Source organism: Phaethon aethereus, assembly GCF_964289735.1.
Source record: "Phaethon aethereus genome assembly, chromosome: 6".
NCBI classification, from domain to species: Eukaryota; Metazoa; Chordata; class Aves; order Phaethontiformes; family Phaethontidae; genus Phaethon; species Phaethon aethereus.
Genome location: NC_138580.1, coordinates 30286102 through 30430280, shown reverse-complemented (window position 1 = coordinate 30430280; position 144179 = coordinate 30286102). Strand labels below are relative to the sequence as shown.

At 42.5% G+C, this 144179-nt stretch overlaps 3 protein-coding genes across 4 annotated transcripts; all 3 read left to right on the top strand.

Annotated features, from left to right (window-relative positions):
- The first annotated feature begins 4760 nt into the window (after positions 1-4760).
- FZD7 (frizzled class receptor 7) lies at positions 4761-7090 on the top strand. The gene has a single exon (XM_082001489.1). It carries the CDS (start codon positions 5026-5028, stop codon positions 6736-6738), a length of 1713 nt encoding a protein of 570 aa, XP_081857615.1. The 5' UTR covers positions 4761-5025; the 3' UTR covers positions 6739-7090.
- Positions 7091-30603: 23513 nt separating this feature from the next.
- On the top strand, positions 30604-87748 carry KIAA2012 (the record flags this gene model as incomplete). The annotated part of the gene is given in 15 exon segments (XM_082001568.1): positions 30604-30669; positions 30673-30690; positions 33413-33578; positions 33581-33612; positions 33615-33686; positions 40345-40413; positions 40417-40446; positions 40450-40507; positions 50315-50458; positions 71278-71328; positions 71419-71574; positions 81886-82011; positions 82471-82499; positions 85478-85624; positions 87569-87748. Coding segments are annotated over 15 exon segments (1344 nt in total).
- A 19494-nt stretch (positions 87749-107242) lies between these two features.
- NOP58 (NOP58 ribonucleoprotein) lies at positions 107243-132128 on the top strand (the record flags this gene model as incomplete). 2 transcript variants are annotated; one of them, XM_082001300.1, is made up of 15 exons in its annotated part: positions 107243-107287; positions 110686-110762; positions 112492-112544; positions 114414-114538; positions 115567-115703; positions 116887-116951; positions 118236-118370; positions 119247-119392; positions 120332-120458; positions 121129-121292; positions 121957-122091; positions 123381-123442; positions 125670-125803; positions 130940-131058; positions 131793-132128. In XM_082001300.1, the coding sequence occupies 15 exons, from the start codon at positions 107243-107245 to the stop codon at positions 131841-131843; spliced, it is 1575 nt and encodes a 524-aa protein (XP_081857426.1). In that variant the 3' UTR covers positions 131844-132128. The 2 variants fall into 2 exon arrangements, with proteins under 2 accessions (XP_081857426.1, XP_081857425.1); XM_082001299.1 differs by having other exon boundaries at positions 130937-131058.
- Positions 132129-144179: the final 12051 nt, after the last annotated feature.

Here is a 144179-nt window from a genome sequence, read left to right as displayed (position 1 = left end):
TTCACTTTAAAGAAACAGGGGAGTTCAAAGTGTCATGCAAGGGTTAAAATGTAACTGATGTCCTCACTGAACTGCTAAATGGGGATGAGCAGATCAACTTCAGGTTTTGTTTTCTTATTCATGGATCTGGGAGATGAAAGCAAACATCAGCCTGATAGCCCGTCTTTGTGAACGTTTCCTAATGTTTTCTCCAATTTGATCCTAAATGTGGAAGGCAGCGGAGCTCCCCTGTATCCTTCGGGATACTAGTTCGTAAGCTAATAATTATCTTACAAATCCACGATGGAACCAGCTTTTACCTCTCTCACTGTGGGAAACCACATCCCCTCCAGCAGTATCCCCTTCCTTTTGTCACCTGTGCCCTCCCCATATGCTCTTTTCAATCAGTGTCTTATATCTTCAATCTAATTTCAAATTAAGGCTCCATGGTGGGGGGCAGGGGCTTGCCTTCCCAACTCCCTGCCTGTGAAATACCAGGCTCTCCCGCCTCACTACAGAAAGACTACATTTCTTGGTGATCTCAGACAAGATGCAATTTAGAGTAATCCATCAGACTGATAGAAATGCAAGCAGATATAATACTGTGAACTTATTTTATTTCTAATTATGCAAATCATTATGTAAAATAGGCAAATGCATCATTTCCCCTCAGGCTCCTGGCATTTCCCCACTAAGCTTTAGGGAGCGCAAATTTTGATGTTCTTAGCTCAATAGCCTGCCTGATCATGTAAGACTATATGTAAGTACGCTTCAAAATGCTGAGGTTAAAAGTGTCATGAAGTTATTTACCAAATGTAACTGGGACCAGTCTGCCAATTCAGGTGGCTGTATGGTGGGCATTGGCAGTGCCAGTTAGCAGGACAGCTGGTGATGCCCAGCAAGTTCCTGCGAGCGATGGAAGGAGAAGGGGTAAGAGGTGGCCTTTGTTCTTCTGAGGGCAACGAGGACTGGAAGCCTTGCACCAGGTAGTCTGAAAATGTTCACCCTCGGGCACCCAAAATAAGTGGTGGGGTGGGGAGGGGGTGTTTTGTTTTGATTTCCCTCCCCCCATGAGAAGTTCTCTATCAGATGGGACAGGAAACAAGGAAAATTATATTGGCAGCTTTTAAGGAGGATTTAAAACAGCAGGAAAAGATACCATGTAGGGATGCCGCTCCTCACTCTGACTTAGTTTGGAAGTTGAACTGGATTGGTTTTTAAACGTGTAAAAAGACAGATAATTGTTTGGTCCTAACAATTCCTCCCTACACACAGTAGTCTAGCCAGACAGTTCCAGAGTTGGTACCAACACCTGAGACTGCAAATTTATTCTGGTATCTTGGACTTGCCAGGACTTTGCCTGTGAAGATTTATTGCTGACAGACCATGTCAGAACACTAGCTGTTAGGAGATTTTTGGAGAAAACCTTTTGAACTGCTATGTGGTTGCAAGAGACAATTTCTCAAATGCTGCAAAGTCTTGTGCCGCACGTTTGTTCTGGGTGGCTGGTAACCTGACTAACAGTGGCTGCCTGTGCTTATGTGCTGATGAGAATCCCTCCTGTTGTGAGGACATTTAAGTAATTTTGCAGGCTAACACTTGTGAATTTAGATTGAGGTGGAAACAGGAGATGAGCATAAATTTGCTGCCTTTTGAAACATGGATGATGCTACTTAGAGAGGTTCTAGATGTTTTGGGGTAACCAGAGTTCCAGAATCCTGGATTTTGCTGTTGCTTTTCAGTTTTTTGTCTTTTTTTTTTTTTAATTCTCCCCTGAAAGCTTCCAGGATGTCCTAGACTTACTTAGCAGCCTGGGGTTTTCTTAGGCCAAAATCTGCTGTTTTGAGACTGCCATTGCCTCTCTCAGTAACTGTGTCCCATCTCCCAGTGGAGCTACATAGGAAAAAAAAAAACCCTGGAATTGTATAACACACCCAACAGACTTTCTTCCTTCATCTTAGTAAATCCTGTTGCACATTCCTGCCATCTGGGATGGCCCAGCAGCATCATTCCATGTGATAAGTTTACTCTCTTCTTATCTCCCCAAGAAAGAATCTAGGATGCAGCTTTCCTTCCTTCTTCCTTTCTGCCTGCTCTTCAACTCCTTTTTTGTCTTTTGTTTCACTCTGACTCTACATTATGTTCAACATAAGTGTAACGGAGTCATACAGCTTTTATAGCACGTACCAGACCTCCCAGTCATCTTCTCATTCATATGGTTTGGAGGAATGACTCTAACAAATGGGACCAGTAGAAAACAGGGGGAACCACTGATGCTATCTGCCCTGCCTTGTAAATAAGTATCCAGTTAAAGTCTTGCTATTTTATTTGTCATTCCTTACTCTGAATAGCATCTGTCACTGTCTCCCTATTGCTGAAAGATAGTTTCTTGCAATATCATTTTTCTAGCTCTGAACCTGTCTCTTGATATACAGAAATCTGAATGAGTGATGCATGGGGCAGAAAGTTTGCCGTTGCTTTACTTTCCCTGCACTGTCATTGCCTGCCAGTGAAACATCTTCTTTCATACAATGTTTTTCATAGTGAGTATCACAAACTGCTTTGCAGATTAAGTCAGTCATATAAACCAAGGCAAAAAATAGAGGCTTTATGGTGATTATTACAGATAGGTGACTCAACGGGTCATGGAGTGTTACAGAAAGATGGAATGGGGGAGAAAAAAAGAAAATAAGAAAGAACTGGAAAGAATAATCTTTCCGAAGGTTGCTAACAGCCAAAGAACAAACAGTAGAGTAGACAAGTTCATGTAAGTTTGTACCATAGGAGATTATTTAGGTGAAGAGTATAACAAAATCCTGCTTAGTCACCAGGTGTAGAAAAGTAAGGAATTCAGATAACAAGCCTTAACAAACTGAAAAACTGAAGTTCCTGTAAGGCACTCTTGAACAGCTATAACTGAGAATGAAGAAATTACTTATTTCTTTTCCAGAAGCAAGTGGTACAGCCATGAGTAGCTAGTCCTGCCCATACATATTTTGGAGAGCACAGTATTATTTTTAAAAACACGCACACTTTTAGGGGAGTAATTTATTTTAGTAAGTCTGTTTATAACTGTCAACTTCTCTTAAATAATGTAACAAAAGCTGCAGCTCTATGGCCTTATTAGCATGAGGACACATTGTTCACGAGCAGGAGCATTTGTCCAACAATTGCTGCTGGAGTTTCTTGAGCCAAACCCCACTCTCTTTGACGGAGGACAGTGCAGACTGGTGTATTTGCTTAGTCGCTAATAGGTGCACAATTCTGAGTAAAGGAGTAAAAATATTGAATAGCACAGTTCAGGGGACCTTTGTCCTCAAAGGGAGGGATGGGGAGGGTTGAATAATACTTGGCCTTAGCCTGTCTTTGACCACAGGCTCTGGTAGGCCAGTGCGACGGAAAAGCAGGGGCTGTTGCAGGGCTTCTGCCGAGCACGCCCTTTCTGTGCTGCCGAGGACAAGCTCTGCCTGCACGTTCCAGAGGCTGGATGGTTCCAGCAACCCCTGTTTCAGCGGTGCACCTCAAAACACAGCTATGCTGCAAAACCCACACTTCTGCCTTTAGCAAATATACGTTGCTCTAGTTCTAGATCTGCTCAGCATCGTCTGGCAGGCCAGTAACAGCCTGCTCCCGACCTGTGCTGTTTTCTTTCTTGCAGGCAGGCTGGGCACAAGAGGAACTGATGCTTCTTTACAGCCTTTTTGAGTCTATTAAGGGGTTGCAGCAGTGCAGACGGGGATTTAAAATTTCTTCTCTTTGCTTAGGTAACACTGGACGTTTCAAAAAAAGCTGCCTTCCCCCAGCTAAAGCTTACATCTGCATGAATAAAGCGTTTATTCTGCCAGAAAAAAGCAACGGTCATGCTGCGATAACAAATCAAACCCCCCACGCTGGGGGAGGAGATGGCGCACAGACACGAACATCCCGACAACGCAATCAGCTCATTCTCCAACTGTACCCGGGCGCTGCTTCCCCCCCCCGATTTTTTTTTTCCCCCCTTCTTTTTTAATAACTCTGGGCACAGGCAGCTGTTCGCATTTTCAAAGCCTGCTCAGAGAGCAGCCAGTTAATTTTAGTTCGCTGGGGCCACCCTGAGAGAGCTGCCTGAGTCCTCCCCCCGCCCCGTCCCGGCTCAGCCCTGCAGCGCGGGGGGGCGGGGCCCGGGGGGGCGGGGCCCGGGGCGGCACCCCCGCCCCCGCCCGCCCCGCCCCACCCCGCCCAGCCGGGGATGGGAAAAAGTTGTTCGCAACTTTCCCTCCCTCTACGCCGGCACGGGCTCCTCCTCCCGCGTCCGCCCCGCCCCCTCCGCGGCGATTGGTGGGCGGGTGTTGCGAGGCCCCGCCCCCGGCGCGGTTTGTGAATGGGGCCGGCGGCGGGGGCGGGGCCCCGTGGCGCGCCCGCGCGTATATGTGTCTTTTTTTTGTGCCGGCGCGGCCGCGGGCCGGGATCCGCGGTGCGGGCGGTGGCGGCAGGGCCGCGGGCGGAGCGAAGCGAAGCGAAGCAAAGCAAGGCGGGAGGCAAGCGGCTGCCCCGGACGCATAGCCCGCAGCGGCGCCCGTCGGGAGCGGAGCCCAGCCGAGCCACGGGGAGGATCGCGCAGTAATTGGATTTTAAAAGTTATTTAAGCCCCGGAGTAAAATACACGGCTCAGCCGGGCGCGGTAATAATCCGTTTAAGCCGTAACCTAAATCCCCGGCGCCGGGGCCGCGCACCCGGGCGGGGAGCACCGCCTCCGCCTCGCCGCCGCCGCGGGACCCTGCGCGGAGCTGGCCAGAGCCGCCGCCGGGCTTCCCGCGCGTCTCCTGTCTCGCCGCCGCCTTCTCCGGCGGCAGCGGCTCCGGAAACTTTCGCTGAGCGCCAACCCGCCGGAGCCGAAGAGGAAAGTCGCGGAGGGCCGGCGCGGAGCCGCGCTCCTCCCGCCGCCGCGCCCCAGCCCCGCGGAAGGGGCCCCGCCGCCGCCCTCCGGGCGCTGATGCCCCTGAGGAGCCGCGCCGCCCGGTTCTGAAGGACTCCCCGCGGCTCCCCGGGCCCCCGGCCGCCCCGGCGATGCGGGCTGGAGGAGGAGGCGGCGGCGGCGGCTGCCCCTTGCTGGGGCTGGCCGCGCTGCTGGCCGCCCTGCTGGGGACACCCGCGGGCGCGGCGGCGCAGCAGTACCACGGCGAGAAGGGCATCTCCGTGCCGGACCACGGCTTCTGCCAGCCCATCTCCATCCCGCTCTGCACGGATATCGCCTACAACCAGACCATCCTGCCCAACCTGCTGGGCCACACCAACCAGGAGGACGCGGGGCTGGAGGTGCACCAGTTCTACCCGCTGGTCAAGGTGCAGTGCTCGGCCGAGCTCAAGTTCTTCCTCTGCTCCATGTACGCGCCGGTGTGCACCGTGCTGGAGCAGGCCATCCCGCCCTGCCGCTCCCTCTGTGAGCGCGCCCGCCAGGGCTGCGAGGCCCTCATGAACAAGTTCGGCTTCCAGTGGCCAGAGCGACTCCGCTGTGAGAACTTCCCCATCCACGGTGCAGGCGAGATCTGCGTGGGGCAGAATACGTCGGATGCCCCACCAGGGCCTGGTGGTGCAGCAGGCCGGGGGGCTACTGCTCACCCCACAGCTGGCTACCTCCCCGACTTCCTCACCCCGCCGCAGCCCCCCTCCGGCTTCTCCTTCTCCTGTCCCCGGCAGCTCAAAGTGCCTCCTTACTTGGGCTACCGGTTCCTGGGGGAGCGGGACTGCGGGGCCCCCTGCGAGCCTGCCCGGCCCAACGGGCTCATGTACTTCAAGGAGGCGGAGGTGCGGTTTGCCCGGCTGTGGGTGGGCGTGTGGTCTGTGCTCTGCTGTGCCTCCACCCTCTTCACCGTGCTCACCTACCTGGTGGACATGCGTCGTTTCAGCTACCCAGAGAGGCCCATCATCTTCCTCTCGGGCTGCTACTTCATGGTGGCAGTGGCTTATGCAGCAGGTTTCTTGCTGGAGGAGCGGGTGGTGTGTCTGGAGCGCTTCTCTGAGGACGGCTACCGCACTGTGGCCCAAGGTACCAAGAAAGAAGGCTGCACCATCCTGTTCATGATCCTCTACTTCTTCGGCATGGCCAGCTCTATCTGGTGGGTCATCCTGTCCCTCACCTGGTTCCTGGCTGCTGGCATGAAGTGGGGCCATGAAGCCATCGAGGCCAACTCCCAGTATTTCCACCTGGCTGCCTGGGCTGTGCCCGCTGTCAAAACCATCACCATCTTGGCCATGGGGCAGGTGGATGGGGATGTTCTCAGTGGGGTGTGTTACGTAGGTATCTACAGCGTGGACTCGCTGCGGGGCTTTGTGCTGGCGCCCTTGTTTGTGTACCTCTTCATTGGTACTTCCTTCTTGCTTGCTGGCTTCGTGTCCTTGTTTCGCATCCGCACCATCATGAAGCATGATGGCACCAAGACAGAGAAACTGGAGAAGCTGATGGTGCGCATCGGTGTCTTCAGTGTCCTCTACACAGTGCCTGCCACCATTGTCCTGGCATGTTACTTCTATGAGCAGGCCTTCCGTGGCACCTGGGAGAAGACGTGGCTCCTTCAGACCTGCAAAACCTATGCCGTGCCCTGCCCCAGCCACTTTGCCCCTATGAGCCCAGACTTCACAGTCTTCATGATCAAGTACCTCATGACCATGATTGTTGGTATCACAACTGGCTTCTGGATCTGGTCTGGCAAAACCCTTCAGTCCTGGCGACGCTTCTACCACAGACTCAGCACTGGCAGCAAAGGCGAGACGGCAGTATGAGACCCCTGTCCCCTCTGGCACACACACACACGCACGCATGCACACAAGCAGAGGAGAGGGATACTGGGCAGAAGAGGAAGGCGATGGCTCCCTGAAGAGGGAGGAAGGGAGGCTTTTCCTAACTTTTTCTTCCTCCCAGAGGGTTTGGAACAAAAAAATAAAAAAAATCTTTGCGTAAAGGATCAGACAGACTGAGTCCAGTGGTGCTTAAGCCCAGCTAAGTGGAACAGCACAGAGAAAGAGCTCACTGGTGGGATGGGAGAGTCCTTCACCCGCAAGAAGTTCCCTTACTTCTCTTTCCCGCTACCCCTGTGCGGGGAAAAAACGCAACCCAGCTAAAGCCATCCTGCCTTGCTTTGGACGAGAGAGAGGGGAAGCCAGATCTGTTGAGCTGCCTTTGCCAAAAAGTAGCCAACACCCCCTCTGAATTGCTGGGGTCGAACTGCAGCGCAGGCAGAATAACTCCCGAGCCTGAGCTTACTGCCTGCTCCTTCCAGCTCGGCGGAGGGATCGCGTGAGTACTGCACAACCAGCCACAGCCCAGATCGTGTGCTGGTGAGATGCCTCTGTTTTGTCAGCTCACAAGTTCCTTTTTACCTCCGTGCTACCTGTTATAATTGTTCTAAAGTGAAAATTCGGCCCTCGGTCTGTTGTTCTTGCTGCTGTGGGGAAGGAGGGGGTTGCTATTGCACACCCTGAAAAGAAATGACTTGTTGCTTTTCAGCAGAAGGCTTTTCCCCCTTGCCTTTGTTCTAGGAGACAAAGGGGGAAACAAAAGTGTTTTCTATGTAGAAAGGCGTAAGCATGGGATCGGTTTTTATGGGCAAACTAACAAAAAGAATTCGTTGAGGTTCACCCTTGGATGTGAGGAGCTTGCAGAAATAAACATTCCTTTTATGAAAAAAGGAGAAGGCAGGATGTTTTCCTACCATTCAACATGGGTTGCTTTTCTAAGCTGAAGGAAACACAAGACTTAGAGGGCAAGAAGAGCATAACTGAGAGCACCTGCCAAAACAAGAGCCATTAAAATATGTAATGTAAAAATATGATTATTTTTTTCTTTTCTTTCCATAAACCTGCTTTCTCCCCTGCTTTGCAGTGAGCTCACTGCAGGTAAAGTCACTACACAGCCGGCTTCTGGGGACAGGAGGAATCCTTTTGGCTCACGATGGACCCTTTGCCTGTTCCTCCGGTTCCCTGAACTGCATAGCAAAGACTCAGCAGTGCAGGAGGGGGCTGGGATTGGGCTTTAAAAGCAAGCAGTTACCGCAAGTGAGGAGCGTTCTCATTTCCGCTAAAATGCAGCTGGTTGTTTCCAGTGATCATATCTTAGAAGGGAAGACACTCAAAAATTAATCGTCAAATGCGTTGTTTTCTTTTTGAAATGTGACAAATTCTGAAATTTTTATGTTGACTTATGTTTTATTTTTTGCATACTACTTTACCTTTATATTCACTGAAGGGTTGTTTTTATAAGTATATGTGTGTGTGTGTATATTCTTGCCTAAGGACAAACTAGGAAATTCTGGATTTTTAGCAAGTCTCCACCCTATAGCTGCTCTTCATTTTTTGGGGGGAAAAGTGTCTGGAATGAAACTTAAAAAGAAAAAACCTGTTCAGGGTGAGGGGGCAGATTGCTGCTGTTCTGAGGGTGTACCAGTGGTCTGGGCATGAGGAATGGGCCCATCAGCCAAATTCTTCAGTAGATCTGATCTCAAACTTGCAGGGCTTGGGTTTTTTGTGTTTTACAATGTGCACGTGGAAGAAAAAGAAAACAACAAACATGTAAGACAAGTGCAGTATGTATATTTTGTAAATCTCATTTTTGTAAGAAAATATGTATTTATGTTTTTAATTGATTTTTTGAAGGTCTGTATGAGGCCCTGCTTCATCCCATGTACAGATCACAAAATAAATAATTTTTAATACAAGGGCTCCAATGAAGTTCTTTCAGTCTTTGAACACTTGGAAGGGGGGGGGGCGGGGGGAGCAGTTCTGTCAGTGGTGTCTTCCCCTCACTTTGTTGTACGAGATGCAAGAGACTTTTGGGTGGATACACTGTGAATATACTGACCAGAAACAGCTATGACTTGAAACTGGCCTGTCTGAGCACCAGCCCATTTTGAGACAGTTTGAAATGTTTGCCCTCACTTGAAGCACTTGCATCCTAGCCAAGTTTTCTTCCAGGCTCTGCCTCTCTTTGAGGGCAAGCTGATAAACCAGTTCCCTTATCTAGAAATAAGGATAATGCTCTCTTCCCATTCCAAAGGGACTTTGAGAACTGGGGGGTGCTACAAGTGCTACAAATTAAATCCTCACTTTGACAGGTGGAGTGTTTCAGGGAAACACTAAGGACTAGGTCCTTTTCAACAGTTTTCAAAGGGCAGTTTTTTTCTCCCACCACCTTTGCTATCTCCAGTTTTGTTCAGGTGAATTTTACTTTAATCTTAATCACTAGCCTGAAGCCTACATTCTTTCTTATGACAGTCATCTGAAAGTTGATGGAGTAGTCTATTTTATTTCATTTTTTAAATTTAAATGAATGTTTAGAACTCAAGCTGTGTTGCTACAATCATGAAAAGTGCCTCGGCAAACAGAATTTTACACCTGTGAGACCGTGATAGTTTCCAGCTTTTCTCTCGCAATGATTTCAGCCTTTTTATTGGGTTCATCACACTTCCTTTGCCTTAAACTATGGCTGTACTAAAAGTTAAGCTACAGAACAGCGATCTAAGCTGCCTTAGCTGGATGCCATCGTGGTAGCTGTGGTTGCACTGTGTGCAAGAGTTGCACTTTCTCTCACGGCACAGTTTTATTTGGACACTGTGCTCTCAAACATAACCTTTTAAATTTAAAGTGTATGAACTATCAGTTTAAAGTTCTTTTCAGAGCTAGCCCCATTCACACTGCCTCTCTAGAAAAGCCACATCTTTTTGTGAAAACACCTCTAGCTGCTCCCCAGAATCACTCACTTGTCAAGTCTCCTTTTTGAAAAGACCTTTGCTTTCCTGTGAGTCAGGCTGCTCCATGACATGAGCTTGCTGATCATTGCTGGGGGGTGGGGGGGTGTTCATTCCACTCACTTAGGAAACCTGAACCTTTCTATAAACATTTCCTCCCATTAATCCATCAGTGCTGTCCGGAGCGGTGGAACGGCTGAAACAGCTCCTGCTCTGAACGACTGGGAACCGACGGGAGCAGTGGTGTGACTGACGCCCCTGTGCTGTGCAGCCACAGCTGCATCGCTAAACATGCAATTAATCCTTAATATATCACAGACAGCTAAGCCCGCAATTCATGCAGGCGGCCTGTCCCCCTGCTCTTCTCTCCACTCACCACCCATCCTCGCTAGCTGGATGAGAAACTGCATTTAGGTGTGATCACCGCTTTTTTGTCCATATGTGGAAAAACTTAAATAGACTTTTTTTTTTTTTTAGTTCATGAGACATTCATAGTTAAAAGGAAATGTCTCTGTTTCCACCAGAAACCACTACAGCTGAATGCTTTTATTTCAGTATTTCCTATTAGGCACTTCTGGATTTAAAGTGATTTATGCAAAACTATCCAAATCCTTGGATTTAGGTTGATTTTTAAAGTTTGAGATTGTAGGTGAAATTTGATGCTTGGTATAAAGTAGAAGCAACTGCTACTCACTTTTAAGCAGATGTGACTTGCATCAAGACTGAATTTGCTCACAGTGGAAACAATTTGGAGAATTTCAAGTAGTGATAGTGTCTGACCTTCTGTAATAAAAATCTCTATCACCATTCTGATAACAAAGTAGCAGTTACTTTCATAATGGAGTACAATTTTAAAAAAATCTCTTTGTGAAGCTGTCTGGAAAAAAGGAGGAAGAATAAGCCTTTACTAACCTTTGCTAATCGCTGCAAAACAATTTTTCTTTGACTAATGTTTAAGTCTACTTTCCATAAACATTTTTTTAAGTTTAAGAAAAGTTTCCTACCCTCCACGTTTGACCCTTGTCTATGCAGTGTTTTTGGTTCACAAGACCTTGGCAAGTAATAGTTATTGTTGATCAATATTCCTGTAAATTTAGAGCATATACTACATTTTAATGAAAAATATATAACACTGGTTCTTAAGTTTCAGAGATGTTTGTGTTACTTTCTAGGAGGAAGTATTATTTCAGGCAAGTTAAACAGGAGGCTTTAACAGTTCTAGAATTTGCAAATAGCAGCAGCAACTGAATGCTTGTGTCTCCAGAAAAAAGTGCTTGTATAATACGTCAGTGTTTGTTTGGGTTTATTTTTGGTGGAATACCCATACCAGTGATTGAATGTTTTTGTCTAAGTACTTCACCCGCAACCAATAGCTTTGCATGCAAGTAAAAAACCACACATCTCCGTATTCACCAACTGGCAACAGCAAACATTATTTATAATTTCACATGGGTTTAGAAACCAAATTACTAGCTTGTATCTTAAATAGTCTTTTTTTTTTTTCCTGCACCTCATTCTCACTTCCTCCCAGACCTTACAGGTACTTCATATTCACCCTGCTCTCCGTACTTGCTTTCTACTGTTATTTTTTAAAACCATTAATCCAGCTGAACAAATTTAGTCTGTTGCTTGGAGAGGAAAAGATGACTCTGAATCTTTCAGCACTATGACTGTTCATTGAGATAGACTATTGCCAAGCCTGTTCTATATAAACCAGGATAATTGTTTCATGCCAACATGAGCGTGTGGTTTTGGCAGCTACAATGCTGCACAGGATAATATAGGATTGGGAGAATAAATACAGTACATGGCAAGTTCCCAAATGCCCCACTTAGAACTGACACATTTTGACTAAAATAATGCCCAAACTGTAAAACTACAATATCTGCATCAGAGTTTAATGCTGCTCAGACGACCAGTTTATTCCACAGTCAGAGGAGGATGGGGAGGGTTTTGACGCTGTTTAAACCTGAGGCCCAAGGTTGCCTGGTTCGGGTGGCTGGGCATTGCTTGTCTCAAAACCAGATCAGTGGAAGTAAGGCACAGCACTTTTCCCTAATCCAGGTAAAGACAGAGCTCAGCACAGCATTGCCACAGCTGCAGCCACATAGGATTCGACTGCGAGATTCAACATTGAGAACAGACAGGCCCAAACAGGGTCATAAGTGTGTACTCCTCTACATCGCTTGCTCCTCTCTGTACAGCCAGCCTAACTATGCCAGGAAACTATGGGACTGGGATAAATGCGAATATGGATAAAGAGCAAGAATAAGCAGGGCCTAGAGCACATTTTTAAGTAACAGTTGTAAACTGGGGGGGGGGATCACTACTTATCCATATTAGTCAGGAAACCCTGCTAGCAACAACTTGTTCATTTTGGCTGCCCCAGCTGTGTCACAACTTGGGTTGGTTATACGCAACCCTTTGCTTAAGCACATTACTCTTACAAGTACAGGTAGAAAATCAGTGTGTGCTGCCTGGGGGAGTAGTCTGTATGAGTAGGCTTTGGCTGCACAGGTCTTTGAAATTAACCCCATCCTGTGGGCCACCAGGGTAGCCACGAGCCTTACTATTTACACCAGGATCCCAAAGGCCAGGATGACAACTAGAAAGAAAAGAAAAGAAAAAAAAAGAGATGCCAAATTCTCCTCTACTGGAGGTATTGGCAATTCTGGCATTGTTCTCAAACCAACCTGCAGGAAGGCAATGCCATTCTCAGGGCAGGCAAAGGAGTAAGGTTATTGCCACTGTGCTGTCCTTTTCCTCAGGCTAACATATGAAGGGGCTTCAGAAAAAGCTTATGGTGAACAGGGAATTCTGACAGGAGTTGTAGCAGAAGAAAAATATGTTATCTGGCTCAGATAGACACAAAAGGGTGTTCCAGCAAGTAGGCACTAATCTAGGATTTGGAAGACAAGTGCTTGGTTACCAGCACTGTCACAGATGGTGGACAGATCACTAACAGCCAGTGTTTCAGCCGTATTCAGGCAGCTAAAGATGCAGGCAGGTACATGGAGAGCACTTTTCAAAAGTGCTTAAATTCCCAGGTGCATGTCTTGGTAATTGACTGGAAAATCTCATCTCTCTCTCTCTAACTCCTTGTCTATAAAATTGGAACAGTGTCACTTCCCTATATTATAGGAGTGTTGTGAGAATAAATAATCTCAAAACCAGAAGAAATTAAATACAATGATAACAGGGTTTGTATAAATACCTTTGTCAGATCTTTGTCCAGTAGTCTGATGTTTTCCAAGTAGGTCCCATTCTAGAGAACGCCAAGTTAAGATCACCAGCTAGAATAAATTACTTGTATGTTTTCCAATATCTTATCTAAACCTAGGCAGGCTAAGCACATGTTTTCACAGGAGTATCACAGTAGCCAAGATTTAGATATAAAGTGTGAGAGGGTATAAAGATGCAAGCTAGGTAATTAGAAAATTACACTGAACTGGACATGCATGAAAATCAACAGTTGTTGACTTACAGTCTAACCAAATGGACTTGTGTTATCCTAGTGCTTACGCATAGCAGAGATAAGGATTTGGGCCCATCTGTGCTGGTGCTACAGTGTGCTTAGCTCTTCCCGTACTCCTCAACCTCTCATTACCTATATGCTACAAACACAGTTATTATCAACAGGCTTCGGTGACACCTCTGCTGTCCCTCTTGAAATCATTACAGTTCACTTCAGCTTGCTGCAAGCAGGATCTAAATCATAGTAAGTAGTAGGCCTAAAGTAGAGTTGTCCAAGGTTTCATCCGAGCCCTTAGCAGTGAGAACCCACCTTCCCTACCATGTTTTCACTTCATCACTTAGTTCCTCAACAGTTTCTTCTGTTACCATGACCTCCAATAACATTTTTCTCTTTGGTGAAGATGGCCAAGTAGAAGGATTAGTTGGCTGTTTGGACATTTTCCTGCCTCAACAACAGGGAACAGCATGAGACTACTATACTTCTTTCACCAGTGAAATATAGTGGCACCTAAGCTGACTGGGGTAAACGTTTGTGTGTTGCCCTGGTGCCAGCCTTTCCTGTGGGACACTTCTGCACCCATTCACCTTCATCACACATCAGGTTTTTGTTGCTAAATACAGTAAACTAACAATTCTTAAATGCATCAAAGCACGCTCTAAGCTATAAACCCCCCTCCCCAAACAAACAAAAACATAACTTAAGAGTTTTTATGGAAGACAGTCAAAGGGACCTACTTCCAAAAATATTTACCTAGAGCATGAATCAGATCAGTTGCCTGACATGGCTTCCTTCCACAAATTTTCCATTTTGTAGAAGGAAGGGGGAGTGTATATGTATGCGCACATGTAATGTCAGTGCATGCTAACGTAACAGCTACAAGTTACAACTATAGGTAAATCTCTTATCAAAAACCCAGTGAAGAGAGAAAAATCAAAAGGCCCTTGCCCAACACAGCTGTCTGCTAATTAAACACTGGTGTTAATTGCAATAGTGTGCCTGGACCCTGTTCCCCATGTTTGTTGTGGTGCCTGCATGAGCTTTGGATCACTCAGAACTTGCACATCCCCACAGAAAATGAAACCATCTATAAAAGGAATGAAAGGCTGTGATATGTATATGTATCTATAGGGCTATTTTTAAAGAAAAAAAGATTTTTTTGTGTGAGCTAGTTCAAAGCCAGCTTTGATTATCTAAAGCAAAAGTCAGTCTTTAGAAAGAGTAAAAAAATAAATGTAAAGATGGAATCTTTTTTATTTAATCCATGATGAAAAGAGTATTTCTTATTTGTAAAGCTCTTGCCTCTCAATTCTTTTTTTCTTTTTTAATTAACGGCAAAATGTAAAAGTTTCAGGCAGCATTTCCCGTCCTTGCTTTACGAGATGTGCAAAGCAGCATTCCATTAGGGCCAGTAAAAGGGATGTCATTTGACACCCTTACACAACTATGCATACCAGGCTGGAACGGAGGGGGATTATGTGAGTGGATAGAAAGCCCTTCTAGAGAGAGGATTTACTCATAGTGTTTTTCTTTACACATTCTGCTCTCTGAAGATAGTAAATCAGCTATCGGATTTGCAGAAATAACTCTCGTGATGGCTGAAGAATCCAGGTACAAAGTAGATGAAGGCAAAGATCTGGCCTCTCTAAAGCAGCTTGTAGTGACCACGAGAAGAGGCAGATCTGCACCCATGTCCGAAGTGGCTAAACAGACTATGCCTGAACCATGTTCCTCTTCTAAGGCAAGGGCAGGAGGTGGGCTGGGTTTCCAGAGCCCAGGCCAAATCCCACAGCAACTTTCTGCTTTTATGGTAGGCTAAACCAAAGTCCTGGATCTGAATGTTGTAAGATTTAAAAGACTGTACTTTACAGTTACAGCAAGCCAGAAACTGTCTTTTCTGGTAAGAAATCCTTTATCTGCAAAGATGAATTAATCGGTGGACAGTTTTGCTTTGTTATGAAGTCACAGAGCTTTGTATCACTGCCCACAGCCAGGGACCTTGTTTTCTGTCTTTGAGATTCCTTAAGGTTTTTACCATTTGACTAACAGAGTGGACATTAACTCCGTGTCTCTCATTTTCCTCAAGTAAAGATCTTGCAGCACTGAATTCTGAATCAAATCTTAATCCAAACCTCTCAACACAAGAACTGAAAACAAATGTTTCTTAGAAAACAATCTCAAGAGACTCAGCAATTTCACTTAAATGACTCTTCCATTTTGCTATCGATTTTCATTAAAACTAGCTTTGTTAATAAAATGTCCTTTGGTCAGCATTTCACCATTACCCTCAGACTTAATACATCACTTGAACACAGACATTAAAGGTGTAGTAATGAGTTATATACATAAAAATAAGCCTGTGAAGGACTGTGTCATAATAACTGTTATTTTCACAAACTCTACCTCTCAGCATCATCCCTGGCTGCATCTTATTTAGCTGGTAAGTTCTTTGTACCAATACTAGCCTATTTTACTTGTCCTTAAATGTAATTCTGCACAGACAATGACATTTTTATTAGTAAATGAGAAGCAGTGTATGACTAGGGGTCAGGAGACTGTCATACTTTTTCCAAACTTCCCCATGGTCTGCAAATTCTTCCAATCATCTCTCCCTCCATTTCTTTTTCGGCCCTTCTCTAAATAGGATCGTGATCTTTGGGACAAAAAATGTCTCTATTGTCCCCATGTACGTGTTGGTACTGTTCCCATCTTGCTGGAGCCCTGATCTTGATGGGGGCCTCTCAAGATTCGGCACAATGCAAGAGGTTCCAATTAAAAATAATTGATCATTAAGAGGCAGAGAATGGTAAAGAGTGAGCTGGCGCTTTACTTTCTATGGGGAAATAGTCAAACACTAGTGGCAAAGTAAAGACATGTGTGATGACACTGAATCTTCCCAAAGAAATGAAAGTGGGAAATGTCACTCATCACCTTTTAGGCTTTTGTGTTACATGCGTAAGGAATGTTCCCTTGTCTGAAGAGTGTCTGTGGACTTTTCAGATGATGGGATTTACTGTCACATGCCCTCTTCTGCCGGTCTTTTTTTGGTTGTTGTACAAAGTGTTGCCATATGGGGTCTGTGTGATAGCACATACTGCAAAATAACTCCAGCTGAGTGCAATCGGTGCTGGCCAGTTGGATTGTTAGTTGGCTCACTATTCCCTAAAAATGAAAACCAGACACTGAGGAAACTATCTTGTTCATAAAAGGAAAATATTTATCTGCAATGACAAAAAAACAACCACCCCAAAACAAAATAACTGGCTGGATATTTCATTCAATGATCACTAGTGATTAAATAATTGAGTAGCAGAGCAAGGAGGAAGCCCACTACTACCCCACACACCTCCAAAATATGTGTTTTAATTAAGCAAAACAATTTTCCAGTTCACTCTGAACTGCTTCAATTGAAGAAGAAAACAAAGGGGAATATGCCTGAATGTTTTCTTTAAATGCTTCTTAAATGAAGCAACCCCAAGTTTGAATTTGAAATGCACCCAAAAAAACATTAAGCAACATTACAAGGATCAGCTGGAATTAAGGGGCAGACTAGATGAACCAAGGCTAAGGTGGACAGGTGAAGGCAGGTAGCTTGGCTTTGGAACCACAGGGAGTTTGAGACACAGGAGTCAGTTTTGCCTACAGCTTGCCTCATACCACTGAGAAAGTCTAACCCACTTTACCTGCATGATGTAGACCTGGTAATAAGGGACATAAGGCAGCAAATGGAACATTTTGCTTAGTGAGGTTAAAAATGGCATATAGGTAAAAATGTTTGTGGAGAGCAGAGAAAGAGGAGAGCAATAAAAACAATTGAGACTGAGACACAAGAGGCATATGGGCACAGCTACAGCTACATGTACATTTGCTTTTCTTGGGTTTCAGGCTAGCCAGAAAGAAAACAACTCTGGTGTGAGGCCGTGCCTACTCAGCCCAGCGCTCATGCTAACTGGCCCTGCCTGCTGGCTAATATGATGGGCTGGCTTGTAATCAGCAATCCCAGAGCCCATGCAAGGCGAACACATGACTGCCTGCTCTCATCTAGGCAGGTGTTACTCTGGGATTCCTCACGCTGCCTTCCTAACAGATTGGCCTTCAAACATAGCAAAGCACGGCCTCTGTCACCCATTAAGCGTGGTGAAGTGCCCAGGCTGTGAAGGAGCATCTAGGCATACATAGCTGCAATAGCATCTCCAGGGCAAACTAATTGCTGACTGTAAACTGCTGTGATTGACATGAAAGCTCACCAAATGATATTCCTCCCGTAAATTTTCAAAAGAAGTTTGCTGACAAAGAAATTAATCAAGGTTGCCAGGAGCATGGAGTGCCTTTCTAGAATGTCAGTCCTTGCTATTCCCTTGGAAACCAGTAAATAAAGAGTTAAGGTATGAGCAAACACAACCTTAACTGTGGTGTTTGAGTGATGCCCCAATATGGCCATAACACACAGAGCCTGTGCTATCTCAAAGGCAGAGTGCAAACATTTGGGGAAGAGGGCACATGACCACAGGACAGAGTCTAAAGCCGCCTTTTTGCAAGGGAAAACTGGTCTGTACTGAAGCCGCAGAGACTGGGGGCAGGGGGTGTGCCAACACCAAACTTACCCAATGAGACAACTGGTCTTTTCCTCAGGACTAACACCTACTCATTTTACAACCCCCGTCCCCACAGACCGCCACAGGACTACTCACTCCATCCTCCAGCACTGAGCCCACAGACCATCCTGCTGGCTGGCACCCTGGTGTACTTCTGGTAATTCCCCTGGGGAAGAAGAGCTCTAGGCACCGTTATTATCACAATTTACAAAGTCAACACCAAAAGGAGATACACTCCTGAATCACCCACATGAAGAGAGGGGGCAGAAAAAGAGGCAAGCCACCTTCCAGAGGGACAAGGCCTTTCTCATGTCAAAACCCAGCAGTTTTCTTCTTGTGTCACAGCCACAAAGCAGCCAAGTGCTCCAGCTCTGCCAGCTGGAGCAAGGCAGCTCCCGCAGCTGACCTGCACGACCCCCGTGGTACAGCCAACCCCAGCAAGGGCATGGGGAAGGTTATTCAGGCCCTGCTTTTCAAAAGGCTTATGGTTTACCACGTTTGCCAAGATGAAAAGGTATAAGATGCTAACAGACAACTTTGCTGCTGTGTCAGTTAAGGCTTTATTTTGGCAGGGGGTAGGACGGCAGAAAGAGTGCCATCTCTGCCTCGGCACAAACGCTGCTCTGAAACGTGTGGCCATGGAGAACCCTGCTCAAACGCTCTTTACCATGGCAAGGGTACACTGAGAAGTGTTGCGCTGTCCCTCTTCTCTATTTATTTCTCATTCTCTGCTCCCTAGGAAACTGAGAATCACATTAGCGTCTCCCTTTTTTGTGTCCTACTTTGAATGCCGAGTAGCTAGCACCCATTATTCTGTGACAATGTCCCAACCTACTGACATGTCTTGAATATGTACATTTTTATACTGCTTTAATAGTGCTATTTTAAACTTTAAAGCCTGTCACTTGTCCTCATGAAAGTCAGATGGAAAATAATGCTATTCTCATATTTTTCTGGTCTTTACATCCAAAGCAGCAGTCCCTACAGCAAGCCTCTGTCCTGTTGGTAAGAATTTCTGTAGCCAGTTTACACAGTACTGTCCTGCAACTACAACTGAAGGGCAAATGCTAGTACTACAATTACAGCACATCTGCAACATGTGAGAGCTTGTTCTGTCAATCACTTACAACCCCTTGATTTGGAGTTTTGACTGAGCAATAAATGCAGTATCAAATGAGAAATAAATACAGAAATCAAAGACTACAAAGCTGAACACTGTAATTATGGCCGTTCCCCACCTTTGCATGGACACAGGTATGTAATACTCGTGGTACACTGGTATGAGGTCAAGAGGTGGACCACAAAACTGAGTCTTGAATCCAAACCTCCTCCAGTCCCAGAATCCCAGACTCCAGCCTCTGAATACAGGCACATTCCTACAGTTTGGGTTTTCCCAAAATATCTCATAAGGAAGAGACTTTCTATTACCATCTACAAAGAGCCAAAACACAGAAGCTGTCTTACAGCAAGCTGACAACAGCATCCTCATGTTCCTCAGAAATACTCTCCGGACTCAGAGGTGAGGTTGCGGGGCTACAGACGCCACGCTTCGACCTGAACACTCTCAGGCCTCGATCCCAAACCCTGGGTGCAAAAATCAGCCAATTGCCTCAGGAAATCAGGCTAAGACCTGTTCTGCTGGACAAAAAAATTCCCTATGGCAGAGCTGGCTAGCGATAGCCAACATAACCCAGCCGCATTTCATGCGCAGAGGACAAAAGGCTAGCGAAGATCACACAGTGTTGAGTCCTAGAGCTGTCTTTTCCTAGTGATAGCCACTGCATTTTCAGAGCACTTGACACCAGCAAATTAAGAGTTAACCAGGAGGGTGGACTGAAGAGCATATATTTTATTTGTCTCATCCTGTAGTTAAAAAATTCCTCTTAGATTCAGGTGTAAATGTCCCTTTTCTTGACCTACAAGGTATTTGCCATACTGTCTGTCTCTAGGGTTAAAAATCTCCCTGGCAGTAAGCGCCTTCTGTTAACACTCCCACTTTATCTGCAGAGAGCAAGAATCCCAGCAGTACTGGAAATAGATATAAATGGAAACTGTCAAAAAAATTAATTTAAAAAATCATTCTGCATATGCTAAGAGTAGCAGTGATTTCTGGCAAGAATTAATTAAACCAGATGAAACACTTCTGATATGATTTGTGCTATCAGATCATTTAATTAGTTCTGGCTTTTAGTTCATTGTAACAAGCTTCTGTGAGGGTGAAAAAGAAATAATTGTTTATTCAAATGGCAATAATTTGGGTTTCTTTAATTGACTCCTAGTGTGAAAGCATTGATTCCTGCTGTTTTCTAAAATGCTGGGTGGAAAAGTTCCAGCATGATCTCCAATTCCAGAGGCCACTGAGTCCGTTCCCCACTGCAGCCTCCCATTTGCAATCTAGCCCCCTTCAGCCCTGTTGCTTCTCCTGGCTTGTCTGTACACTGCTGAGCACAGAGACAGGGCTTAGCCATTCTCTAATGCTAGTGGGCATATTCCTATATGAAGCTGATATGCTCATAAATAATATTGGTGGGACTGAAATATATTTTCTTTCCAGCAGGCTGGATATTCTGGAAAGGAAATGTTTTAAAAAGTAAAAAAATCAGACACCCCGAGAGTGTCTAAAAGGGAAGAGGTTTTAGATAATACAAAATCTTTCTTTAAAAATTTTTTTTTTCCTATAACTAAATTTAATTCACCAATCTTTGCCCAAGGACAGGGCAGGAAATTGATTTTGCTTCACTATCAGGATACAGTGTAGAAATGTCACTGAGCCTATAAAGACACATGCTAGCAGTTTTAAAAGTAGGGCTGGTAACTCCTGTTTCTGCCGATTGCTAATTTGTTGGGTGCCAGTCAGTAAAAAGGTCATATAATTCCTGCTGGGTAAAAGGTGGTACAGGACTAAGGCATGCAAAGAAGCGAAAAATACCCAACAAACCACCCCAAACCAAATCAGCCAAACAAAAACATTTCTGCAGTTTGAAACTCCCTGAAAGCATATTGCAGATTTATGCCTAACCCAACGCTGAATTATGGGTCACTGCTGTAAATCCAGAATTCTTTACATTACTTAATCTAATGAGGTCCATGAGAGAAGAAAAAGGCCCCAGTTTGTAAGATCTAAGAGGGGTTGAGACCTTATCTAAACACTTTCCTGTAAAGCTCCAGGTGCACTGCGAGATCTGTATCATCAGTTCCATACTAAAAACGTTGTTGTTTAAAACAAAACAATCAAAGGCTGAAAAGCAAAGCTCTCAAATATCATGAAACAGCAAAGCAAAGGTTGCCTAATGTAACCTTCCTTCTGCCTCTGGGTTGTATGGTATAATATACTGTCTCAGTCTCTGACCAGGTACTGCCCCCACATTCATTTTTTTGGCAAGCGTCCCTTGCTTCACTCCAGGCACAGGACCGACAGTGCTCTGCATACAAAGCAGCTCTTCAATACTCTTTTTAATCTTGGCTCTTCAGTGTGGGGCTCTGGCTTCATCTACTACAAACTGTCGCAACACTGTATGAGCAACGATACTTTTCCATTCTACACTGCTTTTTCTTTGCTGTTTAGCCTCAGAGCCCCGAATGCTTTGCACTAGTTAACACATTTATTCCCAAAACGCCCCTGTGAGGTGAGGAAATATTATTCCTAATTTAGAAAGCAAGATTGAGTTACTTTTTAAAGAAAAGTAGAAGAGAGGCAGGAAAAGCAACCAGATCTCTGGAGTCCCAATCAACCATCTAAATCATCATTTTTACAACAGGCCTCTGGCCTTTATTCACACCACACAACTTCTGCTAGAGGTTAGGCAGCAGTGCCAGAGACGTAGCGCCATTCACTGACATAACATAAATCTACTACCGTGACTCCAGACCAATATATTATACGACCCTGCTCTAGGTTTACTTAGGGTGAAATTCAGTCCTGTGCAGAGGGCCAGCATTTACACCCTTTCCCAAAGGTTTGCAGTTGTGTGTGTGCCTCATGCTTACCCTCTGATCTTTTTTTGGAAAGAAAAGAGTCATGCTGTTTATCCACTAGACACTGCGATCACATAATTAGATGCACATGTGTACAGACTATGATTAGAAGGGGCAGAGTAAAGGTTACACTGGCTTCTTGAAAGCACTTTGATAATCCAAAAAGTAGGAAATTAAATAAGAGCACAAACTCTACATGAAAAGTTATTTTACCCAATGAATTAAGAAACAAAATAATCTCCACCTTTTAATCATTATCTATATAGCAAGAGTGTGTTCTGTACACTTGAATACCTTCAGTCTGCAAATCAAGAACCTTTTATCTTATTTAAATGCATGTCTTGCTATGTGAAAGGAAAGGCCTCAGATTTCTTCACAGAGGTACCTGCTCAGTTACATGAAGGAGAGAACTGAGACGGCATACTGGTCTTACTCCTTCTGCACTTTGCCACGTTTATGTATTTTCAGCTATCTGTGTGGCCAGTGGAAGCTTATGAAAACCCCTAAGCAGTGGAAGTTCCCTGTCCCTTTATATCCACAGGTGATTCCCAAAACTCCTTTGTTCCAGAGTTCACTGTAAACCAGTGTGCAAATAAAGAATGTTTGCCGAAGTCGTATCTAAACCAAAGCAAATCTGATTTTCACTGGAGCAGTGATATCTACCAATTGCCCTGCTGAAGTCACATTTTCATTGCCTGCTTTGAGGCCCATAAATCAGTCAAAAGGTCAAGATTGTCAGCAGAGCAGAAGCATAGCTCTTCACATACACCGCTCTGGTCTTTTGAAACATTCTGGGAAGGGGGAAGCAACAACACCCTCACACTCAGCCTCTAATGCAAAATTTACCAAATCAGACATTTAGTGTTCAAAACAGGTTGTTTTTACAGTTCTAGTACCAGCCATGGGCTCCTTTTTCACTGAATAGGTGTTAATAAGTTTAAATTTAATTAACAGCTAGCAAGCGACTGAAGAAAACAGACCTACCATATTCAGAATGCCATTCCTTGCTGTTGTCATTTCTAATTTCAGCTTTTGAATTTTTTGCCTTTAAAATATATTTGATGTTTAAAAATATGCATAAGCTTTTCAGGGTGGCTTTTAGCCATGCAGCTACTAAGCATCTCTCATATATTACGGATTTACCTTTGTAAGAGTCTTCTGAATAAAGGGAGAATTATTCTCACTTTGCAATTTGTGAAGATGTTGTACCCTGCTGGTCCCATAGCTGTGCCTGTACGTTACCACACTCCAGTCCCATGCCTGTATTACTGTGGTATCTGGGGGAGCCAGGATGCTTCTGGCTGCAGTAGTGTTGACACAGGGAGCAAAGGGTACACCCCAAGCAAAGACCCTGCAGCTGGACTGAAAGAGTGACTTGGAAGTCAACACATAACAAGCTCTGGGCTTCTCCTCTGTGTGGGCAAAACAGAGTTTTGCTGTCCTAGCATAAGGGGCTGGTGCCAGCATCGTGCTGGGCTCACAAAGCACCTAGAAAACATCACAGAGAACAGTCTTAGAAAGTCTATTAACACAAAGACCCAGTGCTGTCTCAGGAACCCACCAAGCTAATTGCTAGAGGTGCAGAGTGAATTTTGGAGAAGACTCACCATTGGTTTACCCTGGCATCTTTTATTAGCCAAGGTGGAGACTGACTATGGGTTTAGGTGTGTCCTCTAATTCACATAGTTGTAGCTCTGCTCTTACACCGTTATGTGAGGGTATTTCAGCCACAGGGAAAGGCTATGGCAGCAATGGAAATGAGAGCTGAGGACTGAGCCTTGCTGAGTTGCACTTGCTGCTCCAGCTGCCCCGGAAAAGATGAGGGGGCAATGGCAGCCAGGCGCTACCCTGCCAGCTCTGCTCCACCCTGGCAGCAGCAGCTACCAAGGCAACTTCCTTGGACTCTGCCACAGCCAAAAGAGTCACCACAGCTTCACTTCTGGTTTGGCTGCCCTTGGTAATTGCCTATTTTGCCTATGGCCAGACCTTCCCAAGGCCACACAGAGGGGGAAGCTACACCCAAATTCCAAATCTCAATATAGTAGCTTAACCACAAGATTGTCCTCCCTGGCTTCTTTCTCAAGCACATATTGCTTCAGTCTCTCTATGCCAAATACAGCATAGCATCTCACAAAACAAGGTTTCCTTCTCCCCTCTCCCAAGCTTCAAAGGGATACGTTCACTTACTGTTTTAAAACAAGGGAGGGATGATCCCAGGGAAAAGCTCTATCAGGAGACTACCGTTTACCTTAAAACCTAAACAAAGGAGGTACAATTTCAATCTAATATTCTTCGGCAGGGTATTTCATGACTAAAGTCATGCTGCTGAAGACGTTACGTACTCTCCAGCCCACAAGCCCACATTCTTAAATCTGTGTTCACTCTCCTGCCCAACAGCACAGAGGTAAGCAAAGGAAGGGGTTGTCTAGCCTGTGTGCTTTGCCTGGTAAGCAAGTAACCACAGTAGCACACAGATTACAATGCACACACTGTCCCTCCTTGTGCTTACCCTCACCTACATCTCTGCTCTAGCTGCATCATTCCTGTGGAGTGCACCAGTCTCTGATGGTTGCAGAGCATCCTCCAAGGTAATCTCCAAGACGAGGAAAATAAGGGAAGACTTTCTGTCATCTGCTGAGTCAACGAGAGCTTCAGTAATTCAAAAGGACATTTCCAACAGTGGAAGCATGATGCAGGGCGTGCTAATGCCCAAGCTTACTGATCACTTTCTACCCCAAATTCTGCCAGACACAGGCAGGTATGATTGCTAGAGTCTTTCTCAACTTTTACGCAAGCTCTGAATCTCCAGAAATCCCAACATATGTAATCTTTGAGGAGGCTTAACGTGAATTCTTTGCTCCCATTGTTCTCCCGTTCACATGTTGGGAGACTTCTTCCTGCTTCCTCCTTGTCAGGGGAGACAGCTTCAACAATATGGATTTTATTGTACACCCCCTACATCCCACTTCTGCCCCTTGTCAATAGCACAGAGGCCCAAACACCATCTCAACTGCAAAGAGGAAATGACTGTTCACAAGACACAAAGGTTTATGGTTTTCTGCCTAACAAAAGATTATTTCTAAGCAGACTCCTCATGTACTGGTGCCTCATCTCTTCCAGTAGGAAAACAGCCTCCAGTATGCCCAACGCCAACGACTGAGAGCACTCTCTAGGGCAGGTGTACTATGCAAGGTAGCCTCTTAATCTTCCCACATGCACAAGCGCTATTTTTCATACCAGCTGCATCTTAAACACTCAGTTAAGATGGTGATTAGTGGTGGTGGTAGGGTGTCACAGTGGGAGCTTTCTTAAGAAGAAAAGGCTTTGATTGAGCCAATGAAAGCTGTTGCCAGGGAACCAGATGCCATGAACACACCACTCCAGCAGTGCAAGAATACGAACCATGTGAGTGCTGGACTGAGCTTTAAATGCATTTGCTGGTTGAGGCCTGAACACACCATTAACTCTTTGAGTACCCAGAAGAGTTCACACAATGAACTGGGAAGATGGGAATCTGTTACAAACGCAGAGGAAAAAAAGCATCTCCCAATATCAGTCTATTACACCCTGTTGATCCGAAAGAAAAACAAAGGGGGGAAACTTTTGACCTTTAGTTTTTGACTGGCAAAGGAGGTTTGTTTTGTAAAGTATGTAAGGAAACTTCTCTTCAAAGTAATGTTTAGTTTTACACTAATGTGAAAATGAATCAGATAAGCGCTCAGATAACCCTATAAAAGAATTAATTTTGTTTTTGTAGGGGGTGTTACACATGAAGTTTGATATGCACAGTGTGTTCACCAGTCAGTTCCTTTGCAAGAGGAACAAAATAGCTTAGATTCCATTTTTCCCAGATCTTAGCTGGTTTCCAACACAAATGTTACCGATTTGAATTTTATCTGATCAGTTGCCAATTTGTTTCAAAGTTAACTTTCCACTCTGATTACTAAACAGCCTTGTACTCTACCGACAGAGCGTTTTTTTTCCTAATGTAAATTCCACAGTGCTCTGCAACCCTACCAGTAAAACGCAGCTAAAGCTCTAATTAAAAATCATGCCTGCCATATGTCAATTCATAAGAACTAAAATTAAACTAACAAGGGGCTGTAACCAAAACTTTTTTTGAACACAAGAGACTGCCTGCTCTGCTCCGTTTTGAAGCAGTAACATGTGGAAGCCTGGGTAGCTCTTGCAGGACAATGACTAGTCCCAAACATTTTCATCTCTGGGCTACCAGTTCAAACCCAGCACAGGTTCCTAAGCACGAACAGCCGTTCCCACTGCATAGCCTCCAGTCCCATGTAGCCAGTACTGGCTGCGTAACTGCTTTCATCCCACAGAGTTGGTAACTGTGTTGAGCAAGTAACATGTTGCTGGCAGTATTAGACTGAACTCCCCCTGCCAGTCTTCATTTCAGCCTTTTTATATCCTGTGGTAATGCCAGCCGTCTAGCGAGCACTGAGTTGGGGTCCAGTGTACTACTGCCTTTTTATGCCTCTCCCACAGTGCAGAAGGCCTGGGGGGAAAGGACATAGCAATACCATTATAATGCTTAAGTGGCCATAAAGTCCCAGTGTGAGTCCTAACAATCTGAACATAAGGGACAATAAACCTTGGGCCCCTCAAATTTATTCTAAGCGATTGGCAAGAGCGGGTATAATGCAAAGCTGATTTTAAATCTTCATGCAACTCCCGTGCCAATTCCTGCCCAGCTCGGTGATGATGGAGAATTGGGCTCCTGTGTGTCCACTGTCCATCCAAACAGGCATAGCATCTCACTGTCAAGATGACACTTACCCCCAGAACCCCTTAGAGTCGCAACTAACAGCTATTCCACAGCTGTATTGCATGGCTGAGGACTGGGAGAACACACACACATAAATGTCAAACTACAATCTTGAAAAATGCAGCACATGCTCGTACAGAGCACTTCTGTCTCCCTGGATTCTGCAGTGATTTACTTGAGGGTCCATGGGCCTGCTGTGGGCTTGGCCCTGAGACTCTGCACTAGTTACCGTGTTACCATGAAGAGAGGCTGCCTGCCTGCTAACAATTTAACTTCTGGGTTTAATCTGCAGATATGCATGCCAGGCTTACTGCAGTTGCTCCCACTGCAGAGCCCCCATCTCGGGCAGGACACAACTGCCTCTTTACACAAGTTCTTGCGTAACCCTCATAAAACAGAGAAAAACAATACTGCCGCTCAGCTTAGGTTAGCAGTGAATAAATGAAGAACTGGAAGAGATTTCTAGAGGCAGAGTTATCTAAATACAACTTTGGCAATGTATGAGGGCTAACAGCCCAGTTTCCTAACCAGTTCCATACAAAATCTCCAACGATCAAAACCAGTCAGTGTCTGCACTTTGTATTTTGAGGCTAAAACATACATACGCACAGCTAGATACTGCACAGTGGCAAAGGAAGCTGTTCTGGTGTGCTGGCTTAGTGGGACATCAGGATGAAAGTGTCGCTTACTGAACAAACATGGTTCCGTGGCATGTCAGTGACCTCTGCAGAGCTCCCGTCAAAGATCCTGCACAGATGTGATGCTGCTCAGTTTGCAAGAGCAAACAGAACTGCAGTGCAAGATGGTGTTGCTACACAGGCTAATAATGCAGTTTCTGCACTACAAAAAGGTGCAGATGTACTGAAGCTACCATGCTGGAGAGTGATATTTAACACTGGCTATTGCTGTCCCCCTCCCACAATGCATTGCTCAGCTCCTTATCAGAGATAATCATCCCAAAACGTATGTATTCCTTACACTTACACACACACACACTCGTGCTGCTCTGTTAGAGGAACTTAACTGAATTTACAGACTGGAGCCTTCAAGAAATACGCAGTGCAAGATATAATTACCACATTTCCAAAATGCATTTTCTCTCCTTCCCATATGCATCAAGATACAACTCTCGGTTGACATAATTGCGTGTTCTCCTCACACTGAGGATCCAAGCTTCAGTGCAAAGATTACACCTGCTCCACGACAAAAGTGCCAGTGTCCTGTAGGACTCTGATACATTCTTTGTCACAGCTAGCGGGGCAGAAAACAGTGGGAAAAGAGCAGCTTCCTGGACTGAGGGAGATGAATGCTGCCCTGAACAACTGGACTCTGTCCCCAAACATGGCACAGAGTCTCTATGCTCAACCCTCAGGCTCCGTACCCAGTCCAGAGGCCTCTGACCAACCTCCGCAACAAGTACTCCTCATTCAGCTTTATCCCCACTCATCCCTCAGTCCTTCCTTCTCCCTTCCTCCACACCCAGCCTCCCGGGGCTCCCCATGTCCTCTTCCTCCCCTTGGCACTGGCAATAGATTTGCCATTTCCTTCCTCAAACCCTACTCCTGTTTTCCTTGTCCAGATTGTTTCCTCCTTCGCTCTCAAAGCCCACCTACATTCAGATCAGCATCTGGTCCTGCTTTGAGTTAACTCGTTATTGTTTCCCGAGCAAGCCTCTCATTACAATCACTGTCTTGATGATACTCATTGAAAATGCACGTTTTCCATAGCTGTTCCATACGTACAGATTTGGAAAGTTTATTTCAATAATACATTATCCTGAACTTACACATGTTTATTTTAATGGCATTTAAAACAGATCTGACGTAGCACTCGAGTGCTGGATTTTTAGTTGTAAAACATATATGCTTCTAAGATATTAACTAACAGTACTCACCAATAAAACTGACAATCATAAAAAGCAACTGCCAACACAGCCCCTTCCCACAACATTAATGAAATGTAGTTAAGCACTGCTTAAAAACTATATGGCACTGTGTTGGAGACAAATTGCTAAAGAAATGCAAATCAGAAGCAACAACAGGCTTTAGAAATAAATTTAGATTGATATTCTCACCTAAATCTCTATTTTCTTAATTTATGTTTGGTTCAATTCATTATAGAGTAATAAAGAACAATCATGCTTGGAAGAAAATTATCCTAAGCTGGGGAGAATTTAGAATGGTTCTGCCAGTACAGGCTCATTTTTCTATTGCTATTCTGTTATCAAAAATGTCATTTTTGCCAAGTGAAGAAAGCAGCTCATCTGTTTGAAGCCACATTTGTTTTGTACATTTTCTATTGCTGTTTGTATATTGTAAAGTGCTTTGAGCACATGTAGAGTGAAAGACACTGTATAAAATAAAGTTAAAAGTCTTAGTGCTGTTATATGCTGTAAGTCTTTGTACATGGCAGCAGGGGGCACTTCCACCAGATGATGCTGAAGCACAGTTGACAGACTGTGCTGGTTTCAAGACCAGGCGGAAGTGCTCTCAGTGTGTCACATGCCACTTCTGAAAGCAGATGTCCTGGTTTCAGCCACGGTAGAGTTAATTTTCTTCATAGAAGCTAGTGTGAGGCTGTGTTTTGGATTTGGGATGAGAAAATGTTGATAACATGCTGAAGTTCTGAGTTGATGCTAAGTAGTCAAGAACAGTCCAGCTTCTTGTGCTGGCCTGCTAACAAGAAGGCTGAAGGTACATGGGAAGCTGGGAGAGGACACAGCTGGGACAGCTGACCCAGGCTGGCCAAAGGGGTATTCCATACCATATGATGTCATGCTCAGCATATAAAGCTGGGACGAAGAAGGAAGAAGGGGTGGAGAGGCATTTGGAGTTATGGCATCTGTCTTCCCAAGAAACCATTACGCGTGATGGAGCCCTGCTTCCCTGGAGATGGCTGAACACCTGCCTGCCCATGGGGACTGGTGAATGAATTCCTTGTTTTGTTCTGCTTACATGCATGGCTTTTGTTTTACCTATTAAACTGTCTTTATCTCAAACCATTAATTTCCTCACTTTTACTCTTCCGATTCTCTCCCCCATCCCCCCGTAAGGGAGTGAGCGAATGGCTGCATGGGGCTTAGTTGCCAGCTGGGGCTAAACCATGACAGCAGAGCATGCTTGCACTGAACAACAGCTCCCCACCCCTCTCATTCCTACTAAAAATTCTCAAAATGAGCAGCTTAGTGAGAAAATTAAAGAGAAATCTGTACCTTTGAATGAGTACGAAAAGGGCAAAGAATTGCACACCTGAGCACTGAAGGAAGTAAATATCTGAACAGGTCCTGCCATCCCAGTCCTGGTATGGGGGCTAAAGAACAGAAACTCCATCATGGGAGTCAGGAACACAGCGGAGACTCTTCCCTTCCTCCGCAGTTACCTAGGAAGGGTGAAATATTCCTACACTAAGTTTCTGCAAGAAAACAGTTGAAGAACCAGAGAAAAAGTCATTCAGATTACATAAAGACCTACACAAACCCACAGAGGATGAGTGTTCTACAAAACAATCCCCAAAACTGGTCTCTTCCAGCTCTAATATTGTTCTTCTCCATTCTCAGCTAATAATGGAATTTGGAGGGTGCCATAAAGAAAATACAATAAAGCAGCTTGGGAAGACTAATGTTATTCTGTCATCTTGGGGTATTTACTGCAGGGCAGTCCATCCAGATTTAAAAATCTGAACCTGGCCCTTGGAGTATTTCTGTGCTTGTGCTCTCCCTAGCTGATGCAAGGATCCTAATTTCTGTTTGCCACCATAGCAACAGAGAAACAACCCCTGACCACAATGAGGAGGGTGGTAGTGGTTCACAGATCCCAAGATGCTGCAAAGCAACCCACAACAGAGAGAAGAAATGCACAGGACAGACAAGAGGAAAAAAAGTAACCAACTGCACCAAATCCCCGTCACACTTTTCAAAAACCCAGGACAGTAGTCTGGCTTTTCTGCTGTTTGGAGTTGCACGTTAGCAAGGCACAGAGTTATGAATTGGTGCATTTCTGAACAAAGAATCTGTCTGAGCGCTCTGAGTAAGTTTGTAGTTCGAGAGGCAAGACATGAGCTTGCTGATGGTCCTGGGGCTCAATGCCTAATCTCTCCCTGCTAAGCTACGGCATTGGGCAGGTGGTGAAAAAAGGCCAGAAGAAACTGTAAGTGCATTATGAACCAGAGGTGATCTGCTGTTAAAAATTTTCCATAATAGCTCTCAGGGATTAAATGTGTTCTATTTTAGAATGTTGAAGTAATCCTTTTAATGACAAATTATTTTACAGGATCTTCTTTGCAATGACCATCAAAATGCAATAATAACCAGTGGCGTAATATAATAAGAGATATACATGTCTGCTGTAGCTAAAACTGGAGAATCTTAACAAAATTATTGTTTGAGAAGCCAAAACACATGAAGAATAAATTTCCAAAGGGAAAATCATATGTCTCTGTGTTGTTAAATGTCAGATGAACAGGTAAACCTGCTAGTTCTAGGATCTGCGTATGGGTTTTTTGAGTCTTCACCTGTTATACTGATTTAAAATAATACTTTGAGTAATACATTCCATCAGAGTTTCACAGCAGCTAAAAGAACAGACTCATTTATATGATGCACTGCGGTGTTGCGATGAAAAGGGAATACATTAGAGCCACAGCCAAAGACAGCTTTTTCCTGTGAGTTCACACCAACAGCACTCTGCACAGTGGCCCTAACCTGACTCTGTATCTTCAGAATTATTTCCGAAAGGATCATATTTTGATCCAGTTACACAGAAAAATTGAAAAACTAAAGCCTGCAGGATGCAGATCAAAATTTGCCCCAAACATCTCTCCCAGCTTCAGTACTGCAGTTCTACTAGAGTCAGAGAGGTTAGGAAGAAAGCATCAGCTTTGTGTATTTTTCATCCTGCCTTGAGGTGGGTTTTGAATCTCTGCTGTACCTCCCATAAGAATCAGGACTGTTCACCCTGTTAAGCACTGCTATCAGAACAGATATTCTAACATGTAAAGTTTGGTCATTGGGAGCCAGAATATGACACCCCGACTTTACATCAAAGAAAGTATGTGAACACCCCAGTTACAAGAATAATTTGGAACCCCTGCCTTATTAGTTGCATTCAGGAAACCAGAGAGATTCCCTGGAGAAACTGTGTGCTTATATTACAGTTTTCTCCCAGCAGCCCAGGACAACTGCTCTATCAGAGCCCTTCCCACCCATCTCATTCAAGGCACACCAACAGACAACAGTCTCAAAGCCTCCATCTCGTCTATACCCTTTTTAGGGCAGCCATTCCTCTAACCTCTGAGTGCATGGGGACACATCTCAGGCTAAGATGGACTCCCTCAGCTAAGATACTATAATCTATTTGAGATGCATACCTGTTGTTGCCTTTCCTACAACAAAGCATGCTAGAGTTTAAAAAAAAACCTGGGGTTTCCCTCAAAGTCCCCATATTAAGACTATTTTACAGCAACAGCCTCTTCATTGTGTAATTGATCTCCTCCCCACTGCTGATGACTTAAGGACTTATGTGAGGAAGAGGAAGAAAAAATCTCTTGAGCTAGGAAGGGCCAGATTTACCTATTCACAGAGGATACACCATGAAAGAGCTGTGGGCCAATTCAAATGCTACAGTAACACAGTTATTATCTGTATAATATAGAAACTACCTGTCCCACCTGAGGCCGAGGCCATGTTTCTGTTCATGGTACACCCCCCTTTCCAAAGGGATCAATTACACAAAGAGAAAAGGCAAAGGGAAAAACACCTTGAACTGACACAGGTAACAAGCTACAATTACTTTTTATTCCTAAGACATTTGATCCCTGTGCTATTACATCTAAAATCCATTAATTTCCCAATTAAGAAAAAAGAAAATGTTTCACAGTAATAATGGTCATAGATGAGATGCAACACACCGACAGAAGTACTCCAGTCTGTGACCCATGGTCTTGCGGAACCAGTGTGATACAAACCACATTGAATACTGATATGAATATGGCTCTCACATGCAGGCTTATGAACAGACATCTTTGTCACGTTACTCAGCACAGAAATATAACTATGCCTGACACCGCTTGTATGTAAAACACTTGTGTTTTACATGTTCAGTACTGTCCCTGCGGTGCTTCCTATAGTTAGGGCACTTCTCGGATCCAGTCAGAAGTATCCTCAAAGTACATTTGTTTCAATTTTTGCATTCCATAGCGCATCAGACACACTGGACCCCAGGTAAAAAAAACTGTGACGTATCCCTGAAGCACTTCTAAAGGGTCATCCAGCAAGCGTAGGCTTGCTGCTCCTGCTGTCACTAGGATAAAAGGAGGGATAAAAGCCACAACTGCCACTGTCAAATGAAACTCCACCCCGGTGGTGGCAGCAGCAGCCTGGCTTTACATGGCTCTGGTTTTAGGCAAAGTATGCTCACAGTCACTGCCCAACGCATCTGCTGCCCTAAGCAAATGCTTACCGTACCTTTGCCTAGGGCAGGACTTGTCTGGACCTAATCCATAAAACCCTCTTGCAGTTGAGAAGATGACAGTTGAAGTCCCCACTGAAGTCATGTAGTGTGTTTCCACATGAGAAGTGGGCAAAATCTTGATGATTAATTCACAGCCTGAACTCTGGCTTTTCAATACTTCCTGCTAGTGGTCTATTGGGGAACACCGTGGCTCAGGTCCTAGCTGTGCTGTACAGTAATTCTTAGGTACAGACAACAGAGCTTCGTTTGATAGATTTGCTGATGACAGCAGATAAAGCCACAATGGTGAAAGCATGTAAGGAAAGAATAATTTCCTGTGTAGTTAGTAAGCCACAAATTGACAAACTCCAAATTGATTAAAGGTTTTGTTTTGCTTTTTTCCTCTCCAATGTCTACCCTACTTCCTTCCTTCTGAGTCTTAGGATTATTTTAACTGGAAGTCTCATGAAAGTTGCTCCCATTTTAGCAAGACTTCAAATGCAAAGCACATCATGAAGGACTGCTTGGGTCTGTCTCTTCCAAGAGCCTACAGTACAAGAATGGGCACACTAGTTCTGTACTCTGAGAATCTAGTGAGCTTTTGTGCAAAAAGGGAAGAATGGGCCTGCAGGGCCACAGGCATAAAAAAAACTACAGATGGAGTTGCACACCCTCCAAGACTTGACAAGAGCCATCTTGGCATATGGAGGAAAGCAGGTAGAAACTGAAGATTACATGAGGCCCCTGGCTCTTTTCCTCTAGTTGTTAACCACACAGCAACTCCATGAAACCTCAAAAAGACTACTGCTGTTCACTGATGTTAACAAGCTGCTAATAAAATTAACCTGATATTCAAACATACTCTTTAGCATCATCTTCCCTATAATCTTCCCCTCTTTCCTTTGAAAGTTATCAGCTATAGTTCATTTAGTCATGATTAAATTTGTACCTGTTCTGAGTTTTTAAATGGTGCCAACACAGGCTCTGTGCCTCCACAAAGGGTGAGTTATTTCTCAAACACATTGCCGTATGGAGAGTTGCTTTCTGTGAAGCCCACATGGAACCAGATTTTGGCTCTCGTAAAGTCTGCTGGAATTTTGCCATCAGCATCGACGGAGCCAGTTCATGTGTGGATTTTATGTCTATGAACCCTGACATGGAATAAACCTTCTCTACTTCTATTCAAGTGGAAAAAAGTTTCATGCTAACAAGCTGAGGCTTTTTTTTTTTCCCTTGGATTGGAAAGGAAAGTGTCAGCCATCCCACAAGACAGTCATCACACCGGCTCCCATATTTCTCAAGTCATGGTATAATATTCAAAGCAATTACATAATAGGATTTTGTATTCTGCATAACTCACTGCCATTAAAAGTAATAAGCTACACTCATGCCAATGACATGATTTTTTTTCTGCAGTACAGCAACTTTACTTCAAAAAAAAGGTAAAAAGCACAATGAGGTTTTTTAAGAGGATGAGACTTATCCAGCAATCTCTGATGGTGTGAGATATTGTAGAGCTGCTACCGCCATTTGTCTGGGAAGACTGCTTAACTCATTCTTGGCTCCACTATCAGTGATGTAATGAGTTCATCCCAAACTTGTGACAAGAATTTTTTTTTCTAACATCCTACGTCTTGATCTGTGCTATATATACACCCAATGATATGTTCACAGCTGTCTACAACAGTAAATTCTCAAATTAAGAAAGCCCATGCTGTGCCACTTTCTGGATGACACAGTATATTAGTAAGTTAAGATGAATATCAGGTAGCCAGGGTCTTCATCCAGCATCATATATTTTCATGCTCTGACAAATGCTTAAATACCACTTGCTTTTATATTGGAAAGAAGTCAGAGCTGACCAAACTGTTTAAAAAACAGCCACAGGTTGGTTTTTCTCCCAGCCATTTCCTAGTAGCTGTTCATTATGCTTTCCTATGACTCACTCTCCATGCTAAATGTCAGAGACCCAAAGATTCGACAGCAGGCTAAGTTGTGCCAGCCGTGTTTACAGGAGATAAAGATAAAATCTTTTCTCTTCCTCTGCACCCTACTTCATGAACTAGGTACAGATGAGAGTGAGGGCACTGACAAGGGCTGATGGAGATTATATAGCATGTAAGTACTGCAGCAGGCCTGATGGTAAGCTGTGCCCAGTTTCTCATGTGACAGAAAGGGTTATGAACAAATATGACTCGATGCCACCTTTGTAGTTCCTTGATCCTGGAGTTAAGCAGCTTAATCATTGCCATCACAACTAACTTTGCTGCTGCCTAGCAGTTTCAAGAGAGCTAGGGCAGCTGAGGATTTTGGCAATGTCTTAATGTCTCCAATTAAATCCCTTACTCTTTGGGGAGAAGACTAGGGAGCTCCTATCTTGACTTTATAGCACTTCACTTAGGGATTTCCAAACACTGAAGGTATCCCTTAGGAATCAATCAACCTTGGAGACCAGTTAAAGGGACAAATTTAACTAGACCTGTAATTTTCTATTCCTGCACTAAGGTAAAAGCAGCAGAGTAGAGCCAAGGATCTGCTTCACAGCGATTTGATAGGGTCAACATTTCCTTGTTTGTTAGAGCATCTCTGCCCTTACTTTCTGGAGATAATACTGCAGTAGGCTGGTCTTAAGATTTAAATGAGGCATGGGTTGAAGCTTGCCAAATACATTTTGGAAGCACGCCCTGAGGGTCTGGGAGGGCATGAAGGAAAAAGCAGAGATACTGCCTTGCAGAGTCTGCCACTAGCAAAAGCTCTGCAGGATGCAGATGACACACCTACCACCAGACTGAGACTGCCAGACCTGATGTTCAGAAACACTCTCAAGCCCAGCTAAAGTCATCAACAGCTACAGGTGTTCTGAAAAAAACCTCTGGCTGCACAGAGTAGATGCTTCCTGAAAAACAGCATTGGAAAGAGGAATTAAACTTTTAATTGGTAAATAAATTACAACACAACTATTTCCCCTCAAGTCTGTGGCACAGGATCTTAACCTGTGGTCACAGCCTTTAAGGCTTTCCTTTCCTTCGTCAGCTGTCTATCCACACTATTATTTATTCTGTTTCATTCAAGAAGAGTAAACACAGTCTCAAGATTCTGGAAGAGGAACATGGTACATAGCATTTGCAAACTGTCTGCCTGTATATGTGCCCCCTGTGTAGGGCTGTATGGGTGGAAGACTGAGAATTTTTCTTCCTCTTTTATGTTAGCTGAAGTTAACTGATTTATTGAAAGTCACACAGAGCAGGGCATAAAAACACTGGCCTGGGATTCAGAAAACTTGGGTTTAACTAAAGGGACACCACCACTGAAATACAGAGAAACCAGAGCCTTTGACAAACAACCGCATCACTTGTGCAGGAGACCTGACAGCAAACAGCAAGCCTGTGATAAATCTGGCAAAACTAATTAGAAGTTAGTAAGCAGACAACTCTGCAGTAGAACTATGTGATTTTGTCTTAATCCTGTGATACTCTGTTACTGTGACAGCTCACTAGAAGAAGCCCCGCTACCACCCTTGGGAGCCATGGTAACACTACCCCAAAAAGGGGGTTTCCAGAATTCATCAAATCCATGAGCCCAAAGGGTAGCTTCAGCTACTTACGCAAGGGACACTCATGAAAAAGCAAAATCAAAACTTCTAGCCTGTCAGCTATAAGACAAGGTACATCCTACATGGTATTTGCAATGAAACAGCTATATTATTTTTTTTTAATTGTTGAACACAGTTGAGATTGACTTTGGCACATAAAGGGTCAACACTCCTCTAAAGTCTACAAACTAACTTCAGAAGAAGCATACTAATGCTTACTGCCCTCCAGAGCATGGCGTCCCTGCTAAAGTTTGTCAATAATTAAACAAACTATCTGTTCAGTGGTAAGTCGACCAGTATGACCACTTAATATTATGTTCTCTTTCACATACAAACATGCATACCCAAAACCGTAACTGGCAGCAAAGTTTAGTTATTATTAATCTGACCAGACTGGAAACAATCAAATACCTCTTATGAGAACACTGACTTCCATACAATTTCTTAAAGCTGTCTTTATTTTCTGGTTTATTTCTCATTAGCCTACAAGGAGTTTGTAAAATGATTCACGCACAAGGCAGTTAACTACAAAATACTTAAGAATAAAAGTTGAAAGCTCCAATATTTTAGGAGCTACATCTTGCAAAATCATTTGGAAGCTTTGACAGTTGCCTCATGGATGTTTTTATTTCTTGATAATGCCAGCTTATTATCTAGGCTCCAGAAATATCCAAAGACCTCATCCCTATTGTGCTAAACAGTGTACAAGCACATAATGAATCAACAAGCCTTTCTTCTAAGGGCTTATATATGAAATTGCAATCTTCACTGAACATCATGAGAAATTTAAAGGCATATGCCAAAGCTTAATGCTATTTGTAGGTAAAAAATTAGGAGGAGCCTAGAATATTTCAGCACTATCGCAATCATGTAGCTTAGCCGGAACAGCAAGAGCAATGTTTAAATCACAGGAAGCAATTTGGCTAGTCCTAATGATCTCAGATACCAAGTATTCTGCAAAAAATACTTTGTATCCCAGCAACCCCCAAACTGCTGTTAAAATCTTAATCCCATAGCTTTGCATAGGATATGAAAATTTGACCTTTTATACAAGTGCATACTATTAACACCAGCTGAATTGTTTGAAAGGTGCAACAAAATTCAACCGTGTGCATATTCAGAAATGAACATTTTTCATGTTACTAATTAATGGCATTTTAAAAAACATGCATGTGCACTGTATGGGCATGAATGATCATACACACACATACACACAAATACTTTTCAGTTCTAGCATTTGCGTGAGCCTTAAGCTAGCTGTATCACATCTTACATAGTAACGATATCTGCAGAGATAAAGAGTGAACCTTTACAAAGAGAAAGCCTTTAATCAGTCTTCTAATCAGAGTCTGAACTAATGAGGAAAGTCTCAGTGCAATCGAGATAGCTCTTGCTTAACTTCATCTGACATTTTGGAATAGATTAGGTTCTAATGGCCTATGGCAGAGCTTTCTCTTTAGAAACCTTGGGATGTCATTAATAAGTACTGGCCATCATATAGGGACGCCACACCTCTGTAGTCGAGACAAAACATCTTATAGGAAATCACTGCCTACTGTGTCATGAACCACATCAGTGAAGCCAGGCGCAACATCCATCAAAGATTAAAAGAGCAGAAAACGAACACTGCTGTGACCAAACACTTGAAATCATGTGCCGACTGCCACAAACAATTAGAATTCAGCAGGGGTATTCTCAGGCATTCACAAATCATGACTGCAGGAGACCTCAGGAAATGGGGCCACGATTAACCCATCCTGCTGTCCCCAGCCATCAGAACAGGCTGCTACAGGGAAGACGCTGCAAGCTTTCTCATAATGAAAAAAGACTCATTTTCCTGAAGTCTTACCTTTTGATCAGGACATGAAGAGTAGTGTGTTACTTAAAATGACAGAGAGCAGGAAATCTGAGCTTAATTCTCTATTTTTTGAGCAAGGAGAGAGATCTGCATTAGGGTTCTCCTTTGGCAGCAAGGGGAACAGCTCAAAGGCTGCAGGCTTGGGGGCTCCAAGGAAGGCAGCTGCTCTTGGCTTCCAGTGTCTAGTGACAATCTCATCACATCTTTGCCGAGTGCCGATAAGCTCCATCAGTTCGGACCTATCTTGCCCTTATGTAGAAAGCAGATCGCTACATGAAAATAGATCAGACATGACATTTGCTGATTCTGGGTGGGTAAAGGAGAATGGAAAGTCCTTTTGAGCACCAGAGCATGTGAAAAATTGTAAAAATTGCAGATAAAATTCCTAGGTTTGAATAACATTGGGCTCACAAAAAAAACCCCAAGGCCAAGCTATTTGGGGTATTATGTCCATAGACACACAAAATTGTGAAAAGGTTCCTCTTTTTTACTACTTTTTTTTTTTTTAAGGGGTCAGTTGAACTTAGTCCTATATTCTCAAATCTGCTGCAAGGATCCCTGAGACAGTCTGAGAACTGAAATGGGAACTCATTCACTTGCCATTTGATAAGGACATAGAACTCGATTTTCACCAAAACACAAACCAAAAGGGCTGGAAGGGCTGGCTCTTGCCTTTACCTGGATACCACAAGCTCTGGTGCCCCCATCCAACCATTTCTCCCATAGCCTCTTTACGACCTCGTTCATGTAGGCCCTCCTGCAATGCCTCAGTAGCTGTAGCTGGCTGTGGAGCTGTGCAAGACAGGAGTTTGCAAAGGAAGGAGTTTTGATCAGTTTTTGGAAGTTTTATCTTTTTTTAATGCAAGGTTTAGGCTTCCCAATATTCTCACATACAGGCACATTTCTTGGCAAAGGCCTGACATACTGCCTGACTTCAGCTTGAGCTGAGAGCACCCAGTACCTTAAAGTCAAGTTTTGCATATTTTACACGGGCTCTCAGGGCTGGACAGGCTCAAAAGCAACAAACACCATTGATGTCAGTGCAAGTTTTCTACTGCATGGTATCAACCTGTTGTTTACAATGGCACACTCTGGAAGACATGAATGAATGCTGAGAAGAAATATATGCAGAGGTGTAGGAAAAGAATAATTAAATGCAGTAATTTGCTATAGTGCAAAGGAAAACAGACAGCCTTCAACATGCCTCCTATACTGTGAGACACTTAGGCAAGTACAGGGTGGGCTGTTTTGAGAACTGCCAGTAAATACATTCCATGAATCTACACAAACTAGAAGATGACTAACTGGCAGACACAATTATAGTTTTATAGAATTTGCAGTTTATGGAGGTAACTACTGTTTAGAGATGTTATTCCTACAGTTCCTTTATTTCTCTTCTAGGAGGAGAGCATTTAATTTTCCATTTATGTCCTTCCAGTTCTTTACATGCCTGCTCACTGGGATGTGGGGAACCCAGATTTTTCCAGCCCACAAAGAGCAACAAGTCTTCCCAGGTTAGTCCTTCATGAGCCACATGAGTGACATGAGACACACTCACCCTAATCAGGGAACAAGTATGATACATTGCAGAGTACTTCAGATAAGGCACCAAGACCTCATTAACTCATTTTCAGTTCTTACACTGCCCAGCACTATGACTTATTCAGATCATTGGCAACACACTGCACAGAGGCAGAGCCTGGGATGAGGGCCAAAAACAGAGGAGGTGGCTAAAATCAGAAGAGACTAAAAAGGTAGCTGACCTTGACCATAGTTCTTTTAAGTTCTTACTGGTTTAACTGCTTACCAGTAGGCATCTTCATAAGCACCATCTGAGTTATTGATTAGAGCCTATTAACTCATCAGCAGCAGGGAGATGGGACAGACACCGACACTGAAGTCCTCCACATGTATTATTGCTGCAGAAGGATCACAAAGGAACACCTTGGCACCCATACCTCCATTTCCTGAACAAATCTGATAACCAGATTGTCTGACAGATTTGCCCAGGCTGTTCATCCAAGAGGTAGCTCTTCAGACTCTCCCGAATCTGGGATTCTGGCATAATAGACAGGCTCCACTGTGCAAGTCAGAGGCATTTAAAGTTAAATTTTAAAAACAATTCAAATTATCTTTCTTTAAATTATTTTTTTATACTTAAGAATAATGCAGATGTTTCTGAAGTTATTACTGGGGAAGTGTTGAAAAAAATATTATTGCACTATATAGAGGGAGTTAGAAAAAGATGAACACTCATGCACACATTCCTTCCTAGATGAGTAGAAGGAAAATAGATTAAACATTCTTCTCAGATAGCAACATTCACAGGATTTGGAGTCCAAACCAGCATTGATTCAAATTGGTAAATAGATATCAGAAGACAGGAGTTTAATTAGTCCTTAGATTATTCTTAATATCAATATACAAAGTGATAGTACTGCTTAATTGAGCCTGGTTAAAGTTAAAAATTTTACTACAACGTGATACAGGAAAGGGACACAAATTTGGGACTTTCCAATTCATAAGCTCTCACCTCCATGCTCTCCAGACATACCAAATAAAGACACATTAAGACAGAAGAGTGTATTCTGAACAAGTCTGTGTTCCCCAGATTTGGCATATAAATTTTGTCTCAGAGCTATAGCAGATAGCCACAAAGCTTGGGTCTGTAACCAACTGATAAACTTTCAGGCTATTCAGATACAGAGTTTGGAGACGGCCTCCAACTGGAACCTCACTTTATATCATCTTCCCCAGTTCAGTGCCTAAACCAGTTTTTGTTAAGCTTTTCAACCTGTACACTTTCATGTAATTTTAACTCGAATGACACAGCTGAGCATGAACAACTCTGCAACAGATACTCACACTTCTGCTATTACTGGGAGTGACCAGAATAGTTTTAACAGTGTTTTGAATGAAAACAAGTATATTAAAAAAAGAGCTATATTTAGTATTTTCACTTTTTCAGATGGTTTAACCAAGCCCTGTTTTTCAGTTGATTGGGATTTTTTCTTTTTCTTCCCTTCAGATTTTTAGCAACAAAATGAAAAAAGTGGGATTACAATTTACTCCCTTTCAATGTCTGAGGCCCTAGAATGGACTGAGGTCTTCAAGGTTGTATTAGTCCCCCAACAATCTGTAAACACATATACTTATTTATGCATTAACAACTTGTTTTCTTCTCCCACACAATCATTTCTCATCAATTATTGCCAACATGATTAACATTTTCTGTTCTCCTACCCTAAGCCATATATCTCTTTATTTGCAATCTATCCATTCCAGAGTGTCTCAGGAATCCACTACTCCCTCAGGAATATTCTGGAATTTATGGGAAGACACTAAAAGACCTTCTGCCGTTCCTGAAAAGTATTACTTTCTGCCTGTACCACCATCTTTCTGCAATGAACTAAGCTAACAAATACACTTCCATATTGCTGAAAAATCTTTAAACAGAAAACATGATCTAAGTCCATATAATCATAAAGAGCATGGAGAAAATGAATAGGCAGTTTATTTGCCATTTCTCCAAAACATGAAAATGTTGGGGGACATTATACATTATCATTAGGCAGATAGGAAAGGGTTTTTTTCCCCCCACTGTGCAGGTTAGCTGTGGAACTCATTGCCACAAGATATAGATCTTTGAAACTCACAATTTAAAAAAAAAAAAAAAAGGCAAATCTATGGAAGAAAAAAAAAAACCCTAATCAAGGACTATTAAACCTACAGACCCACTCAGCTGCTCCTTGCCAAGCACTGGGAGAATACAGTAGGATAGCAGTTAATTTTATTTCTCTCATTCTCTCCTAAGCATCCATTACTGACCACAGAGAGACAAAATGTTGGTCTGAAAGGACCTCTGGTCTGCCCCAAGTAAGGCCACTCTTATACAAGCAGATGCCCCAATCCTAGCTGAGGCTGGGTTTAATTTCTCCGAACAGGGAAGCTGGCCCACAGCGATAGCACAAAACTCCTGAAATTCAGAGACTATGTTCCAAGCCCGGGATTTCTTATATGCTGCTGTTGAAGTAATGGAAAGGCCATATAAGCTAGAGAGTGTGAGGAAAATTCCCAGTACAATGTGCCTCTCCCTACATCTGCCTCAGGCTTTTAAAACTCATTTCCATAGTAATTTCCTTCTCAACTTGACATTGCTTTGCTCCTAGTCCAATGAATACCTCCCCTGTTTGGTGAAATTCCTGCTAGGATACAGGATGTGAGTGCTTAATACAGTTTGCATTCAAATTACATTTCTTTGCCTTCTTCAGGATACATAGTTTTAAATTCCAAAGCACTGGTCAACACCTTAAAGAAAAACAAAATCGCTGAAGCAAAACGCCACTTCCCGGAATACAGCATGAATTCTCAATTAGATTATAACTTAACCTGTGTCCATGTGCACTAAAAGAGTAAACAAGGAGCCTTCCATGCACTGCACAAGAATCAAATCTCAATTGCTGTCCTTGAGCACAGACTGCTGAAGCCCAGACGTATCAACTACTTCATGAATTCATAAGCCAGCATCATTCAGTTGTCACTGGATGCATGAGGATGGATAAAGATTTTTTCAGCCAAACCCACAACCTATCTTACAAAGGTGGCATAGCTCTCAGTGTTGGACAGGGATGTAAACCCCCAAGATTTCAACCTGAAAAAAAATTAGACTTGCTCTAATCTCCCATAGATGCTGCACTTCTGCTTCAGACCTCACAAACTTCATTCTTCTACACAGTCATTTGTTTCTAAAGGAGCCTGAGGATAGAGAAAAGCTTGCAGAAAACTATGGAAGCCAAGAAACACCTGGCAGGAGGAGAGCCCAATTACCTGTTTGGGCATTAGCAAAATAATAGAGACTGGGGCTGGAAAGGACACTACCTGGAGCCAGACTGCCTCCTGCTCAAGAGTCCCACAGATACTCGCTATTCACTGCTCCACATTGCTGCCTCTCAGCAAGCTCCTGGCCTGCAGCTCTGAGTCTCCTCAGGCACCCCCAGGACTGGTACTGAATGGGCAAGATGAAGTCTGTCTCACAGCAAAAATTGTGCCAGCGTATACTCTGTATTCAGCACAAAACAGATAGCAGTCACATTGCTCAGCATACACTGGAAGGTGTTTAGAGACTATAAGCATCCAAAATCTTGAAAGAAAATAAAACGTTTGGGGCCGTCTGTACTGAGACAATGCAGAGAATGTAACTGAAGTTTATGATGCTCTTGTCTTGAAGTCTGTTTCTCAAAACTGCAGGATTATTTTGCTAAGTAGTATTGGGATTCCTGGACTATTCACTCAGACTTGAATAATATGCCCGCTTACAAAAGTTATACTGAAAACAGTTACAGAGACTTCATAGAAGAAAAGTATCTTCCGTCAATACACCCATTAAAGCATCACCTTTTAGAGGATCTCAATGTATTACATTGAAGTCAGTGAAAGTGCTGTCAAGCCCCTCTTGAGACCAAGCACAATTCCTTGGCTAAATGGTAAAGTGCAAAGAAAAAGTGTTAAAAAAAAGGTTATCTATTTAAGCATTCTAGCTAGAAACAAATAGAAAAACTTAAAACTTATTCTCTCTCTTGTTCTAGCCATACAGTCTTACTCCCTTTGTGCCTGCTGTGGTATTCGTTTGATTCCTGGAAGAGCCAATTCAGCTCACTAAACCAACAGAAAAACGTCCCAGCCGAGAAACAAACATGTGGATAGAACTCGGACTCAAAAAAAAAAAAAAATCCTTCCATAAAAGATCATTTTGATTGGAAACTGGGTTTTGGACAACAGGGTTAAGCACAACTTCCTGAGAGCGTCTGCTTTCTGCAGAACATTTCAGGTTTCTCAAAAATGAAGACTATCTTCAAGTCAAATGACAGAAATTCAAAGCAAACATGGAAATCAGCCCCAGAAGGAACAGAACAGCACATGGTTCTGACCAGTGTTTCTATGGAAGTTTTCCTTCTCTCGTCTCCTAGAGCATACAGCTGAAGGTCTCCAGGTCGCAAGGGCCGCTATGGCAGAGCACAGGCACAGGAATGAGCAAAACTGTATAGAAAATCCAAGGAACATCAAAACTCTAAACAAACCCGCAGAGGGCTTTGTTAGGAGCATGGCTATCAACAGCTCTCATCTTCTGAGTAAGAAATCCCATTCTACTTTCTACGGAAGCTATTTCCCTGAGAGAAAGAAGCCCTACAATAAGAAATATGTCTATTTTTTTCCATGCCACATAGCAGGAATATTTGTCCTGAACTTCATAGATTCCTGAAGAATGACAAGGCTTATGAACATGTAGCATACAAGAAAGCACTGATTTGACAGTCATTGCTGTCACTGTTAGCTGTGACTACAGGGCACAGGGAGTCTCTCAAGTATATACAACATAATGGTTATGGCTGTGTGTGGCAATGCTCCATAGGAAGGAAGCACTGTTGCAATGCACCACATTTAAAAGCTTCATGAGGAAACATTCCTCCTCCACAGGGGCATCTGGAGTGCAGTGCCTTTTTTCCAAGACAGATTCAATGGCAGGATAAGTGTCCCAGTTGGAGGCACTGACCTGTTTTTATCTGACATTCTTCTTTTATGCCACATCCCATTCTTCCACAGCTAAATAAGGATATGCAAAGAGCCAGGATGTTAAAGGACTTAATGAAAATAGCTTTTTTCCTCCTATCCTACCTGCCACAGGCTCAGAACAAGATGTGTTAATGGAGGAATATAGAAAGGTCACTTTTTTGTTTTTGTATGTATTTGTTTTTTGGGGTTTTTAAATGTTTCTGTAGTTGGAATAACTTATAAAATGGTCTAGGGGTCATAACTCAAGCATGACACACAAAATGTGTGGAACTGAGACAAACCAGTGATCCATCTGGTCCAGGATATTGTCTCTGACAGTCAATAGTATTGGACACTTCCCAGGAAGGGTTCAAAAGTGAACAAATTAAGAAATTATGAGTGCTCAGTTAGTAGACTGCCTGTCCTTAAAGAAAAAGTTCTTGAAAACCCCTAGTTACAGACTGGCCTCTGAGTTCAGGGTCCCAGTATTAAAATATATAACAAGTAGTTATATGCACTTTTTTGGAACAGAGTTTGTAGCTCCACAAGCACTTAATGATTTGAAAATAAGGGGAAACTAAGAAGTGCATACTATACCCCTTTAAAGCTGCAGATAGCAGCAAAATGCTGGAATGGCTGTGTAGGGGTACTTTTAAGTTCATCCCTGGGGCTGATCTAGGCACCCAGGATAATGACATTTGAAATGCAACAATAACAAGTGGTGTGACTAGAAATATGCCAAAGAAAAGCATTCAAAGCCCCACCCCATACTATGAAGACGAGCAAGGTTGTTCCATGACATCATTACAATGCTGTAACTGGGCTATGTGTCTAAGGTTATATTCTTGTTAGAACATGATCAAGGTCCCAACCATACTGCATATTTCAATCATGCTGTAAATGCACCAGGGGACAACAGTAGGAAAACCAGGTCCTAAGATACAGACATATTTGAGGCGGAGTCAAAGAGAGCAAGAGAATATCCAGGAGTAGAAAAGACAGCACAGTTGAAGTGCCTTAGGGGGAAAGGCTCATGTCTGCCAGAAAGTCAGAATAAAATCAGGCTTGGACAGAAATCCTGGATAGATTTGTCAGTGCAGTAGTTTGATAGGTTTACTTGCAGGTATAAATTCATTAAAACTTGCTCTGGTTAAAAAAAAAAAAAAAAAAAAATCAACCAAACAATATGCCTTGCAGTGGAAGCAAAAGAAGTATGCCCTATAGTAAGAACAGAGGACTGGTGAGACTTCTTAAAGCCTGTATCAGAGACTTTTTGACTTTCCTTACTACAGTATTCCTCTGAAGAAACCCATGTTTCTATAGCTGACTATTCCCTTAAAAGCACTGGATCAACCTTTTTATCTTGTCTTTACCCAATAGGCTGTTCCCAGCATACTGTGGTGCCATTCCTGTCCATGAAGCTGTTTCTACAGAAAACAGTGCTGCAGAAGGGAATCAAACCAAATAACATAGCTGTGCTTAAAAAGGAAAAAGGATACAGAGATAAGATTCATATTATACAGGCTAACAAGGCACCCCTTTGGAATCAGTGGAAATTCTTCAGATGTTGGATCAGGCCAAACATGCTTACTTTTATGGTGCTGAGGGTTTGACAGATATCTTTATTCACTGTCATCTCTGTTGACCAGGTACTTATTCATTAATTGCTCTTCTTTATTTATGTATTTATCCTCACCCTAACAGCCAAAGGTTCCATTATTTATCAGGTTGAGATAAAAGCCAGATCTCAGAGTTCAATAAGAATTATAAATAGAGCTAATACATGACCAAACTGCAGCCTTGAGAATTATCTCGAAGTTTCAAAATATACGAAACATCAAGCAGGAAGGAGTAACAGCACCTGATTTGCCTTCATGCAGCTTTTTGTATAGTCCCCATACTATACAACTCCACAAAGAACTAGATCCAAGTAGTAATGTTATTTTTTTATTGTTAAATGTGCAAAAGTGCATATATAGGATGCAGAGTGACAGAGTATATATCTGCAGGATCTGAAGTGTCACCATGATCCAGCAGCAACTGCTAACTTAGGAAGCCCAAGCTCCTAAGCAGGGGAGCACTCCAATATGAAGCTCTTTTCTCACATATAATGTCATTCCTAGTCTTTCCCTACAAGTCCGTTATTGACCATGCACTGAGATTGAATACTAAGCCAAAGGGGTCTCTTGCTCAAGCCCATACAACCATTCTTGTGGTGGTAAGCAATATTTATCTGTTTTTTAAAAGAATATGAAAAAAAACCTCTTTGCTCTACTGAACTTTCTTTGAACAAGACTACAAAACAAGAAATAAAGACAAGAGAATTCAGGGCACTTGACATCTTGGGTTCGTATTTTATAAGAGATACTAGAAACACTACAATCTCAGAATAGTCACCCAGGGTTTACATACTCCCTGAGAAACATCTGAAATGCAGTGAAAACCCAAAGGAACTCCTGGTCATGCCTTCGCTTGTTCAGATGCAGACCCAGCTGAAGACCAGGACTTAGAAAGATACTGCTATAGAGAAGTAAGCTACATGCAAACCATCTTGTAAGGCATCTAGCCTAAGACTATGAGAAAAGGATTGCTCCCATCCTGAACTGCATCCAAGCAGAGTCAGCTTTTGCACTCTTAATCTGAAGGCATTTCAGAGCAGGTGTCTTAAATTGCTCATGTCCACAGGTGTGTCAAAGCTCCTTCCTCAGCTGTCCATGTCAAATTAGGGTAGAGTCGCTCCCCATATTGGACAAACTTTAAAAAAAAAAATCAGATCAGATAAACCACCCTGAATTTCAGACTGCTTAGCCAAAGTTTGTCTGAATGAGCCAGGTCTCTTTGGCAAGTAAAAACTGGGCTGGATGTCTTACAACAACACTCTTTCTTGAAGCAATCAGCCATTTCCAAAACTTTTGCCCATTCCTGCACAGCACATGAGGGCAGCCATCTTAGAGGAGGTAAAAGTAGCATCTGGGAGAACCCAGAAACCAAAACCAGAGTTATTCAAAATTATGAGCTACCATGCTATATACCAGGTTCCTATCGCACTACTGGACAGGAAACAAAAAGACAATTCCTTAAACTGAGGGGCAAAGAAAAAAAAAGAATCCAGCCTGTGGCCAGAGCTGCACCTACTTTGTGTTGGTTGGAGCAGTCTGCAGCCACCCTTATCTTGAATGCTGAGGTGTGGCTCATGTAGCTAGCACGCCCTAACATGCACAGCACATCTAGATTTGAGCGTATTCTTATCAGATCAAAATGGAGCGCTGCTTGCTGGGACCCGTAGTCTCTGAGGGCCGTATCTCTTTATAGAAAGACAGAGGGCCACAGGGCACATCACAGAACTCTGCAGATCGCATGTGGCCCTCCCACGCTTAGTTTGCAACATCACACACTGCCCGAAGAAAGATCAGATTTGGAATCTGGGCTGCCAAGGCAACAAAGACCGAAAATGTTATGAAGACAGATTTCTCAGCTTAGGCAATGCAGAGAAAGAAAACACCTGAGATAAGCAGGTCCTCCAGCAGGTACATTGCACTTGTCCTTTTTCCCCACACACACACTAACAAAGCAATAGCCACGTCTTTCATTGCAATCAGCATTGACACAGTACAAAAAAAGAAGGGTGGGGAAATACCTTTACTCCCTCAAAAACCAAAACAAGTTGTCAATAGCCATCTGGTCATCTCCGCCTTTCACAACTAAAGAGTTTAATATCACCAGTCCAGAACAGTGGAGACCTGTGTCTGCTGGATCATATTTGCATCTCAACTCCTGCTTCTTCAAGTAAGCAGGCCCATCACTTCGGCTCAACAACTGGCAGTATTAAGTTTGAGGGTATTTTGGTGCTTGGTTTTGGGGTTTTTTTAAAATCTCTTAAGAGTTAAACGGCATTTTACATGGATAGCATGACAGCTTTTGGGATACATTACTTGAGATGGCATGGGGCTTATGTGTTTTGTGAGTAAGAAAATAGAAATACCTACGGAAAGCTTGGTTTGAAGCTGTTTCTCAGCAATCTCTGTTTAATGCTTAAATGCTTTTTCCCTTTAAATGCAAAATTTGGGAACTATTCCTCGTCACTTACTTGAAAAGGCAATGTCTTTCCCCAGTATAACTGGCATTAATGTGACTCTTGAACCACAGCTGTCATACAAAAAAACAAAATTAGGAGTTTGCAAACTGAAAACAGATTAAGAGAATTTTACAGTCCCACCCTTCCCTTTAGTTCATCTCCTGGCCTCCTCAGTTTCCCCACTCCTTTCTCCTACCTGTGCTTTCACAGAGTTTTGGAACTAGAAAGGATTGTTAGGGGCCGGTTGGTCTGCCTGCATCTGTAACATAGGCCATAGCATTTTAGTCTTGTGCTTTTCCTTCTCTGTATTATGACTGTCATCCTCAGCTGCCTGTCTGCTCAGGCAGACTTGTCACCTCAGAGGAATAATTTTCATTTGACTAACTACATCCAATTCCAGAAAAAGTGCACCAGATGAACCAAAAAAAAAAAAAATCACAGCTGCTTTCTTAAATATTTTTACATACTAGAAAAGGAAAGTCCAGAAAACATCATAAAAACTCTGTAGCATAACACAGATTATCATAATCATTAGCATTGCCAATGAATTTACAGTGTCACTTAAGAAGTCTAGCAGAAAAACTCCTTGAATAGGTGTTCATCACCCTATCATAGCTCCAAGAGTGTCAGATCTAGGAACAAAACATCTAGGAACAGAAAGTACAGGCACTATCCTTATTACTTTAGGGCTGGCTTTCACATATATAAAGTTGATTGGGAGTTTTATGTAAGTTGCATTCATTTACCAGTACGAAAGGAACTTCAGTCCCATTAACAGACACCTCTGATTTGAGTAAAATATCTATTACTAATTCATAATCAAAGATAGTTAAGGGAGAAGAGAAAAAACTGTGTGAAGAAGCCCACCATGCAATGAAATAGGAATAGCCACCTCTATGTCACATAGGCAACATATGCAATTTTCCCCCCAATTTCTAAGATTAGAAATGCTAAAACAAACACTAGCATGTGCTCCTAATTTGACTCCAGCCTGGTGGGCTATCCTAGTTGGCAATTGCCAGTTCTGCATTGCACAAGGGTGAAGAATTAAGTTGTATTTGTAAGGTTTCTGATACCAACAAAAATTTAAAGGAGCTGCTCAGAGCTATTGTGCATTCTGACTTTGCCAAGTCCAGTCTCCTCAAAAAATTGCAAAAGAACAACAAGAACACAGCCATTTGGAAAATATTTTTTCCAAGAAACTTGTTAAGGGAATGAGTCACAAAAAACACTGACTAATATCTCCATTTCATTTACCTCCCTTATTCCAGGAGCTCTTTGTTACACATCCAAGCCAGAGACCAGTGGCCATGAGAACTTGCTGGCTCCTTCCCTGCATGATCTCATTTCTGGGCCAGAATGTACAGCTAAGCAGCACCAGATGGCCATTGTAGGCTATCCAGACATACATCAAGGTAGCTTCACCCAATCCCCAACAGGCAATCAAGAGTTTGCTCTGGAGGAGAGGAAGGCAAAAGCAAGAAACACGAATGCTAGCATGAAGGCCACTCAGCCTACATCAAAAAACACTTAAGCAAGTCATACTGATGTAACTTCAGTTATAAAACTAACAAGGTCCTAACTACTTACAGCTAAATCTCATCCCTCAGCAAATGGCACCTGATTGCAAGGCACATTGGATAGTCCAAAATAACTTCCAATTGAAATATATGTGAACTGTGTTTTGCATCTACATTTTGTACCATTCACATGACAGCAAAGTTTGATTACTGTCTTTGCTGCAGCATTAGTTCACACCGACAGTTTAGAAAGCTCAAGACATTAAACACATTTTAAAAATAAGATTTTATGTGTATATATAATTCTAATGCTCTCAAATCTTTGTTAAACTGTGGCTATTTCTGATGAAATGTGGAGGACATTGTACATGCTTTTAACACTGTACTGTACCAAAAACTTCAGGGGAAGTTTCAGTAGAGAGAATAACCAGGAACTCAGCCAGAAGAGCAAGCGCTCTCTTTCCCAGTGCCCTGTACGCACCCTGTTGAATGGCACAGCATCCCTCAGCATCATAATTACACACCATTTATAGCTTTTAGGAAAGATAAATTACAAGCAAAACTATTTTCAGCATTTACGTTAACTCATTTAAGGCTATCCCAAATGTGTTTGTTATCCTATTTATGTGACTGAAATGCACACAGATTTTCTAGAAAAGGTTTTCCAATTAATGGAAGAAGGCTACTAATTAATATTTCTTAATTAAAACTTTTTCTGTAGCAAATAAACTGTTTCTGGAAATGAAGCCCTGACGCAAAATATCGATGTAAAAACAGAAAGTGTGGTTGTGCACCAAATACTTTACAAGTATTAAGGCCAGTAAGGCAGAAATTGTTTTCTATAATCTAGTGATCAACATTAAAAATTCAGTACTCAACAGTGCACAGTTACCCAGTGGAATATAAGACAGAACAGTTATTTCTAAAAGCAAACGAAAAACATGGTGTCTGTTGTCATTTCTCAAAAGGATAATATAAAAATGCCTTTCTACATACCCCTATGAATGCAGTAGCAGATCCGTTACTTAAATTTTGTAGCAAAATCCCATGTTCTGTACTTTTGTTTGACAGTTACTACAATTGCTCATCTTTTCACATTGATAATTGTAAACACCTGCAAATGCCTGCAAAAATAAAGATTAGATGGCTACGGATAAAGATTAGATAAAGATTACCAGTGTGGAAATCACAAGTTACCTTACATATTTATTAATTTCTAAAGGCTTTCTTTGGATTATTGGGTTTTGTTTTTACTGTTTAGAAGCCTACCTATTTTATGCAGAATTTTGTTAGTTTCCCTGCTATGCCTTTTCTGCTGAAGATGATGAGCTATGTACCCAAAACAACATCCCAGCAATAGGTCTCCTGCCACCTATGGTTGTAAAGAAAGATCCAGCATGCCAGGAGAGCAGAGCCAGTCCTAAAGCTCCCAGCAGCAGCAACGTCCTTCCAGACAGCACTTTCAAGGCTATCCCTGCCGGGATTGCACATGGTGCCCTCCTGGAAGAGTGAAAAGGCAAGTCACTGCTATATATTTGTTCTGTGACAGGAATCTACAATTACTGCTTTTGTTTAGGCCACCAAGACTAGTGTGATATTTTTAGTAGGAGTCCTGGGAATTTTAGAAACTGTTTTTATTTTTCACTTGTGTGCAGAGAGAAAAGGAGTTGTGGATTCATTTCTGTGAGTTCACATGTGCCAGATGCTATTGAAAAAGCAGAAGAATCAAGAGGATTAGAACTCCTTTATATACTCTATAAATACACATCTTTATACATTCCAGTATTTCCATCAGCACAGAAGTGAGCCCCCTGGTGAGATCCCACCTGGAGTCCTGCATCCAGCTCTGGAGCCCTCAGCACAGGAAAGACATGGACCTGTTGGAACAGGTCCAGAGGAGGCCACAAAAATGATCAGAGGAATGGAACACCTCTGCTGTGAGGACAGGCTGAGAGACTTGGGGTTGTGCAGCCTGGAGAAGAGAAGACTCTGGGAAGACCTTATTGCAGCCTTCCAGGACTTAAAGGGGGCTTACAAGAAAGATGGGGACAGACTTTTTAGCAGGGCCTGTTGCAATAGGACAAGGAGTAATGGTTTTAAACTAAAAGGGGGTAGATTTAGACTAGCTGCAAGGAAGAAGTTTTTCACAATGAGGGTCAAACACTGGCAGAGGTTGCCCAGAGAGGTGGTAGATGCCCCATCCCTGGAAACATTCAAGGTCAGGTTGGACGGGGCTCTGAGCAACCTGCTCTAGTTGAAGACATCCCTGCTCACTGCAGAGAGGTTGGACTGGATGACCTTTAAAGGTGCCTTTCAACTCAAACTATTCTACAATTCTACGAATTACTAAGACAATCCAGCCAGGGGTTGGGGCTTTTCCCTCTTTGCAGCACACAAAGCAAGGGTATCCCAGCCCCCAGCTTCAGCCCAGTGCTGGCACCCCTCCCTGTCAGAACCCAAATGCACCAGACCTGCCTGATTGACAGATCACACTGCATCTTGCTCACAGTGAGCCCATAAACAGGCCCATTGCTACAGGTCGTCACACGCCTGGTAAAATACTTGGCACTTTTGGTGTGGAAGTAAGAGTATTGCATGAGAAGCAGGAAGCCTGGAAGCCAGCAGGGCTTTCATCCACATAATGGTTGAAAGCAGGGCTGATAAAAGCTGCCACATTCACTGTCAGCTGTGTACAACTGGCACAGGAGTTGATTGCGCATCTAATGCTCAGTATGCAGGGCTTGGCAGATCTTGGCAAGAAAGTTAATAACTCACTGAGGAGAAAACAACAGGAGGAAAAAAAAATTAGTGGTAGAACTAAACTCCAAAGATTTTCCATAAGAAAAGTGTAGGCAGCAAAGCCACCATATTCAGTGCAACAGGCAGGTGTTTTGTTACGCCTATAAAATACATGCTCTTCTCAATTGGTAGCTTTGGATTCCCAGCAGGCTCACTCAATTAGCATCCATCCCAGAAGCTGCTCACATACCAGAAAGAAGAGAGAGTAAAGAAATATACCTCAACTCAGGAAGTTTAGAGAAGTGGCAGATGGGCATGGAAAATCCAAATTAAAAAATCCTATTTTGTAGACCACTTTTCACCTGTATATATATTCAGGAGTCTTACTCCTGTGCATCATGGATGAAAGTATCCTGTACATGAGCTTTGGAACTGAGCACTCAAACTGTGACACAGAGCTGCCTTTTGGTAATCCTTGATGAAAACCCAACACTAAAGGAAAACAACCAGTACATTTGAAAACACCTATGAAACTTGATTTAATTCCGTGCTACAGATCACTCAGCCCTTTTCAGCCTCATCATTCTCTGAATTACCAGATGACAGTGTAAACAATTATCTTAAGTGTCTCTAAAAATGTGAGAATCCTCTCTCCAAAAAATGCTTCTGCTTTCATGACATAGATTGCTAACACTGCTTGTTTTTATGTTTTCAATAATAACAGCACATCACTAGGCAGCCTCATCATGGTTCCTGATGAAGTAGTTGTCCTTCATTACCAGAGTCTGTCCATAGTTCAGATGTTCCTGTTATGTTCAATTTCAATCCAAATAAAGGCAAACACTAACAGCTCAAAGATTACTTTTCTTTTTACATAGGTAGCTCTCAACTTTCAGACAGTCTTGAAAAACTGAGGAACAGGACCCAGAGAACATTTTTCTCACCGAGACAGAATACCTTCTGCTCATCCAGACATTTCCACTAACCTCAGTACAGCAAGCTCACTTGTCCCAAACAGAGAAGACTGCAGCAGAGCTTTGGAGAGGTTGGGGATATTGTATGCTAACGAACGTCAAAGCTGCCTTGGAATTTGCCAACTATAAACCACATCTTCCTTTCCCTTGCAGAGTCTCAAAAAAGGAAGAGGCAGCTAGTTTGTAATCGGCTCAGGTATTTCTGCTATGCACCTCAGCTAGCCAACGCGAATCATCTTCTGAGAGACAAATTACGCAATCTCTAAAAACTAAGTTGCAGGCTAGTCTATGGGAAAGGAGTAGGTCTTGTTTCTGGTAAGGGCCATCACGTACACAAAACAATGTCCAAGAGTGCCAAAAAACAACAACTAGAACTTGTGTCTGCAAGAACCTTTTTGCCCTTAGGAATAAGTGGGAAGCATGTTAGGATTCAATGACATGCAGCGCAGCTCGTGATTACTGGTGCAGTAATGCAGTTGATGCAGTTTGGTTTTGGGAAGCTTTAAGAGGAAGATTACTGCAGAAAGCACATGGCTGCATCATTAGACATGTGGGCCAGATCACCTGATCAAAGCCCACTTTGGCTGACAGCCATGTAAACTGCAATCCATCCTGCGCTGACCTGTGAACGTTCTGGACCCTTTATAGGGCACAAAGGCAGCACAAGCCAGAAACTCCCCAGTCCTCCAATCCCTCCTCAGTCTCTTAATGCCCTTCGCAAAAGCCAGGGCATGTTCAAACTGCTGCTGCACTACAGCTCTATCCTTGGAAGCTGCAGGCAAGCAGGCAGAGGTGAGGCAGCCCTGCCCTACAGGGTATCAATCAACTCCTAGTCAATCTATAAAACAACAATAGGAAAAAAAAAGTGAAAAAAAATTCTCCCCACTTCTTTCCTTTCCTTTCCTGGTATTTTGCACTATCCTGCACTGACACATTCTCTATGCTGCTTCTTTTTATTCATAAAAGGGTTTGCTCTGAGTTTTAACAGCCCAAGCCAGGGCAGGTCATAGCAAGGCCAGCTGCCAACAAAAATTATGTTTTCTCTAACTGTGCATTTTTCCATCTTGATCTAGTACCTGAACATCAACTGTGACTTTCATTTCTCTTCTATCACTCACAGTAGCAAAGGTCTCAAAGGTCAAATTATACCTCCAGTCACACACCTACAGCTTCACAAAGTTCATATTCCCCCCTCCCAATAATTCAGGGAAAAATTCAGGGGGGGTAGGGGAAATGGCATAGTGTAACAAGCTGTTCTTTGTTACTTTCTTAGGCAATGTGCAAAGCTGGCAGTCAAAGCCTATTTTAACTAAGTTTCTTACAAGATCATTTACTAATTTTACTACAACTCAAAATTCTACAGTCAGCGATAGTCAATGTTTCCATAATGTTTCACGCATTATTTTTGTACATTCCTCTATGTTTCCTGGGTATACATGCATGTGAAGGATCAACTTTGCTTAGCTTTTCTTATTCCACACAGAAGCAAAACACTTCTGCCCCTACGGCACCAACCTGAGCTTTCTTTCTCTCAGTCTATCTTCCTCCAGAGGTCTGACTCCACAAACAGGAAAGAAGCGGGGTTGAAGTCAATGAATATTGCCTTCCTTGGGGTCTGCTGAAAACAACTTCACTTACATCTGCAAATGGGAACATCCTCACAAAGAATTACTATCCTAGAGCTTCTTCCAGTGGGTTTCAGAAGCAAAGAGCAACTGTACATCTCCAGTATTTGATACCAGGGCCTTCTATGAGCTACAAACCAGCAATGCAGTTAACCAGGCACTTTTCTGGATACAATGAAACATCCTTTAAAGCAAAAGAATTCGGAGTAAAAGTAGAAATGCTCTTCCCACCCTAAGCATAAGAAAGCATCTCAGCTCACTTCAGTTGCATAGATGAAGTCAAGCACACGACTGGGAAACACACTGGTAGCCTTGCTCAAACCTATTAGCACACAGTCAGCCTTCCTCATCCTGCACAGGATGAGAACATATGCTGTAATTGTACTTGGGGGAAAGAACTCCAGTTAGATCAAAATATGTATATTTTGTTGTGAAATGTTATGTTCCAAGTTAAAAATCTATTACAAAGAAGATCAAGCTTTAATAAGGTAGCCTAAAACCAGCGAGAAAAACCCCAAGAAACCTCCCAGCAATATTTATTTAGCAGAACACCTGTGAAAAGCATTTCTTTTAGGAAGAGACTATGTAAGGTTTTGAACAATTCTCTTAAGCGAATGGGAAAACAATTACAGCAGAGTGTTAAAGGTGTTCCCTTCAGTAAGAAATGTCACATGCATGATGCTTTAAAAACGCATGAATGCCAACTGCATTAGCTATTTCTTCTAAATAGAAAGTTTCAAGGATAGTTATTTGCCAAAGTAATACCTCTGCTAGCATTTAAACCATTTGGAAACATTATTAAAGCTGAATATGTTTGACCTTTGTTAAAATTACTAGGAGTTAATGTTATTTTGCAGACAACATCAGTGCTGTGGGATGTTGATTGAGACTGTCAAGAGAGACAGATCTTTGTCAGATGTCTGGTCACAGAAGTTAAGATTTCCTACAACCACTGAAATATTTTTAAGCCACAGCAATAAACTATAACAGGGTGTACCTTACTAAGCTACTGGGACAAAATCCCAAGTAGAAAACCTACTCTGGACTGCAGTGGGAATTGGGTTAGGCCCTTGATGCTCTGAAAGGCAAGAATAAAAAGCAGAAACATTTTCTCTGATCGCTTGTTAAGACGCATCTTTAATAATTACATTGAATGGTGACTTAAGTATTTTCAGGTCTTATGCACACATGAATAGTGACAGTGAGGCTAGGTTATGCATCCTTCCAGGAGATGCAGTCCTGAGGAAAACATTAAGACAGAAGAGATGGAGAAAATCCGTTAATATTGCTTTCCTAACTCTACTTTACAAATGCCACTGGACTATGTAAACAGAAATTTCTCAAAAGCTTATAACTTGACTAGATTTGAGGGAGTTCTTACAGGAACAGCATGACATACACTAAAAATATAAAAATTGCCCTTTATTCATTGGAAGACATCAGGTATCTACTCCAAAGCACAAACACGTTTCAGCTTTGCAAGAAACTATTCTAAATTTTTCTGTCTTTACTGTCAGAGACAACAGAAGCAGTTTTAGGTGTTGAAAAATCACAAGTCAACCAAGGTTCTACACGTTACATTTCAGATCTTTCCCCAAAACTACCAGAGGCAGTAAATAACAAAGATGGAAATCAGCATTCCCATAATAATTTAAAATCAAGAACTTTAAGGTGAATATTTAATGAGGTAAAATGTGTTAATATACAAATAACTGAATGGAATACTCTAAGAGTTGTGTATAGTTCACACATTTTCTTCTCCATTATCATGTTTTTCTAGAAAGCTGTCTTTGTTCTGAGAGAGAATTAACACTTTTTATATTATTTATCTCTCAACTAATCCGTATCTTAAAAGCCCGTAGTTAATGAAAAATAAGAATGGACAGTCTCCAGTGCGTCTACCCTTAAACTCTACAATCAATTAACATTAATTTTTTTCTTTCCACAAATGTTTGTTCCCAGGTTCAGAGTTTAATATGCTGTTCAATTTGTCTCCCTCCTTCAATCCTTTTAAGCACAATTATAAAGAAACCCATAAATATTTTCACCAAAAACAGAGACATAAAACATTACGAACTCAGGAACAGCTAAAATACATAAGGCAGCATTTAAATACTTATTTTCTCATCAGGCAATTTATTTTTTAAATCTGAGTGATGGTGATTACTTTTGGAGAGCAAGAAAAGGCCGAAAATGGGTTTTTTTGTAGCAGTTATCACTAATTCAACACACATCTTTCATTCCAAGTTACCATAGGCACTATACCAAAGACCATAAAAAAAATCTCCAAGCTCCACTTTGAGATTGTTCACCAGAACACAGATCTCTCTCATCTTAACTCCCAGGGCAAAATCCTGGCCTCAGTGAAATCAATGGTAAAAATGCCACTAGTGCAGGAAGGCAAGGAGTCTCTTGAGTAGCCCATGGGACACCTTTTGAAGCCAGTTACCTCTACACCAGCTCCTCTTTGAAATGCACTGTTCTTAAGCAGCATTTGCCCCAGCTAACACTCACCTCTTCATGGGACTGATTCTGTTTAGCTGTTACAGCTGTCTCTGGGAAGTTAGTCCTCTTAAGAATGCATGTGTTAACAATCATTTGCATATATTCCCTTCAGACTACACTGATGGCCCTATTAGTATCTAGCACCAAGAAACCCTGGATGACACTGCACATCTCGGTGACACACACCTGTCATTCAGAGTTCTTGCTTCATCTAAGCAGATTTTCCCTGCAAACAAGTAACCACTCTGCAGTCTGTCCCCTCTTTCACCCGTGCTTCAGAGGAGAGTCCAACTGAAGCAGGTTCTCTCACTGTCCATGTATCATCACACTTCCCCCAGTCCCCTGAGGTGAGACATCTCTATCATCTCAGTTTACCTTCCTGTATGCTTGTCTGCAGATCTCAGCCACATCAGATCATGCTCAGCTGTTTAGTACTGCATGGAAGGCGAATCCTCAGTGGAGGGCTTGCCATACTGTATTCTACAGCAAGAAGCCACTCAGTTCCTGCAGGATTCAAACACACCTGCAAAAGCAAGAATGTTTCCATTAGTGAAAAGCTCCTTAGAAACGGAAGAGCCTTTCCTGTAATGGTCCCAACATTGAAGGGTCTTCAGTACCACATCTTAGAAGTTAAGGAGAGTAGACAGATGGTAGTTTCTACCTTCAGATACTATAACTGTTAACTTTTTAGAATGACACCCATCCCTGAGACAATGATTTCATGCTTATAATGATGTTCTTACAGTTTAGTAATTTTATAGAAGGGAAGGCAGAAAGGAATATGATTTTTATGTTAAATTACATTAAAAACAGTGATGTTGACTATTAACATTCATGACAGTATTTCAACTGAGGAAAAAAATAAAATCTTAACACATTTGTTAAGGAGTAACAGATTAAGCTAGCCAGCAGTTTAAAATTACTGGTGTGCAGGTTAGTCACAGTCTGAGCAAAGATTTTCTTCCAAGTTGGAATAAGAAAGTCTTTCCAATTGTATTTACAGTTTTTAAGTATTCAGAAACAGACCCTACTGAAGAACAGTAGAGGGTTTTTTTTCCATTCTAGCCAAGAGACTCACAAGGGATGTATGAAGTATTTTTTAAAAATATGTAAGAGTCATCAGGTCACAGATACCAAGCTGCCCTCTTGCTGCAAAAATGTAAATGCTACTGGTCTACAAGAATACCAAGAATTTGCTCATTGTACCACATACAAGGTAAAGTCTTTATATTTATTGTTACAGGACAATCAGCTACAGGGCCCTCCAGTGCAAAAGCACATGAAATTTTTAGCAGCCATTCTCTGGAGGGAAATGTCAAGGTGACTAGAACAGTCCTTTGTATGGATAAAAATATGCTTATAATTAGAACAGACTTCTTCTATGATAATTTTGCATTTCTTATTCATGTTAGCAGATTGCAGAAAAGATACAGATACTTGAAAAGACACAAAAATATAGTTATGTTGTTTTAATTCTGTATTATAAAGAAACAACCTACGTTACTCTGTTTAGAGCTAAAAAGCTACACTGCCTCCTTCTTGAAAGTCCGAGTGGCTATGGGGAGCTATTCATTAGTAAGTAGGTAAAACCACAAAGTTCACAAGTTATTCCCGAGTTTCACAGCAGCACTTTATGATTATCACACAAGATGCAGCAAATAAGGTTATGCAAGAATTTAAGAAGTGAGGAGGTCTCAGATGAAAGGGGTAAGGGCAAGCTCTGGTCCATGGAATATCACATTCAAATTGGCCATCTAGACTTCTGACTAGTTTCTACAGGAGTTTGTGACTGTGCCCTGCTCTTGGTGCGGCCAGTATTTTAACTATGGAGTCTACCTGTCTAAGTACACTCAGGCAGCCACTAACAGGGGTCAGCTGGAGACAGCTGCTTTCCCTCAGCTGATAACCCAATCTTCCAGTTCAGTCTCCCCAAGGAGAAACACAGAAGATGCATCCTACCCCCCACATTGCTTGCATACACAGGAGGAATGGGCAGACCCTCCACGGAGTTCTGATACACGATTTTTATTTCACCAGTGTGAAGTTAGCCAGACCCTGGCCAGTCTCATCCTTGAGCCTACCACCACACAGCTTCCACTGCTTCATAAAGCAGTCCAAGATCTACACAGACCTCTCCTGTCTTTGGGTATTATTTGCATATTAGTAGGTTTGTGTGCCTGGGAACTGGCACTGCTTATACTATCCCCTTATCTAGAAGGGAGAACACAGATGAAATTTCTGTTTCTGGGGCTCTCACTCTAGCTTGCTTGCTTGTTCTGTTCGTGGTTTTGGTTTCTTTGTTTTAAACAATAACACTATTAAAACCCACTCTATAAGCAGAGACAGAGAGAAAACTATACAGACCCTAATCAAGATGCTCTCAATTTCATTGCAGGAGATTCCAAATTACCTTTTGACACTGAAGCCAGTCTTCACAGATATTCACATGAAACCTCTTTGAAGAAATGAGTAATACAGTACAAGCCATATCTTCTTATAAAATTCAGTATGAAGTAACACGCAAAACATAAGCACATACTGCATTAAGAGGGTAGGGTAATTAGCAGACCTGGAGAAGGGCATGCAGGCCCAAATGCTTATCTATTTTCCTTCCTCCCAGTTATGTCAGTAAGTCTAACAAGAGAAACTGCTGCTCCCCACAAATTTTCCCTTGCAGAAACTTGGACCTGTGTTTTTCTAGAATGCTCTGGTCATTCCCCTCACATATACCCCTTTGTGGTTTGTACAGATATCCAGCTTAAGCCCTACCCTGTCATATTCAGAAGGAAATTAAATTTTCAGTGAATTTGCAATAATAGGCAGTCCTAAAGACATGGGATGCAACAACCACTGGGTGTCACCTGAGGAAGCAGGTTTTTTCTAATAAAACTTGTGGATCAGCATCTAACCAGATTAAACAGAGGTAGAAATGAAGGATATTGGGCAAGGAAACAGAGGCTAGGGCAGAGGTTTAAACAGCAATGCTTACACTGGAAAGTGTGCATGATCTTACACCAGGGTTAGAAGATTGAAACTAGTCTAATTTGCTGTGGAGGATGAAAAAGGCGACAGAGCATCAATAGTCTCTATTTAGGCTACCTCCCTTCCTGGGTTTGGGCTTGCTTTACACACTTGCAATTTGAAAAAAAAAATTATAACGAAGCTTTTGAAATCAACCATATGAAACACCTCTATTTTGCTGCAAACCTTCTGATATATGAGCCATTATCATGTTAAGCATGGGACAGAATTCTCGGGCTGTGAAGAGCATGTTTTTGCTCTTGCTGTTTTGCTGTGTTCTTACCTGTGGCCTCACTTGGTCTCTCAACTTACTAAATTAAAGGCTATTTAGTAACAGTGGGAAGATTATTCCTCAGTCACTGTTCAGTCCAGGTCCTCAATTCAGTGTTACCAGCAAGGCTGCAAAACCTGAGAGCACAAGCTGGGGTATCAGGATCCAGTCGACTCAACACATTTTTGTATAAAGACATGCAAACAAGAATGCCTCATATCTGAGATGCCAATAAAACACCTCAAACTTGGGAGCAACACTTGAAAAAGAAAAAAGTTTTAAAAGAAGTATCTCATAAAAGTAGTTATTTCTCTCCCCACACAGTTCCACCCACTTTGATTATCATTACTCTGAACTGCAGAACATAGCAAATGATCGAGTGACAGCAGAAGGGGGGGGCTTATTTATTTATGCATTTGTTTTTTATTACAGGAAGTTCCTGTAATGGAGGCCAGACAGTCATTTCAATCTAACAAAAAACTGGTGAGTAAATAGCTACTGGAAGATTTTTCAGGATTTATGAAAGCAACTGTCCTCTAGAAGAGTTAGATTACAAGGAAGAAGAGACTATCCCCAACACAGCAGCATTGAAAACATGACTGGGATCACTGTCACTCCAGCCTAATGCATAAGTCTGTTACTTTGCAATCAAAAAATCAGTGCCTGCAGTCATAACCACTGTCCTAGACCTGCATATTGTACAAAGTTGTCCATAAAATTATTCATGTGCATAAGTACTCCCACACGGCTCAATGGGTCTCATTACGTAAGTGTTAGCAGGGGTCTTAGGTCAGGATACTGCATTCCTTAAACCAGACAGATTCCCATTGAAGTGATTAGGAGCGCTTCATTTGTCAAATAGAAAGAATTCCACAGGTATTTGTTTGAAGTGTGATACAAATTTACTTTGGCCACATTTCCATCTTTCTTTAATGTTTTCAGGAAAAAGCTGAGTGCACGAGTGTTACTCATCAAAGCAAATTTCAGACTCACATTCACAGGTATCTGCACCAGAAGTTTGTGTACACAGCTACCACCACACGCATTACTTATCTGACCAAATCATAACACAGGAACAACTCAAATTTCTGTCTCATGCATACATTTACTGATTCCCAAGGGCATGTGAGATTTTTCTTAATTTTTATACATACAAAGAAATCGTTGCTCTTTTGCAACTAAAAGGTGGGCTACATTCAGTGCTAGGTAAATCATTTGGTTTGAGCAGTGAACAAGAGCTGCAACAGAGAAACGCAGTAAATTAAGTAGACATCTTGCGAAATCAGCAACACAGGATTGAACCCTTAGTGCTATTCACTACAAATGGATCTATTGGATTATGGGTCATTAGTTCAACCACTTTTAACAAGTACAACCAAATAGGAATGTTATTAAACATTTATCTTCAGGGGCAGATTTACTGGAGAAGATAAGGAGATTGTAGACTCTCCATTAGCACTGCCTGTTTCACCATGCATTCCTGTCATAAGCACCTTTCATTCATAAAAATATCTCAGGAACCCTAAGCATCCTACAGATGTCTGCCTTTACATGCTGCCGACTGCACCCTGGCACCCTCCAGACGCTGACCGGTTATTTCCAATACACATTATTTGATAACCTCTTGCTGCTTTCCTGCTCCATCCTGTCAAGACAACTGGGACAAACTTTTTCAAGAAAGTACAACCCAAAAGCTGAATTTCCCTATGTTCAGTCACTCCTAAGGACACCGAGACACCGAGCTTGATCCTAACGGCTGGCCACCCGACATTTCTTGAAATCCAGAACAATTATTTAGAAATGTAATTCCTGTCGCCTAAAGGTTTATCTAACTCTTACCCCGGGCCTCCACGCCTGACCCCTGTCTCCTTCCGACCCTGCCACTGGCTAGCCCAGGAAGGCACAAGGCAAAGAACAGGGCCTGCCTGACTCAGAAAAAAAACCTAGACAAAGAAATTCTCCCAGATCTTTTGCAGGTCTTAATCGTAGGTCTTGAACAGGCTCCCCAAGCAATCTGTAACACAATGGCACCAACAAAAGTGCAGAAAGAGATCTCCCTTAACAAGAATGGTTTGTCAGGGCAAGGACTGAGAAAGAACATTAGAAGAGAAACAGGAACAATTTACCACGTTGGCTGTAGAGGGGAATGGATCTTACTAACTGCCCCTGAAATCGTCACTGACTTACTAAGGAAGAGGGTAATTAGACAGACAAAAGCAGTCTCTCTCCTTTCCCTCTGAGGTCAGTTGGGGTTCTTAGAAATTTGTACCTTGGCCCATGTGCCACACAAAAGTAAGGAATTAATTAAGCAGGAGGAGAGTGCAGTTTTCAGCACTCTGGTCTGTATTTCCGCCTCTGCAGACACTAACATTTGTCACTGCTACAGTTTACACTCCTCCATATTTGTGGTTTCCCCACAAGAAATCAAAACTATTTAAATTTTCATTTAAAGGTCAAATTCCAGAAGAAAATAATCACACAAGGAAGGATGGGTTGGGAGGCTTTTAGTTGCAGGTTAGAATCATAGAATGGAATAATAGAGCAAGAGGGTTGCAGCCAAAGGCAGAGCGTAGTTAACTGCCTCTGCCTTAACCGTTATTCTGATGGTTTCCTCGCTGCCTTGAAAGAAGGCTTTATCTTGATTTTAAAAGCTGTATTAGCCCTTCTAGATTTGAAGCTATGAAAGAGGGAAGAATATATATCCTGTAATATCCTCAAATTCTTTGCATTATTGATAGTCAAGATCTGGAAAGCTAGGTGATAAACAGAAATTGAGCCTTTTTTAGTCAAGATTAAAACAACAACTCTCATTCTACCATAACTGATACATGAATTACAACATCAGTAATTACTTTTGTTACAGAACAATTGTGTCAACCAGGTCAAACTGAGCACCCATGACTATGCATCTAGTCTCTAGAGAGCCAAACTTAGCTCTAATTTTATGAAGAAGGCAGGACCAAGAACCTGAAGAAATCTTGTCTTCCAAGAGAGTCTCAGGCCTTTTCACATCACTTTAAATGGGTCAAGACTCAAGCAAACTAGATTGTTATTCCATTCCAAACGTCTTGAACCTGTTTTTAAACAGTCACAGAAATATACAAACTGTACCTTAGCCAGCCTTGTGATATGAGGGATAGCTAGCTGAGAAAGGGAACAAACCAAACCAAAACTCAATCCCCCAGAATCAACTCTTGAAATTCCCTAAAAGGCAGCATATTTCACTGCTGAAAAGTGTATTTTTATGGAAGGGTGTTGGCTCGATTATCAACTGCCATGCCCTTACTAGCTCTTAAAAGTAGAGCAAATGTTAGGAAGGGTTTTATGACTGGACAGGGAAAGGCAGGAGATAGACTATTAAAAAAGGTATGGGAAGGAGTTAGCACAGAGCCAAAACAATCCTGCAGCTGCATTACATTATCCCAGTGGGAAGCTGCCAGGCTGGCAGCGAAGTTAAGCTCTATGCTCATGAAAGCGAAGCACAGATACCACCAGCTACAACTTGCATTAAGTGAGCTTCCCACACCTCGGTGCCAATCCAGCTCAGTCCTGATCTGCAACAATTTTGCTGTTCCAGCCCTGGGTCTGTTTTACACAAAAGGCTGCCAGTCAATCTGAACAAACTGTACATCCAAACTGTGTAGTGATTTACAATTAAGCTTCTTTCAAACCATCATGACAGTGAGGATTGTTTTGCTATGTGTAAGCAATAGCTAGCAGGATAGGTGCTCCTCTGCAATTTGCAAGCTACTACCCATCCCAGCGCGATCTGATCATAACACTTAGAATCTATCACCCAAACGAGCTCCTGTGTTATTCATGCTAATTATTTCATAGTACCACAAATGTACACAGTACTTTTTAAAATACAAAATAGAGACATTATCTTTTCAAGTTGTGAGAATTTACATTAACCCAAGATAATAACTTTGGAAAGGGAATTTATAGAAATAACTGTGGTAAGAAAAAACATCTTGGAAAAGTTTCATAAAGTAAAGCAGGATCAAGAAGCAGTACGATGGATAAATATCAAACGGATATGCTATGCTATCCGAAAGGATAGGGTAAGATATGGCAGAAAGCCTGAAACTTTTTTCATGTTCTTGTCAGCATGGCAGAGGCTTAACATGCCAGCTGAATGCTTTCTTTCACCTGCAACTGTATCACCATGGTCACCCACTACACCTTTCAACACGGTCCAAAACCTACTGCTTCCAGAGACTGCCAGAATTTGTGGAGACCTTCCCTGCTGGTGTAAAAGTGGAGCCATAATGCAAACAGTAATGTGGAACCACAAAAACACAACCAACCTACTTTTAGTTCTTTACTGTTTCACAGAGACACAGGCTATGTTGTTGGTTTACAGTTGTACAGCTCCTCCAGGTTACACAAGCTCTCAGGGAGGAACAGATGTCACAAATTTCTATGCCATTTAATTCAAAGCACATTATAAACATTAACAAAAACAAACATTGAGCTATAAAAGCAATTTATAGATGGGATCACCTCACTAGTGAAATGCAGCTGCCTCTGCCCTGCAAAATTGCAGCTAGTGGCCAGGAAAAGGACTGGCTATCAAGCCACGTTCAGGAGTTTGCTTTTAATATTTGCAGTTATGAGAACTATTTCCAAAAATATTTCGGATATTAAATATAATTCATTGTAGGTCATGGCTCTGAAATTCTTCTGGTCGTCTTCACAAAAAAACTCTGCATTCTTTGTAGGCAGCTGTCCAGAAGAAAGGAGAGCCTCAGAACTTCAGAAATACAGAAACAGTATGTTTGGTTTTTGCATATACCACTTGAGTGTGTTGTCTAGTATGTTGTCATATACCTTTATGACAACCTTAACTTGCCAACTCAAGAAAAGGGAAGCTTTCGCTTGTAGGAAACAGCAAAACCACCACCACCCCACCACCCCCAAGATGATTGAATTTTTCAGTAACTAGTGGGCTGGATGACATATTTCCAAATAGCAGAGCAACTAGAATAAAACAGCTCTCATAAGAGATTATATTTAAGAAGTCAGGAAAATCTTCTGTTCACTGCCCATGTCCTGACCAGACAGTGGCATTTGTAGCCAGGCAGAAATCAGTTCCTACACAGACAGGTGTTCTTGATCATCTTTATCTGAATGCTCAGATAAAGATGTAAAATGATGATAAAAAAACATATCAAAGTTGGGAAGAGGTAATATCCCAGTACTTCATTTCCAAACTGAAGTTTTGCTAGCTTGAGGCATGTTAGAAAGGCTGGATTATACTTTACCTTTTGTTTGTTTAATATCAAGACTACCCTATGCTGAGAGGAACATAAAATTAACGAACTTACGCAAGGGATCTTATAGCCCAAGAACACAACAAAACTTCCATAAACAGAAGTCTAGTCTCATAAATCTTATTGCAGAAGCAGTGTCTGAGAGGTCAGAAATCTTCAAAGACATAGTTTGATGTAAATTTAGAAGAAAGAAGACTAAATTTGTGAAAGAAGACTAAGTCCTCTTCCTGCACTATGTATCCTCTCACAATCACATGACACTATCATGCAGCTGCAGAGTTGCATCTGCCCCCAGAGCAATAATATTTAGCACTTTCAGAATGCAAAGAGCAATACAAAACACAGTTTATATAGTCTAAACACATGGTTAATATTCCTATGAGGAAATGAAGTCCAAAGAAATTAATACACCTTCTAAATTCCTTCCATTGACCCACAGGCCCCAGTTCGGTGCTGGTTTTGGTGCTTCTGATCTTTGAACAGTCTAGTAAATAGGCTAGATTTAACACAGCATTGGTGAGTTAATCAGTTCTTTGGTTATAGTTTCACACTGTCTCCAAATTCTAGTAGGCATTGCATCACACCAGCTTAAGTATTTTTTCCACAGCTCTTTAAAGTATAAAAACAGGGCTTTGTTTCGATTAGATTCTTCCAGAGCAGAGTTCCACGGGAACAGATCCATTTTGTAAATACAGAAGACATGGAGTCCCATATACTTTGCTGTAGTTTTCTGTAATATGTTGAATCTACTGCCCTTTAAGGGGCAAATGCAAATATCTTGATTTATTAAATGCACTGACTAAGGTGCTCTGGATTACACCTTCCTAACTTTATAAGGTACGGGTCCATCCTCTCTTCAAACAGAAAATTCCCACAAAGATGCAGAATTACATTGGCAAGTGATTTAAAGAATGTTCTTAAGAACCACTAGAGAACATTTGTTTGCATACAAAGAAGTTCCCAGTTGTTTCGCTTACATCTCTGTCTTTCCCTGAACAACTTTAGCATTTACAACAGACACTAGTCTCTTTTCTTTTGCTAGGTTCCATATGGATGCACAGATTCCTTCTCAAAAGTATCCAGCCACAATACAGTAGCGCTGGGGGGAGAATATATTGGAAAAAAAGCCATCTGTATTTGCAGAGCTCTATAAACGAAGATATCACCAATCCAATACTGTAGGTCAACTCTTCCTTTCTTTAGTGTTCGCTTTTCAGCAACTGAAATCACAAGGCATGAAGTCAATAGATATTTAAGCTATTTAAATAGCACCAAGGATAAAGGTCATGCCTCTGATGTGATTTATCTTCACAGGAACCCACCCAAATCTTGGAAACCACTGCCTTGGAGATAGGAGATTCTGGGGGTTGTATAGATAAGAGGTTGGTACATTCAAACTAAAGATAGCTTTTTCCAGAGTGTATTTAAATAGCTTAGAGCAAGGCCTTAGGTTAAAAAAAAAAAGAAAAAGGAAAAAACCACAACAATGTGATATACCCAGAAAAATGCCCATGAAGTTGTAGAGTTGCTCTCTCCTGCACTGGCTGAGAGGCTGGTGTTTTCCCAAGAGTTGCTCTCTCCTGCACTGGCTGAGAGGCTGGTGTTTTCCCAAGCCTGTCATGGTAAAGGAAATCAGCAGTCAGATCTCCCAGTCACTACTGCCTCATGGCCCCACACTGTTTTTAGTCATGCTCCTTGCTTTACTTCTAAGGTAAAAATAATTCTTCTGTGCCCTAGTAGTTTGTCCCTGGCCTAAAAAGGAGGCAGCTTACCCCTTTGCAAACCCCAAGTGCAGTTCAGTGAGCCAGGCCAAACAGCTGACCATGCCAAAACAGATATCCCACATTACCATCTTCCCGCAAGATACCACACACTCCCCCTCCTTCCTTCAAGCCAGACCTGGCATTTACCTAACTTCTCCATGAGTCTATCAGCTTGCTCACCCAGCTGCAAACTAGCCCAGCCAAAAAAACACAAAAAAAAGCCCAAAACAAACAAACAACAACAAAAAAAAAACTTCTGACAAAGTACCAAACTCAATCACTTAGTTAAAGGTCAGTCGAACATGGGAACTGATGCCAGTGAGAAGAGGGAGAAGGGAAAGCCTGGGGCTCCCCCTGACCATGTCAGGAAACCAGTTCCTAAAGCAGTAGCGGAAATGGGCAACTCCAGCACCACCACTGCACAGCCACATGCAAACATGTCAGCAAATAACTTGGTAAATAATAAAAAAAGTAGTGAAATCAGACAAACCTAGAGAGGAAGGACAGTATCTCCCTGACTTTCTGTACACATTACTACACATGTGAAAACAACTGTTCACATGACTTGAAGTTTTGACCAGTCCTGTGAATTCTGATACAAAAAGTCTCATTTTTGTCTCAAATTTACTCTATGAAACAGAACTCCAGCATGTGTAACAGAGACAGCAATAGCACAATTAAAAAATTCCACCTGAGGCCAGCTCTGTTCAGCAACCAGAGGAAAGGAAGAGAGCTAATTAAAACCATGTTCTCTAAAATCAGAAGTGGTTAGTAGTACATACCAGATGGAACATAGTATCTGTCACAGGCAACTGACCTCAAAACAGAGGAGGGAGCAGGGGAGGTGAACATAGTTACGACAAAACAGACAGTCTGAAGGAAAGAGTGATTTAAAAGCTATTAGAATCACTGGTATTTGTGCTTGGGTGAAAAGAACTGCAGACATGGAGCTAAAGTAGATACTAAGGGCACGTTCATGCAATCCTGGCATAGATAAACCTGAAGATATAACTGGGAGTTTTGCCTGGGTGTTGGTGTTTGGTTTTAAGGGTTTGGTTTGGGTTTTTTGGGGTTTTTTTTGTGGGGGGTTTGTTTTTTTGGTTGGTTTTTTTTTTGTTTGTTTTTTGGGGGTTTTGTTTTTTGTTGTTGTTGGTTTGGTTGGGTTGGTTTTGTTGTTTTTTTGGTGGTTTTTTTTTTGTTTTTTTTTTTTTTGAGATCAGTGTCTCAGTAATTTATTAAGTTCTCTTAACCAGTCAGTCCAGATAGGAAGGATTTCAGGTTAATTAACTACAGGCTTAAGCCTGCAAAGGGGCATTTTGCATCTCAGAGACCACCTCACACCTTGCAAGAAGGAGCTGGAGGTATCTTTTGAGAAAAAACATGGGGACCATTACTGTTCAAATTTCGAAATTTTCCCCTCATTGCCCAAACCTCTGCAGACGCTAGCAACTATCATTTTTACTTCTACGTCAGTCAGAAAGCTCTTGAATCATTAACATGGGAATATCAGCATTGCTATTACTCCCAGACATTTCTTTCTTCACTTTCCAATGTTTTCTCTGCACTATCTGTCATTACCTTGTTTTCTCATTTTCCTTTTCATTAAAGATTATTATTCAAGGAAGGAAATGTAGCACAGTCTGAGAATTCATTCAGCATGAATGGAGAGAGACATATGGTCTAGTGACTTAAGCAGAGGATCAGGAGCCAGGCTGCCTGTAAGACCTAGCCTGACAGTCTCCCTCTTGGCCTTTGTGCAAGTCATTTAAGGTCAAATACTTTTCCTTTCCCACAGCCAAAAGTTCAGTAGGGGGTCAATTCCTTTGGACAGAAGAAAGGGTTACCCCACTAGTATTGATGCTCCAACTTGTATTGTAGCTACACTGTCCTCATGTGAACGGCAGACACTTCCTTTAGGCTTATCCTCACCACAGTTACAACACAGGAGATCACAAGCTCAAGTATTTTGTGATCACGTCAATGCATAGCATGGTTTTATAAACACCACAGGCAGGGACAAGCTGTGTACACTACATCAGCTGGTCAAGGCAAAATTTGACTTGGATGAGAGCCTTCTCCCAGCATGACTGAAATGAACATGTTTTTTTCTGATCTACTCTAGTGGCAAACTTGTATGTTTGCAAACATCACACAAACCAGTCCCCAGCAATAACTAGCGCTGACTGGTTCACCACTGTCACCCCATGAAGACAACGCACTGTGGTTGACATCCAGTCACCTTTTGTCTCCTTCAGTCTCATGGCATTGGGATTAAGGTGGAATTCCCACAGAACGGGGCTCTGCAATGGATAGTGCGTGGACTCCAAGCACAGTCCCCCATGAGCATCCCAGCCTTCCCATTGGGCTACTGAATCTTCTCTGCACATACATACAACAGACAGAGCAGCAACGCTTCTTTCAGTCTGCTTCAGTTCTCCAACTGAACAGAATAATTCTCACTTGTTTAACAATAGAGTTTGGAAAAATACAGTAATTCACTTTAGCATTCATGTGTTTGTGTTTCTTTTTCTTTTTACCAGAAGAAGAGCAGAACCAAAGTAGATCCTTCTTAGGAAATGAGCTAGTTAAAAGTAAGTTATATGAAATTTAGTCTAATTTCTGTGGCACCATTTGTTGGGTGCATGGACCTACAGCTAATTTCTTCCTCATTTTTCCTCTAGGAAACAGGAGTACTGTCGCTGAATTCAGAGAGTCACAAAGTCAGGATTATCTCTCTGGCAACTTCCGATTAATGCAGGATAAACAGACTAAGTCAGACTTTGGTTCCCTGCTGCATTCCTATGACATACCACAGATACCTGAAGCAGCACAGCAAGGTAACATCAAGTCTGTGAAAGGTGCAAGATTTATAATCCATTCCTATCTTTTATATGCAAGCTAGTATATTTTTAGAGCAGTAAGGGTGAAGGAATTCTCTTACTAAGGTGAATAGATCAAGTATGGATTAGACTGAATTAGCAAAACTTGTTCCCTGCTCCCTTCCCCACCCCCCAACAGATATTAGCTTGAGAGTCATTGCTGCACTTTTCTTTTCAGGTTAAGAGAAAAAAGAAACAACCACCCATCTTTCAAAGTTTCTCCACCAGTTTCTTTCCAGTTTCTCTGGGTTTCTTTGCCCAAATTTTCACGACAAGAATTTTGAGCAAACTGAGGGTTGTCCAGGTACCTTACACCTTCAGTTCAGAGTTTCAAAACATGGCAAACATCAGCACTGACACAAAAAACCCAAGCAAAGCCACAGAGCAATACCTACATGCCCGCCCTCCCTCCCTCATTCCTTCTCCATATTCTCACTCGGATGCTACATCACCTCTTCCATATATGCCAGCAAAAGTATTTGTTTGAATGGATTTGAGCTTAAAATTAACCAAGTAAAAAAAGGGAAGGTTAGTAAACTTCAATTCACTAAAAAGCCATGCAAGCCTTTCAGCCAGGTTTTTAGTAAGTGCCAGCTGTAGAATATTAACGAAAATAACCTCCAGAGTTACACTGAAACTCCCTGATCTAAACCCATACATACCCAAAGCTGTATTGAGAACTGAAATACAGGGACTTTAAAAAATACACTATTTTCCTCCCTTTGAAAAAAGTAAGCAGAATCATACTTGTCACCTTCGCGGACAAAGGCAGAATCCTACTAAATATCACCCTTGGCACTAGTTGAGAGGAGGAAGTTTGGGTGCAAGTTTAGAGGGCATTGGCTATTTGGCATTCACTCTCCACACAGGCATTAAGCAGAATGTGATTTACTTTCAAAGCTGAATGAACTGCCACAGAGAAAAGCACCATTACTGTGTGCTAAAAATATCCAAACACAGGGGGAGCGCAGAGGAGTTGGTGCACTGTAAATTCATATTCCAACATATTGCACACTAACTTTCCTGTACAGACAAGCCCTTAGACTAATAGGCACCTGGGAGTCTTCAAGTCTGAGTGCCCAATAAATAAAAAGGCTATTTTATTTTTTTTTATTGGTGCTCTGGAACCAAGCTCTGATGTCCCTACTCAGACAATGCTTCCATTGAAATCAAGTCTTGGTCTATTATTAAATACCATTTCTTTTACAGCTGCAAGCTTTACAGGTTAGAGGATAGGGATTTCATATCAAGCCAAATCACTAATCTCAGCCCAAAGGGGATTGTGCAGGCATTTATTTTAATTTTATATAGGTACCTAGATACTGCTTGATTCAATACACTTGCACTGATGCCTAGTGAAGTGACCCCTCATGTCTACCAGTTCCTAACTCAAACTCAAAACAAAACACAAAACAAAAATAAAACTTCAAATTTAAACTAATTTTAAAAATTGTTCCAGAATCAGGTTTGTTTGGGACAAAGTTGAGGACCAGTAAGAAGTCTGAAAATCATTAACACAGATTTCAGTTCTAGTTTCCCAAGCTTTAAAAGCATAATGGACCCTCAGAGCAGAAAATGGTGTATGTTTGAAGGCTCCGCTGCACTGAGTTCATATAGCTCTGATCCTCAAGTTATTTTGAGCTGCTCCCCCCACCCACTGTAGCAATCTACCATACTGACAGAAGACCACTGAACTCAGCGAAAGACCACTAGAGATTAAGTTAACTTACTGCCAAGAGTTCACAACCTAATATATCAACTCCCCAATCACAGTGAGCAGTCCTGTTTCAGGTAACCTGGTTATGAGTAGCTGCTAGGAATTATCTGCAATTCTGTGGAGCTTGAGGAAGTGACTGCAGAGGTGAGCCCTAAGCTAACAAAGCAGACCTGGCCAGCATTTGCTTGTTAGCTTCATCTGCAAGAAGCTGCTCAGATTCTGACACAAGAACCCATCTTCCCCCTTGAGGTACCCAGCCAGCACATGAAGGAAACAATCACTTACATCCATGCTATTTTAACTTCCTTCCTGCTAGACTTTCTGCTTTCGAATGATGGGTTAATGACAAACATTCTCTTTCTAGACAGTTCACTCACTCATAGTGGTGTTCATGGAAAGTTTGACAGTTTTATCTTCTTTCTCAGCTACTTACAGCTGTGACTCCATTACTTTGAAGTCAACTTGGATTTGGTTGGAATGAAGTGTAGACATCAGTGACTCAGGCTTAGTGTGTCACCTGCATTTGTTATCTTGCAGTAGACAATTTAATCAATTATACTTTTTTGTCTAGGCACAAGAACAAGACAAAAATGCTGATCAGCATTTCACAGGGTTGTTTCTTTGCTGCTAGCAGACCATTTAACATCTGATAGACCATATAAAAAGGTCTTCCCAGGGGCTTCGAGTGTTTGGGTTGTTCTTTTTATAGTGCAGAAGGTCATTAATGAGCAAGCAAAAGCAGCGTGGAAATAGCTAGACAAGTCTTGTTGAGTTAATACGAAACCGTCATTCTGCTTCAGTACTTTCTCATTAACCCTAGCAATGTTCATGTCTAAGCAGACTGATGGTACAAATCTATTTTAATGCTCAATTTAATTCCCCAAGACTTCAGTCAGAGCAAGTTTACCCCTCCTTTTTTTTCCATGACTTTTTCAGTTCAGCAATTTCTGAGGAAAGACACTACAACAGCTTTGCTGTTAGGTTTAAGTGTCACACAGAAATTAATTCCCCATTGCTTAAGTAGGAGTAAGGCACAGACACCACCTTTAACTGAGTCTGAAGTATCAAGGGTCTGTCATGCAACATTAACAATGAATCCAGAAAGCCACTTCTTGCTAAGAAGTGCCTTACAAGAAAAGCTTTATTAACTCTTTAGCCACTCTTCTATGCCCCACTTATTTTTGGTGCTTCTGACTAGAATCTCAACTGAGTTCACTTGCCAAGTATTCTTCTGGAGAGGATCAGTCACCTGTTTTTCAGAGCTTTTGTTGCCAGATCCAAGCACTTTCTCTTAAGCAACTTTTACTGCTGTGCTTGCTATTCCAAGCAACTGACTTGGAAGCTCAGCATCACAGAGATCACAAGGAAATGCAGCTCAGATGCTTAAACTTATACAACAGTGACCTTCATGTCACACTGAGGTTCCTGTCAGCCTTGCCGCACATTTAAGTGAAGATATGGGGGAAAACCTCACATCCTTGCTGTCCAGTTGCTGATGCCTGGTCACTGCAGGGTCAGTCTGTACGTACCATCACGCACAGACAGCCACACTGGCACTGATGCAGTATTCAGTAACTTAGGCCTAGCTTCAGGCATACGTAAGTCCAAGAAAAGAGGGAAGGAACAGATTACAGTGAAGTTCAACAAAGGAAACCGGTGGAAAAGAGCCACACGTTCCCTTTTGTACTTGTACATGTACAAAACCTTCATGTGTGTATCAGGCCAGAACTGCTAACACTGAGCAATACCAGTTCTCTCCCGCTGTTTTTAACACTAAAGAAAACAGTGCAGTGCATTAGTGAGGGAGTTTCATTCTCTTATCTGTTATTCTCCAGCATTTGTTAGCTAAACCTCTTAAGTCTCCCAGCTACCCATTGCTCACACCAGGGAAGTTCCTAAAGCACACCTTTTCACACAGCATGGGTTTCATCTCATAGTTGATTTCTCTTTTCTGAACTCCACACATACAGAATTTCTTGTTAGTAAGCCCATAACGACTGTACATCCCAGCTCTGAAAACCTCCCTCTAGAGCTGTTTCCACAGAACTCATTTTTATGATAGTTTCTTTTCCATTTCTTCTTCTTACAACAACCTTCCAAAAAAGTCCCTAGATCTTTCAAGGCAAAGTACTACTTCCTGCAGCGCAGATACTGTGGTAAAGAAGCTGAAGTTACTGAAGGTTTGAAATCTCAAATCATTAAGGTCATACAAAGGTGAAAAGCATTTAAAGGACTGAAAAAGAGGTGAGAAAGAGAAGATGCATCCCAACATACTGAAAACATTGCAGGATTCCAGTAATGTAAATAAACTGCTTTCATTATAGGCCATACTGTTTTTGTGGGATGCTTCAGAAACCCACTGATAAGAGATAACTTGAGAGAAGTTTCCCATTGCTATAATTCCATCAGTGCTTCCCACTATCATTCACCGTTGCAGAAACAGCATAAGACAACTATGCTTTTGCCAGCTGAGCACTGGTAACTTTCTCAGTACCAGCACTCTTGACATCAGTGCAGCTGCCAGGGAGGAGAAAAAGGAAGACTTTAGTTAAACCTGTAGTATATTCCCCCCACTACCTTAAAGCAAATTTAGGCCTGGTGTTGGAGTCATGCCTGGCATCGCTGCAATCTACTCCACATCATATGAAGACACAGTGGACAACAGCATAAGGCTACAGAAGCAGCAGCATGGGCTGCTGGAGCTGACAGTACATACGAGTAAGTGATTGCTTTATGGTCAAAAAAGGACTTTTAAACTGCATTTTTCTGGTGACGGAAAAAGGGGCAGAAAGGCAGCAGAAATAACACAGCCACTAAGACCAGTAAGAGCTAAACATCCAGAGCACTAAGCACAGATGCTTTGATTGTGTTTCTGATCATTTCTGCAGCTGGTCAACTCTGTGACAAAGTCATTTAAACTTACTACAATATAAAATAATAAGAAATAAACCTGCAAAAAATAGTAGTGAGAACTCACACAAGGCTTAAGAGCTTCTGAAGGATCAAACAAATGCAAAAAAAAACCCACGAACATAGTTTCAGGAAGTTTCCTTTTTTGTGTTTTGGTTGTGATTCGGGAAAAAAAAAGATTCATAATTGAAGACTTCTTTCCATTTTGACATATTTGTTACATAGCCTGCATCATGTATGTTTGGTTTTTCTTAGCATATACTGCTGATTCTGGATACCTGAAGCAGAATCTCCTGAAGTCAGTATTTCCTATTTCAAGAAGGAACTCTGGCAAAAGGTAGTTTCCTTGCTCTTCCATTTTCACTTCAACTTTTAGTGACAATTGCAAGATATGTCAGCAAAACTCTATTTTAGCTTGCCATCACTGCTTCCCTCTTGCTGTCTCATCAGGGCTAGCCTTAGGCTGTACAGGGCTCTACATGCCAGTATCACATACAAGCTGATATCTGACTCCTTCCTCAATTATGATTAAGTCAATATAATCAGCCAACATGGGGGAACTATGCAGGCGTTGCCTCCTTTCTGGAGACAGAAAGATACTGGAGTTTTTCTCCCCTAGGCAAGAAATTAGAAGTGTGAGATGTGATTTGCAATGAAATTCAGAACCATGCAAAACTTGCCTGGTTTCAGATTTCATTACCCCCACACTAGAAAGGTTTGGCAAGGTGAGAGATCCTCCGCCAATTAAGGTCACATAGCATCAAGAATTCAGGAAGTTTCCAGCATGCAGCAAGGTGAGAAGTTGCAGCTTCAGTCAAGTCTTCTGTTGCGATTTGTTCAAGGTCTAAGTCCTACAGGGTTTTGCTCATGGGCCAAGAAGCTGCCAAGCAACTGCACATGGCCCAACAAAAGTAAATAGACCCATTTCAGCTTTGCAAATGGTCATGGGTAACAGAACAGCTGGGAAGGCCATGTTCCTTCTTGCAGTATCAGCCTTACAGCCAAAATAAGACCGGTACACCCTCTCAAAAGGAAGCTCAGAACAGGATGATAGCAACACCCCACACTAAGGATGCACCATTTGCAACAGTGCTGACAGTGTCCTAAGTCTCAACAGCGACTGATGACTTCGGGAAGAATGGTTCATGCTGTTGCATTGAATTTGATCCCCACCACATTTGACATATGTTCCGAGACTCGTAACTACGTATTTAATTGGCATACACGTCTCCCTCCACCCTTTCCTGACCAACATGCCATGGCACATGACATTGCCCCCACTCTATAAGCTCTTTTGAGATAAGCTCTGCACATATCCTAGCTAAGTCACTGAAGGCTATACATTGGTGGAAGCATAAAAAAGCAGAAGCATGGATTTAAGCCTTCAAACTCTCAAGGCAATCCCTGTGCAACTTTGTCCAGGTATCTGGGAGGAAGTAGGGCTTTAAGAGGGGAAGATCTTTTGCCACAAGAGTTCTTTTATCAGATTAAAAAATTTATGTGAGCTTTTACAGTAACACACTTCAGTGTTGTGCCCTGACAGCAAACTGCACCATCCAGACCGCTTTTCACACATCCTTGAAACAATGGCTCTCTCTACTGGTGCCTTAGCATCCTATACCACAGGCCAGCTCTGCAAAGCATCGAATACCCAGAGCAGAATGGCTTGCTTCTTTCAGTGAAAATCCTGCTCCTTCCTGAGGTTCATTCTTTTAGCAGGTGTTTCCCAAGCACTGTCCTTAAACATACATTGAAAGAATCTTCTACTGCTAAAGAATTACTTACTTCTACAGTTTAATCTCTTGCACTTTCAGCTGATCCTAGCATGAAAACTGTCTCCTGAGGCTTTTTCAAGAGAGATTGCTGTTTACAGACACCCCCGCCTTTTTTTAATTTACCCAACAGCTGAGGTCTGATAATTGACAGCATCACAGTGTTGATCTAGCAGCTTTAGTCTGGCTTATAGGTCACCTGCAAATGTTTAATTTAAAAAATAATCCCTCTATTACTGCTTCCTGATAAAAGGTTTCAGGAGACCTTTTACCTGTCTTATCATTTGACGGCTCAATACCAGTTCAAAGATTTGGAAGTACCTGTGAACCTAAAACCCTCAGTTTTAATATACTACCTGAAAGCACCCAAAAAGGAGGAAAACCCCCCCACCAAGCCGTAACATCGACACTTTTGCCTCTAACTTTAAACCCAAGTTTGGAGAGTTATGTGGGTTTTTTGCTTTGTCCCTCAATTCTCAACAAATTTGAGCATGTAGCCACTAGTTCTTCTTATTTATTCCTTGTTAAGGCATATTAAATAATTCTTTTTACCAACCTATACATTGAGAAAGAATACATTTCATAGAACTATCAGAAATCTGTAACTCAAGCCAGAAAAGACTGCAACATCACATTCCAAATTTCTCTTGGGGTGAGGGAGTTAAACATAATCACCTTTTTTCCTAATGTCAAATTTAGAACAAAAGCTGTTCTCTTACCCTATGGCTTGGCTACTTATTTACTGAGACCAATGACACTGAACCACAGCTGCAGCACAGATGTTCATCGAGGAAAATTATTCTGCACAAATCTGAGCCCAGCCTAACCTGACCAAGAGTTGATCTTCATTTTTACAGATCTAGACATGAAAATCTGAATGCAGTATTACACAAATGGAAACCTGCTTTGACCATACAAACTTAATTAAAGAGATGTAAGTTTAAACAGAAAGAGCAGGTTTTTAAATTTTAACTTTCATTTGTGAAAACAAGACTCAGACTATATTTCCACTTCCTTTGTTTCTATTTTAGTCAGGCATCTAAATCACGTTATTGTCTATCACATTGTCTAACACTGTGAAGCATCAGAGTGGAATTTCTCAGTAATCGTACCCCAACAATAGATACCTCTAAGGCCCATATTTATTATGAGAAAGGAGTCATTGCCTCCTATTTAAACAGTTATAGGCAGATCCCCTGCCAGAGTCCTCAGATTAAAATGTTTGACAGTTACAGCATCTAAGCACTTTTAGGGTGCTTTGATGAGACCTCTTAAAACTAGAACTGAGAAAAAAATAAAAGGCTACATGAAGTTTACTGCTCAGGTGTAAATCAACTCATTCAACTTAAACACATAACCGTACACTCCAGTCTACACAGACTCTAGAGGAAAACTAACAAGTTATGCAGAAAAAGTGTACCAGAAACAAGCTGCATCATGACACCGCAGAAAACTTAATCAGATAGTTAAGTTCCACAGTCTTTGTGCTACTTGGATGATACAAGACAACTATAAATTAGTCTTAAGCAGCCAGTTATGCCAGGCTTATGACTCTTCTGCATAGTGATGTGATGCTGAGCACCAGGTACTCTGGAAACATGGGGAGAAGACATGTACTTGACACAGATTGTCTCTACTCTCTATATAAGCCTGAACAAGTCTCTCAGCACTTATTTACAGTAGGTACCCAAGGAGAGGGTCTTCAGTGGAATTTATACTAAATGACTTCAAAACAGAATAGTTTTTTTCAGTTTGGTTTAAAAACTGAAAACATCCAACTAAGATTAAATTTTTTTTTTTTTGCCTTCTCTACCATCCTAGTAAGTAAAATAAGATGTTTTATACAGAACTTGTGTCAAGTCAAATGTAATAGTTATCACATTCCATGCTCAGAATGAACATGTCTCTTTTTCCCCCACTACTCTGACATTGTGTAAAGAGCAGCAATGTGCTATGATAGTGCCAACTCTTTTATACAAAATCCTTACATTCAGGTCACACCTCTCAGAATCAACTGCCTCCTCAAGACCATTTTAAGACAAGAAGCAAAATAAAGCCTCTGATTTTTCTTTTAATTATGCTATTGATTTACAAATGCACCTCTTAGAGCTATATTGAGGAAATACATTCCAAACAGGACTTCACAGAACATTTATACAAAACTTATTAATTAAATATGAAATGCCATTATTTGTAGTTTGATCTTCAGAGAAACTGAGCATTTACTGCTGCTGCTAAAGTCACTGGACGCTATGGATTCACATCACTCCTAAAATGAAAATAAAAATCAGACCATGAGTTTCTAAAATACTCAAGATCTTTGGATAATAAGTGTTAACAGAAATTAAACTGTAATTATTAAAATATTCATCATTATTAAATATGCATGGCACCTGCAAATGAGTCTTTGGATCTTCACTGCAGCGTAAGAGAGAACAGGACTCGCTTTCCTCAGTAATGAGGAGACAAGTAATCTCCAAGGAGAGTAGCAGCTACCTGCTAGGACCATTACAATTACATAAGTTGTTCATTATATAGTACTGACAAATCATTCTGAAGAGTTTCAGGGCTGACAGATGTGCAAAACATGGTGAGAGGTTAAGGCAGGAGTGAAACCAAACCTCCAGAATTTTCTATACCTTCCCAAGCTTTTTTTTTTTTAATTGGAATCAAGTCTAAATTTTTATGGTTCATTTTATTGTCACGCTCTCCCATCTCCCAGTTTTTTTAGAGCCAGGATATAAATCCTGAATCTCAATCACGAGTTTTGAGATCTCCCAGTCATCAGGAAATGCAGGAGACAACATCTGGAGTAAAAACAAGTAACTCTGAAAAGCAGTATGCATGAGACTTCCCAACTAACAGAGAGCAGAAAAAAAACAGTTGGCAGCAGCTCTGATATTGTAAGTCCTATGGCGGCAAAACTCCCTGCCCCTCCTCCTGGAATGTCTTTGACTATATATTTATGTTATAGACTGGTTTCAATCATGATTCAGACATCAAATGCAACACAGTAAGTGCAGTCTGGCTTGTGGTACAGATTCTGTCTGCTTGGTACCAGCAGGATAAAGTTAAGGTGGCAAAACAACCATTCATTTGCAGATGAAATTGTATATAGCCAACTGCTAAGTGACATATATGTATATGTAAGTACAGACACTACTGATTAATGGTAGAAGACCATTCTTCCTTATAACCATCCATAGGCCAGCAGCACTGCAAGAGATACAGCTGGAGTAGCAGAGGACAAGTTCTGGCCCAAAGTATGTTCTAAGATCCCACCTGTTTTCCCCTCACAACAACGCCTTCCAACAACTTGTCTTAGGGTACAGTGCAACAGGAGGGTCTCAGTGCACAGTAACAGCCAACCTGGTATTAGAAGGAACTATAGAAGCAGTTATATCAACAGCAGATAATAGACAAACAGAACCCAACAACCCACATAGAGCAAACAGTAATTCTTCATGCAATCAATAAACATTGGTTTAACTTTTAGCATAAATCATAAACTGTAATTTATAGAGGAAAATAGTTTCCTTTATCTTTTCCTCAGTTATTCACCACCAGTGAATACAGAGAGCAACTTGAAGTTGTCTGCATGCCTCAGGTTTTCATGCAGAATTTTTAGACCCAATAGTACAGGAATACATTTCATTTGGGGTGCTCCTGTAACAGTGGACTGCAGGAGTTGTGATGAAGTCCTAATGTGCAAATCCTGAAGAGACACAAATATTGTCTTATCAACAACTCTTGTGAAGTAACTAATTGGTACAATAATTTCAGCATTTGCTGTTTGCCAGGAGATGAATAGATATCCCTTACCACTGTGTATCATAAGCATAAACACTTTTGACACTTTCTAGGATACAGGAGCTGCAGAGGATAAAGACATGAAGAGCATCAGACAGGAGCCGATAAAGGTGGATGCAGCATCCAAAATGCAGAAAAAGAACAATGATAAAGACTGGCAACACCACAAGGCAGAATTTGTTATAGGTAAGATTAACAAACAAAGAGCAGATCTTTTAGCATCTTGCTGAACATCATTGTATGTACCTTTCTAATTATTTCAGTGTGAGATATAGCAAGAGTATATAAAGGATTAGCATGTTATAGTGAATTTCTTCAAAACAGAATGAAAGATAGGGTCCAGCCAACTTTATTTTTGCACTTTTGCTTGGTAGTTGCTTGCAAGATCAAAGAAGATCAAAAACCAGGGAAAATTCTTGTATTAGGGATTTTGTACTTTTTGAGAGTGGTAATAATCAACTGTTATTAAAACTAATTTTATTATTATTAAGACTCAAACAAGATATATCAAGCATCACTAACAGTCAGAAATATTTTAACTACACTTAGTGTAAGAGTTTCTTTTCTTATTTTGTATCAGAAGTCAAGGATTACAAATTGTATTAATAAGCAGACACAGTAGCTACATTTTTTCCCTCTCTCTAGACCACACCTGTAAAGTAGAAAATCCCCAAGTATGTCTTCTAGAGCATGTACTTAAAATAAACATGGTTTGACGTTATTTAGGCATGCCTGTTTGCATTAGGGTGGTACCTTGAAACAGAAAGTTGGATTTTGTTGGGCCTGACATTGTAGGCAGCAGACGTTCAGAGACAGAGAAAACTTGTGTGAAGTTAACCAGCAGGCCAGAGGCAGCATGAAGCTCACAACTCACCTGTGTCATCTACAGCTTCCCTGTGCTGGATATCATGGCCTTCTACCATTTGTCCACAAAGTAGACTAAGTGTGACTATTTAATCTAGGCAGACAAGAGCCTCAGCCTTTAGAAGAGCAGTCGGAGAAGCAGTACCATTGATTAGGTCAAGATAATTTATTCTAGGTTAATAGTTGTCTGTGTCGAAGTCTTTACATTTCTCCCCATTTTTTCTGTCTGAGGTTGACTAGTCCTGATAATGCATTTGTCACACCTTTTTAACCATAACAATGAAGATTCAAAGTAAGATTCTCAGTGTATTTGATTAACTCAGAGGGAGTAGGAAACAGAATAGAGGCAGAAAGACCAAGAATAAAAGTTTTAATTTTAAGAGTCACCAAATTATGTCAGAGGAAGTTCTCTTACCTAGAATGAGATTTAGATGAAAACATAACACTTTCAGCTTATTTATGATTTGTTCTGACACTTTCCCCCACCACAGCAATATTACATAAATCCAAAAATAAACACATTAAGAACAGATTTACCTCTAGACTGAAACATTTGTACTCTGAATGAACAATCACTACAGTATCCACAGCATCTAAAATCACCCAGATCAACAACGTATGTCAATCTTCAACAGTGATTTGGCCACATTAGGTTTAGAAAGCTTCATGTTTTTCCAGGAAAACCAAAGAGCCACAGAGAGGGGAAGAGAAGAGAGCCATATGGAGAAGGTGCAAGGCAGAGCAAAGTAATCGGAGGCCAACATGGAGGGGGGAGCTGGTGAGGCAGGGTGCTCTCCTCGCAGGGAAGGCAAAGCCCTTCCTGAAAACCAGCCCCACACAGATGGCTGTGGCCTTCCCTCAGCTTGGGACACTTATCTCCAACAGCCACCCCAGCCAGCAGTACCCACACAGCAGAAGGCAGGAGCAGTGGGGCTGTGGAGGTGAGAAATGGTGCTTGTGGGTACAGGCTGAAGCAACTCTCATGCAGCAGATACAAAAATGAGAACAAACTTACCCAGCATGTCCTTACCTGCTACTGCAGAGGGCAGCTCAGCCGCCAGCCTCCGCCACCACAAGATGGCTGCCGCCTCCTTAGGGTGTCTGTGCCCCAGCACTGAGGGAGAGCCAGGCCCCCTCTCTTCACAGGTGCTTTCCCAGCCCCACAACCCCCTCAGTGCACCCTGTCACCACCCCGGCCAGAGGCTGCCCCTCCTCAGAGGGGGAGCACTAGGGGCTCCTATCCCCAGCTCTCACCCCACCAGTCCCACAGCCTCACAGGGCAGCATCCCCCCCCCGAAAGGCCTGGCCCCTTGGGCTGCCCCACACCAGATGGAGCTTGCTAGCAGCCTCAGCTCATACACCCCAAGCACAGGTGTAGCCGAGCTCAGGTCACCCCCACACTCATTTATCCTCATTAGCAACAGGCTTTGTTTTGGTTTGTTTTTTATTTGCCTGAGCATCATTCACACAGGCAGGTGTGGGATGAAGCCATCACTCTTGCAAGCTTTCTGACAGGTTAACTTGACAAGAGAAAGGAAAGGCGCAGCTCCCACCTGCCATGTCGCAACAGGCCAGGGCAGTGAGTACCTCAGGACAGCCCGAGGGCGGCAGCAGCAGTGGGTGAGCCCAAGCAGGCCTCAGCTCCAACGCACAACCAGCCCACTCCCTCAGATCCTCCCCAAGGGCAAGACATGCTGGCTCCTCACCTAACCCAGCTGACCTCCTCCTCCTCCGGCCAGGCAGTCGCACAGCTGTCCTTCCTGCCATCAACTGGCGCTTCCTCTCGGTAAGCCCTGCCAGACATGGAGCCCCCCGCCCCGGCGGGGCTCCCGTCCGCACTCTCTCTACTCCGCCCGTTAGGATCCTTCGGTGAGGAGGCTCCCTCACACCGCGCATCCGCGGGTGGGGGCTCCGCCGCCAAGCGAGAGAGGCCGCGGCGCAGAGGGGCCGGCGAGGAGGCGCGGGAAGCCGGGCGCTGAGGGGAGGCCGCGGGCAGCGCGCGGGCCGCTGCCCGCCCCGCCCGCTGGGCCCGCAAAAGCCGCCGTTCCCAGACCCTAAATCTTTAAGACCAGTCTCAAAGAGCACAGAAGCGCTCCCCCATGCCTTCTTTTAAAGCGACAGCACTGACCGAGGCGGTCGGATACGCTCCAGAGCTGCACCTTAAGTCCCTGAAGCTCCTGGAGAAGTTTTCCTCAGTCCTACCTCAGAAGTGGAGAAACACGGACTGTTTGTAGCCTTCCCATTCCACCCCGGTGACCCTCCAGCTGGCAGATCAGCTACCAGGCTTTTAGGCTTTTTTAGACTTCACGTGTTTCCTCAAAGTGTCATCCTCTTCTCTGGGACTAGAGGAAACCGCTGTGCCTGCTCCCTCGTGTATTACAACTTCAACACATTCAGAAAAAAATACAGGGGGAAATATGAAGCTGGCAGAGGTTTGGAGAATATAGCTTAAGTCGCAATTTATTGGGACACTAAATATTAGGAAATTAACCTAAAAGTCATCAGATATCACATAGGCAAGTACCTACTGCAAGGAAAAAAAAAAAGTGAAACATTTACCACAGGGAAAACAAGCAGTCTTGGCCACAGTGACAGACAAGTCCCACATAAGTCAAATCTTCTTTAGTAAGTGCATAAAGCATACCTCTTTCCAGAATTTTAAACCTCAATAACAGAAAACTAATTCCCAGAACATCAACTTTAAGTGCATCATTAATTATATTCCTGTTCAGATTCCTCCTGGAAAATGGGAAGAGACATCTGCACAGGAAAATAAGAGCAGTAAAAGGCAGAAAGGTGGCGGCTACAAGTGGAGAAGAAGAGGAAGGAACAAGAACAACAGAAATGGAAAAAGAAAGAGCAGCAGGAACAAATGGAAAAAGTGAAGGCAGATCTGGAACAGGAACAACAGAGGAGCACACAGGAGATGCGGTTAGTGAGGATCATGTTCTCATCTGAGAAGGGAACTTTTGAATGGAACGATGACACAGAACTACTGCAGTCTTTGCTTTTTGTCAGCCAGGCATATGCATCCAAACCTATCAATGTTCCAGCATGAAGAAACGTATATATAACAAACCATCTTCTAATATAGAAGATATATCTTCTATAGATATATATCTATATATTATGAAGACCAATAATGCCTAATATTAGGAGTTAATTTGCTGACTCCTGTAAAGGAGTCAGCAAACTGATCCAGTACCCCCAAGCAAATTCCAAACTAGAGGATAACATCACAGACCTTTTAATCTGAAAAATGTGCATGCAGTTCCATCTTTTAGCAGCGTATTAGATTTTTTCCTAAGTTTAGTATTGTGTGTATGTCTACTAATTTAACTACTTTTAAAAAAAATACTTTCATAAACTTACTACTCTGAATTCTGAGTCTGTCCTAAAATTATAATTTTCCAACTCATTAATGAAAAATCAGTACCAACAGTGAATCAAAGTCATTAAACAAATTCATTTTTTTAACCAATCGTACCTAGCTTACGGTGAGTTTATGAAGATTGTATTCTACACTTTCAATACAGCACCAACACCACTACTGAGCATTTTCCCCTCACAAAACACTCAGCATGGTTACAACTACATGGTTATAAAGACATTTCATAGCAATGTAGGTTATTCCTTAATGATACAAGAATTTGATACTACACACACAAAAAAAAGCAGTTAAGAGCACTTTTGCTCATTACCTCTGCTGACATAGCTTTAGGGAAAAAAAACACCACCACAACAAATACTTAAGGCAAAGCTCTGGGAAACCCATCAGTACCAGAAACAAGCTCTGGTGTAATGTAGTTAAAACATTTCTATTCACCTTTTGAAATGTTCCGCTTAACACAAAACACCACATTCTGACATCATCTTATTGCTTTGCTTCGATGGTATACGTTGTCATCAAGAATGGTATCTACTGGGGGAGAACAGCGACCTCCTTGGGTGATTTTGGAGAGCTGCAGCCTACCTAGAAATGACTGAACACTTCGGAGGGTATTCCCTGGTCACAGGCATTTGTAAGAACCAGATTCGTAGAAGTGGCATCTTTTAATCAGATGGTTGAAGAGAGGACAAATCTGACTTAAAACGCATTCTTCGATATTAATGCCATGGCCTGCTTAACTTTATTTCAGGCAAGTAGGCATTCAAGTCAAACTGCCGGACTGAGAACCCTGAGTTAGTTTGGAAATGATCTTAAATAGCACTCAGTGAAGCAGAAGACCTTTAGTTTGATTGTCCTTAACTTCCCCTTCACAAAATAAGGAGAATATTCCTTCACTTGGTGAACCTCCTTGACTTACTGTCATTCTCCTTCCTCACAGTGTGAATCCTCCTGCAAAAATAGCTCATTTTGACCACCATTCTGTTTATTTACATCTAAATCTCAGCCAAGGCTCTCCATTGCCTCCTTGCTTGTTGCATAGCCTAGGTTCTTGTTCTGGGTTTTCTTGTTCCACAAAGAGGCATTCCGATTTTTTCATCCAGCTCTTGTTCTCTGAACTTTCCTAGCTGTCCCTCTGCTCTCCTCCATCCCTTGTCTCCACATCTTCCTTTGATGAAAACCACATACCTGTATCCCATAATCTTCATGCCCTCCTCAAAAGCACACATATAAAAACTATAATTCCATTTTTTGTCCCCTTACAGACAGTATGAAGTAGATGGTATTTTTTTTTTTAATATTATTTCACAGAACCAACCAGACATGCTATGTATCACTAACCAGCACCTGTTCTTTGTTCTAATTTGTCTCCCCTTTGCTTTAGCAATCTGCTTAGCTCTTTGGGCTAGAACTGTTCTTCTTCTGGCAAGAATGTTCAGCAAACCCAAGGTTGCTATAGCAATCAATAATCATTTACATTTTCATTTACAGAAACTAGAAGAGTGGAGGCGCCAGGAGGAGGAGGAGGCAGCAAAGTTATCACAATTAGAGAAAGCAGCACAAGAACTTACTTGGCAGCAGCAGGAAGATTATCACAGAAGGCTTCTGCAGTTCCATAAGAAGAGACAGCTAGAGGAAAAAGCAGCAGCAGGTGGTCTACAGAAAGGCTAATGCTTACTCTAGCTGCAGATAATTCATCTGAATGGATGATTTCTGGTAAAGACATAGACTTAGCCTGTATGTCTGCCCTGGAAGTCCTGTGACAAAGTCCCAAACTTGTAGTACCTCAGCTGCTCCTCCTCTATTAAACAGATATGGTAATAATAGTCCTCCTTCCACAGTCCCTGCAGCCTGAAGAAGAGATATTCCACAGCCTAGCTACAATGCAACTGTGCAAGATGCTAGCAATAACAACGTTCATGCTACATCTGTTAATTTTTTGATGTTTTCATTATAGATCTTCTCTGAAAGCCTGAGTCCCAGTAGCTACACAGTTTAAAAAAAAAAAAATGTTCTGCTTCTAACAAATAATTCCAGAGGAAGGTTTGAAAAACTTAAATGCCAAACAGATTTAAAAAAAATCCAATTAGAGTTTATTTCTAATTAGAACATCACATGCTTGGGACAATATTAAATACTTGTAACGTCAGCATATATAATATTTTCTTTCAATTTGTAATTGACTAAAAAAACATTTCCTAAATAGGAAGTATGTGTGCATAATGTGAGCACCTAATAGTTGTTGGTGATCTATTTCTAAGAGGCAGAAAAACACAGACAGAAGGAGCAATGTGGTTAGAGAAGGAATGCCAGCAACTGGTGGAGATGGCAGAACACCACCTAAAGTATGAAAGAAGAAACTGGGAGAAGACAAGATAAGAGGCTGAGGAGCAGATGAAGAGCAAGATGCTAGACTAGCTCTAGAGGAAGTCAAAACACAAGCACAGCTTTTAATCAGGTATGTAGCTATTAAGCAAAGTTGTGGGTTTTTTTCCTCTCAGTAATAATAATACATCTTTACACCTAGTGCTGGAGTTCTATCAGCATAGTTAACACTGAAGAGTAGCATCAGCACCTCAGGAGTTAGTTAAGATGCCTTCAACTCAAACTCCAGGACACAATCCGGTTCTTTTGGTATTTAACCAGTTTTCCAATGTTTCCCCAAATTCCATCAGCAATTCACATATATATCTTATCTGTATTCTAGAACTGTTTTAAAGTTTGTAACATCCATTTACACTACAGAAAGAAGCCCAACTATATTCCCCTGCACATCTGAAACTACAGTTACCTTTAGGCAGTCCATCGGAGCAGACTCCAGCATAGCATGTTTCCAGAACTCATTCCTACCAGCACCTCAGAACACAGGAATTGGGAGCCTGCATACCAGATACTAAACCACTGCAAACAGCGCAACAGGCCTTCTTAAGGGAAGCCTAGATCAATGTGCTAAGCACAAAGCAGTACCAGGGATAAGAGGATACATAGCAACTACAGCTGAGCAGGAATAACTATCTCCTGCTTGCTCTATTCATACAGTTGTGAGAGGAGAACATACTGGCCCCCAAGACTGTATTAGCCTAAGCCAACATTTTCTTCCTCAGCCCACTCCAAACCTTGCTCAAAGCCAACTCCCAGAGGAAGTTCAATTTCCTGACAAGGCTCAGTGCCTCAGAAACACTGTAGGCACTGTGGCAAAGTCAAAGAAACTGCCAGTGAACCAGCAACAAGCTAACTGAGTGTGTAGGTTTCAAGTCAAAGCACCAGCTTTCTAACCCAAGGAGGGATTCTGTCCTGCGTCTGCAATCCACTATTAATACTGTTTGCAGGTCAAGAGCAGATCTGAAACAGTATCAGTAGTTCCTATGAGCACTACTAATAGAAGTTACCGTACTAGAACACACTCAAAATGTTCATCATCCATGCGTGTTTTCCATTTTCCAGCTGCTTGAAAAACTAGGCCTGAACACCATACAAAAGAGGAAATAAATCCTTAGTGCCAGGAATGGATCATTGTAGCGAGCTCTCAGTTCCAGTCTAATTCAAGATTCCAACCTGATTCAAGAGAGGAATGATGTTCCTTCTTGGGATAGGTGCTACTCTCATTCACAAATTCTTCTCCCCAGACTGCAACAGTAGTCAGTACATACATCCTATTGATACCAAGTGAAAATATTCACATTTTATCAGCCAGTAGAAATCAATCCACACAGACCTCCTGAGGTGCCAGAACACATTTAGTTTATCCTGCTTCATCCCCGATTCTTTGGTCCATTTTATGTTGAGAGAAAACAGAACTGTCACTTTACAAAAGGTATGAAGACTTCAGTGCTGACTTTTGGAGGAATCCTCCAAACCAATAAATTGCAATAAACATGCTACTCTTTAAGAAAAGGCTAGATTTCAGTATCAACAATAAGACAACACAGAAACTATAGCAAGATAAGAACTTTTGTTCCTTGTAAATCAGGTTTATTGATTTTCTGCTCCTCTAATACTATCTAACATAAGAAAGTGTAACATTTGTAGATTTAATTCATATTGCAGTTCCTGTAGAGTCTCCTGTGGAGAAGAGTAATCACTTTTGCAGTCTCTAAACTGAAGGTGAACATTAAATTGAATACGCATTTAGTTGTGGTTCTAAAAGCAAAACAAAACCAGTTTACACTACTTCCAACTTGCACAATTCCTACAGTTCTCTATATGGTGCCTCAGAAGCTGACCTCGTTTAAGAAAATTTACCTTAACAGCAATAATTCAAAAGTGCATACAGAAGTAGTGCAGGTCAGCACAGATTTTTAGCATTGTATTCTTAAAAATAATTTCCATTTAAAGTAGGAAAAGTTAAAAACTAGTATACAGTTGTAGTGCTTCTGAAACAACACATGGTTAGTCAAAATTTATGACAGACTTCAAGTTTTAGCATTATCTGACATCCTAACTTAAGTCCAAATCCTGCCAACTTTTACACATTTAACTTCAGAAAAAATCTCATTTTGTCAAATTGATGATCATGTTGACATATTTATACTAAAATACACAAATCCTTTAAACACACCAGCTTAAAGAAAATCTGTTGAGACTGATAATTTTGTGAAGCACTTATCAATACAGCTTTTATACACCACCATAGTGAATATTAAATATATTTTCACAATTAGAAATAAAGCAGATTAGCTTCCACCTTCCACTGAATAACTGACTCAGTGAAGATTATTTCATTCTCCCACCGCTTTTTTTTTTTTTTTAAAACACTTAAAAACAGCCATCAACAGCTGAACTTGGTTCTTCTAATATACAGGTAAGCATGTAAACAAAGACAAAGAAAAACTGCAGGAGGAAAAAAGATTCTTTTCTCTCCTTTTCTCCATCATGTAAAGGCCAATCTGACTTCCAGTCATGTGCTTCTAAAGCTATGAGTGGTTTAAAAATTCCACTCCAGACCACCTTTTCAGAAATAAATTCTTTGAAAGGTATTAGTTCTTCCAGAGAAATGAAGAAAATTCAAGTCTGTCTATTCCTTGAGAAATAAAACCTGAATTTTGAAGTCAGTGTACAACTTCCAAGAATGAACTTCCTTAAAAAGGATACTAGTGCATCTGTGTAGCATGTGTATCTTCTCATTTTACATGAAGGTCTCAATAGCAATCTTTGAGGCAGAGTACAGTTTTCCTGTTGTTACTCTTCCATCGAGTTATAACAGTACAGACATTGCTTTAGACCAGCAGCTCCGTGGAGGCACTAGCTCTCTGAGGCTTCACAAGAAGTCTGAGAAAGAGGTCAAATCAGTTTGTCACTGGTACCATATCCACTCTAGAGAGAGATGTATTTTAGGACAAGGTTACACAATAGAAAGTCTTCGCCTTGAGCTTAATCTTACTGAAGCTGCATTCCGCAGGAAACCCTCCTCCATAGTCTCAAGAGAACTAAATGCAGTGCTTCAACAAGAAAGATGATATAAATGAGCATATAAAACAGCTTTGGAAGAGGAGAGTGAACAGTAAGAAGCAAAGAACGTTGGTGCAGCAACTAGAGTACTAGCATCAAACCCAGGGGATCTGGGTTCTGTTCTGCGCTCCACTTTCAGAGTGACCCAAGTAAACTACCATTCCCTGCACCTCAGTCCCCAATTTGCCTAAGAGTGATAATGGGAATTTGTCTACTAACAAAAACATTATAAAAATTTAAATTAGAATATGATCTGATAATAATCACAAGGCTGCTTTATTTCTGGTATTCTGAAGCACATATATTTAGTATTCTAAAAAAGCAACCTTGGACAAGTGCAAAGAAGCCATGTTGTTCTACATCACAGCAGCAATTCCTATTCCCCTATGAATTGAATTACATGGAATACATCAAGAAAACCCCATATTGTGACATTTTGTAAAACAAAACTTTTAATCTTTAAAAAATTGCTTAGCGCAACTACGTGTACAAAAGTATTACTAAACCAGAAACAGGACAACCATAAGTGTGAAAGAAAATGCATTTGTAGCTTTACAGCAAGCGCCATAAAAACTAGTAATTCAAAATCTGCAATTTCTTCCAAGTATGCCAGCACTAAAATGTGTCATTAAATGATGCTGGCATTCATAGCGAACTTGATTTACCAAACCAAATCAGAAACAAGTCCTATTTATCTGCAGAAAGGCTAAAGCAGGAACAGTGCAGAAACATTCCCTCCACAGTATCCTGCCCATATCCTCCCATCTGAGCTTTCATATCCAGTAACATGTTCTCAGACTGACCATTTAGAACCTGCAACTAGCTAGAACATGAAGTGGACCTTCATAATGATGCCTGATGAACTACCATGACACTTCCATGTCATCCATCATAAAGAGATTATTTAATGGTACCACGATCATATGAAGTGTAGACATTAGAAACCATCTTCATATTTCCTTCCAAGTTGCATTTTCAGTTTACCTTTTGTGCATGAAGTGAATCTGTATGTAACTGTTAATATTCTCTAACAAGCAAAGAAACCACTAGTAGTCTCAAATAGTCACCTGCAAATCAAGCAGATCAAGTATTTTACTAGGGCAAGCAGAAAAAAGTAATTTTTTTTTAATGAGGTATATTTACAGAGCACTTTTTTTTTCTGGCTTCAACGCATAGTTACTGGAAAAGCATGCCCTAATTATAACTTTTTATGGTTTTGCTCATTTCCAAGCATTTGAAAAGAAAATGCAAGTTGTTTATAAAATTGTTTTTCTTGTTTATTTTAAATGAAGCTGGTACAGACAATGTCCATTCAAAACCCACGTCCCAGGCCAAAAGGTACAAACAAGAGTGTTAAAGTAACACCAGTTGTCTGCTGTGAACATTCTTGCATGAATACCTGCGTGTACTAATTGCTATATGAAGTTAAAATGCTTCTGGGCTCTTCTGGCAAGATTTAAGAATCATTAGGGTTTTCAATTTTATGTCTTCAGCAAAGCCATCTCTGGAGCAAGGTACAGATGACAACAGTTCTAGCTTTTCCATTTCCGACTTGGTAATCTTCTTCGTTGGGCCATCAGCACAATTTAAGCAAAATAGCTCTGAGTTATGGATACACAATTTCTCCACAGTTTAGTTCTCTGAAAAACTTCATCTCGCACTGAAAGTTATAGTCCAGGAGTGAAACAGTCACACATCAAAACTTCAGGGCAGATATGGAAGTCATTAAGAACACTCGCCCACCTGGCAGATCTTACAGCCTTCGTGCCTGAAATGCACGAACCTATCGAACATACAAATGCATGTGTGTACGTGTATTTCTAGAGGGGAGGGCAGAAGGGAAGAAGGGAGCAAGGCTGCAGCTGGATCACAAAAGTTCAGCACAATGAAAACAGAAACAATAGTGTATAATGAGCACGAGAATTCAAAATACCAGACGCTTGAAAATAAATTCCCAGAGATGGGGTGCCAGTTTCAATTCAGTGTTGAACACCACATTACAAAAACTATTATTTAAAAATAAAAAAGGATTAAAGGGGAAGAAAGCAAACAGAAGGATCTAAACTGTTGAGTGACCCCCCGTCTGTTCCTGATAAACTTCAATCACATCTTCCTCCTCCATCCCCAGCTGTGAGAACAGAGAAAAACAGCATATAATTGTTATAAATCTGGTGTACTGCATTCAGAGCAGGTCCTACACAAGTTATACAATGGTTTGTCCCACTGTCCCATCATAATTCAAAGGGGTGAAAAAAATTTCAGTCACCATCTCACTAGGCAACAGTCACGTTTTTCAGTCCTTTTCCTTCAGTCTTATACATCTCAGTCAAAGCAAAAGCCTTACCAGTGAAGTCTAAAACCGCTTGTGGAGCAGTACGCATCAACCTGGAAGTTGCTAGCTTTACCTGTCTCTAAATACCTTCTTGGGCAACAGACACACAGAACATAACCAACATCATAGCGAATGCACCAGCCGTACAGCCACAAGAATTTTATACAGCTCACTACTAGCTCACAATACAGCTAAGACCTACATCTTGCAACTCAAAGCCTGTTTGCAACTCAAAGAGGGTAACCTGTTCAATTTCACAGTACACAAGTTCATGTGACTTTTCAGAAGGCCATTATTATAACAGTGTTTCTTCCTGCTTTCTCATAACAATTGGTGGAAGTCACTGGACAGCAGAAGTAACCTGTTTTCTGTTTATTTACACTTTCATCTAATAAATGTGAACTAAATACATATTTATTCCAAAGTCACACTGAAGTTCTAGCTCAACAACTGTGAAGTTCTCTTAGTTTTTCTTCTCTCTGGTAAGCAGTGACTACACCCTCCCTTCTGAGGCAACATTACACATGAAGGTCCAAGCAGTCTTTCTGAACTGAATTAACAGCCTTACTAAAGATTCTAGTTAGACAAATACAGTCAGACTATATATGACTAAATATAGTCCAAAGAGTTGGCTATATTTAAAGGAACAACTTCATTTTGATTAACAGTCTAGCAGAACAGAGAAACTAACCAGTTTGGTATTTAGTTTCTAGAGTGAACTATGTAACACCACTTCTAGAAAGAAACTCACCTCCTTGGGGGTATGATTATCAGTAATTCTCTGACCCTCGAAGAGGAACCTGAGTGAATTCATTGGAACACCCTGAAAAAAGAAACAGATGTACAAGAAAAAAACAACTTACTGAAACTTGTATGGATTTACAAGAGAAATATTTTTAATAAACACACATGTGAAAGTCAAAAAAGAAAGTGTTAGTTCCTATTACACAGGGAGCTCAGCTATTCTGTTGCAACCATGTAGACTAAAAAGAAGTGACTCCAGGAGCATGATAATGCTGAAATGCATGTTTATTCCAAAGTCTCATTGGAGTTCTAGCTCTACTTGAAATTTTCCTTAGTTTTTTTGTTTGTTTGTTTTTGGTTTTGGTTTTTTTTTTTTTTCAGTACTGACTACACCTTCCCTTCCAAGACAACATTACACATGAAGGTCCTGTCTCTTTCTGAACTGCGTATCAGTCTTATTAAAGATCCTAAGACAACAGGAGGAACATGATGTTTACTTCATGAACTGCTAGCCTAGCTTTCCCAATCTTACATCACCATAAGAAGGAATAGCAATCTTTACTGTTACCAGTTCTGCAAAAGCTCAGCTCATAGCTGAGGTGTCAAGGAAGGAACACTATTCAAAATAAGGAGAAAGGAGCATCCCAATGGTAAATAAAGTTAAGTTGCAGTATGTCTATTGTACAGCGTGCCCGTGTTATGGCAGAATATCTTACTTCACCTCAACAGATGAGGCAAAGACCTCTTTTTTTTCTTCCCTTTCAAGTTATAAGCAAAACAAATGCGAGTGAAATACGACCTGCTTTACACATCAATTAAATCTTAGAACTATTGCTTGCAACAGGAAAGAACAGCTCTTCACACTGTTCCAACAATCGCCCTGGTCAACTTGGAAGAAGTATTCATGGTCCCTTTGCCAGAGAAAGGCTACTTGACACAAAAAAGCGAATTGACTACTGTGGAAGGAAACCACACACTCTCCAGAATTCAGCCCAGGAGACAGATATAGCTGTGTTCATTCAAATAATTATTTCTTTCTTTAAAAAAAAAAGAAAAAGAATTTCACACACATACATTTTCATCAGTCAGTAAGACTGCTGCACAAATTATTCCCAAGACCTTATTTTAAAAATTTCAATTTTTTTCAGATGAATCACAATTTTAAATCATTTGTATTTGGCTACAAACATATCTGTTTGATCTTTTCTTTCTTCCTACTCTAGAAAGATAGCAAAAAAGAACAGAAGAACACTTTGTTTGTGAAGAACACAAGTTCTACTCATCTCAAGGTATTAAGAAAAAACCCAAAGTATTACTTCTTATGATTTTATCTCCTGAAGTGAACTCCAACAGTTACTCAAGAAAAGGCCACACAAGGCATCTATCCCCAAAGTTTATCCCCAAAGTTTATCCCCAAAGTTTATCCCCAAAGCTGGGGGTAAACTAGGCCAGGCCTTCTGGAAATAGCAGCAGTGAATCCACAATACCTGCCACAGAATCTGGAAGTGAAGATTTATTTTTTTTCTGTTACCGTAGTTACTATTTACCTACATCCACAATTAACATTGAGATTTCTTTAACTAAGGGCATAATAGCTAGTCTTAATCAATTACCATATTAATGGCTGTAACAATGCCTAAGGTTGCGCTCATCCTAAGCTGCAGTATTCTACAGCTTTACGGGAATGTCACTTGGAGACAGGAGATTTTACAGTAACTATATATGTGTGACTGGGCATTTTAAAATGTAAATTCTATGTCTCCTGAGCAGCCACTATTTATTTTCAAACAGTAACTTTTAACTTACTACAAAGTTCACAACCGTCTTAAATAGAAATATCCTTACTTGTCAAAAGAAATGAGAAGAACCATTATATTTGCACTGTCAGATACCCATCCTGCTGGTAACTACACAAAAGCTTGATTGCCTCAATAAATGTCTTTATTTGAAAAAACAGTGAGAAAAGTAAAGCTAAAGCGTTTGGCTTTTTAATCTTCTTTTTTTAAAGATAGTGTCACAGTTTCACAAACCTGTCTTTGACAGTATGATTCTTTGAGTTTCTTGAGGTGTGTTGTCATTTTCACCTTGAAGTGAATTTCACTGCTGTCCTAAGAATAGAAAAGAAAAAAGTTACTCTCTTTGTAGTAACTACTTTATTTATGCTAATTTTAAGAAAAACTTGGGTAAAACTAACATGGAATGCAGTTTAAACTACCACCAAGCCTGTCTTGGTGCACCGTGACACGAACCTCCAGGATGATTTATCAGTCACTTAAATTCATCGTGCCCTTCCACAGGAAGCTTTATTTTAAAGCAGATGGTATAGTATAGCCTTAGGCTCACTATGGAGGTTTTGTATTTAAAAGTACTAAAACCATACATGGTTCAGTCTGTGCTTCCATCTTTACCCATACTTATGAAATACAAACATACATATGCAGGGGGACTTCTGCTCTAAGATTCCAAGAGACAAGTTAAAGCTTGCATTTCAAAATATATATGAAACCTTGTTCAATTAGAGTAATTGTCTAGAAGTTAGGGTATAGGCAGATTTGGCAACACAACACTATCCTAAGGAGAAACCATAGATCTCATTATTCTATTGTCCTTCCTACCATCCGTAACTACAACTGTCAAAATGTCTAGATAAAACAAACTGCAAGAGGTTCTGTGCAAAAAAGCACGTGGGTCACGTTTAGCTTTTGAATGCATTCTCATTGTTGCCGACACCAGTAAAAGGTAAGCTAGTTTGTGGTAGTCCTACTTTAAAGTCATCTGTCTCCAGACAACAGCACAGCAATCGTACTAATACTCCAACAAACAATACTGAGTTAAGTCATATGAGCTAGGGATTTTTTGTACAGAAGGACTTCTGTTCAAGGAACTCGACATTCACATTCCAACACAACTTGAATTCAGACTTACGATCCACCATTCACATCTACCAACATGCCAGTCAACATAATCCTCTTCCTATCCCTGTCCAAGAAAGTTGATCTTGTGCTTAGTGTACTACATGAACTCAGAAGACCTAGATTAATCAATTTTGCCACATATTTCATTCATATCCTTGGATAAACTAATCCCTCAATGCATCAGGCCCCCTAGTTGTAAGATGGGGATCACACTGACCAAATCCTGAGTCATAAGGATAAATGACTAAAGCTTTTTTTGGGGGAAAAAAACAAACACCAGAGCATACAGTAACACACATTACTGGCAACTGGTAGTTAGTTTATGGCAGGGGAGGATCCACTGAAGGACTGAGAGTATCAGCTTTCGTTGTTCATTTCTACAATACAAAAACTCACACCTCCACCAAACATCAACCAGTAATTATGTAAAAACTCACCTGCCCAATGACTTTGAGTTTAATGTATTCCCCTTCTTTCTTATCTCCTAAGTCCTCAGCTGAAGGTTTTGCTTCCTGCAAGAAAAACATTAAAAAAATACGATCAGTTCAACACCGTTATTTTCATTGGACAGTATAACAGCTGTCATCCTCCTTATAACATAAAATCAGACTATCCAAGGTGCCTTATTCCATTCTGTGTGTGAAAATAATAGCAACATAGTATTATGAAAGGCTGTCTGCCTGTGAAAAGTTGAATTAATGATGGAAGAGGAACACTGCAGAACATAAGAGATGAGAGAATGATTATTCAGAAATAGACGACAGACGCAAAAATGGGGAGTATGATTTTACATCACTAACTCCTAGTCAAACAGACTGCAAAAAAGAAATACAGGAAGTGTGCCAAGAGGCTCAGATATTTGACAGAAGAAAGAACATAGTGAGGAGAGTAAACAGAAAGCACTTGTGACACCCTAGAGTGAACCACACAAACATTTTTCAGTCTATTGCATCAACAGTAGTCACTACGTTCAAAAGGATGGTCAGCCACTTTCTGTTCTATGACAACAAAACAACATCAAGTAACAGCTTCCTTCTAGCATGTTTAAGACCACAATTCTTAAAAGTTCTTAAAAGTTGCAGTTCTAAGAACTATAGCATTCTGATATCTTTCCAGGATAAGAATTAGCGGTACAGACAAGTTTAATTCAACAACTTGAGCACTAAAGTTCATCAAAAGGGTTTAAGTGTTAGAAGACATGAATTAAGGACATCAAACGTTTCACATTAACTGCTGATAGATAAGAAAAGTGAGAGATCAGGCACTATTAACCCCATCCCTTGCCTGCCACTACATATTCTGGATCAGGCCTTTAGTCATGTTCCACTGCAGCACAAAGGGATTTTACACAGACACTGCCTCAGGTCCAAATGGTGCTTGATGAAGAAATCTTCCCCAAGTAGTCAGGAACAAGGATACTCTGCTGATCATGTTTCAAATCTTCCTCTTATATTTTATTGCTTAACAGAGTAGACAAAATAAGCAAAATATGTACAGGTGCCTACCACATATGTTTTCCCAGCCCTAAAGGGACTTTTTGCTGAGTTTACAGAAATATCTTTTGTATGGTTGGACTTGAACTTCAGGATCAAGCGCCAAAACCACATAGTTCTCTATTAAGCCCATCCAGACAGGTCTCTATCTCCAGATTAAAATGGCAGACAAGCCTTTTCAAGCAACTTTTAACCCCTTAAAGAGGTTAAACATGCACAAGTCCTTTAAAAGTTCAGGGAGGGGTGGGGGGGAGAAGTCTGCAAACACCTTCCCTATCTGTACCAGTCTCAGGAGGAAAGAGAGAGAGGAAGTGCTCTTTGTATCAGTTTGACTCACTACCTCAAGCCAGATCCATTCAGTTTCTGTGATGACAAAAAGATATGAGCCAGAGACTCCAAGTGGTTTGAATATTTGTTTTCAATACCCACCTGGGCACAACCTGGACTGCTGTGACTGATTCATCACCCTTCCAAGCTCAAACCCAAAAACTGACTCCAAGCTTTCAAGAAACTACATGCTTACCCTCAGGTCTCCAAGCAAGTCACTTCTGAAGTGTGAAAGGAGTCTTCACTGGTAATGCAGTCACAGCAGCTGTGCTCCCCACCAAAGTTTTCCCTTTCTAACATACCTGAACTCTAACCTCACGGGACTATTTGCAGGAATAAAAATACACTGGTTTCCACTCCTGACTAAAAAGAGAAAGAAAAACAAGAACCTGTGACTTGTTCTGATAACTTGCACAAACTGCATTTTTATCGTCCATATGCAGGATTACTATCTCTAGGAATCAGAAGGAGATTCAAATCTCTACAGATCTGAAATCTGTAACTTCAAAACTATCTCCTGTTTTGCTGTCATCAAAAGACTTTGCAAGAACATTCTGCCCCTTTACATAAAAACCAAATTTGCATGGCAGCATATTATCACAGCAGTAGAGGCATTTGTAGCAGTTTATGCAGTTCTGCACATTGTAACAGATCTACCTATTTAGTTTTCCAAAACAAATCATCCTGTACAAGGTATGACAAATCATCATTGCTACTATGACAGTGCCTCTGGCCAATATAAGTGGAAAGCAATGATTTATAAGGTGTTTGATTCCCACCCTCAGGGAAAGAGGGCTCTAGTACTAAAAACAAATAAGGGAAGCAGCAAACAGTAGAAAAAGCAGAGGGAATTGGAATCTTGAGACATCATGAAGATGCTCATTTATAGCCCCAGCAACCTCTCACCTACAAAACAAGAGCATACAGAGCTGTAATTTCAGGAAAAGAGAAATAAGATCAAATCAATGTTGACAATGCCAATAATTGAAGCTTAAAAAAAAGAGCAAAATATTTGAAATCAGAACACAACAAGACCCAACAAGCCTGAAACAGCTCCCTGCATTTTGTCAGTGAACTATACTGCCATTCGATGCCAAATGGTAAAGCCAACACAAAAACACTTAAGACGAAAGCAAGGAGACTGGAAAGTTACTAAGCTACAAGCATGCACTAACAAAATCCTAGATCAGCAATCCACAAGCAAGCCTCCAGACTTGTACTTGCACTGTGAAAAGAACTGGAGTTTAGGGTATCTCATGAAACAGTACTTAAAGACTACCATATAAACAAGACAGGAATACCACAACACTCTAAGTTCTAACTTTTCATTAAATGACTAAAGTTTTAAAGGCTTCATTCCACAGTTTTCCTAAACAGCACAAAATGAGGCTCCTAGTATTGCCTCACATTTATGTATCAACACTAAATTCATGACCGTAAAAAGCACCCAAAGTTTCTTGGATGAAACACACTGGTATTGCTATTGCAACTAATTAAATCACAAAACAAACATTGTAAGGCAGTATATTGCAAGTTTCCTCCTCCAATTTTCTGAAGTGCTCAAACTTCAATGTCCAAGCCTAAAAAACAAAACACTATACTCAGCACACTTTAGATAATATTTTGAAAGTTAATGAAACCAGAATTACTAGAGGAATAGGACTACAACATACTTTCTAACACAGCAAATAAACTCTTACATTTGTTATAGGGGTGGAAAATGCAGACAAACTATAGCATTCTTTATTAGTAGTACATGAACAGATAAAAACACCAGCATCTACATTCAATTGAAGTAAAAACAGCCTGAGACCCTTGAAGGGAGGGGAAAAACAATTCTTTTTGTTTCTGCTTAGATCCCACCAAGCAGCCATGTGTTCTTTTAGGTCTGCCCTTCTTGCAAGTATTTCTACTTATCAGAAAAGTTAATTTCTTACTGGAAATAAAGTAACTAAATCAAGTATGCTTCTTTATTTATACTAAAAATACCAGTCAAACTTATAACTAGTGACAAATTATGTCCTCTTAACTTAATGCCAGGGCCAAAAAGAAAGACACTATAAGCAATTCACAATTTTGGGTAATCCAATTTTTCCTGTAGAATTGATAAACAGAGGAATGAGATTTACGGTGCTGCATTACCATACGTTACAGTGTTACCTAAGCATCTGTTTAGCTCTTGTTGCACAGTCCCCCCAGAAGTGAATGACACCATGACACTACATATAACAATGTTTAGCTTATCTATTAAACAAACCAATGGGGTCCTTATTCAAAGACCTTTAAGTTACATATCCAAAAAAGGTTATCACATACAATGAATTTTACATAATTCAAGCAGTCCCAAAGAACAAACATGTATGTGTTTTAGCAGAACTTGCCTGGAGAAGGAATTACCTAATGAAAGCTGCTATGTGTTAAAACATGCCTTAGTTCACAAATGCAGAGAGCTACAGAGCAGGTCACGTGAAGATCAGTCTACAAAATCTAGTTCAGGATTTGCCTTATTTTTTTTCAGCCACTTTAAAGTATTTTACTACACTGGAAACGTGTCCTAATGGATGCCAGTAATAGCTGTGCTCTCACAGGCATAGCATGGCAGCAGCATCATCCTCCCCAGTGGAGTTGCATTGCTTTTGAAAGTCGGGGGTGGGGAGGAAGACCACCAGTGCATACAGCAATGGTTTCTATTCGTGGGTCATAATGTATCAAGGCTATTCCTCAAAGTGGACACAATATATACTAAGCTCAGCCTTGTCTCTGGATACTTTTAATTTCCTGGCTGGCACTAGTACTATTCTTGACTTCACAGCACTGCAAGAAACATTGGAAAGATCAATGTCAGGATCTACAAAAGTCGAATCGTCACGACAAAGTTAGAAAACACTGCCATACGAAGGCAATATAAAAAATAAAGCAAAACAGAACACAACTTAAAACCGGAGTGCTGTTTTAACTTTCCACCGGCAGGTCACACAGCCTAAAGCAATAGCTGTAAGGAAGGGACTGTATACATGGCACGCCAAGCAAGCCAGGAACTTGCGGTACAAGTAATTATTGAAGTCCCCGGCTGGGAAGTCAGAATTGACAGGAACATAACGATGTACAAGGAGTGCAAGCAGGACAGTCTTGGTGCAGGACGGGGTACTTAACACAAGCAAGCAACGCTCAGCTAACAAAGTCTGGGGTTTTCCCCCCTCGTTTTGCATTCCTGGGGCAAAGAGAGGACCTGGCAGGTCTAGCCTAACGCGCACAAAGCCTGCTCCGGGGAAGAGCATCCTGCCACACACCTGGGAAATGGAAAATGAAAGGAAACAAGCTGTTGTGCAACACGGCTCACCCCTCGCTGCGCCCCCGGGTTTCCAGGGCCGGGGCTGCCCCGGCGGCGATCCCGGACCGGGGCTGCGGAGCCGCCCCCGCCCCAGCCGGACACCGGCCCCGGCCCTCGAGTGTACCCCGCCTGGAGCCCGACCCCGTGCTCCTCGCGGAATACCCTGAGCGAAGGGGAAAGGGGATTAAAATACGGGGGGTGTGGGGAGCGGTGCGTGTGCAGAGTTTGGCCGAGGTCGGAGATCGGCACCTACACACACCCCCCGAGGGGAAGTTCCTCCCAGACGCCCCCCTCACAGAGCGCGCGGCTGGGCCGGGGCTGCCTCGCAGCAGTGGGACGGGGGGGAGCCGCAGGCAGCTCCGCCCGCGCCCCTGGGGCTGTGGGGCCTGCCGTCGCCGGGCCGCCCCTCCGCGTCCGGCGGCAGCTCCCCTCGGGGTCGGTGGGTCGGGGCCGGCGGCGCCCGTACCTGGTCAGACATGGCTCGGCCCCGTTGCGTGCGGCAGGCTCGGCTGGGCCGCGGCAGGCGCTCCGCTCCTTTCTCTGCCCGCAGCGCAAACACAGGCCGCGGCGCGGGCGGGACTTCCGGTGCGCCTGAGCTCACTTCCCGCCCGGCGCGGCCCGCCCGCCTCTGCCGGCTGCACCGGCACGCCACGGGAGGGGCCGCCTGCGGGCCCCGGGCCACCAGCCGCGAGGTGCCGCTTCCCCGGGCTCGCCCGCACCGGCCCGTTCCTGGGCAGGGGCGGGGAAAGGCAGCCAGGCCGCGGCCCTCCCCAGGCCGCGGGGCCAGGCCAAGCCCGGCGTCCGCAGGCGTGCTCCAAAGGCCCGGCCACAGAAAGGCACCTACCGGCCTGCCCCAGAGAGACAAAATAGGTGTTGTTATAAACTCCGCTAGTCGTAGGCAGTCTAACGACTGAAAGTATGGGTCTGCGCGGCCGTTCTGTCCTGTTGCAGAGGAGCTAGGCCAAGGCACATAAGCCTTCCAACAAAAGCAGGTTTTACAGCAAAAGTCACTCTCATTACGCCTACCTGTAATGGCTTGCTAAGGTTTTTACAAAAAGATACATTTAACAACAAAACTCACTTTTGTATTTATGCCCAGTTTGCATTTTTTTAATCATCACAACCACGCAAAAGTAATAGGATCCAAATGTATTAAGCGAATTTGCACTGAGGTGGTTGCATTTGCACAAACTTCTAGTGATATGCCATACGAGCACAGAACAGATGTCCTGCCTTATGTGGGCGCAGCACGGCTCTTTAGAGATTTGCCCAAGAAGCAACACCTACACCTTAAAAAAGATTACATTTAGACTCCAAGTTGCTTGGACTGCAGCATGTAGTACTGACATCCCTCTGCAAAAACTAAGGCAACACCTGAATGGCATCGCTGCCGGAGTAAGTGCATGCTTGGCTCAAAGTGGCCAGTAAGCAGGAAAAAAAAGAAGCACGAGAACCATAAAATAACAACATTATTGTAAAATAAATGGATCAACAGTACTCAGCCCCACTGAAACAGGAAATTCTTATCTAGATGCTGCTAGAAAGGTTTTTAACTTTACCAACTACTTTTGAGGAAGGGTGAGAAAACTCTCCGGGCAGAGCACATCCATCACCACAGAGTCTCTAACACTCTGTGTGCCACATTGCTTTGTAATAACACCAAACACCAAAGCAGCTGCACTCTGTATCTGCACCGCTGCATTTCACCAACTGAAAAGCATGTTACAAACATAGCTACAGCAAAAGATGCACTTTCACGAGCCAGTGAAACTATGCAGTATCTGGACGCATGGAAATCAGTTTTAATCACAACTTAAATCAATTCAGAATTAACAAGGGGGGGGAACCCCAAAAAAACTAAAGAGAACCAAAACAGACAGTATACAGAGCTACAGAATTAAGATGATCTTTCTTAGGCAAGCCAAATATGTTCATACTATACCAAGCCTACAGTAAGAGCTTGATAACACTGCACAAAGCACCAAGATAAGCCATTCAAGAGCTTCACAGCAACACATAGTACTAACAGAATAGAAAGTGACAAACACTTAGTCTGTCCTAAGCATCACGGCTATTCACAAGCAAAAGAAGTCTTAAGAGCAGGGCAAATAGCCCTATAGCAATAAGGCCAAAGTCTCAGACTCTGGCAAAAAATCTATGTGTAATTAATAATTTTACCCATTTTTCTATGCAATCTTTTAATAAAAGCTAACACAGAAGTCAGAACACAGTTATCTATCCCTACACGTAGCAATAAAGGCATAATGTTGAAACAAGTACATCTGCACACACACGCTAAATAACAGTAACACCACCTCTCTGTACTCCTTTCTTACTCAATTGGTTGTGGATTCGTTCATTACTTCTTCAAGGTACAAGCTACATTTGTACAGCATCCACAAAGCTAGTCTCAATTCAACCCAGGAGAACTATGGAGGTATATCAGCAAGCTGACATTTTTCTTCCTTGATAACCCAAACTCAACACACAGCATACTTGAAACTAAAACACAACAAAAATAATGCCATTTTAAATATACCTACACAGACATCTTCCCACAAAGCTCTAAGTCATCCTTGCTGCTGCTGTTGCTACAGCCACCATCAAGACTACTTACCCCAATAATCTCATTTAATTCTCAGGTGTTTTACAACTTCTCTAATTTCCCCATCTGCAACTAATCTCAATCCCCTGAAGTCAATAAAGTTCAGCTCTGTTGCCACAAACTGCTGCTAACTTCTCCAAAGCTGTGTATATGATTTAGGAGCCAAGAGCTGTTAGTGGTTTTCTCAAAACTATTGGCTCACATAGTCTGCGCAAAGCCTCTTCAGTTTATCAAAAGCAATTTTTTTATAAAACTGGACTTTAACCTAAGAACAGTCTGTAATCTCATAATGCCAAGATATTTGCTTGAGAGCTGTTAGTGCTAGCAAACAGGCTGAATACAGTGTTCTAAGACGACTAAGTAACATTTACTCTTAAATTTGTTCTTCACAATAGTAGTGCTTCCCCCGGAGCCAGCAGTGCTAGAACCAGTACTTTGAAACTAGGAGGAACCTGGAAATTCTGTTTCTAGTTGAACAAAATTTATTTGTCAATATTACCCGTTGTGGGACTTCCAAAAAATTGGTTACATTATCTAAAGCACCAAAGTCTTTTCCTTTCAAAAATAAATTCTTAAGAATGATGTGAATCCCTAGATTTCTCAGGCTGTTGTCTTTCCAGTGTATTCCTTACATGAGGAGCAGGAGAGGAAACAAAGGTGTGCCAACTCATATGGATGGTTGCATAAAATGCAGCAATGAAATAGCTGATATTAATCAAGTCCAAGCATTGCCTGGAGCCTCTCTTTCTGTGGGCTGGAAAAACTCTACCTCTATTCTCAGGGCAGGTAACCCTCAATGTGAAATAAGTGGGAATTTATAAGGGCAAGGACTGGCGCTTGTCTCCTGTACTACACTAGTGCACAGCTTTTTAATTATTCAGGGCCTGGACTCAAGCACAGAAGTAGGTCAGACGCAGCAGCGTGCACAAAGACACTCTTTGCCAAGACAGAAACCAGTAGGTGGCACAAATGGACGGCTTCAGCCGCCTCCGGCCTTTGCCTTCCCCCGAGAAGAAACGCCCTGGGGCGTATCCTGGGGCCACTGCGGCAGCGTGGGGAAATCGGCAGCCTTTAAAATTTAGGTTTTAGATGCATGTAATTTAGCACTTCCCTATTGGAGAAGCAAACCTTTTAAACGCACGCAACCATGCTTAGTCGCAAAAAATTCTTTACAAAAAAGAACTGTATGGGTACAAAGATCTGCAGAGAAGGCCATGGGAACAAGCCTGAGGAGCAAGAGCGGAGCAGGCAGAGGGGATCCACCCCGATGTGTGGAAAGGGCTGGGAGCACCAGCTGAACCCTGGCACTCGCCGGCGCGCTGAATGCAGCCTGAACGCAGCTCAAACCTGCTCCAGGATTCACTTGGGAAACAACAGCTACCACTACGGGCAGCCATGTCTTCAAGCACAGGGCTGCTTCCAGCGGCAGCAGCTGTCCCCACAGCCAACTTCTGCACCTGCAGGGCCCGAGAGGCGCGGGGCAGGGCCCCCTGCTCCCGAGGAACCACAAGCTGCTGAACGGCAGCCGCGGGGCTGGCACACAACCCGGGCGGGCTAACCACAGAGCCCTCCCGCGCACCGGGCAGCCGTCTGAACGCTTACAGGGAGGGCTGTTTTACGTCAAGAGGCTCGAACCTTCAAGAACACGACGCAGCCGGGCGCCTAACGCCAGGCCTCCAGCAGGCCCTGGGTCGGGCCCCGCCGCCCGCAGCGGGACGGCCGCAAAAGGGCGGAGCCTGGCGGTAACGGACGCAGTAGAGGCTCCGCCCCCGCCCGCGCGGCCACGTGGCCTCGCCGCCCGCCACGTGGCTCGCGAGAGCGCGCGGGGAAGGCGGACCCACCGCTTCCACCTCCGCTGCGCTCACTTCCGCTGCGCTCACTTCCCCTTCCGGCGCACGCGCGCGCTTGATCGGGTGGTCCCGTCCGCTGGCGCACGTGGCTGCCCCCGCCCCGACCCCGCCGCCGGCATCATGTTGGTGCTGTTCGAGACCGCCGCTGGTTACGCCATTTTCAAGGTGAGGCGCGGAGGGCTGGCCGCGTGCGGCCCCCGCCCGGGTGGGGCCTAGCGCGGGGGGGCGGCTGCCGCCCCGCCGTGAAGCAGAAGCGAGGGCTGAGGGGGAGCAGCGCTCCGGGCCTGCGCTGGGCTGGCGGGGGGCGAGTGCCCCCGCGCCAGGCGGCTCTTCGGGGAATTGCGCCGTGCCTCTGGGGCCGGGCAGGAGCAGAGAGGCTGTGTTGTGAGGGAGGCCGCTGGCCAGAGGCGCGGGGAAGGGGCTGCAGCTGGAGTCTGAAGGCGCTTGGGGGGCTTCAGAAGGGGGGCTTCCTCGGTAGTCCTGCCATGGATCGCCCGTGGCGGATTTGGTAGGAGGGAGTGCACCCGTGGCCGTGCCCCTTCTGGAGTCTCTGGAGGCGTCCAGGTTTGGGCATGTTGACCACTTTCTCTTCGTAGCTGTGCCATCGTGGCTGATGTTCCAGCAAAACCTCGTGGATGCAGGAAGGGGCGTATGGGAGACAGGCAGCGTGTGCCCAGGCGGGTGTGCGGGGTGCTTTGGCCTGAGCCCGTCGAGCGGGGCTCGTCGGCTGGCTGAGCTCACGGGCAGGGTGAGCATGCCTGCAGGTATAGCATGCGGTCTGACTTCCCTCGCTCGGCTGAGAACGCGGGCTGGGACGAACAGACCGCTTCAGTGGGCTCTGCCAGCCTTTTAACGAGGTGGCTCAAAGGCTACAGTTTCATTGTCGTTTGAACAAGTCTAAACTAGGGCTGCTACAGTGCCATGTTCCTCTCTGGCCTGTTCTCTTGCTCGAGTGTTGATGCCTGTACAGTTCCACCAGCTTGTTCATAGAGTTTGATCATAACACTTGTATTTTTTTCCCACAGCTTAGTCTTATTTTTTTTTTCTGTGTTTAGCTTGTGTGCATACAAGTAAAGGTGCAAAGAGAGCAAGGCAGTGGTTTCTTTTTCCCTAGCCTGCTGCAGAGCTACACCCTAGGTGCTCTACAGAGCACTATGTCTATTTCACGTGCCCCGAAACCTTTATTCCTCGTTGGGGTGCAGCTGTGCAATTCAGGTAAGAAGGATTTCAAGATGTAAGCCTCAAGGAGAAGACAGAAATACTTCTAAAAGCAGAAAGCTTCTGTTCTGTGCCCCCGTCCTCCCACTTATACCGGGGGAACTAAGACATACAGCAGCCTCCCTGAAGGTTTTGCTTGCTGAATGTTCATACTGGCTAGTATCCTGCACCTTCGAAGTTACTAAAAATATAAATAAATTACTTCTTGAATAGGCTTAAACTTCTTGCGCAGTGAGCCACGGCCTTTTAACCTTTCACAGGAGCCAGGAGGAGCTGAAAATAACTCGTATTTTAATTTCTGAAAGCAGGGTAGGCATAAAGCAAAGGTAGGAGGAGGGGCATAGCGAGAAATGAAGGAGTCCGTCTGCAGAAGCGCTGCGGCACTCCGCTGCGGGTGCCGGCAGCCGGGGCGCGGCGTCTGGCTGCGATGTGTGCGCGAAGCGGCTAGAGGGCACCGGGCACCCAGCAGCAGCGTGCCGAGGCCGGCTGTGAAACGCCTGCGCCGGCCGAGAGGCAGCGGGCTGCAAATGGTGCCTGGGCTGCATTGCGAGCGAGGTGAAGGCTGTCTGCTGGAACTGAGCAGCAGTCGTGTTTTATTAAAATGGATGTTCTGAGATAAGCTTTGGTTTCCCATACTGATTTTGTTTGCAGCTGCCAAGCCCAGATACAGCGAGCCCCAGCCACTGGACATATGCAGGGCAAGGCTCTCTATCAAATAGCTTTCCTTTCCTCGATGCGGTAGCTGTTCAGCTGCGAACTTGTGTCGTTGTTACGCTTGTATGTTCATTCTGTGTCAAAATATTCTCTGCAGGGTTTCACTCTTTTTAAAGCAGTCTCTAAAGATTGTCACTGCTAGTTTGGGGGAAGGGGGGTTGAGAGGGTTGTTTGGTTTTGTTTTGTTTTAAGTTATCTGGGGGTTGGACAGAACTTGTGCTTCTGAATTTTGGGAGACCGTCATGGTCACCTGCTTCCCTTTTCAGAAGTGCCCACAGATGTCCGTTGCCAGCATAACTGTGCTCTGCCTTTATGCCTTGGTGAGCAAGAGCTGTTGTCCTCTGCAAGCTGTGTACCTCTCGGTATTCCCTTTGTGTACCTTTCGGTATTCCCTTGTAGGTGTTGCTCCTATGAGAGAAACAAATAGTATAAATAGTACGGGCAAAAGGGTCTGAGTCTTACTATCTTGCAGGACACAAAATATCCATAGGCATGTAATTTCTATATACTAACAACCTTGATTTAGCAGTTTCTATGTATTTATTTTTCTCTATGTACCCATGTCTATTTATAGAGGCCGAACATTTTGTAGGCCTCAGGGTAGAAAAGATGAATTGGAGGAAAGAATCAGCAGGCTGAGGAAAGGAAGAGTTGCCCCGAGGTTTTCCTGTGCCTCAGAGTCCTGTGGGAAATGAGCTACTATGTTTCTTTGCTCAGTTACTAATTGAGTTTACAAAAGACAACTCCTTGAATGAGACTTAAAACTCTGCAAGGGAGCGAAATCTTGTAATCCCAAGAAGGATTTCTGCACTGCACCGAGTCAAATTGCAGTTGTCTTGAATTCATGTTGTGGGGACAAAACCACAAGGTTTTTGGAGTGAGGTGTAAAGAACATACTGTTGTAAAGATCTTGACTGTACTGTTCCCCTGAGCACGTTTCTAGGAACTTGCAGTACACTCTGTTTTGTGAAATGTGTGTAGGCTCTAGGGGTGTAATTGTTAATCTTACACTGTTTAAAAACTGAGGGAGAATCCCCTTTGTACAGAGGTGGGATTAAGCCATTGCTGCCTCTTAGGTAATTCTTGGTTCAGTTGATTACCAAGCTGTGGTGAAAAGTCATCTTTATAGAGATGTTCTCTTTCTTCCTTGGGCTAGCTCAGATTAATGAAAATAACTTGTGGGATCACTCCTTCCTGTTGGGTGTCCCAGACATGTTTGTATTTTCCCAAAGTAGTGGCAGGTTTGGTTTTGGGTCACTGGGGTTGTGAATGAGTCCTGTAGAGGAGGTGGAGCAAGCCCTGTTTTGATAAACAAAGAGAGGGGTTTGCTTTAATGTGCAGCTTCAGAAGGACCCAGCCATTATTGAGCAACTTCTGCAACTCAATTGAAAGTAAAACCACTGTAGTATTGTGTGTCTATTAGTAGGATAAAGCTGCTGAGAGAGAATGATGAAACCGGAGATCACCGAAATTGAGTGTGTTTGACTCGATCGGTATTAACTTCCAGTGGTTGGATACACTGTAAATCTGCTTCAGGTCGTCTTGGCTGAATGCAGGGTTGAAGGTTGTTCAAAAGTGCTTTAAGTATATTTGTGTGGTTTTTTGTTTTGTTTGTTTGTTTTCTGTTACAGGTTCTGAATGAGAAAAAGCTCCAAGAAGTTGACAGTTTATGGAAAGAATTTGAAACTCCTGAAAAAGCAAACAAAATGTAAGCAGCTTTATGTGGGGGTACCAGCCTGGCTTTTGGAAGGACGTGACTGCCTGTAGTTATGCACATCTATGGTTCAGAAAGAACTATTGATTTTTATTTTTGAGTATTGTAAAACCTAAAAGCTGTGAACAATGATAAAGTTGTTAGCTACTCAGAGAAACATGAAATACCTTTTTTTCCTTGCAGTGTAATTAAGCTGCAGAAGGCATTACCATGTGTCACTGAAACAAAAAATTGAACAATATTTTAAGGAGATCTGGATGCTTTGACAAGAACATCCAAGCTTGTAATCCTGGAACTGGCTGAAATGGCAGGTTTTTGTGCTCACAGGAAATTCTTAAAAAAAAAAAAAATTTAATCCAGCTGAAACTAATAACATGTGAATCACCGTGCATTGAGAGTTAGTGTTATTGCCCAAGATAACAGTGAACATTATTACCGCTGTGGAGCTCAGGGATGGCAGTGTCCACTGACCAAGCTGGCCTTCCTAGCAAATTGCCCTAAAGCTGGGGACAATGGTGGATTCCTTCCAAGTCTGGCTAGGATGTTTTTACTGGAAGATTTCTAACCAGCTTTGGTTATAACGGATACCTGTGAACAAGCTATGCCTTGCAATTTCGATTTATCCTGCTCTGTAACAGTATTTAGAGGAGAGGCTGGAATATTCCCACATCTGCCTATTTGTAGTGTTGTTAATCTTGTCTTAGAAACATTATCTTGGCCACTTGCTAGACAGGATGTGGCTTTTGATGGATTTCTACTCTGATCAGAGTAATTCCTATCTCGCCTGCCTTTCTGAAAAGCCATCAGTATAAGCCTGGAGCTTCTGTTGGACTCTGCGAATGCTTAACTCAAGCGTTCAGCTTTATCTGTGACCTTGCTTCCTCTGCAGATACTTGACTCACAAAGACCAGTGGTTAATCAGAACTGGATTAGTCAAATGCCTGTCCCTGACAAGGAATTTACTGGATTAAGATAACTTCTTAACTGTAACTGTAGATATCAACACCAGAGTATGTGAGAGGGAGAGGGAAGCTGGGCCTAAGGATCTGACACAGTGTGGTTAAACACTGTCCGTATGATTTTTGGCTCTGGTCAGCAGTTAGGGCATGGAAGAAATTTTGTTTGTTTGTTTTAAGCTCAGCTCAGAACTTGTATTCTAACATCTAATTATGAGGGAGGACTTGAGGATTCATGGGCAATGAATCAGTTCAGTTTTGAAGTCTTTGAATATGCATTTGGTTGAAAAGCATGTTAAATCTGAGCTGTGCAGGCTACGCATTCCACAGAGTCAGAAGACTCCCTTTTGAAGATGAGTGGGAAGATGCTATCATTAGTCAATCAGCAGTGACACCTAGTTAATCAGGGTGCAGTGTTGAAAGTTAAATGGATGATGTCTGTCTTTAAATATGAACTGCAAAACAAAAAGGGGGCTTAGGTTTTCTGATTATGTTGGTCCTAGAAATACTAAATCAAAAATCCCTTTTTTAATTCTTTTTAAATGAAGTTTGTGGGATCCAGCTGAAAAGTCACATCAGGCTCAAGCTGAATCAGCAGGTTTAGTGCTGTTCCTTCTTTCTGAGGATCTGGATATTGATCTCTGCTCTCTTGCAGTTTTAGGGAGAAGAGGGGAACTATAATAGCAGAGGCAAAAACAAAAAAAAAGTAAAATGGTTCTAGCATCTGGTTTATGTACATTTGTTTACAAACTTGTATTCTTCTGTAGAGTAAAGCTGAAACACTTCGAAAAATTTCAGGACACAACAGAGGCACTTGCTGGTGAGTTAACACCATTCTTAAAAAAATATTTAAAAAGTCTGTCATGGACTGGTTCATGCATTACTTTCCTCTGTCCCTGCTCTATTTCTTTGCTTAGTTTTTAAATTACAAATTTTTCAGAGTGAACTGTTTTTATTGTTTTATGAGGTCATCAATCCGGTCTATAGTGCAGTAGAAATGTAATGAAGTCTATTGGTTTTTTTCCTACTGTGCTTATTTCCCAAGCAGCTCACTAATGAGCACCATATAGAAGGTTTTGACTGATATACATAGCCTGTTGTCAATGATGGATTCTTGTTGAAGCTGAATATAACTGATTTGAGTCAACATTTCGTCACTACCACTGAGACAACAGACTGATATCAGCCTACATATATTATTACAACTGCTCTTGTTTTAGGGATGCATATTATGCCTGGGTTTTTTAGCCTAAAAATAGCCTATATTCCACTTAAAAGAAATTCAGGTGTTTAAACAAAATGGAAAGCCTTATATTCAATAATTCTTACTAATTCAACATTTAAATGCTTGATGCTGTGGACTAGTTTGAACAGAAATGATAAAAGTTCTAACTAATCATTCAGAAATGATGTGACTATTACTGCTGAATGTGCTGTATGACATCAGTAGATGGATATTCCACGTCACATTTATGAGTAAAGAACAGATCTTCGTATTCTGGTGTGGTAGGGGTAGCTCGTAAAGGAAGTGAAGAAAACAAAAATGGAGGCACTACAGTCATACATGAGATGCAAGTGACACAACTGAGATTGAAGCTGCTGTATATTCATTTCCCTGGCATTTTTTAATGTTGTTTTGCATAGGTTTGGATTCAGATCATGTATAGTTAGGCTGACTTAAAAAAAGCAAAAACAAACACTCACAAAACAAAACAACACCCACCCCCACAAAAAAAAATTCTACTACTTTGCTTCAGGTTTATTTATCTGTGAAATGGCAGAGATTATTCAGACTACCTATATCATGTTTATTTTGAAGGGAAGACTATGTATGTGGCTGTTTTAAGTGGGTTAGGAGCTATTGGCCAGCTTGAAATGTGGACACTTACCTCTGCTGTAGAAGAGTTGAGAGGAAACTCAGCACAGCACTTAAATTTTACCCTTACATTTCATTAAGGTTCTGGAAATCCAAAACCACTGGCTTCTGCTCTGTTTGCTGTCGTGAAGATGTTGTATCAATCACAGAAGTTCAGTGGAGCACAGAGCTGACCTGCAAAGAGTTGTATAATGCCTGCTTGAAATATATCGTGTGGGATTGTAAAGCTTTTACAGATCTATTAATACTTGAGAATGAAGAATGTCCTTTTAAAATTCCTCAGTCTACATGCTATATTAAAAAGGTCCATGTCTGACTGCCCGGTCAGTGTGTTTGGCATCACTCTTTGTTTGGCTTTAGATAGTATATTATCATCATCAGAGGATGCAAATAAGCCATTACTCAATTTAGTACATCATCATTGCTGACTAAGGGACTGGGAAAATGGTTGGTTAATTAAATGATATACAGACTGTTCCCATATAACCTTGCCTTCGTAAATGTTAAACATATATGTAAAGCATATGGTATACTGTTTGTAGAGATCCTTAAACAAAATTGACAGAAACAGAACTGAAACCACATGGAGAAAGGAGAGGCAAGGGTAGAAGGGCTTTTGATTTTAGGCCTCCAAAGGAGCAAGTATATAATTTTCTTCTATTTCAATTTTAGCCACTGCATGGCAAAGTAGTACTGCAGCTCAGACTAGAGCTACTGTGGGCAGTAAAAATAAAAATACAAGGTTAGGAGTACTATTTTTACAGATTTTAGGAAGGGAAAGAAACTGCATCTTTGGTCTTTTGTTTTATACAGCATCCACAGCTCTTGTAGAAGGCAAGCTCAGCAAGAACTTGAAGAAAATTCTCAAGAAGATAGTGGCAAAAGATGCCCATGAACAGTTGGCTGTGGCAGATGCCAAACTTGGAGGTGTCATAAAGGTGATAACTGATTTTGCCATTCTTCCTTTTGTTTCATGCTACTGAAATCTTACAGTCAGGTTCGAGAGATTTTGCAATTATTAGCAATCGATTATGCTATGTTTGTAGTGTGGAAGATGTCTAATCCTTATGTTTAAATGTGTACTGTATGATACTGGGAAGATTATGTCTTGAGTGCACAACTGAATGATATGGTAAAAGTGCACTGAGGTGTTCAGGTTTGCTTGATTTCTCTCTTAAATATTTTTTGGAAACCCAGCAGATTAAAAAATTAATTTCCCCAATGTTCCCATCCAGAAAAAGAGGAAGAGGAACCAAACAAAAAAACAGCCAGGCAGACATGCTTATTCTTCAGTAACAGATGCAGAAATAATGGGGTGATGACTTACTGTCTTGTTGGGATTACGCATCATTCTGCCTGCCTTAGTCTACAAGCAGTTGTGCATACCCTTCAGTCCTTGCCTACCAGAGGAAGGACAAGTACAGTAGAGGTGGACTGCTTTCTCCCATGTCTCCGAGGCGTCAAATACTAGGTTCCCATCTCATGTCTGATTGCTCCCTGTTCTAGTGATTTTTATTCTGACCACCTCCTCATGCTGTCTTAGGAAAATGGTGTAGGCTGCAAAATGAGGAGGATTTGGTGTTAAAGTGAATAATACCAAGGACTCTGAATTAATTATTCAGTCTTGTTCTCTGAAAAAGACCCAAAGCCCCCAGCCCTCTACCTCTGAATTTTCTCTCTGTGGCCAAACTGTTTCTAGTAAACTGCAAAATCTTGAACCTTCAGTTCCAGTGTCTACATGGCAGACAGAGGATTATGTATAAATCTTCTCTTCAAACTGGAATTCTTACTGTGTGGGGAACTGGGGGTGTTGCTACCTTGAGCATCGAAGATGACTGACACTGTTGTGTTATCACAGGATTGCAGTAGGAAAACCAGGTATAATGAGATAAGGCTACTGGAAGAAGAACTTTAGAGGAATGTCACTGTTGTGCCTGATTTTGGATCACTGATTTCCATCCTGCAGGACAAGTTGAATTTGAGTTGTATACACAGCCCGATGGTTACAGAGCTGATGAGAGGAATTCGCTCACAGATTGAAGGGCTTATTACAGGCCTTCCTTCTCGAGAGATGGCAGCTATGTGTCTGGGTCTGGCGCACAGGTGAGTTCCTAGAACAGCTCTATTTCATCCCATCTCTGCCCTGCTCCTGTGTCCTCGGCTATGCTGTGGTGTTCGAAGTGTCTCTGAGCGTGTGACATGGTCTCATACTGCGTAAGTCAAGACACATTTGTATCTGAAATCTTGTTTTATAAAGGGAGGGCTTTCCAGCTTACATCCACCCTTTAGGGAGAGGCTTCATCTTTCCCCGAAGTTGAAGTTGATGGGTTTCCTTTGCATGTTACGTACTTGAGGATTTGGTTTGAAATGTGTCTGTAGCAGTCAAATGTGTCTCTTAAAACTTCATTGCCACTGAGAGACAAGGTGATGACTGATTTATGCCAGAATAAATACCCTTATAATACATAATGTAAATGTTAAAGGCAGACCTGTCTTCCCACCTTGTTATCGCTGCCTTTTAGGTTCGGTGGAGCAGTGGTTAGATACAAAGTTGTTGGATCAGCATGGGGTCAAGCATTTATTCATGAGTACCTTTTAATCCATATTCTGACATGAGCTTGTACTGTTTGTGAGCCATTGGCAAGTTAGAGAGCTGCTTTGCTGCAGCTAATTCCATAAAAATAGATGATGTTTGCTTAGAAAATGGGCATTAATATTGAAAAAGGACTTTGAAGGTGCAAGTCCTCATTGATATCAAGTGTCTTTTACTGTAGCGTTTTAATGAGAAATTTTAAATGTACATTAAATCCAGATGGTAATGGGCTTTCTCAGACAGTGAGAATCTGTTCCAGGAAGTGTCTTCTGTTGCTTCGCATGAGCGTTGCTGATATTTGCTGCTGGGTAGGTACAGGTTGTGGATTGCCTCCAGCCACTGCACAACTGGAAGTGCTGTTGACAAATACTTTTTGTGGGGAACCATGCAGAGAGAAACCGACGGCCAGTTTCCTGCTACAGCACTCATGTTCAATCTGCTGTATGTAGTACAGATAGACTTAACTTTCCCTTTCACCCTGGTCACAGGATGTGCATGTACATGTGTCGGAGCTGTTGTGAAACTTGTGTTGGCGTGGCTTCTGGTCACAGCTGAGAGCAGTCAGTGACATAAAACTGAGGTGGTATGAATGAATGTATGGACAAGCTATATTAATGTAAAATAAGAACAGGTGGGACATACCCTGCAACAAGATGTCAGGATGCTGATGAAATTGTATTTCTGTCTCCTCAGCCTTTCCCGATACAAATTGAAATTCAGCCCAGACAAAGTAGATACCATGATTATCCAGGCAATTTGTAAGTATATTTAGAGCTTAAATTATTGATGGTTCAGCTTAGGATAGCTGACTTCTTTACAGAAAAGTATTGCTGTCGGTTTCCTCCTAGTGTGTTTCAGTAAATAGTGTATCAGTGTTCAGCTAGGCATAAAGTGTGTTTTCTTAATAGGGTTTTCTGCAAGCAGAAATATTTTTAGGGTGATACAATAAACTGGTGTCCACTTTTTTTGTAGCATAGAGATCAGCTGAGATACAGACAGTGTTAGTTCAGTCCTCTGAGGATTTCACTTCCCAGCATGCCTCCCTTCTGAGTAGTGTTGGGAGAATAGGCTCCACAGGACAGGATTTTCTGACCTTTCATCCTGCATAGAGGGCAGTGTAGAAGTAGACTTACGTTAGGCATGTAAAACCCACTGCAGTGTGTAATGCTGCATTCTATCTCCTTGCTTTCTTAATGGAAAACAGACTGAAGTTGTAAACGCAGCTAGGAAAGCCCTTTCTTCGTTTTTCCTTGAAGACATCCACATCGTAATTGGCATGCTTGCTGTGAAGCAGTGGTGAAGAATCCTGTTTGGAATATTAATTCCCAGACTGTTGTCAATGACGAAACATAGTTAAGCTGAAATTAATGATTTAATTCAGTTCCTTCGTCACTACCACTGAGACAACAGATGGGAATGTTGGTATTGCATTAGTGGGAAATATTTTAGCCTCAGGGCTCTGTAGCAATATATGCTGTGGGTGTTACACTCTTAGGTTGTAAATCCAGTTATTGGTCATATCTGGTAAATGGTGAGCCTGTTGGACTTCTGTTGGGTGTATTTATGTTATAAAGGCAACTAAAAGGCTTAATACAATCTTTTAAATCAAGTATTGCATATAAGATCAGCTTCTCACCATTAAAACATTCTTCCTTAAAGTTTATTAGATGGCTAAGTTTTACATCAATCTTGTATGTAGCACTTTGGCTGACTGAGAGGAAGAATAACTGGCTGCTGCTCCCCTTCCAGGGGAATATGCTTTGCAGCTGTTAAAGGAGTCTATCTAAGATGGCCCCAATGATGAAACTTTCAGGCCACACTCATGGGAATTCTAGTGTTTCTGTAATATTGAGTCTAGGATTATGCAGTTCTCTGAGAAGTAGTGATTTCTAATGTACTGCATCTTACGTTTTGTTGTAGTCTTTATGGGATAAAATACTTCAGTTCATCTCGCTTTACACTATTTAAACTTGTTGATTTGAGAGTCTTCCATTTTTAGATTACCTTTTCAGAAAAAAACAGTGCATTCTTCTTTCTCTTAGCACTTCTTGATGACTTGGACAAAGAACTGAATAATTACATCATGCGCTGTAGGGAATGGTATGGCTGGCACTTCCCTGAACTGGGCAAAATCATCACAGATAACCTAACGTATTGTAAATGTGTGCGGAAAGTTGGTGAGTAATAAGGAGGCATGAGCCTGGAGTATGCTACATGTTAGTATGCAATGCATTAGTGGCACTGGTTTGTAGAGCAGCAACTTGCCCAGCTAGTCATGACTCTGTATACAATCCTGCCTTCAGCAGCAGCAGTGTAAATAAGGCCAGTAGAAAAGCAGTGTATGCTTGCATCTGTATGTTGATGCAATTTACCATTTTGAAGCTTAAGAGGAAAGCTAATACCATATCACCAGTCAGTTCTTCATGGACCACCAGAGTATCTTCTTAGAATCACAATTAGTCAGCAGACCAGTTTGGAAGTTAGCTGCCAAAAACTGAGGTAAAGAGAATCGCTGCCTGTTTGTGAGTGTTCTTGGAGACAACAACTGCTATAATTCTTCAAAGGAGCTGCAGTAATGACCACTATGATATTTTGGACACTTGTCTCACCTCTTAGGCATGGACTTTGTATTGACAATTTTATTTAAGTAATGAAGTTTGCAGTCCACGGAGAGACTTATGATATTAAGGGAGATTTTTTTCCCAATTGTAGGAAGAATTACATAGGTTTGGTTAGTGGTAAATGACTGCTCACTTCCTGGAATTCTTCCTCTGTAACCTTGTGACTGAAAATTTTGCAGCAGGCAGCTACTGAAAAGGTGAAGTATGCAGTGCTACAGAATAAGGGCTTTTCTTCTAGTTTCAAATTTAATATTCACAGCTAGTATAAACATAAAGTCGGAACATTGCCATCATCCTATTCCAAACTCACAAAATATGTCAGGCTTGACTCACTGTTGTTATTTTGGCCTTTTATCATTGTCTGTTTCTGTGCTTTTTTTTACTAGTTCATCTTGCCCCCAGCACAAACATGCTTTCATCTGTCCCCCACAGGAGACAGAAGCAATTTTGCCTCCTCTGATGTTTCTGACATCCTACCAGAGGAGATTGAAGAGGATGTGAAGGCTGCTGCCGAGATTTCCATGGGGACGGAAGTATCAGAAGAAGATATAAACAACATCATCCATCTCTGTGATCAGGTTCGTACACATTGATGAATGGCAATAGGAACTCTGATTTAGCCTCTTCTACCAAGGAGAGGTTTTTCCCAGGGTGTTGCTAATACACTTGTGATGGCAGTGATGATTCCTATATTGTTGCTTTGCTGATGTACATACATGAGGGTGCACAGTCACTACCTCATCTGAGCCATCTCAGACTGTTGATGTCTGTACAAAGTCTTCCAAAAGTGGCAGTCTTACTTTTGGGGGAAATTTTGGCATCATTGTGCTTTTAAGTCTTCGAGATAATGGTACTGTATAGCCTCTTTTTAATGTCACCTTTCAAGCTAATTGATAAACCCTGGGTTAAAAGTGGGGCGCTGTATCCCCAAAAGAATTAGGAGCCCTATGCTCCTTTCATCTGGATTGTATGTGAACTCCCTCTTACTTTAGTGGTGCCGGTTGGATCCCTTTGTAACTCTACCAGGGAGTGGCAGAGTTAGGAGTTCCTGTTCTTGGTCTAGACTGGGCTGCTTTTTTGTGTGCATTCTAATTGTGTGTATTTGTATGGAACAAGTAAAGAGCATTTATCCCATTTCAAGAGAATGGTGCCAAAGATTTATGTGAAAACTGAATGTTCCAGGGTTTTGTCCTAAAGAAAATGTCCTTACTAAGTATTTTTGTTCTGCTTCGCTGTCTTTGGCATGTTGTCAGTTGCTTTATCAGGAGCTTTGCTGAGAAAATAAGTTGCATAAGGAAATAAGCAATACAGATCCAATACACTTTGTGGATGGAGCTCTGCTCTGGGAATGTACCTTATACAAAGCTTCCTATAACTCTGGCTCTTGGCTGTCTGCATTTTGCATTTTGCTAGTCTCCACTGGAATTCTCAGCACTTCCTCATTTCAATATATTTAGGTCTTAATACTTGTTGGTCAGCTAATACTGATTCCAGTAACCAAACTCTGTCTGTGTCAGGTGATTGAAATCTCTGAGTATCGGACACAGCTGTATGACTACCTGAAGAACAGAATGATGGCCATTGCTCCTAATCTCACTGTCATGGTGGGTGAACTGGTTGGAGCAAGACTTATTGCTCATGCAGGTGGGTTACACTGATCAATGTAAGTAAAGCTTAGGTGAGCTCATCGGAGGTTTTCTCTGAGGAGCTGGTCAGCTAAAAGCATTATGCAAGGCCCTGATGAACATCTTGTGGTAAAAGGGGGGAAGGTGGCACTTGCTGGTATTCTCAAGATTCGTCATGAGCTTGCTAGTAGTCTGTGATGATGAAGTTCTCAGTTGGCCTGAATTCCTTTTTGGAATATGAGGGCAACTTAAGTCACTACCTCTTCTGAGACATTACTGAGCCTCCTGCTGATAGTCTAGTCACTTCTGAGGTAAAATGCTGACAAACTGGCATTAGGCTTTTATAGTCAGACTGGCTTAAGGTAGCAGCCTTATTTCAGTTATCTATTCTGCCAGTTCTGTGGTGACACATTCTTGCTGCCAGACTTTGTCAGGGGTAGGCATTACTCCAGCAGAATATGTTTTATTGAATCAGCCTTCTTTCCTGTGGCTGAAATCAAACCAAGACAGTTAGTAGAAGCATGAAAGACTGAAATGGCTTACCTGTCCTTCAGGAAATGAATGTGAAGCAGCTCTCATAGAAATAGATGGCTCTGAGCTTCCTACTTTTGAATAGTGTAGGAATCAAGCCTCCTGCTTCGCTAGCTGCTCTTCCGACAAATTACTATTGCTGTGTCACCTCCTTCTAGGTTCCCTCTTGAATCTGGCGAAACATCCGGCTTCAACAGTTCAGTTACTGGGCGCTGAGAAGGCACTCTTCAGAGCACTGAAGACTAAAAGGGACACACCTAAATTTGGCCTTATCTATCATGCTTCCCTAGTGGGACAAACCAATGCCAAAAACAAAGGAAAGGTGAGTTGCAGGATTGTTTACCAGCTTTGAGCTTCACAGTGAGGCTATTTGTGTGGCTTGCATTACTGTATTGCTTCACGGTTATGTGGAAAATGCCACTGTCCCACAAATCTTTGGATGTCATTCATTCCTGTTTGAAAAAGCGAATGGGATTGTCCATTCAACACATCTGAGTAATAACAGATGCATTCCTGCTGAGTTATGATGTAACACTGGCTTTCTCAAGGGGTACATTACTACTTTCTTCTATGTGATAGTAAACTAAGCTGTTACAGGGTTTAGTCTTGCTTGAAAATTGGACTGTTGTTGTGCTAAAGCTACTAGCATTTGTGGTTTGCTTTTATAATGCAGGTGGATGAATATGTGGAGAAAGCTATCCAGCTGGAAATTACATCTCGAACTAACCTGATAAAGGTTGGGGTAGAGTAGGATATGTATAACTGACTTGCTGTCTCAGATATTTCCCTCTATTTATCAAGAAAATCAGGTGTTACATTAACAGTATTTCAATGCTGAAAGAATGATGTACTAATTGTTTTTTCGGACTAAACACTGCTAGTAAACGGTTACTTTGTTCTTTTGTTTGTGGGTATGGTTTCCAGATCAGAGTGAATCATTGCCTTATGTTAAGTCTTAACATTTAATATTCTTTTGGCTTTTCCAGATTTCTCGAATGCTGGCAGCTAAGACTGCCTTGACTATTCGTTATGATGCTCTTGGAGAGAACACCAGTGCTGAAATGGGAGCTGAGAACAGACTAAAAGTAGAGACGAGACTGAGGCTTTTGGAAGAGAGAGGGGTAAGTCTAGCAGAGGGCTGCATGAAGCTGACATTTTTGTTTATGGTATGATCTTTCTGATGCATTGCTTTCTGAGTCTTTTCCCTTCACTCAGTTGTGTGATCTAGTGTCACTCTTACTCTGTAGTTTCTCCCAACCTTGGCTGGAGCAGTAGTGTTTGTAAGCTGGCTGCATCCATTTGTTTGTGTGTCAGTTTTCCTTGTTTACATGCTTGTCTTCATTTATATTATACTGAAAAATCTCAATTCTGAAGAAGATTCATAAGATCATACATTTGCATTCTAATACATCTCTGTATTAATTGCAGACATATGCTTGTTACTTCATAGCTTCTTTCCTTTCACCTTAGGAAAAAAGCACATTTTGATTTTTCTCCCCACACACACACATTTTGCACCATGGTTCCCCAAAATCTGAACACTGGTGGTGTTCAGTCTTAAGGAGCTTTCTCTGTAGCTAAAGCAAGATGATGTTCTGCAAATTGCTGCATTGCCCTCCCATCACCTAATGCATATCCTGCCTCTCTGGACCTGCTGTTCCATCTGTTGCCGTCAGCACAGCATGCTGGAAGAACATAGGGTTCACTTTCCTCTTTTAGGTGGCATGCCTGCTGCATGTGATTTTATAAATGATGACTGGATTCAGCTTTCCAAGCTAGAAGATCTGATAGTAATGCTGCAGTACTGGCATCACTAGAACAAAAAAGAAAAATCCAGAAAAACCTGCCTGCTTCTCCTTGAGCATTTCAGGGGAGGTGATACTTCCCATCAAAACAAAGGCAAGGAGTCATTTTAATACCAAAACACAAACTGATCACCTGACAAGTACAAATTTAATTCAAATCCAGTTTGGAGCCTGTACTGTGGTTTTAAGGTTGGTGTTATGCCAGACATAGGGTGATACCTGCCCTGACATGCAGTTATCCTTGCAAAAAAAAAAGAAAGTGTGCACAAATTTGAGCTGATCTTGTGAATTAAGAGGAATGATGTTGTATGTCATGTGGCTGTGGTATGTTTGATCCAGTACTAGGGTGCCCTTTAATTGAATTGGGCTCTTGAAGAGCAATATTAGAAAGGCATGTGCCTTTCTCACCCCAGTTACCTCCCTGTCACTATTCTACTCCTACTAGTCTACTCCTAGGTGTAAGACTCATGCAGGTACACAAGAACCTGACCAATAATACATGTCTATCTTTCCATTTTTAATTCCTTTTAAGAGCAGTTGAACTTGTGTTGTGAATCATTTGCATTATGAGTAATTTGTTTTTCACTTCTAAATTTTTCTTGTAGATAAGAAGAATAAGTGGCACTGGAAAAGCCTTGGCCAGGACAGACAAGTATCAAAACAAGAGGTGAATAGTTTTTCCTTTCAGCTTGACTGAGTAAAAATGACTCTCCATGTTTTTATTTCTGAGAAGCTTCTTGTTTGTGGGCTGGGTTGACTTTAAGATCCAGAAAACATTGTCTGTGCTCCTAAACACTGATGACAAGTCCCATTGCTAATGGGAATTTCCATTTTCCCACATTTTACGGTTGTGATAAAGCCAGTGAACTAGAGACCCAGTCTTGATTTTCTAACAGTAAATTACTGACATCATCAGATAACAAGTATATTTAGATGCTATCGGCATCAGCCCAAAAAGCTGACTAGTTTGGGGGGTTAATATATAGCAGCTTTAGTTAATGCAAGTCTGAATAAATTAAATTTGAAAAAATCAGAGTTTGAATGAATTTTTTTGACATGGAAGCTGTCCTAGAGGCCTACTTAGTTGTCTTATTTTTAGAAGGAAAAAAACCCCAACACTTGTTTTGAGCAAAGCTTTGTCTCCTTGTTTAGGTCTCGTACGTAAAAAGTAATATATATCTTAAACAATAGATAGGCACTGGACACTGTTAGAGCAGTTTCTGGTGCCTGAAGTGACACTGTAAATTGCAACTGGGACAGCTGAACATCTAAGGATTTGAACAGACTATTATTAGTCTGAGCTGTGACATCTGGGTTTTTTGCTTAATTTGGTTGCAGGCTTCTTGCTTAGCTTGGCCTGCTTATTTTGCTGAATCTTTGCTGTAGAGAGGGCAAGTGATCAGCAAAACCAGGGCTGGGTGCTAGTTCTGTGAAGAAAACAATAAAACCCATCTGCAGTCCCCAAACATCTCGAGCCTAGCTGTAACTTTCGTTTCCATATGTTAGGCATTTCAAAGTGTAGTGACGGCTGTGATTTCTGGAGCAGCTTTTGAAGACAGTGTCAGTAAATGAAGCATCAGGGCATGTAAGGAGGCAGTAGCTTAGGGAGGAGGGTGTTGAGGAGACAACATAGATGCTGGTTTTTGACCTCTTGAAATGAGGAGTCATGAATTCCTGCCAGGACACGTTTCTACTGTTAGACATGCTTTGCAAATGTGTCTAGGCTTGGGGGAGAGATGAGAGAGTTCCTGGCTGTTTGGCTTAGTCTGGCTGCCTAAAGGAGCAACTAACTCAGTTGCTGTCAGATTGTTCTCGTAGTACAAAAATGGCAGTACTGCTGCTTTATGGGGAGTGATTGAAGGGCTAAACTAGTGTTTTAAGGAGATTGGCAAGAATCTCTTAGTCTTGTATGGAACTGTGGATCTGGTATGAATTAGCTACATCAAAGTAATGTTTCAGAAGTTAATTGTGAGGTAGTTTTTAGAGATGAGGTTCAGTATGCTTTCCAAAAAAAGATGTGAGAGTGCATTACCTGTCTTTTGGCATATTTATTTGCTATTTTTTTAATTTTTTAATTTTTTTTTTTTAGTTAGCAGCAGTATTTTGACAATGACAAGGAAGCCAGTGAGCTCTTGCCTGGGTTTAGCTGAAGCAGAGTCCACTATTTGCAAAAGGCTGCATAATCAATTTCTGTAAAGCAATATGCAGTCTTAATACCCATAAGAATAATTTCTGTGTTTTAGATGGCTGGTTCTCTGCAGCCTGTAGAGGAGTTCGGGACTGAACTGAACAAAGGAGCATGCAATATTTGAGAAGAGGCAGATTCAGACACAGATTAGGTATTTGAATGTCCTGTACAGTCAGTGATACAAGTGATACAGAGATGAGCCATAGCATTACCCTGCCTTGTGAGTTGTGCCTTGTGAACATAATCGTTGAAAAGCAGTGCAGAAAAAGTAAAAATAAAGCTACTTCTAATCCTGTATATATATTACCCTTAGGGTATGCTTATATGGACTTACCAAATTATGGGGACCTATGTGCTTGTGACCATACAGCTGTGCTGGAAAGGCTTTCAGCAGCAGAGAGATCAATCTTAAGTGCTCTGTAGAGCCTTGAACAGATATAAACCAGAACCAAACTCTTATTTAACTGTTGTCTTCTGTTCAGATCAGATACTTGGTGGGTATCTCCTGTAGTCATGATTACTGATGAACCATTCATGTATCAGAGAAAGGGCCTCACTATTTGTAGATGCTTTGTTAGCTGAGCAAGGTTGATTTGTGAATATTCTTGGGAGGTTGTCTTGGAAAGTTTATGTTTAACTGCAGGATCTTGCCTGGGAGTTAGCTCTTCTTTTTGTTACTTAAACTGACTTGTTTTCTTCATTACAGTGAAGTAAAAGTATTTGACCCGTCTGGTGACTCTACACTTCCTGCCGTTTCAAAGAAACGCAAAATTCAGGAGGTGGAAGAACAAGACACAGAGGTTGCTGTGAAAGCAAAGAAGTTCAAAGCAGAGATGAAAGGTTAGTTGCTGCATCTGTGCTTCTGGCATGTCACCATGTTCATCATGCAGTGGGGCTTAATGTTTACAACCAGCCGCAATACCTGGTTATTCTCCTTGGGTATGACAGTGTATTTAAAAAAAAAAAAAGTAATAATCCTTTATGGACTGACACTAGACTGCAGTCAATTTCCTATAAATACCTGCTTTTAAACAGCGTATAAGAACACTTAAAAACAAAACTCTACTCATATTCTTCTTGCAAAATTTCTTGCTCAGCAGGTTTGTATTTAGTGGGCCTCACTATCTTGAAGACAAAAATGCTCTTCTCTGTAAAACCAGAACTTGCACAATTTTCTTTAAAGAATACTGTTTTATTCTGTATAGAAATGTTTTCTGGTATGTTTCAACATATAAACATTGAATGTCATTTCACCTCAAATTCTGACACTTGGAAATTTCAGTCTAAATTTACATAATACATGAACAGTTGTTACTCTCTGGAGAGCTAAAACTGAACTATGGCCACAGTTATTCTTTCCTTCTCTGATAAGGTACTATGTCAAGAAGATTTTTGGACTGCGACTTCAAAATCTGGTTTTATATTATAGATAATTTTAAGAAACATTCTCTCTTCTCTCCAGTGTGCAGTTCAGCACCTCTAAATAGCTGGCCTAATACTTGCTATGATAGTGGAGTATTCAGTGTGTAACTTGGAAGGGGAAAAAAAGGAAAAGGAAGATGACTTTGTCACTTCTGTGAGAACTGAGCCAGATCTGGGGATGAGCTACTCCCAAGTTTTGTCAACTACCCATGCCTGCAGCAGGTGAGGGCTGCCAGAGCCCTTCCTTTCTGCCCTTCTCTGTGCTGCTGTGTTCTACGGTATCAGGGTGTAGTTATGCTGGTTCTCTACCTCTTTGTGCTCAGCTGATGCTGAGGTGTAATCTTTCCAGGTGCCAGTTGTTTCATGGTGTCTGTGTACATAGATGGAGCAACTTGCAGGAACCTAAACTTAGCTGAAAATTAGAGTTACACTGCAGGGAGAATCCTTTGTGCTATAAAGCTGTGATCTGTGCCTCAGCTTGTTCTCTTGTACTTACCATAATGCGACAAGGACACATGAGCACTTTGGAGGCTTGAACTTTGCCCGTTTGCCTTTTTTTTTTTTTTTTTTGAATGTGGGTGTTCTCACAGCTACTGCTTTTGATAATCTTTTGAATTAACTTCCCTTACTATAGTCTCAGAATTGTTCCCTTGGGCTTTCCTTGCATTATCAAAGCAAGTGCTGGCATCTCACACCTGTGAGCTCCTCACAGATGAACTATTACATCCATTTTCAGCCTGGTCTCTTACAGTATGAGGAGGAAATCTCTGTTCATATTATTCAATGGTTCATGCTTTTATACACAAATCTGCTTGTGTTTGCTTCATTTGCTTTATTGATCATTGATATTTCCTGGTTTAGGGATTGGGTAGAGCTTCACAGGTATCCTTGAACTACCAAGAATTATTTGAGCAGTAGATGGTGTTCAGAATGCTTATGGACTACTGAAATCTGTGCTGTTTGCATGTTTTTTTTTAAACCTCCCAAAGCCTGAAGTACAGGATTCAGATGTGTTGCTTTCTTGCTGAAAAGATAGGGCATCCTTCAGATGTGTGTGGTTCATAGCTCCTGCTTTTCCCAGTTCTTCATATCAACTGGGTCATTTTATTTGGATACTTGAGCATTAGAACTAACTGTGCCAGTTGCTTCAGACTATGGAAGAAACGTTTTCAGAGACCTTCTGTATCTCGTATCACCTGTACGCAGAACCAGTCCCTTCAGCCTGTCCTCTTGTACCCTTTGTTTGCTAATTCTTGTATTTGACCACCCAGCAAAGTACATGGATTTCCTTGACACAGGCTAGACAGACCATGACCTTGCTCTTTTCCAGTATAGTTGGTATGACTGCACAGTGTGCTAAAGGGCGGTGGTGGTGGTCCGAGAAGTCTGAGTAGTTCAGTAAGTTCCGTAATACGCAGAAGAGTGCAGAGGAGGTCCCAGCATTAAGATTTATGTTGCACGTCCACTTGAATATCCATGAGCCTTTAATTTCTGCCGCTCTTGGCGCCATTCTTTTTGATGCAGTGCTCTGTTAAGCTTTTCCCTGGTCAGAGATTACACATCCAGACATAGTGTTGTGAAAGTAGTCTCTGCCCCTTCCTTCCCCATGCTGTTTGTGCAGCTGCATGATAAATGGGGGTGGTAGAAAAGCAGCCCAGGAAAAAAATGGGCTTTCTTCAGCCTGATCAATTTTCATACAGTTTGTTACACGAGGAAGGTAAGGGACAGGAATAAGCTGGGAAGCTGCTGCTGAAAAGTGATTTGTCAAACTATTGCTTTAATATTTGTTGTAAAGAGAGGCAATATTTTAAATTGTGCTAGCCTGAAATGTAAATGTTACTGCAAGATGTGTGGTGTTTTCTCTCCCCCCATTTGGGGTGCATGTATGGCATTACTTTGGATAGGAAGTGGCAGGGGGTGTGGGGGTGAGGCATGACTTCAAACCACTTACACGTTTTACACCTAAAGGGAAACAAAGCGGAAGGGTAGTGCCTGAAATAAGTTATAATCCGATTAAGGAGTTGTCTGTTAAAACCTGTTTTAATGGTGGGGGAAGGAAAATAGGACAGGTATTTTTGTGACTACAGTCTTTGAGGTTGAGTGTGGCTAGAGAGAATGTATGCTACCAAAAGGGCTAGCCAGTGCCCCTAATAAAGTGTTCAGATTGCATTTAAGCATGAGGATATAACAGCAGCTAGTCGTTTGGAAAGGTCTCTTTTGCAAAGAGAAGTATCATCTCAAATTAATGGAGTGAACCCTGCAAGACAAAGCCTTAAATGTCAGCGAGATCATGACACGGCGTCTTTATTGGTAGGGCACGTGACTTGATGCTGTACATGCAGAGCATCGTGTGGAGGAGGGAGGGTGCATCGGGCTGGTGTGTAAACTCTTAGAGAAAATTGGTGGAAAATGGGTGAATGGAAGTACTGCTGGTGATCTCCAGCACTGCACAGGGCCATCAATCAAACAGCTCTTCCGGGTGCTGCTTTCTGTGCCCCCGTGCCCGATACTAAGAGCTGTCAGCTTCTTGTCAGCTGCTGTGTATCACAAAGAAACCCCACCGGGCTTGACTGACTTAGAAGTGTTGCACCCAGAGGGGAAAGACCAGCACCCCGGGAGCCTTTATCCTCATTCTGCCTAGGTACAAATACTTGGTCTTGTGATGAGCTTTGCTAGAAAGCAGCAACTGAAATCTTCAGGAAGGCGTCTGCTGCTAGCTGTGAGAAGTGACAGTGCCTGTGAGTGCACAGTGCATTATCTGCAGTTGTAAATTGTGGCAGGTTCCGCTGCCTGGTGTGTCATACTTGATGACATGTAGAGTAATAACAAGAAGTTATTTTTCCAAGGTTACCACCCAGCATTTTGCTTGAAAATGCATAGCCTGCCAATCCAGCTGAGTGAAAATGTGTCGCATAGCAAAATATGATGCGTATGCTCCTGCTGTACTGTATGGCTTTAATGTAGTTTATGCTTATTTTTCAGCTACTTTTTATTTCCCTGTCATATGTAGGGAGGTGAGGATACTTATTTTTACACGTGTTTCGAATGCATTATGCTTGCACACTGTTCACTGTGAATGATGTGTATGGCGGAATCCACTTACAATTATATTTACCAGTTTCTTTATCTGGAATCCTTTGCTGTTTTGCTTCTGGCATTTTTTTAATGTCAGAAAACTGCATGTGTTAGCTGGCTGTATTTTCCTGTAGACATGTCTAGAAACTTTTTACCCTGAAGCAATTTTTTTTTGTCTGAAGCTTATGTTAGAGGCAAAGATTGAAGTGTATTTTTGAATCATATAATACTTCTGCTGCCTTGAGGAACTAAATTTGTGACAGAGTACAATCAAGATGTTAAGGGGTTGTATGTTTTGGTTTTTTTGTAATTGCACTGGTTTTGTTTCTGTTCTTTTTGTAAGTGGTGAGTGTGCTTCAAAATGAAACTGATTTGGCTTTTTGGGGGGAGCACAGTGAGAAAATTACTTCTTGAGTCACACCTCCAGTAGCAACTGTACATACCACAAACACCACTGGTTTCAGCATCTCAGTTTTGAAGCTACTGAAGGACAGTGGTTGCTATGTCATGAACTTATGAGTACTATGTACTGAGAAGAAACTTGATATCCAGCACCAACTCAGTTATGCAATTAAATTTAACTTGGGTATGCTCCAGTAACAGCCTGGCTACTGCATAGGCTGTCAGCTTGGTAATGATTTCTGCTTTGTCACTTTACCTGGAGATTCCTAAGATTGTGGTATGTATTCTAGAAAATGAGTGGTAAATCATAGTGCCTTGACCACTGTGATTAGATAGGCCAGCTGTTGATGAATAGTTCTGAAAAATAAATGTAAGTGGGCATTAGTAAATCTTTCCTTGGGTTAACGTTCCTCTCAGCTTATATAAATAATACAATTCCTGTCTTCCAGGACAGGAAAGAGTTTCTGCTGTTGCACTGAATGCTTTATGTTAGGTCAGCATTAAGAGAGCTCTGTGTTTGCCAGTATAATTGGTTAAGAAAACTGGTCTGCTTCTTAGGAAATTTCCAACATCAAGATAGGGAGATCCATGGTGAACAAGGTACTGCTGGCTGAACACTCATTTCCAAGGTGGGTTTTAGAGTTCTTCCACTGCTCTTGTGATGCTGGTGAAAATACTTGCCAAACTGTGGACAGTGTGTTTTCATAAAAGAGTACTTTGAAGGTAATTTCACAGACAAATGAAAACATGCAAGCTTTTTTAAACTTTGGGAGCAGCATATAGGAATGGTGTTTGTACCAGGAAATGTGAATAGTGCTGTCTGAACATTGCCACTTCTTAGATAGTTGTATATTTTAATTATAGCAGGGAGTAGTCATGTAGGTAAGGGCAAAGTGGAGAGATAATAGGTGTAGAGAGATGTAAAGAAAGGGCAGTATGGTATTCGGTATTTTGCATTCTTGCTGTCATCATTGCATTCTCTCAAATCTCACAGAAAGCTTTTCCTTTTGCCTTTTACATTCTTGATAACTGACAACCTGCCTTTTTTTTTTTTTCCTCTCTTCTGTGGTATAGAAGAGATAACTGTAGAAGATGATGAACCTGTCAAAAAGAAGAAAAAAAAAAAGGATAAGGGAAAGCAAGCTGAAGAAGAAGAGGTACCAAGTGAGGAACCCCCCACCAATCCCCCAGTTGAGGTGAGGCAGAATTGCATGGCTACCTGATCCTTTATGGGAATTTGCTTCTCTCTAAAACATGTGGAGTGAGAAGGGAAAAAATATTCTTATCCATATAACCCATGGTATGCAAGCACAGTTTTACTCTTACTAGTTTATTTCATTATATCCATCACTGTAATGTCCAGGAAGATTTGCATTACAAACTAAGATCTGAGAAATTTGTGACTGCAATGCCTCCGTGTATCAGGAGTGATTCTCTTCCTTTTCTCTGCCCACCCCTAGCTTTAGTCTTCTCTCTTTCTACATCTTTTCTAGTGAGGAGGGGTGTCCCTTCGTGCTGATCCACAGGTGTATGCCTAGTGTTTAGGACTAGTAGAGAGCAGAAGCTGTACCTGCTGAATTGATGAAGCATCATGTGATGTCTTCTAGCAATAGTAGAGTGGATGGGACCAAACCAAACTGCTTGCTTAGTTTTGAAATCCTGTTATTAGCATGGGGTTTAATTTTCTCCCTGTCGTTTAGCGCAGCTACGCTGCTTGACTGCAGTGCTGAACTGCCAGCAGTGTGGCAGACAGCATAGCTGGCCCTGCCGTGCTGTAAACATTTAGCAGTAGAGGAAGGGGACATCTCTTGGGTTGTGCTTTGAGTATGGCAGCTGCTGTGATGCTTTGAGTGTGAGCTGTTGCCTAGCTGCATGTGTTGCTTTGCTTCTGCATTATGCTTTGGTCATAGCAGCATTTGTTTGTTTGCAGAATACAGAGAAAAAGAAGAAGAAAAAGAAGAAAATGAAAGATGAAGACTGATGAGGAGCAGCGGGGAAACATTTTCCCTTGGACATCTGCTTCAGAGTAGCATTTCTTGACATAATTTCTTTAGCTTCTTGCTGAAAACTGTAACTTCCCTGTTTTGCAAGAGGGCAAGGAGATGGATTTGATAGCTTTCTTCTGTCCTGGAACAGGATTACCCCAGTGTGTCTGCTACTTAGGAAGATTGCTGTGGTTTTGGTTTCTTTTGTTGAAGAGCTCACAATAGATCATCTTTTCATATGCAGTCTCCACTGATAAGGAATAAAAAAATTTTTATGGAGATTTTATGCCTCTGTCTTTTAACTTGTTTGCTGGTTTTCTAACCATTATCAGGACTATTTCTATGATATTATTTTAAATTAATGATCAGCAAAAAAAAATTCTGAATGTGTAAGTGTTTTGTTGCAGTTGATTCTTTGAAGAATTCAAAGGTTCTAATATTCTTAAGTTCTCCATAAAATTGATACAAATATCTCTGCATAATAGCAAAGATGTGTTGAACAGCTGAGGTGCATTATTGAATCTGTGCTGTAGTTCTGAGAAAGCCTTTTTACATTATTTTTCAAACATTTTGGTTTTGCTGCACTGACTAGCAAGATTCAGACGCATGTTTTGAACTACCATGAGTTAGCTTCCAAATTGCTTCTGTGGTGATTGTGGCAAATTTATTCACTCGATTTAAAAAAAAAAAACAAAAAAACAAAAAACAAAAAAAAAAAACACCAAAAACAAAACAAAAAAAAAAACCCAGGGAAAAATTACTTCTTCAGCTATCTGATAATGAAGCTGAGAAGACAAGTGGTCTTTATTAGTAGCAGAAGTCAGCCATTTGTCAATTCTGCCATTCTCCATAGGGGATATAGATGCACTGAAGTAGCATCATATGATCAAGATGCTAAAGCTCTTGAAGATTTAAGGTGGAAAAGGAAGCAATTTTTATTTGACTATGTTTATTGCTCTGTTTATTAACTAATATGAAAAAGTATTTTTTTTTCTAGGTGTAGTGGTAGACTATTACCTAAACAAAATAGTAGTGTCTTTAGCTGGATAACATTGGGTAACTCTGCAGCCAGGGGTAGCTGGTGCTTTTCTGTGGAATACAGCTTATTGACCAGCTCTTGGTATTTAACTGCCTGTGGCTTGCTTATCTGTTTGTGTAAGTGGGTATAGCGAATCCTGAACAAAATTGGTAACATGTTTATTAATGCAGTTCTACCAGTATCAAGAACATGAACTGCTTCTTTTTTTCTCCTCCTCCTCCCTCCTCCCCCCGAAGGTTGCTGTGAGTTTAACTGCTACAATTGAGAGGCTGGTCAAGGAGTATCCTGAAACAGCATATTGGGACTGTGCTACCTTATTGCAATCATTTCTTGTCCTAGGTGTTACGTATAGATCCTTCTGCTGCACTGTGTGCAGTCGCTGATGTTTTACTGTGCAGAGCTCTGGAGTGCATGGGAATACTAGAGACCTTTCCAGTTCATCTGCTTTTTGCTAGACGAGTAAGATGAATTCAAGCTGAAATGTTTGAGCGGGCAGCAAAGGTTTTAAAAATTATTCGTAATGAGATGGAAGACGTGGCTATTAATGCCTTTTAATTTTTTATTGTAAATACATTTTCAAACAGAAATCCTTACAGACATGAGAGTTACGTTTTCTCTGAACTATTAATGTAGTCGCTTGCTCAAAAGTATCAGATAAATTATGTATGCGCTTCTCAGAAACTGTCCTATATAATTCACCCTATTCAGAAAATTTGTATGAACGTTACTTGCTTAGTAAGTCTAATCAGTGGGATCAAAATGGAGAGAAGTTATTTTTGCTCGGCCACTTTTTCCTCCCTTTTGCTTATTCGTTTCATAACAAGGGAATGAGATTCACCTCTTTGCTTACATAGCATATTTCAGTGGTTTATGATTGCAAGGCAATGTCCAGTGCACGCCAGCCTCCATCTCACAAGGCAGCCTGTTGGAGCTTAGTCATGAAGCAGCACGCCTCTGCCTCTCCTGCTTCAGTGTTGGGAGTGTTGATTTCAATATCAAATTAACCAGAGCGTCTACTTCATTCTCTTTCAAAATTTCTGAAATGCTGTAGGTTTGGTTTTTTTTTTTCTGAATGAAACTTCTTTGAAGAAGAAAAGCACCAAGAGCTCAATGTATGTGACCCAGAAAATACTGGGTGGAGAAAAGGAAGCAAGTTTTAAGCTTTTCAGTCCTGGATAGACCATGCACTTACCGGCCATCGCCTCTTCTAAGAAGGTAAGGAAGTAAGTACTCTGAGTTCTGGTTTGAACTGTTAAACTCCTCGTCTTCAAAACAATAAGCTGCATATCCGAAAGGGCTGCTGCTGAAACATTGGTAAGTGTATTCAACCCAAGTGCTAAATATGATCGGTGAAAATAAACAGTGGTGATAGACTGCAGTCATTGTAAGCCAGGGTCACCACATTTCAAGTTGCTTATCAGTTCAAGCAGATAAGCCCGGTTTGCTCAGGCAGGATTTTCCACAAACAAAGGTCTGGGCTTGCACCTTAAAATAATCATAATAAAACCTACAGGTATAGTTGGGAAATACTATAACCTCTCTACTTACCTAAGAAGTGGGACGGGCCTTTAATTGGGACTCGAGCCGTTTGGTCTTTTTACAGTAGAAGTTTAAATCTTGAGACTTGTACAGCCTCCTTGTAAGAAATAATTAATGCAACAGGGCATTTATGTAGAGCCTGTAGTATCGGTCGCTAGTCTTTGTGAGGGAGCTGATTCATCCAAAAATGGATCTTTTGGCTATTGATAAGCAAAACCAAACAAACCCCCCAAACTAATGTTAAAGATGGATGGTTTGAGTTGCTTGAATGCAGAAAGAACAGCTAGCCAGACTGACAATGGCACTTCAAGCAAAACACGAGATCTGCTGAATAGAAGAATCTCAAACGTTTTAGTATAATACTTAAGAGAATAAAGCTAATAGCGAAAAATGGCTGATGAACTAGGGCTAAGACTAGAACAGGGTGAATGGAGGTGTTTCAAAGGGATGGTGGACAGTTTGAAAGCATCTCGCACAGGTTCCTTAGGTTTTTAAAGCCTCTGTCCCCAGGTCCTGCCATCCTGGGATTAACGTGGGCTGTGTATACTCTGCTTTTGAAAATGTAGTCTCGTGTTGACTGAGAGCTGGAGGGGCAGCCCTCCTTCACAGCCCATGTTAATTCTTAATCAGTAGCCAACAGCCCCTTGGCTGTGTGCAGTTACAGACCCCGCCAGGCGAAGGCCATCCCCCCTGGGGAGGGGGTGACACACAGCCTCTGCTGCACGCTGCAGGGGACACAACCACCAGCCCAGCTTTCTGGGAGCTGCCCGGTGCTCATCTAGTGACGGTGTGGCTCTTCTCTCCGGGCTGGTGGCCACGCTTCGTCTTCTCTCTGAGGGGACCGGTTTTGTGAAGTACGTGGGCCTGCCGGGCGTCTGGGCTGAAGGCCTGGGGGCCTCCAGCCTGCTTCCCTCCCCCTTGTTCACACTGATCCCAAAGGAAAGCTGTGGCCTTTCAGCCATGGGATCCCAAGTGGCAGAGTGCCTGGCGAGGTTCAAGTGGTTTGGTTATTTTGTGGATTTTCCTGTTTGGTTTTTTTTCCCCCTCTTCGGAAGCGGGGAGCTGTGCCCTGTGTCCCCTTCCCTGCTCTGCGGGGAGGGCGTCAGCACACGCAGGAGCCGCCGCTGCTGCGGCACCTTCTCACCAGAGAGCCATCATCTGGCTGCTTTAGTAGCTACTTTGCACTGTGAAAGCCATTGCCAGGAAAACTAGTGTTTTCTTCAGGCTGAGACTGTAGTCTTTTGGAAAACAAATGTTTGAGGTTGGTTTGTTTGTTTCTTTGCTACTTGGGAATTTGCCTGGTAGTGTTCCTTGTGCATGAGGATTTGTTTGCATGGGACCGTTGGGGGGACGTGGCCGCAGCCCTGCCCTGCCCCACAGCAGTCCCTCACCCCCGTGCCTGCTGGCCATGGATCTGCGCTTCCTCCCAGGCATCTCCCGCTGCCCGCGGGCACCCCGCTTACTCCAGCCATCCACACGTTGTTCCTCCCACCCACAGACACACACCCTGCGCACGTCTTCCCTGCGTCCCCGCCGACGTGCAGCAGCTCTTGTTGGGCATCAGAAACCATGTGGAGTGACGCCGTTTCTCCCCATCACAGGGAATGGGATGGGCAGCCACCCTGCACTGCTCCAGCCACTGGCCCTTCTGCTCTGGAGCCGAGGAGCTCCCCAGAGCCATCCCGGGATTTTGTGTGCCCCCACAGCAAGAAGGGCCTGCTGAGACTGAGGTAATGCTCAGGGGTTACGAAGCCTTCCTGCTGGGGAGGGCCAGAATGGCTGCTGTCTTTCAAGGAAAACCTCCAGCTCACCCATTCCTCTAGAGCTGTTTCTGCACATGGAAAATCGTGCGAGTCAGCTTCCTGCGTCTGTGCCGCATCCTGGTGCCTGTGTGGCCCTGCAGTGAGGCTTCACTTTCTCTGGAAAAAAAATAATTTTATTATAAATGATAGACAGCTCAGCAGTAGCTTCCTCTCTGCCCCGGGGAGAAACACAGCAGCATGTTGTCTTTTGGAGTGGTTTAACGTTTTGAATAGAAATCTTGCCTTCTTAAATCACCAGGCTCTAGGCCCTGTGCCTCTCCCGCCGCCGGGTGCGATGGGCAGCCCTCGGCATCAGTCAGCCGTGCCCACGGAGATGCTGATGCCGCGAGCCACGGGCTGCTTCCTCGGGCTGGCACGGCGCGCTGCCAAACGCGCTGTCCACATTTACACTGGCTTATACTTAATTAGCCCCTGTTCGAAATCCAGGAGCTTCTGCAGGCAGTGCCCGTCCTCCATGGGTGGGCCCTAGCTCGGAGCTTTCATTTTCTTTTCACATCCTTTGCACTCTACCTTACTTCTTAAGGAAACGGTAATTCCTCTCATAACAGTGAGCATCTTTATGTTCAATGTCTCTGTGTTTTCAGTAGTATTAATCTATGATAGATTTTCTGATGTTCAACTTCTCATCCCAGTGGCTGGCTAATGGAAACGGCAGTTTTGTCTCCACAGACCTCCTCAAGCAAAATACAATGAGGGACTGACGGTGATGTGCTGGTGCGAAATTTGTAAGTGAAAGGATGGGGTAGAACTGAAGTGCTGGGATGGAGAAGTGGGAGAGCTGGGCTGACAGCGGGGAAGCCAAGAAGGGCTCCAGATCCAAGGGAACTCCTGTCGTCTGGATCACAGCCCATTGGGTTTGCCACCTTTAATCTCTGATTTTCATATTCCACCTCTTCAAAACTGAGATAATGCCTCCCAAATCCCCTAAGTGTACAGGGCTCTCATTATCACATTATTTATGAAGCACTGTAAGAGCTCTGAATAGGACGTGATGTAGAAGTGTTGTAAAGAAGAGGAAGGAAGCCTGTTTGACAGTACAATGGCTGCAAGCGAGGTTGTCTAAGTCCATGATGAAATCTCTCTTGATAAAGCTGCAGCCAGTCTGAGGGAAGCCATGTTAAATTCTTTCTTCTCAAAGAAGGAATTAAAACCAGCTGTGCCAAAACACAAAACACTTCCTTTTGCACGGTGGCAAAAAAAGAGGTTTGCTTTTGTAGCTGTGTAGAAGCACACTTAAAAATGATCTTTTTAAAACTGGTGTGGCACTGGGTGGGTGGGGGACAGCAGCAAACCCTGAGCTCAGGCTTTATTGCCGCTCTCTACTGTAAGGCCATGCAAAATGGAGGCTGCCATGGATGAGAGACGGGCGGTTATTTATACAGCTGTGAACGTAACACCATAACACTGGAGATAAAGATAAATGCAGTGTAATTGCCAATTACTCAATCGGTGTATTGCAACATGCTGAAGCAATAATGGGCAGCGCTGTGGCAAGGGAGCGTGCTTCCTCCCTGCAGCCAGCCCGCCCGCACCGCCTGGGAACGGCAGGACAGGGTAAAAACCATACTTGCCCTTTAGTACCGTTCTCCGCACTTTTGCTCGGTTGGCAGCAGGCGTGGGAAAAGAGGTGCCAAGCAGGGTGAGGAACACCAACAGGTCTCCTGTGCTCCTGTGCCGGCACCCAGCCCTGCCACGTGCAGCACGAGGGGCTGCTCTGAAGCTTTGCACCAGGGTGTTGGGCGCTTTCCTGGGCGACACCTGTGCAGGAGTCCCTTTTGTGCTCCTCAAACCCAACTGAGGTTTCTGAAGCAGGATGGAGATGGGGCCTAAACCATGCGTGGTCTCCTCAGGAGGCAGTTTCAGCTGTGGGATCGGTGCAGGCAGGTCTCGTTTCCCGTTGCTGCGCGACAGCGCATCATTGCGAATAGCGATATCCATACATTTTAACCCCAGGGGGTATAGTACCTTCTGGCTGCGGTAGTTAAATAAAATAACCAAAGATGTATAAACCATCCCCAGCATGTCCTGGACATGTGAACTTGTCACAGGTAGAAAGAGTGTAAAAATAGAAATCCAAGTTCCAGATCTGTACTGCAGCATCTTTAAAAACGTCATCAACAACAAACAAAAAAAAAAGCCTTTGTCTAGACACTTGTTTCCTAATGCCGAATGCCGGGAGTTATTGCTCCTGTACCTTTCTGGAGACTTTCTGGCTGGGGAATGTTCTCTTTCCAGAGGAAATCCTTTTAACTTTTAACAGTTCAAGACTCTAATTGGGTGAAATAATAGCTTGGCACTCCCCCAAGCAATATGATTTTTATCTTTTTTGTTGTCTGCAAAAGTCTGGCTTGTTCCAATCCTATGAGTCACGGAGGGAATATGGATGTTGGACCGCCCTGGTATCCTGGGATGGGCTTCTGGTGAGATGGGCATGGGGTCCTCGGTCCTCTGTGACCATGAGGGTCTGAGACATCCTCCAGAGAGCTGGGGTAGTGCTGCCTGCCCCTCTCCTGCCTTCGCCAGGCATGATGATGTCTTGTCGCTGATGTGCGTGTCTCTAGGCCTCTTCATTCTTATTGAGTTATTCAAAGGGGTTTTTTTGTTGGCTACTGCTCTGGTTTCTCCAGGTGACTCATCTTACAATAATTATGGATTCATGCTTTGTCTTTGCCAAACACTAACTATTCATCAGCTTCAACTAGCATGTTTTGATGTTTTCAGCGGAGACTTAGATTTTGATGGTTTATTTAGCCCAGAAATAAGCCTGATAGAGTAAACAGTGGAGCTCTGAACCTCTCAGGGTTTTGTTTCTGTACGGTGGATTAAACAAACTGAGGTGTTTAGCACAACTCTCTCTTCTTGGTCCTGGAAAAAAAGACCTGAAGCCTCAGGGTGCAAAGCAGCAGCCATGGCAGTGCTCTGCCTGCCTTGTGTCCCTGGGGCTGTGCAGCTGCTGGCGTGGCTCTGGCGCAGGAGGGGACCCTCTGGCCACTCCCGCGCTCAAGGTCGGGTGCGTGCCAGGGACCACGGCTCACCCACGTGAGGATGAGGCACTAGTTTTACTTGCGAGTTGCATCAAGCAGATGAAGCACAGCAGGAAGCTGTGTGGATGATCTCGTCTCAGGTCTTGTCTGGCTCATTTGAGTTTATCACCCGCTGGTTGGATACCAACGGGACTGTGCCAGTCCCGACCCCACAGTTCATCCCTGTGCTCTCAGCAGGGCTCCTGGGGGGCTGCAGGTGCTGGTTTTAGCCTCCAGATCACGGAGAACCACAATAACACATTGTGTGTTGCTGTTTCCCATCTCCATGTGGAAAATCCAGCTGCCTCTGGGCTCCCCACCTCACACCATCCTCGCTATCCAGCTGGGGACTCCATCCTCCCTTCGTGGTGGCTTGGGGCAATGGGGAAAGGACCAGAAGGAGGTGGAGATATGCAAACCAGGAAACTATGCTGCATAAAATACCCTCAGGACAGGTGGATGCACAAGGCTGGGCTGCGCAGGACTAGCTTAAGCTAAACTGAAACCGGCATTTCCCCCTGAATCCTTGCCTTGCTTGAAGCAAGGTGTCCGAGCAGCAAAATCTCTGTTGAGAAGGAAGCAGTGGGCCTCCATGGACCTTCTGTGAAGGTTCTTGTTCTCTCTCTACATCCATGGGACAGATTGAATGCAGGGCTTGACCAGATGCAACAGGAGGCTAAATCTAGAAAAACAATGCAGCAACCAAAACAAACTAACGGGACATGAGTGCAGACGTGTCCGTGTTGTGCGTGGTTTGTGAGCAGCAGGGTCCGTGCAGCTGCTGGGCTGGCCGTGCCATCCTTCACCTGCTGCCTCTCCTGCAGGAGCAGCATTCAATCATCCCCCTCCAAATTGTGCCACCAGACGCTTTTCCTCCCGCTGCCACTGTGAAACACGCACCAGGTCAGCAGCTCATACCTGCCTGGGAAGCGCCAGCCCCCATAATTTGTTTCCAAGATAGGTTTTGTCACCGCAGGGCAAAGCAGCCCACGGTGCAGGTGGCCTCGCAGCCAGTGTCCCGGCTGCTTGCTCGGAACAGTTTGCAGGTGAGGTGTGGGCTAGAGCGGCTCGGGTGTGGGTGGGCTGTCCCACCTCGCGCCAAGGTCCCTGGCACCCCGTCCCAGTGCCGGCTGCCTGGGGAGGTGCAGAACGGTGCAAGCGAGCGGGGTGAGGGGGCTTGCTAAGGCAGGACACGATGCCGTTTGACTTGTGCTGCTCACGTTTATCTCTGTTTCTGTGTTACTGTGCCCTTTCCTGACGAGGAGCTTTTGGTCTCCTGCGCCGCCAGCGCTGCTTCCCTTGGGGCGTTTTTTTCCTTCTCCTTTTACCATCTTTACAGCTTGTTTTCCTTCCTGCATCTGCAAGGCTGCCTCCAACAAAGCCCTGGCAGACAATCTTATCTTGGAGCACAAGCAGTCCAACTCCTTTCACTACAATATCTCGTCCGCTCAAACGCTTGGCTGCAGCAAGGCCCCCGTTGGGGAGCACGGCCGGTCCGCACACACCCCTGCCCGCGACGCCGGCGGCTTTGCCCTCTGGCAGGGGCACGGGCAGAGCCACATCCCGGCAGGGAGGGCAGGAGAGGGGCAGCTGCAAGAGCTTGGCTGTAAAAAGGCACTTGGGGAGGTTTGCGCTGTGCTTGCCGTTTCTGGAGAAGAATGCTATTAATTAAATGGGTCGGAGAGATGACGGAGTCTATTTTTTCCCCCTTGGCTTATTCACTTGATTTGAAAGGCCTTTTATCTTTTCTCCCCTCCCCGAGTTTGTGGTTTTAGTATTTTGGCAATCAAAATAGTTCTCTCCAGAGCATTTGTGGGAAAGGGCCTCGCACCTATTTTCGGGAGAAGAGGTTTTAAAACCCTGCAGGGGAAGACAGATCGAGAACTTTCATTGCTTATGCCTTGAAGCAGATATTCCTGATAAGTAATGCATCTGAAACTATTAAAGAAAGTGCAGATACAAATAGCAACAAAATTAATTAAAGAAAATGAACCATTCCTTTTGCCTGGCCACACTCTGCAAACCAAGAAATATTTCTTCTTATACAAAAACTGGAAAGCGATATACTATCCCGATCAGGGGCAGTCTGCAAGTCCCACGATATTTGCTTCATTTACGTTGCTGGGGCAGGGTGGGGTGAATTTAATGGAGCTGCAAGTGAAAGTCTTCGTTCTCCAAAGGCCTGTAAAAGGTTCAAGTCTCTTGAAGTCTGTAGGAAATCCGGAGTTACTGGGTGCAGAATTTCAGATGGATCCAACTCTCATTACGTTCAGTGGCAGTATTTCTACTTACTTTTAAAGGCGTTCATAAAGGGCCTCGCCGAGGCTATGCTGATGGGCAAATGCTTGAGATGACTTGTTCTGTAGTGAAGGTTACAGCCTTATTCAGTAGCCAGCCATCTGTTTTATCAGATTGTTTAGCTTTTGTTTCCGAAGTCCAATGGACGTGCGCCATCTTACCAACGAAAGCAGATGAGGAACTGCTATAGGAGAGCACTTTCTGTCAAACGCCGTACTTAAAGCACAGAGCAGGACCACAAATATTCCCTTTCACTAAATATCTTCTGATGCACTAGGTTTGGGTTTATTTTTGCTTTCCTGCTGCCTCCAGCCCTTTCTAACGGGTGTTTCCTGGAGCCTCCTGCCTATTTCCAACAACGGGTGGCGAGAGCAGGTGCGTCTCCTCGCCGCGGAAAGCTGCGCCGTTTGCAAGCGTTTGCACAAGGTTTCACTGGAAGCCAAAGCCGATGGGAGCGGGATGCCGGTGGAGGTGGATCCTCCAACGCCTCGTGGTGTTGCAGTGAGTCACAAGCGCAGGCACCATGGGCACCGAAGCCTGTGACAATATAAGAGCACAGTCCAAAGGTACCTGTGCAATCTGAAAGTATAATCTAGGGCACAATCTAAAGGTAGCTCCAGGCATTAAGGAAAAATCGAGCGTTATGTCCCGCACCAGACGATCAACTAAAAAAATGACAGCGGTTTTACAAGTAGCAGCTTCTGGGGTTTGGCTGGCTCCTGGTATATACATTTGTAGGGTTTATTTTCCTTTATTTTCGCATAAAGCCTAGAACCTTATGCTGATAAAAGCTGAAACATGGATTAATCGTGTGAGTCTATTAATCACGGGCTATCAAAAATATCAGGTAGCATGAATCATGGGAGCTCGCAACTCTGATACTGACAGTTGAACAACTCCTGTTTTTCAAGGTCAAAACTACAAAAAAGAACTCTGAGTGCATTTTTACACACACACCCCCCCAAAGTCAATGTTGAATAATGGAATCTGTGCTTATTATATTTCTCTGATTTCTCAATCAAATTTGCTCAATATGCAGTTTAAACATCTGGGTTTCCTTTGTCAGCTGCTGATCGCCAGCCGCTCGTGAAACCCCGACCTTTAGAAATCCCTGCAACGAGCTGTTTTGCCTGCCTGTAGTTGTGTTTCATGCCTGCAAGAGAGGCAAGTTTTGCTTCTTTTTTTTTATGCGCATCTCTCGTTTCTGGTCTCTCTGCTGTTAGCTCAATGGCAGAAAGCATAGGAAACGCTGCCCTGCCGGGGCAAGTCCCTCGAAACAGTGATCACCCACCACCACCTTTCCCTAAATTAATGAAGTCAGGTGAAGTGTGGTGCCTCTGCCCCTTTTACAGAGGGTGGATGAGATCCTGCCAGCCGGCTTTCAAATTTGGAGCCGCTCTGAGCCACCAAAACCAGTGCGGTTTCCCCACCGAGGATGGCATTGAAGGCCAAGGTCCTGGTGAGCTGAAGGGGTGGCTTGGAAGAAGGCAGGAAGAAAAGAGGGAGCGAGTGTGGCCCTGAGCGTGGCCCTTCCCCTCGCCAGCCACCCACCAGCAGTCCTGGGGGTTTCTGCAGCTGGGGAGCGGGCAGAGGCCCACGTGGGAGCCTGCATCAGCCACCTGTGCTCTGTGCCGGGGAAGGGTTTGGGCCAACTTCATATGTGGCTTTGGCTGGACTGGTTCTGCACACCAAAAATGAGTGTCCTTGCTCTGCAAATGAGCACGCGGGTGTCGGATTCGATGCAGCTCCAGCGTTGCACCATATGGACACGCTTTAGAAATACCCTTCAGCCGAGCTGTGTGAATCATCACAAGATGATGCCGGACACTTGGTGATGTCTTCTTCTGACAACTACCTCTCTAAGATGGACAAGGAAGTCCGGGTGCTCTCTAAGGTACTTTTGGCTGTGAGGTTTACACAGAGAAGGCAGCTTTGCTTGTCTTTCAAAGGCCACAGGTAGAAAGTGATGACATGCCTTATGCAAAGGAGGCTTTTTCCCCAGGAATATGCTTATGAAAGCAAATAAAGAATCTGGTATTCCTGCTGGGAGTAATCCCCTTACTGTGAGCCACGCTGCCCTGACATGAGAGGGGGACCCCGGTGAGGCGAACCCCGGTGTGCCGGCAGGACCTGCACCTTTGTCCCTACGAAGGGACCCAAGGAAGAAGGTGCCAGAGACCTTTGCCCACTCCGGGCTGTCCCTGCGTGGAGGGGACGTGCTTCCCACGCAGCCACGGGCTGGAGGAGACAGTCTGGCTCTGCACCTACCCACTGTGCAGACTGTACGTCTTGGTCTTTCTCATGTACGTGGAGATTAGTCATGTCAGGGCTCGGATGTTGTAACTTCTGATGGCGTAATCCTGCCATCTCTTTGGTAACTCGGAGTCTCCCTGGACAGGACAGGAAAGAGTTTAATGTCTGATATGAAAAGCAGAAACATCTACAAAGGTGAGTAGTAAAGTCCTTCAGGACGAACTGGTGTGTCATAAAGGAGCAAGAATAGAAGAGGTGCAGAGCTGATTTTCTTTTTTGATTTGTCATTCCAGGCCACTTTCAACTGTGAATTTCTTGATAAATATTTAACATTTACTAGCAGTTCTATTTTGACAC

Excerpts from the sequence above, each read along its gene's own strand:
- FZD7 (XM_082001489.1), top strand. The coding sequence starts at position 5,026 with ATGCGGGCTGGAGGAGGAGGCGGCGGCGGCGGCTGCCCCTTGCTGGGG.